Below are 121896 nucleotides of genomic sequence, written 5' to 3' on the forward strand. Positions count from 1 at the left end.
CAGAGGCCCTTACTATCAAAAAAGGGTTTTTGAAAGCTGCATGGGAAGCAGATATATGACGTAAGTTATCTCACCTCTAAAGTCACCCCAACGAGTCCTTCCATTCATTCCAAGTCTCACAGCCTCACCTCAGCAGAGAGGTTAGAGTGCCATTGTAGGAGGTGAAGGGGAGAGCAGTCCCTCCCCAGGCAGCTTACTTCCTTTGGAAACAGATATAATTTATGGTGTTATATGCTTACCCTTAGTGCTTCTCAGGAAAAGCTGCAAATCCCCATGACTAACCTCCAAACCCAAAATGGAAAAGGGGTGAACTGCTAAGAGAGAGGGGGCAGAGTAGAAATGTCAGTTCTCAGATGTCCGAGTCCACAGCTAAAACCCAAAACTGTTCCTTACATCACAGATCTACTGATAACCATCTAGCCCATGGAAGTTTTCAAAATAAAGAGTGAAAAAAGGTGGCATGCATCCCATTTCTTAGTACTGCAGCTGGCTGCGACTTTGGAGACTCATAAGGCTCATTCATTTCATTTACCTCCTTCTTTTCCCCACTTCTAAAAGTGTCCCCTCCTGCTAAAGCAAACAACTGATGTTTTCTCAGCATTCTGACTTTAGTGAGTGCAAGGGAAGGGTCTGTCAGCTCAGACAAGCATCATGCAAGAGCTGAGAAGAACTTAAATGTTTGCAAATACATTCGGAGTGTCTGAGCCACATTCTTCCAAAATGCACTCACATTAGCACTGCTCCTAAGCTGTAGAGAAAGGAGAGAAAACACACACACACACTTGCAAGTTTCCAGACCACTCCAGCACTCACCACCCCACAGCTAGATAAATAGTCTAAAATAATCTGTAGGGCTGAGGAATTATATGGGTGCCACAGCCAGAAGACCTGTCTGGTGAGCATACTCCCCATCACACCCACCCATTCAGGACAAAAGCCATCCTAGGCACCTGCTGTTCAGTCCTCTTTTCTGAGCTGGCAACCATAGCAGGAACCATCCCAGGTTCCCCCACAGACAGGTGACTTGTATCTGACTGTTAGTCAGCATTAATTTCCCTCCACATGTGCGATGTTTCCTTTTATCCTGTGCACTGAATAAAGTTTCCGTCTGGGAGGATCTTAAAAACTGAAAAGTTATTCAGAAAGCCAAGCAGCAGAGAAACAGTATCAGCTAGCCTAATTCTCTCCCCATAGGCCACTTGAGGTCCTGCAGCTTCTCCTGCTTCAATCTTGACTTGGAGGAGTTTTCCTCCCTCTGCTGTGGTCACAAGTGACCTGACTGATGTAAATTCTCTCTCTTCCCAGTGCACGTTCATTTGCTCTCAGCTGGAGTGTTTTATCTTCTTTGGCTTCTCTTATTTTCTTGCCATTGTCTCCACAGCCTTTGCCACAGTAGAAGCAATGCTAATTTGAGCAAGAGTTGCAGGAAATGAGGGTTCTTGAACTCTCAGTGTGTTTGTTCACCCTGGACACTAGGCCTTCATCCCCCAACTGCTGGTCTCCCAGTGTGAAGAGCACATTTAGTGCACCAGGTCTTCCAGAGCTGCAGATATAAAAGTGTCTTAGCCTGGAAAGAAGTCATAAAAATGTCACTTTCTCACTCCTGTGCATCAGTCAGACATGCCTGGGCTCTTTTCTCTTTCCACACATTTTTATGATTAATGAGGACTGCAACTTGATCTCAAGGCTCATTTTGTTTACAAGGGACGATGACCATATCTCACAGGAAAAGAAGAAGCAATATAGCAAAAAAAGATGAAGTACAAACAACAAAACAAAAGAAACATTTCATATGAAAAGTCTTCAGTTTTCCTGTAAATAATCACAGGAAGAACTGCCTTGTCTTACACCAGCACGAAGCCTGCTACTGTGACACTTCACACCTCCAGAGGCAAAATCCTTCACTCCCCCCACTTTCTTTGGGCTGAAATGTGGCAAAACAGGTCTTCTTCACCCCAGTGCAGAGTCAGAACTATATTTATGTTTAAAAGAAGAAAAAGTGCACTAAGTCTTTCTTATTATGATTTCTTGCAAAACCCAGACAAGAAGAGTAAACATTAACTACATTCTGGGCAATGCTCTCCTTTGGTCTATTAAGAGTCCACTATAAAGTTACCAAGAAGTGCAATCTTTGTTCCCACTTCCTTTCCTCAAAATAAATTAGAGGAAGAGCTGTGAAGAAGAGAAGCAGCAACTCAACTGACTTCATCAGGAAAACGCTGCACTTGTCCAGACAGACTGACTAGGTCCTGTTACTGGAAGCTTTAATAAAAAGGACAGTATGTAACACATACTTCTTCTCAAGATTAAAGAGACAAAAAAAAAACCCACAGATGCTACACTGAAGGGTGCAAAAGATGTTGTTTCACACTAAAACCTTAAACTCTGAGATTAAAACAATAACCCTCAAAGCAGAAGGTGCTGTATCATTATTATAACTTCTGAAACCAATTCACTATTGCCATGGAGCTTGTTTATTAACTTAAACAAGTACAAGATGGATGTAAAACATTATAAAATGCTATCAAATCTTTTATGGCTTTGCATAGAATCCAGAGTCCCAGAGCATAAGTGACACAATAAACAGATTTGGGATTCCCTATCACAGAAGTTAAGGGAAGGAAGTTAAACTTAGGGATGAGGCAGGGAAAAGAAAGGAAGTTTGTAGGTATGTTTAAGGCTTAGCTTAAGGATGGAGAATACTGAATAAAATAAAAGACAGCTTTTTTTTTCCCTATATATACACACATACAAAAACTTTGAGATTCACAGAGACATAGTTAGTTTTCTTGGTTTCACATTTCTGTGCTTCCCTTTCTAGGGAAGGAGAAGTACTTGTAATCCAGGGCAATATTTTTGACATATCCAGAAAGAGCTTGAAAAACTACAAGTCTTACAAGATGTCTTACAATTACTTTCTAGACTACTGGGAATCATTTTTTCCAGACACTTACACTAGACCTTAGGAGGTAGGGCCACTGCCACTGAGATTGCCATGAGAAATGTCAAGGGCTCAAGTATTTACAACAAACAAGCCCCACTTTGCTCACACAGCAAAAACTATAAACTGCTCACAAGAAAAACAAAAGTCAGGACATCCTTTAGGTTTTTCATACTGAACAAAAGTAAGATAGTTAAAGAATGAAAATGCATGAAAGGATGGATTGTCATCTGACACTTCTCTCCCCCACACAAATACTTTTCAAAATCCTCCCATATATAGTCCCTGAATCTTATCCCAACTTTTCTGCACATACACTTCCCACACTATGACAGGTGTTTCAATGTTCTCCTCTGAATAGCTTGTGTTCTTTAAACAACTCAAAACAAAGATGAAGAAGGAAATGCTAAGAGTAGCTCTCATTCTTGGCACATCGTGATAGAGCAGTCAGCTTCTGAGTCAGGAAATGATGAAGACAGCAGCAGAAGAGCAGAAGAACTAAAGACAGAATGGAACCTGAAGATATGAGTTGCTGGCTATGAAAAACAGGAGGAGTTTGGAGCTAAAATTAGGTAATATGAATTCCTACTCCTGAAAATGAGCATATCGGAAATCCTGAACAGTGACCTGGATCCTCTCAAAAATTTCCAGCCACCTGAAGATCAGGTGATCTAAGGGAATCACCAAAGTCCATGACACAAGTTTCTACACCTTATCTAGCAGACCCTATCTAACACACTAGCAGAGCTATGAGAGATCTAACTTATGAGGGAATCAAAACTGCACAGCAGCACTCTGCTTAAAAAAATGCAAAAGCAGGTTAATGTCACTTTTATATGTTCTTCCTCATATGTGCTGTCCTCATCTCAGCCAAGACAGCTGTTCACATCACTGAAGCTGTCTCGGTGTTGTAGTGTCTCCAGCGTGACACACTCCATACTGCACACAAGCGTGATTATGTCAATAAACAGCACATTCACAAAAGAATGAATTAGGGACACACACTCACTTTGTATTGTCTAGGAAGAATAATGTATTTACTTTACCAGTGTGAGCTTAAGAGTCACATCTCCTAGATTATTAGGACGACAGCCATAGATTTGCTCTTGGGGTGGGAGCATTATTTGTCTCACACTCCATAGATACAGTAGATATGCTGAGTATTCCTGGACCATATGATGCCATTACAGCCTCACAGCTCTTACCCAGTTACCAGACTGTCCCAACCCCTAATGCAATTACCTCTTTCCCTCCTTTTCTGTCTCCTGTCTTTTTTCATGATTGTTTTCTGTTCAATATGCATTTCATTCCATCAGTGCCCATGGTAACACCCATAGAAATAGCAGCAGACTAGACAGCAGCCACGAACAGCTCCCTAACCATGGAAACCTGCCAACATTTTTCACAAATATAATGATACATGCCACAGAAGCAAAAAGCGTAACAGCACTTCTTATTTTCCCTCTCACACACTCTTGATACATTTTGTGGTAGCCAGAGCAATTTGTGAAAATGGTAAACCTACTGTCTGGCCTTTTTACATGTATAAGCATATGGATGCACCTTATTGACATGTTCAAAGCTTCTAGGACTATAAATTCAACTAAATAAACACCTCCATGTTAGCCATCAAATAATACTCGTGTCACCATGCTGTCAAAGACGATATTGTGATAAAGATGTACAACCCACCATCTGCCTTGTGCTGAAAGGAGCATTGAAACAATTTTAAATTGGAGAATCTTGAAGATGCACACTGAATATGTAAAGTTCTCAGAAATTGTCTCTTTCCCCAAAAGGAGGGGGCAGCACTGGAAGGTTTGTTTTGTTTTGTTTTTTTAAACTTTGGTTGTGAGATTGCAGCGGGGCATGATCAAGCCCCAAATAATTAATGATGGCAATTTAAATCCTGCAGTGATTTCCTTTAAAATAACCACTGATTGCATCCCAGAGTGTCTGTTTACCGAGAATGTCAAATGATTGAGTTTGCAATGGTGAATCAGAATGAGCAGCAGACCCAAGTTTGTTTGGAAAGCAACCAAACTATATTTAGAGTGGAAGGTGTCAAATACTATAAAATACAATTGTGCATGCTCTAAGAGGTTCCCACAAAGGAACAGAGAAACTCTCAGAATGCAGCAGACAAGTGGTCCATGCAGATCTAGACTTCACTCCCACACAAGTTTATATGCACTCTAGAGAAAGGTGCAAGCAACTCCATACCTGGCTGTTATTTGACATTCAGCTATTCCATTTTTTTCCTCTACTTCAATCTGTTTAAAAGGAAGCTTATGCCTCAGAGCACAAGGATTCAAATCCCTTATGTAACAATGTGGTTCAGATCCTCAGTGATTGTTACACAGCCCTTGTCTTTAGGTTATATATTTTCATTTCAGTGCTTTCTACTATTATCTGGAACGTTTGGTCCTCTGTACAAATGCTTTTCCTTTACAAATTCCTGTTAATTTACAGGCTATATGCCTGTGGATGCAACAAGCCCTCCACAAAAGTTCTACCATGGAGACTTGCTAATGGCTGTATTTTACATATTTTATATACAGGATTGCTTACCATAACAAGGAACTGATTATTGTAATTGATAATACCACACTGGTAATTATGATGCTTTATTTTTAAGCTTCCAGAAATGTGCTTTTTATGTCAGCAAGATCTAATTTGTTTTGTATAACCCAAGGTATGAATTTAAACAAGATGCTATTATAGTAGTATAAAACCTGCAATGTGCACACACACAGGCCAACACCTTCCCATCAGAGCATCCCTACACAGGGTTGCATAGCCCTTCCCATATCTATGTAGTTATATCCATATGACAAACAGCAGCACTTCTTTCAGAAGGGATTCAGTCCTTCACCTCCAACATCCCAAATTAATATTAATTTCTTTCCAAATCCCACTCTGAACTTCAGAAGCCGCCTCATCCTTCTCTCACAGATCAGGTTAGAGGCTTATAACCTCAGTATATGGCAGTGTAGTGCTGTCAACTTCCAAATTGCACTTACTTACATCAGCCAGGATTTTCTCCTCAGCTTCACAGGGCCAGAGAAAAAGGCTCATAGGCAGAACCGAATGAACACACAGAATAACTGGGAATCACAGTATCTAAAGAGAGATATTATGAGAGGCAGCAGTTCCCAAATCGGGCTGTGACAGGAATCAAGGGACTTTCAGTCACACAGAAGTAAGATGCAACTGTTCATCTGATCCACAGCATCTGTTGTCTCACTTCAAAAGAGAAACTATTCTTACTGTTTTTACCAGCATTTATAACTTCTAATTTGGGGAAGAAAAATTCAGCTTGGAAAGAGTCTACCACCTTGGAAAGGGTCTGCTCCATTCCAGACCACCATATAGACAAAAGTTAATATGAAGGTGAATTTCCACACAGGACTGCAATAGAAAAACAATAAAATAGTTTCACTTGTATCATTAGTCCTCGCCAGATTCAGTAAGCCTTTATACTCCTGTAAAATCATAAGGCTATTGTGGTTAGTGGACAATCCATTATTCTCAGGTGTTTTTCCTCCGAGTCATTGCTAACTGCCTCTGACTCAGTAAGAAGGACTAAATATAACTTCTTTCACTCACCAGTAAAAATAAAACTGTTGGAGGAAAGCAACCAGAGCCTGAGCACAGTGGCCCTAACCATAGCATCCCCTCAACTTGCAAGTTTAACGTGAAAATACACTGGTTTTCTTTAAGGGCATGGACAGCAAGTTAGGCACCACCACCCACAGTATTCCTTGGCAGGGCACCTCCAGCATGACCTATGGGCCACGCCATAGTGATGTGCGAAACTTGTGTGGGGCATGTACAGAATTTAGGAGAGAAGGATTGTGCTGTGTTTCAGGTTAAAGTTATGGCCAACTTCAACAAATCCAGCTGATCACAGGCTGTAATAACTATGGGACTCTTCCAGTTATGCTGGAAGCTAAGGGAGCATCTGGGCCCTCCAGGGGACAGCCCTGTCCACCAGTCAGAATACACAGTCCCATGACAGCATACTCAAGACCTCAGTGGCACCAACACACTTCCTATTACCCTGCAAGGTAGCTACATCCATGACTGCAGGACAGGCTTGCTTCTGAGAGTGGGAGTTGTGTATCCAGTAACTTGACTGAACACAAAAGCCTGAAGTACACAACAGCCAAAAAGAAAGAGGTCTGAGGAGCCCATCTCCCTACCTAGTCTTATCGAGGCCCCAGCAAACTACCTTTCACACCCAGCTAAGCAGATTTTTATTAGGAATATGAATTTTGCTAGTGATTCAGGTGACATAATATACAAATCTGATCTGCTGACCAAGTGGACTCTTCATTTCATCAAAGAGTAGCAGAGGCCTTTTGCCTTAGGAATAAGTTCAAGCCCATTTTTTTTCACTCCTTAAATTGCCTTTATCCTAATGAAATAAGACACACAGCAAATATATTTTATATAGCACCTACTCTGTCAATGTTCACATTCATCAAAGCAACAGAGAGATGAGATCAAAAAAACCATCAAAAATTAAGCCTTTTTTGGTTTGGGTTTTTTTTTTTTTTTTTAATGCTTTGTAAATATAGCATGGTGGTTTACTCCTTCTATCAAAACCAGTCTCCAGCTTTCCCTAGTAATTGGAATGACTAAGTCACCATCCCAGAAATAGCTGCAGAAGCTGTAATATCAAGTGAACTGCAAAAAGCAGTATGTCTGTAGTTTCTAGCACTTTACTAATTACTGTCTGGGTAACAGAGCTGAACCTTTTCACAAAGCTTGATGTTACTGTAGTAATTTGCCCAATGTAGCATAAGGACTCAAAGAACATGATATTTCTTTAGGAGTTAAAAGGGGGTTAATATCAGAGTACAATTTAAAGTATATAATTAAAATCTCACTTTCATGCTTTTCTAAGAAACTAATCTCTTAAGATTTTTGAAGAGCAAAACCTAGCCAGACAGATGAGAAAGAAGTTCACTATGTAACAAAGTAGGAACATCAAGATAGAAATTAAATCTGTATGCTACCATTCTTGAGAACAGAAAGTAGCAATAAAGGGAAAGTGAGAATGTCATGGTAGGATTTGAAAGAGAAGGCTTTATTACTATTTTTCAAAATTAGCAATAGAATTGAAGATTATCCTAATGCTTTAAATATCCCCAAAAGATACAGAAAAAGCACTGCTTTGTCTGGGTTTCATATCCTTAAAAACAGCATCCTTGGACTGAGACTCAGGAGTTATGGAAGATTCCTTCTCGAAAGCAGTTGGGAACACAATACAACCCCTAAAATAATAAAATATAAAGGCAAACAAAAACTACGTGGCAGAATCCAAAATGCTGTGTGTTAGCTTATATGTAAGCCAAGTTAATTTCAAGTGCTTAGTATATGCATCTAGCCTCCAAGAGGCTGCAGTCCTTTCCAAAGGTGTAGACTGCAAGCATTTGTTTTAATTTTAGAAAGTTGTTCACTTATCCTTAAACTCAAAGATGAGCTATCCAATATATAATTGACTTTGGTTACTTTCTTAATTTTCTTTCTAGTGAATGCAGCGAGAGTGCCTGCCCCTTTGACTTTTGAAATACAGAATTCCAGGTTAACACCTTTCCTGCCTCTGCCGTTAAAAGCATCTTAGATAGAAATAGTCAGGGGTTGAGACTGACTCAGGTACACATAAGACTGATGAACCAGTTAAAGTACATAGAGGCTACCAGCATGAATGACTTTGCTGGAGGATGTGCAAACTTCTTACAGTGCAGCTGAACTGTGCTGCAAACTGCTGGGGAAGGAGACAGCATGGCTAATGCTATAGTAAGTGATAATACTGCTGTACTAGAGATAAAGTTAAGCCCAGTCCCAAAACAGCTCAGATTAGGCTGTGTCTACTATTTTCTTGGCCTTTAGGTCCAACTTCTAACCTGAAGCAGCTGTAGCATTTACCATCATTGAAGCATCTATCACTTGATTTTTGGCATCTTTCATCATGAAGGCAGTCTAGCTGTAAAAAAAACTTGCATGCCCACGAAGGCAGAGCGTTACATTTCCTTCAGTAGTGTTGCCCCTTGGTACCTTCCTTTGGCCTGCCCTACTTTTCATGTTTTCCCCTTTCCCATCTATCCTGTCTGTCAGACACCTTGACCTTCTCCCACTTCCTCAACTGACTGCCTCAAAGATAGACCATCATAAGAAATCAATAATAATGGGGGGGAGGGGTTAAACAAAAAACAAGCAGGAAAATAAACATCTGAATGGCCACAAAGGTCCCCAGTTTACATGAACCTCATTCCGTCTCCACACAATATTTGCAATGAGAGTCCAGAGCTCAGCTGGACCCCTGTTCTTCAGAAACATCACATCCACACGCATGGGAAGGGCATAATTCTCTCTAGCTTACTCTTGCTGAGTCGGTGCTATCTGCCTGCTTCCTGTCTTGGCTGAGCAAAACTAGATTCCCACTTCTCCTTTAAGTTGTCTTGACCATAATCAAGGCAGTAACACTGTCAGATTTGGGTGCTCATCTGAAACGTTAATTAAAGGCATAGTTCTGTATCCACTTCCATTTACTAAAGATTCCCATCCTTCCTCTATCATCTATTTAAGAAATGGAAAGCCAGTGGCTTACCGCATATAAAGCAAGTGAATAAGCATAGCTTGTGAAGAGACCATTGAAAGGCAGCTTTCTGTCAGTGAATTTGTTCCAGGTCTGCTTCCAAATTTCCTTTACATCATTCTAGACGTCTAATGTACGGGACCAAAGCGAGGCACTGGGATGTCATCCATCCTCTTCCACATCAAGTGAGCACCAAGAATCTCATATGCTACACAGCGAAGCTGCATACAACTTTTCATCTTACACTAGAAGTTTGAGCTCAAAATCAGAAGCCTCCAGATTTGTTAAGTTTCATTCTTGGATCACAAAGCCTACCCAACTTAACTGGAAGGAGACATGCAAAGAGAGCTGCTGGGGATGGGAGGAACCACTAAGAAATCTGGGGAAAAAATCTGCCTCAGAAGAGCATATTTGTGTACAATAGCTCAGTACAAGGAAGGAATAGAGTTCAACCTCAATTATATTTGTGAAGACCTGAGAAAAAGGAGAGAAGCCCTGCTAGCTCAACCACCTTCCCAAGTCCTTTCTCCACAGCAAGCAGTTTGCAGAGCTAGAAACTATTCTCTTTGTATTGGGAATACGCAGTCTTCTGGTGCAGAGTTGCAGGGAGGGTTGGCAGGCTTTACATAAAAATGCTGAGCAAGTCATGTGCAGATTAAACACGGCCTGTTATTACTTTTAACTCAAGTATATCAAGCAGCACCCCACTGAACTCTCTCAGAACAAAAGAAGAGAGACAAAAACAACACTGTAGGGTAGGGAGTTAAGCCAATGCAGCTAGCCATTTCTTTGTTCTAACAGATCACAAGGCTTGTATTAAAATGCAGAGGATATGTGGTATTAGGAGAACGCAGGTGATGTTCATTATAGCTGTTAAAGAGACAATGGAGAAATGAAAGGAGAAGAGGTCTGGGAACTGTAAATGCAAAACTGAAGTTAAAATTAGCACATATGACAGTGTCCAGAGCAAGGTATGACATGCCAAAAAATACCCCTGCAATAATCAAACATATAATGCATTTCTTTCTCTCTGTAAGACACAGCTGAAAGATCACTTTCCTGACCACCATCCTGACAACTCTGCTGTAGCTGCAACCACACAATATCCACATTTTAGATATTAACATTCTTGAACAGCAATCTACTCAAGAGAATATTTGCAGTGAACAGAGAAGTGATCACCTTCCAAGAGAGATGTTTCTAGGAGCTGACTAACCAGCAGAACAGTATGACCACTTCATAGCAAACTTGGGTATTTTCAAAACTGGTCCAGTTTGAACAGCAGTTGTAATGTCCTTAACAGATCTGCTACAGATCTGCTAACATGGACTGAGAGAAGTACCTGAGAAAACATTTTCACAAGGGACCTGTGTAGCATAAGAATCAATAGTTGTTAATGCTTATACACCCAACAGTTCATGTCAGTTATGCTAGTACCTTGAACTGTAAACAGCAAATAAGACATTCAGGCACCCTTAACACAAGCAGGACAGTGTCCAAGGAGGGAGAGGTGGATCTCAAGAGGCTAGAGTAGCTTGTTGACATATTCAGCACTTCATGAATCCCATTTTCAAGAACAGTAACAATTCACATTAAAACAATGACTAAAGGGCCAAGTGAAAAACACAGGAAGGTCTCATAACCAGATTTCTCAGAGGTATTTTAGGGATTTAAATCCTGCTATCATTTAGGGGCTTTTGCAGATCAGCACCTCTGTGTGTAACAAGGGGATTTTCAAGTATACCTTATTCCTATTGGCTTCAGTGGGATTAGTCAAAAATGTAGGACAAGACTAAATATAGAATAAGACCTGTCAAAGATGGTCTATCTTGAGGAATTTCTTCAGGCTGATGATTTTAAGAGCAGCTATATTTAACTCTATAGTTGATTTTACAGTTGGAAGGTAGTCCCTATTACAAAAGCCTAAAATTCTTGCTGCACAGTATTTCTTGCTCTCTGCAGGACAGTGGGTAGCTGATCACCCCCATTTTGATAGGAGCCTTGAAATCTTACACTCAGACTTTGACTTCAGTCACTTCCTTTTTTTAAGCCAAGAGCACAATTCCCTCATACTTCTTTGCAGAGCATGTTTCTGAAAGCTTTCAGTTTTATGACCTCTGAATCTGACAGTCTTTCTGGAAGGTTTCAAAACTAAACACAAGAATTCAGCAACGTCTACCCAGTGCCAAAAGGAACAATTGTCTTGAATACAACTATCCTGTTTAGAAGTCCTGGAACAGCATCTCCCCATTGCTAGAGCATCATATTGATGGTCTGTAGTCTCTTTCAACAGCTAGATCTCTTCCAGATCCTCTTTCTCCACTCTCCCACCAGCTTCTTCAACCATTTTAAAAAGTAGGTCTCACATTTACCCTTTCCCTGTTCTCTGAGACGACACCCATCCTCCAAGATTCCTTATGAAGTAATTGCTAAAGGTACAAGACCTGCTTTGGCTCACTCTTTGAGCATCCCTCAGTGAAAGTGTGTCAATTTGAATGAACTTGCTCTTCAGCCTTTTGGAAAATTCCCTTAAAACTTTTCTTTTTTTTTTTTTTTTTTCTCCTGGAACAGACTTAGTCACAGGTTACTGAATTATTGCCACCCCAAGATGTGATTGCAGATCACAGATATGCTCAAGCCAGACTTACACAGCTTAGCTGGCTCAGTTGCAGTCACTGTGCTCTTACGGAGGCTCAAAGTTACCCATTTCACATCTCTGAGACTAGATCCTAGATAACCACAGCTACATATTCCTCTTGGTGTACAAACAGTACAATTCTCAGTTCCCAGATTCTCTATCAGATGTCTTCTGAACCACCAAAAATCTTTGAAAACAGGATCTTTATGTCAGCCTAGGGGAGGTTTGTGGTATTGTCTGAACACAACAAAATGCAAATAGGAGAATCATTAGTCCACAATGTTTATATGGACTCCCTTCATGTGTCTAGGGGAGAAAAAGCAAGCACAACCCAGTATATTTGTTTTCAGAAGAATTCAAAATTTATCACATTGCATTCTAAGTCTTATAAACAGGTACTGCCTGAAAAAGTATTTGACCACATCCCCAGGAGCACATCACCAAAAATTCAAGAAAGTAGATTTTAAGAACATTAACCAAAGAGAGAGGAAAACAGTGAGAAATGCAGAGTCTGTGACCTTACCACTTGAGGAAGGTTTAAATGCCTAACAGAACACATCCTTGCGGTAATACAGTTCTCTCTTAACAAGCAATTATAACTTCACAGCAGTTTGGACCAGATAATTTAGAACTTCAATACTTTTAGGACTTGGACAGAATCTTCGTGCAATTAAGCAATTTATTTCTTGATTAACAATGAATTTAACAAGCACAGGTGGCATGGAAGGAAATATGAAAGTGTGGGCTTTTGAAAAGTGAGTTAGTTAAGGGGCTGATTATTTTAATAATTTAGGTAGTTAGTTGTGTTCAGCTGTACTGAGTCAGAACAGGAACTTTTCACAAGCATCTCAAGGAGGGGAAGGTAACCCTCTCTGTATAACTGGGAAAGATATCCAACATTCAAAGACCTCAAGTGACAAATCATTCTCTGGCTATATATAGTCAAAGTTTTATCAAACACAAAATGGTCCTGGAGCCATTCAAGGCTTTAGTGGACCCTGGCCACAGCTGATGGATAATGTCTTTAGGTTCAGAGCTGAGAAAGAGTCATATTCTTTAAATGCAGAAACAGGAACCAAAGATGAACACAGGAGCACAGAGGGGAATGTCACCAAACAATGACTTGGAAACAGGAAGTGGAATTTCTGTTACTGTCCCTCATGGAAGAGTTTGAGGACAGTATTGTTAAAGTACAGGCCAAGAGGAAGGGGGTCAGTGCTCTGCAGCTACGTTTAGAGTTACATTGGCCCAGGCACAGGTATGAGCACTGCATCCTACTACTGCTTGTTGGCACACTGCCTGATGCTGATTTGGCCCATGCCACCTAGCTATCTCCCTGGCAACACCAGGACCTGGTTATGGGAGAGGACAAGCCAGAGTGTGCTTCTTACAGGCAGCATGGATGATGGGGAATAGTGGGAAAAGACAGGAGTTAGCCCTATAGATGGGAACAGACCACAGTAGAGAACCTGGCCTATTTTATTTACTGGTACAGATGTAGCTTACAGAAGTACTGGAAGTATAGGGATAATTGTTTCTAAGAGATGCCAAGTACTATAAAAGTTATAACAGTTTCCTTGGCCTAGAAAAAAATTAACATTTTTTATTTTTGACATGGATGAGTCAGCAGATAAGGAAGGCAGTTCCCAAATATAGCACCTTATGCAAGAGGACACAGCAAGAAAGTGTGATCAGGCCTTCTCTCTCACACAGACCACAGCAGTGCATTGCTTGTGCTGAAGCTTATGAGCTGAACAGCATTGCCCATTGTCAGTTCTTTTCAATTCCTTGGCATTCTTTAAAGATCCCTGAAGTATTCCAACAAGGAGCAAAAGAAAACACTATTTTGCCAGATATGAAATATTCAGGAAATTTGCAGCCAAGCATTTTTGGTGGTAATGGGCAGTATACCAGCACTACAATAGTACTGCAACTCTGAACACATACAACAGTAAACAACACCAAGTTATTAAATATGAGACTTACATGCCCTGTTGTGTCTCTACCTACCTACTCCCCAGTCCCACAGTGACACCTCCTCTTCATTCCAGCAGCAGGCTGGAGAAACAGGGGCCATACCCCAACTCCACACCTCCCGGCAAAGGAATGTTTCTCTCCACAAAGAGCAGAAGTAGGGCAAAGCTGTCACATGTATAGGAACAGTGGGGAAGAGGGCTCTTTGTAGGAGTAGAGAGATATAATACTGTGGAGAATGAGAAGGAGCCTCTAGGAATCCCCATGAGAAGGTGGTGAGGGGAAGGACTTTCCCTTGGCTGGAAATCTTGTCCGATAGGGGAGTGAAGTCCAAAAGGGAAGTTCTGGCTCCCCATCCAGATCAGCTGGAGACAATACATTTAGTGAAGGGAAACAGACTTCCACCCTTACACTCAGCTCACTGTCCAAAAGATCAGTGGCATTATGATGCCTGCTGCTATTAGAATATTTGTCTTGCAATCAGCATCATCCAAAAATTTGTGTAGTATCACTCGTTGACAATTTGGAGAGATGAGTTCCACAACAGTCAGCTGGCCAGCTCTGGGACATGGTTCAGATGATGTGTGATACTCGGTTGGAACAGGACAAGCAGTGACCAAATAGCTAGCTATTTGTGTCATTATACTATTCTACTCCACCTGATTTTATGTAGATCTCTTACTAAAAGTATCTCCTCTGGATCATTTCAAACTTTTCCTAGCAAAGATTTCTTGGAAAGGCACTCCAGGCAAGGGATACCTGTTTTTATATCTTCTGTTCAGCATCAACACTGAGTATTAATGAAAATTTTGTTAAACTACAGGTCTATTCTAACTGTTGGCTGTATTTCAGTGTTGTGAGACATAGCAGTCCCAAAGCAGTCAAACTGCCTGTCCTTAGCTTTCCGCCTTACTCTGAACAAATACTCATAAAACCAAGTCACCTTGAAACACAAGCCACTATGTAAGATGAAGAGTATTGCAGTGCAATTCAAGTTTTAGAGCTGTGTTGAATTTCATCTTCTGCGGCTATGACCATAAAACCAGAAATCCTCTACCAGCTTCCAGCAGAGCTATATCAATTTACTCCACAGGAGAATATGATCTAAACTAGTATTTTTGGAGTCCTCCCTGCTGAAACATCCATGAAAAACATTATGACATTTGTAAGAGCTAACAAACATCCTGGGATCAAGTTTTCTTTTACTTTTAATGGCCCAGAAATCATATCTTGCAGAGTTTTCATGAGAGTTTTCACAACATCTCTGTTTTTCAGATGAGAAATATGCAAGAGTATTAAAACACAAAGATGAAATTACTTTCATTAATATTTGAGAGAGGTTTTTATGTAAGGAGTTTTGCATCAGTTTCTCCTTTTCTAAGGTATCTGCACAACAGGAAAAAGAAATATTCTTAAGAATACAAAAATAGAACCACCAGACCCTGAAACATGGATTGGCAAATTTCTCTTGAAAAGTAAATTCCAGATAAATCATTTAAGCCATAATGAAAAATGAATCTCATTTCTCAGGTCACCCCAAATACTTTGTAAGCTGCTGTGTCTCACTGAAATGTAGCAGCAAGTTAGAACAGAACTGTGGTTTAACAGCATTTTTTGTAATATTCAGCGTTGACATTGAGCAGAAGAGAATGTGCTTTTAGGAATACAATTTAATAGGCCTACATAATACTGAGCATGAATCATGTCCATCTACAGTAACCACCATCTCAGTTAACACTGACGAAAATGTCAGCCATGGCTCACTCCCTAATTCATTGCCTGATCCAAGAACAGCAAAGTCCAGAGACATTTCTATCAGTTTCAAAAGGATTTGAGCCTTCAATTTTGGCCATTGTTTCTCATTCCTTCAGGAATTACCTTTCTATTATAGCTTCCTATGAAACTGTGCAGTTGCTAATGCGTAATGAGGAATCACTAAGACATATAAAGGCAAATAATCAGGTAACTTAGCAAATTATAGTTTGATTCAGGTCTCCAAATCCATTGGTCTGGAACTCTTTGTCAGATATCAAACCACTTAGCCCTAAGCCTTAACCCACTTTCCATCACCCCCTCTCTATTCATTTAGAGTCTTACCTCACACAAAACGTACTAAAGACACTGAGCAGACTTCGCCACCGGATGACTGTTGCAGAAGATCAGAATGCATTTTTTGAAGGGTATGTGCTCAGACATCCTGAAGGCTAAGAAATAAGACCTCATGACTGCATCTTTTTTTAGTTTGCAGTCCTGGGACTCTGAGTATATTATCTTTACTTATTTGTTGAGCTAATTGCCTACTATGAGGTATGAATGCATTGCTGGCAAGACATCTTCCTTCTTGGGAAGTGCCACCCAGATTCATAGATGTTCTCAGATGAAAGAAAAGTGGTTACAAGAACGTGAGATCTCATAACTGTGACCGTAAATGAAGCAATCAAAATACAGTCCTCTGGTGACAAGCAAAGGACAAATTCACTTTTCCATCAGCAACACCCAAAATTACAGAGCATACCTCCTGAAATCTCTTGCAAAATGCACTTAAGGCTTGTTCAGCAGAAGATGCAAAGCAAGAGGTGACACGTTCTACAGACAGAACACACCAGAAGCCTATAAAATACATGGTCCCATAAAATAACTGATGGCAGAACTAAATTTGTCTTGGCACTAACAGATTTCATTAGAATTTTTCCCCAATTTACCTTATAGCTTCCAAGAAAGAGCAGGATCGTAGCTGAGAAAGAGAATTATTTTTTTCAGGAAAACATTCCTATGAGAGTTGGGTTGTTTCTTCTCATTAGTTAGGAAAAGTAAGACAGTTATACAGATCATTAAAAGAAACATGCAAAAACATAAAAGAGAAATGCCCATACATTACTAAAGCAAACAGATACCAGTAGAGTTATTTCCTTGCTGGCCTTTCTGTGTCAACTCTTTCCTCATCAAGAAGACCACAGCATGACTATAGTTAGCATAGAAAGGGCATAAGAGTCAAAACAAACTGTATCTCAAGAGAGGAGAATATAGCAGTAGCAGATGGAGAGAGCAGTAAACCTTAAAGGTGCTGGCAGACCCCGGTTCTCTAACATTTCTGAGCAAATTGCTATTCAGAGCTACAAGCATGTGTATACAATGGTCAAGAACTCTGGGAACTTACATTGCCAGCATTATCTCTTGAGAGGTACCATTATCAAGTGTGCAAACTGGAAGGACATAAAATTATAGCTGACTCGCACAACTCAGGTGGCACTCTCAGGGACAAAAACTATTCTTGGAAGGAACTTTACTTTTTATTTTTCATCATGGAATTTAAGCTGAGGCTTAAGAAACTGCTTAGCAGTCATTACATAGCAAAGAACAAAGAATAGAAAGTGTCGGTGGCCAGCTCTACCTCACACTCACCACTTCATAGATCTACAGCCCTTGCATTGACCTTACCAGGAAGGAAGTTGACCTTCTCCTTCCCCTTACAGCCCAGGCAACAGGTCAGAGAGCATTTCATTATAATGTACTGTTGAAGCTGAGTTTAAATAGGGTAATAGATTAAATACCTATTAACTGGAAGCCAAAGGACACTGCAGTGTTAATCATGCAATCAGGAGGCCCTTAAGCCATCATGGCAGCATGTTTTAATTGAGTTTTCTGTTAAGCCAATTCTTCCTTTGTGATTTATCATGAAGAAATGAAACAGCCCTATTTTGGAATGCTAATTAATTATTTAGCATGAGCTTAATAATAAAAAAAAAATTCTGTAGATAATATGAAAACTCTGAATAAACTAGCTAACAGTATCTTAACCTCTCTGCCAAAGAAAGTCTAAAATAGCTCCTCCAACCAGTCTAGAATAGCTCCTCACACCAATTTATCTGTGTGCAGCAACTGTAATAGTAATCTGCCTCAGTGGAGTAGATACTAGAGGGATTTGAAAGTGTCCCTGCCTCAGGCTTGAAGGAATCTGAGACAGTAATGCACCACTACAAGACTAGAGCCTATTATTGCACATAGCTGCACTGAATTTGCATTTGAATGCTGTTGCTACAACAGTCACGCAGGAAGTTTACCACCCCAGACCATACAATTAAGGTTCAGGCAAAAAGAACCTCAGATTTTGTTCCACGCAGCCACCTAAACTGAGGAAGTACTTACTGCTGAGCCAGTGGGGAAATGTTACCTCTGTTGAAATCATGACAAACTTTGTCATTGACTTCAATGGGGCTACGCTGTTGCCCAATAGGTATCAAGAGGTATTATTCTCTATTAAGATGATACTGAAAAGCACACAAGTCTCTTTTTACCTTCTGCATATTTCAGGCTGTAAGATTTCACACAGCTTCTGAATGAAGGCTATTATTTCCCGTGGATTGAGGCACTTTCCAAAAAGACAGCCAATTTTGATTTAGAAATAGAACGATAAAGAATCTAGCATGCTCCTAGTCAAATTGTTAAAACAATTACTTAACCTTACAGTTAAAATAATGTTCCTTATTTCTAGTCTGCATTAGCATTGCATTAGCTTTGAACCCCTTTATCACAATACCTCATTTTCTCTTAGATTACAGTCATTAACTATCAGAAATTGTCTCTACTAAAATAGCCACAATGCTGATTATAGCAATGAAAATGTTATAAATCAACTAAAAAGCCTCCCCAATAAAAGCCATCGTCTAGTTCAATGTCATTAAACAGATAATGACCAAGATGTACCTTTACAACAGCAAGACCATTTAACTGAACCAAGAAAGTCCTTACCACCTCTAGAGCTGGGAAAATAAAGGGCTGATTTGTTTGGTTACCAAAACATACACATTTATTTTGAATTAACACAAAATGAGAGGGTTTGTTTCCTTTTTGGGGACTATTTAATTTCTTTGTTTCAGCTTTTCTCTCTCCATCTTCAACCATTTTTTAAACAAAACATTTGACTCTTCCATTTCAAATGGAAGGATTCAAAGGATTAATGGAAATTAAAGTTAAGGGATCACTGGAAGTCTGTTTTGACATTTCAAAAATAGACTTGGAATATTTCATTTTGAATAAAATGTTCTATCAAAACATTTTTCAGAATCTTTCCTTTCTCCTTCCATTCTTTGTTCTTTCTCCACTGAACTTGATAAAAAATAGCTCCTTTTCCCACCTCTCCAAAAGCTCAATTTTTCACTGAATTTACAATCTGTCAAAATAAAATTATGTGTTCATTTATGTAATAGACAAAACTAATTCCAAAATTTGGGCAAAGATTTAGAGGATAGAATTACTACCCTTGGTTATGAGAGATGTTGAACAGAAAAGTCTCAGGCTATCTTTCAGCCTTGAAATTGGTAAGCAAAGAGATTTAAAGATTTTTTTCTGAATGCTGGGAATATCAGTCAGGAAGAGAAGATGCTATTTTTTTCACTTGTAGCTGTAGAGCATTTAGATTGCATTAAAACCCCTAAAACTAGCCAATTTAAAAGATGTATTTGGTGACCCAGTGAAGGTTCCAAGTTATGTGATTACCCACCAAACCATGTCAGTTGTATCAATTATACAATCATCGTATCACCAGGCAGAAAATAATAATAATAATAATAATAATAATAATAATAATAATAATAATGGAGCACTGTAGAGTGCAAAGTGATTTAAAAAATACAAATATTTATTTCCTTCAATGAAAAAAATAAAAAGCACTGAAATTCATTATTTAGACAACTACATCTCATTGGCTTCAAAGGATTTATTTCCCTTTGAAACCAGTGAGATGTAGATGCATGAATAAGTAGGTCCCAAAGCAGATTTGAAGATCTGGGCCTTGGTCTTTAATCTCTGCTTCACAGAACACCTGGGGTAAGTAGTTGTCCTGAGCAGGCTATTAAATAAGGGCATAGAACAAAAAAATGTGACTTACTTCCCAGTTAAAAATTAGTTCTGTAGAGGTACCTGGAATGTGATTCCCTTTCACACTGGATTAAGGCCATGACTCACCACTGCTGGATGTTGTGGTTCCCAAAAGCATAAGTGGGTTCAAAAAGTAATGAGACTGAAGTTCATAAAGGAAGGCTCATTAAGAGCTATTAAACACAAAGAAGTAGATAGGACTTCTTCTGGTCAGAAAGTTCCTACTCCTCAGAAAATAAGAGGTTAGAGAACCTTATGTTTGCCCTGTTTTTATACCTTTCTTCAAGCAGTTGTTCTTGGCCACTATCAGACACAGGTGGCTAGAGGGGCCCAGGACTGCCCAGTACTCTTAAATCATCCCTGACTTCAATGAAATTACTCCTCCTTCAGCCCTGTAGGCAGCTAGCATATAATACCACATAATACCAAGCAAGTGAACACCAAAAAGGGGAATGTGAAACAGATTTTGTTAGGAGACACATATGCTATCTTCTCATGAAATCTGCACATAACCTTTATTCTACTCTGTCCAAATATGTTAGTGATTATTATGCTTTCTTTGTAAGTGAAACAATATCAGTTAAAATAAGCACTGATAATTCATCCTTGGGGAGCAACTGAAGGGGGAACCTGAAAAAAAATCAATGAAACTTTCTTTGTGGCAATATAAAAGACAACTTTAGAAAAGGGCCCCTACTGAATTAGCTCTAGTAAGAGCGAGCACCACAATCCCTGTGAAATACGGTTAAAAATAGACTCAAAAGAAGATTTTTAAAACTCGGCGGGCACTAGCAGAAGATTTACATCAACCCATTTGTCCCTGTGACATTTTCACAAAGACAGCAATGTTTTAAATGTCCTGTGTGCAATTGGGGCATAATGTCAAAAGGACGATATTCTCATTGGAACCTTGCTGTTTTATAAATCAGAGGGCACGCAGTTACTCTTTTCACTCTCAGGTCACCACAACAGTAGAACTGGGCTGCCTATAATTGTTGCTTGGTTGCTTTTGAACTTCATCAATTAATTAAGGTGGACAATGCCACTACGGAACTTCAGTTATTTTTCAGGTCAGAAATAATAGATTGCATTTCGCTCTTTAGATGGTATCTGCCTGCAATCCCATTGGCCCAATGCCATCCGAAAATTCATCAGGGCCAAAGGTTGAACAGAATTCTCACTGGGCTGACTAAAAAGAAAATAACATTTCCCTCATGTCTTTGTTCAAACACCTTGGACAGATTTGACACATTTATTTTGTCATAACATCTATAAATCATGTGAATGATCAGTGTGTGTTCTCCTCAGCTGACGGTTTGGGATTTTTCTTTCCAGACAGAGGTTAAAAGATCCAGAGTATACGCACTGCCTTTTGGTTGCAATTTGATATGAATTATCTTGAAAGTAATTATATAGCTGGTTACTTCAAGAGCCAACTCAGTGTTCCTCTATTCTTCCTCACCCCTTTCAGGGAAGTAATTGTTTGGAAAGAGACTTTCATCACTAAACTCCAGCAGTGTTTTCTGAACAAGATATATAGATTAACAGACAATCAATGACGGGTTAGCAATTTGCACTTGATACAGTAACTAATTACATTACAATTACAGTGCGATTACACTGTTTTAGACAACAAAAACAACTCTTTGAAACTGAAGGTGCCTTTGCACAGAGGTTTGTACAGCATCTTCTGCATAATGCAATTCCCATCTGATTAACAGCAGCTCATAGACACTGTCGGTGTACATGGGCAATAACAACATCATAGCGTTATCCTTACCATCTTTGGCCTGCTAATCAAAGCATGCCTTTTAAGACTCCATTAATGTTGATTACACTGTATTTGTGTGCTACCTTTACACTGTTGTGTTGTTAATATTCAGATTGTGCATAAAGGTATATGAGAGACCAACCACAGAGTAATTACTTTATAAACTTAGAATGACTACATTATAAAAGTCATTCACTTTAACAAAGCCTGATAGGGAACAGCATAATGACTTTTGGAATAGTGATCAGCCAGATGAAATATCATGACTCCAGGACGTTTTGATAGCAGTTATTAATGTTACCCTCATGACCCTCAACATTCATAGTAGAGTTGAGGTTTCCAGAAGCTCCTGTTTCCACGTGGGCACCAAAATACGTGGACATATTTCCAAAAGAACTCAGCATGTGGCATGCTGAACATCTTTAGCAACCCCACGTGTGGAAACAGAAAGCACAGACATGCAAAAGAGTTCATGAAAGAAGCTTTGGTTCACACATTTTACCTCACAGCCACAAGACATGAACACAGTCAGAGAGAGCAACTCATCTGATGTGCAGTAACTCATTCAAGCATAGTAACTCACTTATGTGACAGCTACAGTCAAGCACTCCTGAAAATTTGGCCGCTAGTTATGTGTCTCTCTGGGAGCTGTGCACTCTTGAAAGTCTGCTCTTGATCGGGGATGTTCAGCACTTGAATATATCTTACACCACATCTCCTTTCAAGAAAACTGAGCATGTGGAATTTCTAAAACTGATTCTAAGCAGTTTTCCCCCACATGCCCATGACTTTGAATGACACCTCCCTAGAGAAGCCAAATTTTAAAAATTTAACACAAGTTTCTAGTCACTGATTCTTACATGCAGTATATTTTAAAACAACACAGCCGTCTAGCGGTAGTACTAGCTGCTGAAAATAAAATACTCATCGCTGCATACTTTTGCTGTCCAACACTTGACACTTCTAGAAAATGGCATATTTGATGTTCATTTGGATCTAAATTAAGGGATTTTGCCTAGTGAAGTCAGACTTTAACTCAAAACACTGTTGACACACTGTATCTGCAAGCTTATTTGGAATCAACTATGTATAAGAGCAGATAGGTTTCATGTTGAACTCTGGAAACACAAACATTATGAATGAAAACATTTTCTCAGTAAAGATGGGTACCTGACATACTTATTCCTCATTCTTAACCCTCTTTGCACAACATCTCCTCATGGGCAAATGTTCATCCTCTCATAGGAACTCCTCTTGTTGTCATGTCTTCCATCATTTATCTACATGGGCCTACTATCAGAATATTCAAATCAACTAGTATCAATATGAATGGAAGAGAGTACTAGCAATTCCTAGTCCATATATTTTCAAGGTAAGACAGAAAAGGCACCTAGATTTATGATGTCAATTGTCAAGAACACTTTCTGTATTTATTGCTACAGGAACAAAGACAAATCTATATACAAAGATGGTGATGGCAGAATATGAAAAATTATCACAATTAGTAATTTTTGCTATCTAGAACTTTCTCAAGGAAATATAGCAATATTTGAAAGTCAGCAATACTTGAATAACAAGTAGTCAAGCCCAGATTTTTAGACAGTATCAGCAGCTGAATTACCTCAGATAAAACAGAAAGGAGCTACTGGCAGTAATCTGTCCAGAGTCTGAAAAAAACACCCCTTCCATTCATTAGTTACCCTCTACATCAGAAGTTTTAGCAAATAAAATACTGTTTTTAAGAAACAATGAAATTAGGACAGCGTTGGAGTGGAATATAGTACTAGTCTGTGGAAGATCTTCAAGGGCTGGACAGGAAGAGCTCTTAAGAAAGCTAGAGGCTGACACAATCTATCAAAAGGTAGTCTCATATTATGGAAAAGAAAGTGACAGCTACTCTGAGTACTTAATTCAAGTCAGTATACAGGGCAAATGGCAATGGGGACCTACCACAGAGCCAACCTATCTCACCACACATCGCTGCAAAAGGATCTGAAAGAAAAAGCACTCTCATTTCAGGCAGATGAGAGGCAGGCAACCTGCCTGAAATGAGAACCCTGCGTGTTCACAGAAGTACTCAGTGTCTTTAAAGATTGCCCTCCATGTTGAATATGCATGGTGGCAGCTAAGGATTTGTCCTCTGGGTTCTGCTATCAGAAAACAGAGTGGATACAGGACATCATAAGAGGAGCATCTACTGTGAATGTCATATGAGAGGGACAAGGGAAGGGAACAGGATGAGAAACTGCGACCTTTCTCCTCACAGCCTCTTCTAGACATTTTGAACTGCCATACTGGGAGCAGAAAGCACACCAGGTGGTAGAGAAGGGCTTCACAGACCTGGGCTGAGCTCTGCCTTTTTGCCCCACTCCAGTGTTTCTGGTCCCTTAGAGGCACCATCTGAGTTGCAGCAACAGCTCTGGAGGAGACTCGGAGCCAGAAGCAGAGCAGATGATGGCTATTAGCTCCTGTTCCTCGTGGCCTCCTTTGGCCACTTAGGCAGTGTAAGGAGCTCTCTCACCTCTCTCCTCCTGACCTTTTACAGTGAGGAAGAAGGGTGGGATCAACTTTAGATGCCAGAGCTGCTCCTTGTGGTTCTCTGTGGACAGTTATCATTAAGCTACCACTGATGTATTACTCGCTGCCATTTGGGAGAGAGAAAGAGTTCAGGGAACTTTATACACATGGAGGTATTTTGCACGCAAACATGGAAACCAGTTGGGTGTGGATATGGACATAACCTGCAGTTCAGGATTCCCTATAAACATAGAGGGAGTTGGAGGTGTGCTTCCCTATGCAGTTCTGTGGAAAGAGGGTTTAGCTTGTATTCTAAATCTCTGCATTTTTTTTCAAATATTTTCACTTCATTTTGCTCAAAAAAAGCATAATTTTAAACTCCCCAAGCCATATGAAGTTATTTCCAGGAAGTGGGAGCATTGTGGCCTTGCTCTCTAGGTGAAGGTGCAGGAAGAGGACAGGCAAAGGTGCCAATACCATCATTATGGCAGAACCATTAAAGCCAAGGCTTTCTGCAACAGTTGAAACAGAAGAACAGCCACTGGAAGCCTGCCAGTGCCATTAAGCAACTACTGATAGACATCTGCAACACAGTGAACATGACTCTCACACTAATTGCAGTGTTTTGCTACAAGAGAATCACATGTTTCCTGGAAGCTATAATTCCTTGCATTCAGCACAGGCTCCCAGAAGTTAACGAAGCTGCATTCACCAAACTAGATGTTATAATCACTTCTTCTCTCAGTAAGAGAGAGAGGCCTACAAACTCTATGGCAACCCATAACACCACCTACAAAATTTCTTGACAGTAGATGATTTTTTCTTCAGCACACTCACTATTGCCCAGCAGAAAGCTTCAGCAGAGTCAAGTGGAAGCTTAAGGAGAGTACTAGGCTTGGGTTCCCTCTTCACAGGGGAATAAATCGTGCTAACAACATCTACAGCTTGAGGCAGATCACACTTGCTCTCTATGCCACTCCTAGATGAAGCCTTCAGTATAAACACAGTCTAAGTTTTGTGAAAAATAGAAGCTGAAAATTGGGAAAAGCTTAGACATGGAAAGTCCTTCATGTCCTCACATGATGAGTCATACCACGGGTGACGGGTACCAGCATTCTAAGAAACCTTTACATCGATGCAAATACTTTCAAGACTAAAGGGGATGTTTATATTCCTCTGTTTGACACCTCTCATAACCAAGGCCAGCCATACTTCAAGCTCACTTCTGATCTCAGGTGGAGTTTGTGGTTTTCGCAATGAATATCTGTTGCTTCCTCCCATCCTTTCTGCAGACATACCTTCTCTCATTTCTTTCCTCCAGTTATTAGCCCCAGTGGCTCTCCTTCCAAAATACACCCATCTTCCAGTTCAGCTGGTGTGCTCTGTCCCTGGGAATAGAGATGAGAACAGTGAAATCTAGCAACTTCAACAAAACTGACAGCTGTTTCACTCTGGTGTTGAGGGCAGGCAGACTGGAGGGGAGGGAACTCAAAGGCAGTGAACAGTGAACAATACCATGTTCTCTTGTTGACACAATGCAGTTGCAGCTGTACATCTGAAAAATACCTTCCCCTCCCACCCAAAGCACAGCTACATCCAGCTGTGTGCTGAAAGCAACTTCTGAGATTATCAAGGGTTAATCTGAAGGGCCATTAATTTGGAGTTCATGGATCATATTTAGTGTTACTGCAAATGTCCCCATCGCTACAACACTAATTTCTGTCTTCATTCACTGAACGTATTACTTCTGTGTCAGAAAATGAAATTGTACTGGGCCAAAACAGGTATTTCATATTCCTTATATTTGTTCCCTTTGTCAACAAGTAAATAATCAGAAGTAGCTTGCTCTGTGAAAAGAGAAATGATAGTTCATGTATACACTACTTTTTTTTATAGAGGACTCATCTACTTGATCTGGGATAATGCAGCAGTCAACCCTAATTCTGATACTACATGAAAATCATGTGCTAGTCTTTCAGGACAAACAGCCAAGATATCTCTTTTGGTAAGACTGATAGTCTATCCTGCTTTTCATTCATTTGTCACTTCCACCATTCTCTCCCCATTTTTCACCAATAATTGCCAGTTCGATGCCTTGTTAGTTGCCCTGGGCTAGGGTGTGATAATACTACTCACTGAATTGCTCTGGAAGTAGCTCTACTCTGGTCAGGGGAATCACTTTTGCCATTACTCATTTTCTGAAATGAGAAAGGCATAACAGTAACAGAAGAAGAGAATGGGATCTACCTAAACCAGCTTTTTTTCCTCCAAATGTAATCCCTTACTTGCTCTTTTTAATAGCTATTTTTATGATTTGCAGTTTTCTATTGTCCAAACTTCCTTTTCTCAGAAAATGCAGTTTTTTAAAACAAGATCAGACTTTGCTATTAATGAAACCATCATTAATTTCACCTTTGTCTTTATGTATTACAATGGTTTAAGCACTTTAAAAAGAGCTTGTTTTTCCTTTGGCTAATATTAGCCCATTTTGCTTTAATGCACTTCCATTTTCCCTATGTGCAATGACACTCTCTATATTTTTGTATGTATTTCAGCACAGAGCATTTTTAAAAAATCCCAGATCCTTTAGCATTCTTTTATGGCACTATCTCTTCAGTTCTTTCCCCTTATGTTATTATTTTTTCAGGGGAATTGTATGTTGCCTTTTCATGGGATACATTGTAGCAGCTCCAGCTCAGAGTGCCTTGTCATGTTCTCTAAAACGCTCCTTCACTAGATTTCTCAATTCCCCAAACTTCCTCACTTGAAATCACCTTGCTGCTAAACAACCTGTTGTTGTTAGGGCAGATCCAGATTTTCATTTGGGTCTCTGATTGACTGGGAATCTTCCCCCCCCCCCCGATCTCTGTGCCTTATTCTTTGTAATTCAGGGGTCACCTTGATGATGTCTATCCGTTCTGCCACGCAAACACTGCAGAGCATTGAGTCTCAGCATTTTTCAAGTACTACCTCCGAGTTTCAAGAAGAGGTTACCCATTAGCCAGACAGGCACCACAACACAGGCCTTACACGAATTTGGGTCAAGACAGTCCTCCAGAATGTTTCACTATGCTCGATGACTCTACAACAGGACCATAACGGAGCATTTCCTCAGATGGCACAAGTGGGTCTCGCTCCCCTGAAAGCAACAGGTTGGGGCTGTGCCACAGTGACCCGGACAGGCACTTCAACGCTCCCTCAGTGGGGAACCTATACAGTATCAACCTTCGTTGCTTTCTGTATCCACACGCTACAGAAATTACGTGTCAACCTGCTAAAAACATGAAACGTAGACGCTCCAGGACACGTCCGCAGATGCAATGCTAGGAGGACCTGCAACAGAGGAGGGGGTGGAGGCTGTGATTCGGGAGAGTCTTGACCCCACGGCTCCCCTCGCTCACCCTATGCAAGGGCACCCTCCTCATCTTGGCAGACACCTCAGCGGCCAGGTGCACTCACCTGCCGTCCACGGCTGGGCCCAGGGCCGGGCGCACAGCCCCGCCGGTGGCCGCAGCAGGCAGGTCCTGCTCGCACCAGGCCAGAGAGGGGGCGGCAGCGTGGGGGCTGCCGATGGGGGGGGGGGCCGCCGATGGGGGGGCAGCAGATGTGGGGGGGGCTGCCAATGGGGGGGGCCGACAGGGGGTGTCGATGGGGGGGCCCACCGATGTGGGGGACCCGCCGATGGGGGGGGCGCCGATGGGGGGGGAACCGGCGATGTGGGGGAGCCAATGTGACCTCGACGTGCGCAGGCGGGGGCGGCGGGGGCGCCTCCGGCGGGGCGGCGGGGCTCGGCGTCCCGGCGCCCCTCGGCGCCGCCGCAGCGCCCGGCGGGGCTCAGTGCGCAGGCACGGAGCGAGCGGCGCCCCGGGCTGTGAATAAGACGTGGTGTCTGGGGCCCGCGCGGCGCAGAGCGGAGATGGGACTGGGCCGAGAGATCTGCAGCTAGCGCCGCTGCATTTGCTCAGCCGGCCGTGGGCAGCGGCAGGAGGCTCAGGTAACCGCCGCCCTCCCGCCGCGTCCCGGCCTCCCGGCGGGCTTGGGCTCCACAGCTCGCCCGCGGGCGGGGGCCGCGGCGCTGCCCCTGCGCCGCCGCCGGGGGGGGGGGGGGATGGCGCCCGGAGCGGCGCTCCCCGCCGACGTGCGGTGCTGAACTTCCGCGGGGGGCGGCGGTGGGGGCTGGTGAGGGGCAGGAGGGCAGAGCGGGCGCCGGCCGGGCCGGGCCGGGCCTCCTGGGGGCGGTGTTGCCGGAGGGGGCGCTGCTGCGGGACGAGGCCGCGCCAGGGGGCGCCGCGGCGCGGGGCAGGGGCAGGGCGGCCGCGCCGGGCCCTCAGCCGCTCTCAGGGCGGCGGCGGGGCCCGAGCACGGCCGTGTAGGTCGGCGTGTGCCGCCCGGCGTCGCAGCGACCCCGCGGGCGCCAGGCGGGAGCGGGCGGCGGCGCCCGCCGGCCCGCACAAAATGGAGGACGGCGGCGCCGGGCGCGGGTCACCGCGGAGCGGCGCGGCGCCGCCTGGCCCCGAGGCCCCCGGGGAGGCGCCGGCAGCCGCCTTCCCCAGCGCCGCGCCGCGCCGCGCCGCCCGCAGCCGGCCCGGGGCTCCTGGTGGGCTCCGGGGGCCTGAGAAGTGCGGGGCATTGCCGTGACAGGTGTTTTAGGCATCGGGAAGACTGTCAGAGACCTTCGCTGAGGATGCGTCACTTAACCCCGTACTCCCCCTTCATGGGGGGCCTCCCTTTCCGCAGGGAAAGACTGGGAGCGTGATCCTCCCAGCACGAGGGTCCGCTGAGCGCTTGTGAATCTGGAGAAGGGGCAGAGGGACGTCGCCCCCGCGGAGCCATTTCCCACGGTGGTTTACACGCGCATGGTGTCGAGGTGCGGTGGCACGGCCTCGCCTGCTTCGCCCTGCCTCTCACTTGCCAGTTGCTTGCGTTTTGTAGATCCCCCAAACGGATCGATAAAAAAGCAAAGTAGTTTGGCAATTTATTGGGTAATTTTTTCTTGGCGTACGCTCGTCTTTTTATGTGCCTATTCACCAACCCAGTCACATCTCTCTGGATCAGTGGAGAATAGTGAAGCTCAAAGTAAACAAAGGACAGCTTTTACCATGGAAACTAAAGTTGCTAGGGGATCGGTACTCTGCAGCGGTGGGCTCAGAAGCTGTGATCCTGCATCCCACATGTTCCCAGGCACCTCCGGTTTTGACAGTGAAAAACTTTCAAAGATAAACCACTTTCTGTGGCCAACATGCGTCTTCTGAGCTCATACATAATGCAGATCTGGGTAACAGTGATTCTCTCTTTTTCAGGGAAAGTTTCCCAACATTTGAGTTTTCAGTTTCTCAGCCATAAAGGTGAAACAAATACACATCAACACTCAAAGGACATAGCTACTGCAATATTTATTCATACTGTGTAAACTGATGCTATGACACACATTTCCCTCATGTTTATGGAGAACCGTTTTCTCCTGACTGTTTGATTTCCTCTGCCTCATTCCTATGTAGCCAGAACCACAGCACTGTGTTTCAACTGCAGCTGAGAAAAGAGACCTTTTTATGCTAAATTACCAGGCTGCTTTGATGAGCCATATAGGGATGGGAAGACTTCTTCCCTTGTCTCTAAGGGACACAAAGTAGGAGATTATTCATCTTCATAAGTGCAGGAGTTTATACAAAAAAAGAGTATGTGCAGTAGGAGTAATATAATGGAGTCCTTGAGAAAAGAGTTAATGATGTTGGCTACAGCTAATTTTTTTTTTTTCATTTTAAAAGGTAATACTACTTGATGCTCTCACAACTCTTGACCAAAAGATCATTCTTCTGTTTTGCTTCATGTTCAGTCTCACAAGCTCTTATCATTTGGCTCAAATTCCTGACCACAAGCATCTATTCCTATTTTAAATTGGTAAAAAAATCTATGTGTAATGTAAGTGATTCCAGGCTGTGTCATTCTTACAGGTCTTCATCAATGCATTAGAAACACCATAGCATGCTATATCTCTCTTCACAAAGAGATGTATAGATAATGCAATTAATGCAAGATAAGCATAAATATTTATTTATACCAATTTCTGAAAGTCAGTTGACTTTTGTCATGTTCCATTGAGTTTCCGTGAATTAATTTCAGTATACTACAGTTACTAGTTCACATTTGGCAGTGTGTTCATTTGCTTTCCAGAATTCTGAAGAAACAAAGAAGCCCTAAAATTGTCCTCAATACCTTGGGTGGCAGCTGGTGCAATGCAAATGAGCTTCAGCAGGCCAGGTTATCTGGTCATATTAGATCTTGTCAAATTAGGTCAGGTCCTTCTCTGCCTTGACTTTATGAAGTCACTTACACCTGGGGAAAATACCTTCCCTTCTGCTCCTTGTCTGGTGCTAAATATGCTTACTTGAGTAACCTAAGTTGGCAGGGAATTAAACATAATTTATTTAAGGAGCTGGGGTTGGTGTGAGAATAAAGAGAGAGAATGATGTTCTGTAGAGCTTTGGTTGGCTTCTTTATTTCCTTCTCTTTGTGATGTGGGAAATGCAATGCTTGCTAAAAAATAACCAAAAGCACTTTCAGGTATATGGACATAAACTATTATTATGTGATATCCTTGAGGTAAATCTTGGCTGAGTAAGCCTGTTTGTGAGAGCTGAGGCAGTTATGATAAATTACATTTTGCTTCATTTGTAGTATGTAGTCTTATACTGAGATTAGGTACGGTGATTTCTGGGTTCAGTTCCAGACTCTACTAATTTAAGATGATTTTGCCAAATTCCACACACAATTCTTCTCTCTCTTTCCCCTACCTATCTGTAGAATGGGTGCAGATAGCAGTTACCTGCTTCCACAAGTGTGAAGATTAAGGAGCTATTGAAAAGGGTTCAGAATACTATTTTTATAGGCTAAGGCACTTCTCATCTTTACTGAATATCATTTTGTTACTCTTTCTTTGAATTGTGAAGTTTTCCATGATTTCTCTTTGAAACATACTTTGCTGACTGCTATTAACTTAGTCAACTCTATAGATGATCTTGCCATACTCTCCTTTCATTTTAAGGTATTTATATGAGAAAAAATATTAGACAGCAGAACTCTGTTTTTATGAAAACTTTTCAATGCTTGTTCTGTGAAAGATGACAGGAAGCTATTGAAGACATGGGTGCAGTGAAAAAAACAGGATTTCTATTCCTCTCTTTTCAGGTGGGGAATAAACAGGAAAAAAACAGAAAAAAACAGGAAAAAAAAACAACAAAAAGAACTCTCTTACATGCTGGATAAGAACAAGAGCAACCATGTTCTAAAAGCAGAATAACTTCCAGCTTTTCCCCACAAGGGTTTAGTTTATATACTTATATCCATATCATTATTTTTTTGCCTCAAAAAAGTAATAAAGATCAAAAGTTTATAGCACAGTAAAAGATCATAACAAACAGTAATAACATTTTCGATCTGTTAGCTGTAGTGGGAAGCATCAGGATTACTGACATATGCATTTGCCTATATGTAATGACTGCTGAGCAGTGACTTAGTTTTGTCAGACGGTGTTAAGTTGTCATGAACTCTCTGGTGCCGCCCTGTCCTTAGCAAGCGTTGCATGAGCCTGTTCAGGAGCTGTCTCATCGGCCTCATGCGCCACTATGGCATGCAGTGGCCCAGCCGCCAGGCTCTCCTTGCTGCTTGGGGCGAGCCTGGCACCCTCCAGGATTTTCCTGCTCTCTCAAGGTCTCCATCCACCTTACTACTTCACCACCACCCCGGGAAGGACAACAACTTGTGCAGACCCACTCGGGCACTGACACTATCGGCAGAGAGCAAGTCAGTTCATGGAGCAGAAGAGCATTTCTTTGACATGCTAACACCTTACAGAGGAAGAATTGGTCTCTGGAAGCTGAAGTGAGATGGGGAACCTGAAAGGGATTAAAAGGCAGTTCTGGCTCCAGAGCAGGAGCTCCTCCCAGCAGCTGTGCCCAGTGTTACCGCTGCTGCTCTGCAGAGCTCAGCTGCCAGCACCCCCTTCTTGAGGGAGCTCAGGCTACCCTTAGACAAGGGACTTCTGCATCCTTGCAGGCCTCCTGTTCCTCTCGGTCATACCTTTGGTGAAAGCTTTGACACCTCACCGCAAACCATGATAGGGAGTCTGCAATTATAAGCCAGCAAGATTGTGAAATCTCAAACTAAATACATATTAAAAATACCAAAGGAATAAAAGCCAAGATTATTATTAACAATAAAGAGGAAATAAATAGGAAACAGCAAACTTGCTTTATCACTGAGCCATGAAAGCAACCAGATTCCAAGGGATTAAAAGATTGTCATACCAGTGGTGACAGTACCAGCCAAGAGTTTCAGCCTACTGCCATTCCTCAGCAGCGCGTTCTGACTTTGCTACATTTAAATTAAGCAGGTATTTGTACTGCTTGCATACTCTGGTGTTTCATGCCCAGCAAGGTCACCTGTTCCTGAAGGGCAAAGGGGCTGCATGGCTACAAGAAAGAGGGGTGGATTGGGAGGTCATAGTTACAATGAGCACATCAAAACTTCCTTTCTTCCCCCTAAGTAAAATTGCAATGGTTTGGCAATCCAGTGAACTATCTGAAGCTGACATAAATTGAGTTGTGACATTCTGATGCAAGTACTCATTAACATTCCCCATTGGATAAAGACTTTTTGAACTCTTTAAAAAGAAGTCAGTCAGCTTAAATAATATTGACCTGTTGCTAAAGCTTTTTTAGGGGCTAGTGTTACTTTAATGAATTCAGTAGCATCAAACTTATGCAAGCATGTTCAGGCCTGGGACCTGCATAGTTAAATACAAATTTTGTGTATTAGGAGAACTTTGATGAAGTGGAAAGAATGGGAAACACTGTCAGCACTTTTCATAGCAGGTGAAATTTTAATTTTAATAATGTCAGTGTGAGCTTGGACATTGACTTCTCCTGTGGAGCCAAAATTTGCCACAAGTTTAGTGTTTGCATTTCATTTTCTCTGGTGAGCAGGTCACCATGCTGGTAAAGCGTTCCATCTTTTTCATTTTTACTTAACCATGTTTAAGCACAGGGTATATACAGCTTCAGTCTGGCTAGACTTATCTTTGTCTGTTTCCCGTGGCTGTGTATGTTCTGTCTATGCCTAATCCCACAGTTCAAAGGCTCAGGCAAAAACAGAGATTAAGAAAAATTCTGCCAGCAGTTTGGAAAACTTGTATAGGTTACAAACTCAAGAGATAATAGCAGCCTTTGAGGGATGCTGGCTTCTGTTACCTGATATGGTCTGCTTTTTTCCATCTCCATGGAAATCCAGTAGCACATTAGTGTGAATGATGGGGACTGGGACCTCCAGTGCTCCAGCGGCACCTTTAGGCTCTGCTGTGCCAAGATGCTGACTGCTCTGGATTTGCAGGAGCTGAGTCACTGCGCACAACTTTTCCAGGCTAATTTTTACATGGTTCTTTGTGTCACCTAGAGCGCTTGTAGCCAGCTTTGCTCTCCTGCAGCATCACTAACGAGGTCTGTTTTTTTTCCTGAAACCTCTGATTGCAGGTGGGAAGGATGAGCTCCTATGCTGACATCTGCGGGTCCAAGCAAGCGCAGGGCAGCACTGAGGGAGGTTACCAGCGCTATGGAGTTCGGTCCTACCTGCATCAGTTCTATGAGGACTGCACAGCTTCAATTTGGGAGTATGAGGATGATTTTCAGATCCAGAGATCGCCTAGCAGGTGGAGCTCTATGTTCTGGAAGGTACTGCCCATTGCTGGTTACTGCAGGGAGAAACTCCTCCATGTTGAGATTTTCACATGTAACTCATGATTTTAGGCATTCATCCGGAAAGGCCTTCTGTTGCTCAGTTTTCAGTGAGATGAGTGAATAACCATCCCCCTGAAAACAGGACTCCTTTACCAATACGTATCAGATTCCAAGGGAGTTCTGGGGTCTTTGGATCATCTAGTTTCTCTGTCACAAAGAGCCATGTCACTGAAACGTCCAAAGTCAATAGTCTTGTCTGAGATACCCTGCCTATAACACACAAGGGTAATTTACCTCTGCTCCCCACCTGCAATAATCTCTTCAGATTTTTAGGAATAACAATGGTAGATTAAGAGCGGTAACACTGGGAGCATATGATGTAGGCATCAAGAAAACAATAAGATTTCCCCTTAAGGTTAGGAAACTTAACGGAATCGGAGAATAACTGAGGTTGGAGGGGGGCCATGGAGGTCATCTAATCCAACCCCTCCACTCAAAGTAGGGGCATCCTGTGTAAATCAAACTTTGCACTTACAGTTGAAATGTAGTTGTAATGTTGAAATGTGCTAGAAATATTTTGTGATCGGTTCATGCCATAGCAACGTCCTTCATCCTGGCAAGGGAATGACGTTTCATGGAGAAAAAAGCAAGTGATGGATATGACATAACCATGAGCAGGGACTGAACTGTTGGTGCTAATCACCACTCTATGAGCTAATGTAGTAATTAATCACACAGTACTGTGATTAAATTGTGATCCTCTCTGTCACTGGCCTGTGGACATGAGATGCTGTGCAGAAGCTTGCATAGATGTGTATGCCATTGTTTCCAGAAATGCCAATATACATACTGATTTATATAAAGATTAGTCATAAAAACATAGTTTCTCTATATATTCTAGTTCTAGTAAGGCCATATATGACCCGAAAGAAAATAACAACTTTCTGTTAGAACTGAGAGCTATTCCTGCAGACACTGCCTAAATGCTTTCCAGTACTACTTGCTAACTGAAAATTGGAAGGCCATGTTCATTATTAAATTTTTCTGTTTTACAGGTGGGACTCATCTCTGGAACAGTTTTTATGCTGATAGGCTTGACGGTTCTTGTAGTTGGTTTTCTTGTGCCACCGAAAATTGAAGCTCTCGGGGAAGATGATTTTGTTGTGGTTGATAACCGTGCCATTCAGTTTAATGGGTCCCTTGATATATGCAAGCTGGCAGGAGCAATCTTGTTTTGTATTGGAGGGACCACCATGGCAGCATGTCTGCTGATGTCTGCTTTTGCTAAAAGTTACTCCAAAGAAGAAAAGTACCTCCAGCAAAGATTTAAAGAGAGAATAGCTGATATAAAAGCCCATGCAAACCCAGTCACAAAAGCGCCAGCACCAGGAGAGTCAAAGATACCTGTCACTTTGTCCACAGTTCAAAATGTCCAACCTTTATCTGAAACCTGACCCTCTCCTTTGGTTTTGTTTCTCACTTGTACATCACTTTACTGGAAAATATCAGCTGTTGTTGGCATACATGCTAGTAATTACATCAAGTGCTCTGCTATACAAACATACAGCTGATTGAGAACCTGCTCCAATACAAATTTAGGATTGGAAAAAGTGAAATTATATGATTAGAGCTGTGACCAATATGTTCAGTGTATTCAAACATTTTAATCTGTGTTGAACCAAGAAATCCTTGCAACAATGATTAGCTGTTTAGCTTATCAGACTGTAACCCTAGAGAATATTGGGTGTGGTTACAACAGCTGTACTAGGAATAGCCTGCATCCCACTGTTTATATGAGTTTATACGAGTTGGCCTTTTTGTTTTTTGTTTTCCTCTTGCTTTTAAAATATTGTTTGGTCTTACTTTTACTCCCTGGTTCTGCTGTCCAGGAAGCCAAGATTCTGCCCTTGTAACTTGCACTTGCCCTCCCATCTCATTCTGTAGTCCGTAGCGAAGTAGTAACATGCAGGTAGAACACACGTGACATTGGGTTGCCCTTAGTTTGAGCCCGGCACACTTCCCAGTAATGTTACATTCTGGGAAAGGCAAATGATATTTGATCCTGAGTTACAATTAACCTGTGCAAAACTGTCACTTTGCTTTTAATCATTGCCATATTAGCAAAAAATACAAAATAAAGATAAGGAATTCATATGGGAGGAGAAAAGGAACATCATACTTCTGTGTCTTTGGTTTGATACTCGTTCTATCGTTATATTATATTATGTTCGAAGCTCATAAAAATTATTCTGGTTTTGACAGGATGTGGATTAATAAGTGTCTTTTGACATGCCCAGGCCCCATATTCTGCCAGTATATTAATCCATGTTAGATGACCTTAACATACCTATCTAAAGACATTTTGAAATGCTGTTTATATTTTTATAGGTAATAGAAAAAGTTATGCTTAATCGGATAACATTTGTGTAAATGCTTACCTGAAGACTTGTCCTTTCACTGAAGAACCTTAATTCTTTTGTCACCTGGGGCAATTACTTCACTGTCTTAATCTATGGATTTAAATTAAACCGTATAAAAAAGATGTGACATTTGTATTTTCCAACAATATGTGCCACCTTATAGTTCTGTCTATTTTTTGAATGGATTGAATAAAATTCCAGGCCTGAGCCAATCATAGATTTTGTGAAACCACTCTTTCTTGTCAAACAGGTTTCTCTGTAAATCTAACATTTCAATTTGAAAGCAGAAATCAGCAGTCAAAACTCATCAGTTTTTTAATGCAGTCTGTGTTTTCAGATTTCATAGGTGAGGAAATCACCTTAGTGTTGAATCAGAAAGATTCTAATACACTAATGACAGGTATGTGGTAACAGCTATGCTCCTTTCCTTAGTGATACAACATTTCTTGGTCCGTGACTCACTTCAGACTTCCACAACATAAATAAACAAGAATTTTTGTGTTTGGAAGTTTCTGCTGAATCTATAAGAATTATTGTGGATGACAACAGCATCACAGTAAAATTTTATTTCTGAAAAGAAGCAAAACTGCCTACCTTACAAATACAATTGCAGTGTCCAAATTTTAGCGCTGGAAAAGATGGACAGTGAAGAGCTTGTCACAAGTACATGATTACATAGAGTAAAATGAAGTACGTTTTGTTGCATCTGAGAATTTTTTGGCACCCATATGTTAGAGGTGCAAAAGCACATTGCACCCAAAACTTAAAAATAAGATTGTAACCTCAGGGGAAAAGCAGATGAAACAGTACTGAAGAGGGTAAAATGAGGAGACTGGTAAGATAAGCAGCTATGTATGGTTATAAAGAAAGCCAGCAAGAATTTTCTTACTGAGGTAAGTATATGCCTATGCTGCAACCCAGGGAAGGGCTGTCGCTCACTGTTGGTTGTTAGTTACTTCAGGTCCTTATCACTTTCTTTTCAGTTTGGGGTGAATTGTGTTTACTGCTTTTTCCTTTCACTGCCGTCAGGCTATCAGTATGTGGGCAGCAGAGAGTCAGGCCATCCTGACCTTTTCAATGCAACGTTATTAATTAAAAATTGCACATGGAAAAAAATGTGACATTTTAAGTTTTACAGTGAAGTTCACTGAAGGAGATGAGGATGATGGGTTCTGCATCTATTACTGAGTCTTATCTCTCCACCTATGTTTTGTCAATGCTATATTGAAAGTTTGATCAAAAATCCAGCTGTAAAAGAAAGCCTAGTTTGGGCTTGTTTATCCAAAGTAGCTATACAGATCTACAGCTTGCCTTAAAACATGTACCACATGGACATGCATGTTCTCCTGCTAAATTTTTGTCCAGAGGACAGCTGACATAACAAGTAATGGAGTTAATACAAGCACCAAGCATGTGGTCACATTGTGCATCGGTCGTGCTAAACTGAACATGCTTTGACATTGTGAGAAAGGGTGAGTCATGGCATTACCCATGTGCTGAGGAAAGAAAAATCCTCGAGCTTATTACTGAAGCCTCCTGGGATAGGAAGTGTGTTTGGGATTTAGCAGCAGAAGAAAAGCTGGTGACACTGTCATGGCTAAAGTTACTGCACACATTTCATCGCATTAAACCCTTGTTTCAGCTGCTTAGAGCTTTTCCAAAACTGAGAACTCTGGAGGCTGAAATCTTTCACAACAGACAATCTGTGCCAGACAAGGCTTTTAGAAATATTCAGTAGAAGTGTTCAGCAAAAAAAAAAAAATTATGCTGTTACTTTCAAGAAGCCACATACTGGAAAGTTTAAGTCATGTTAGAAACATTTTCTTGTGAAGTTTTAACACCTTCATCCTTTGGAGCAGGAACGCAAGCATTGGCAAAAGCGCAGCAGTGCTGTGCTTTTTTTTGCCATTCGCATGGAAAACTCGCGTGCTGTGGCCACCAGCAGGGGAGCAGCGAGGGGCAGCTGAGCTCACCATGGACTTGCAGCGAGGCTGCACACAGCCAGTCCCTGCACGAAGCTCGTCCCTAGAGCGCATCCCCACGAGGTGACGGCGCTCGCCCCATGCCAGGCCCGCCAGGACTGCCTGGGACCTCCTGTCCCTGCACTGGCTGCCAGCATGTTTCCAAAGGGCATTTAAATGGCCTCCCTAATTGCAACTAAAGTCTGGCTTGAACAGCAGAGATTTTATTTCCACCCTTGGACCTCCCCACTCACCAGACTTCTTTCAGATTCTTCATGTCCACCCTATTTTTCCCCCTTCTGGTCTTATTTGGCTTAAAATTACAATGAAATTCCTTCTAGCCCAACAGCATTTTCTCTGCACTTGTGGTGAAAGAAATCACATTTTTCAGTCTGACTGGTAATCACTGGATTAATTTTGATTAATGCATGCTCTCCTGATGGTTAGGTCTGCTTCCCCTACTGCACTGCACAGCAATAGCTTCTCTTTAGCATCTGTTCCCCTCTTCTCCCCCAGCTGTCTTGACCCCTTTATTTTCCTTTCAGTCCCAGTGCACAGTGAATCACAGGCTAAGGCAGAGAAGCAGAAACATCCCCTCCTCCCAAGCTGCCTGTCAGCAGATTTAATTTCCAGTCTCTGCTACAGCCTCAGCTTGCTGTTTCCAAGTGCAAGATTTCTAATCATATGCAAGCGCAAGCAAACAGCTCTGCATGGAAACTGCAGAGTGGGGAGGCTGCAACTTCCTGACCAGCAGTCGGAGGACAAAGAAGTTTGGCCAGGGTGGGAGGGGGGGAACAGCAGCAGAGACTGAGCACAGGGGAGGCAACCCAGCCCCCAGGGAAGTGAAAGCCAAAGGCAACTGCACCAGATTGCAAGAACCAAAGTTGGATGCACTTTGAGAGCAGCTCTCTGTCAAAGGACTGAGAGTAGAGCAACAATTTTGGTAAAAATAAAAGAATTAGCACTCCAGCTCACTGTGCAGTGATGGGTCATCTTGCCATTACGCAGCAGGCTGCCCACTAAGCTCACATATTGCACAGCAGGGCTAGCGAGACCCACAGCGGGATACAACGTCCTTGGGCAGCCCTTGGAGGTGCATCCATGGTCCTGCCCCATCCCACTGCTCCCACTGCTAGGAGAAGCAGTGTCTCTACAGCGCATTACCCCCCTCCGGAGGGTTGGGGTGACTGCCCACACATCACTCACAGTAACCACATTTGGGCTCTGCCAGGTCATTCCCAGCACACAGTTGGTCCCTGAGTGACACGATCAATGGGGAGACTGCACATAGTTTTCTCGTATTTCAGATGTTTAGGGACTCTGTGTGCTCCTTCAGGGGCCTTCTGATGTCCGGGCAAACAATCCACCCACACCCTTATTTTCTTCAGCTCTTATCTGGACACAAGGCAGACCACACAGTGCGTGTTTCCTGCATTAATACACTCAATATACATCAAGCAGGACAAAGCTCAGTTTTGCTGTCAGATAATTTACAGAGGGCCTGTTCTGAAAATAAACTCTGCCATATTAACAGTAAGTCAGGCAAATATTTCTAATGGACATGCAAGCAGAAAAGAAAGAATGCAAGTAACTGCTTTTATTGTTTTGGCTAATCATTAGCAGCTGTTTTTTTTGAAGGCTGACTTTTTCCATAATTTACCATTTATGGGTTTTTGCAAATAAAGATGGAAGATCATTTTTAAACACTGCTAATAAGCTAGTCAATTTAATGATATGCTAGAATATGCTGCTCCAGCAATTACAGCTTCAAGACTCACTGCTTTAGTGTGTTGCCTAGCTAAAGGCACCCGCCAGTCTGATACTACAAATAATGCGTCTATTCAGCTAGAAAGAGGCCTTGCTGGAATGTCATTATTTCCCTGCGTCTGCTCTCATAATGACTTCAGCATCTGCTGCCCTTTCTCTCTGTCTCCTCCAGGAACCTCATGCCCTGACATTTCCTTCCTAAGCCTCTGCGTCTATTTTCAGAGCAGCAGTAAGGGTGAGGCAACAGGGACTCCTGCTCCAGGCACGTCTCTGAGGGGGCTCATGCCTGCTGAAATCACTGCACAGAAGCGGCAGATCTGCAGCATGAGCAGGAAGGAGAGGAGGGGATAGAGAGGTGAGCTGGAAGGAACCCCAGTGGAGAGCTGGAGGGGGAAAGCTGCCAAAATGTAGCACTTCAAGCATCAATGTTGATCATCTGTCAATGAATACTGAAAGCACAGAAAAGCTCTAAAACCTATGACTAGAACTATGTAAATACAGTGGCTGAAATCTCAATGGAAGCAGACTTTTTAAAAAATGCCAGTATTCCTGTCCACCCCAGATGGCCAAGCACACATGAATACCTTATTCTTGGAAGGCTGCATTGCCCCTAGCATGAGGATACATTTTCCCTTTAAGCTACAATGAAAAAGAAATCTCTTCTGCTAGCTCTTACTCAGACCAAGTGCCACACTCAAGCTGTCCCCTTGCAAGGGGGTTTCTCCTGAAACTGGAGCAAATACCAAGAAAAAGTGCCAAGACAAAACCCCTCAGGCTAAAGACTGCTCAGCACTTTCCACCATCTCTGGGAAGTGCAGCAGTTTACCAGAGAATCCCGCAGTATCTATCACATACAGGCTCGTTACCTCTTTGGCCCCCTGCTTTATAAGGCCATAACCAACTGGCTACATCTGCATCTCACCTTACAATGCAAGTGATATGCTTATTCTTTTCCATTTGCTGATGGAAGCAAGAGGCTTTCAGAAAAGTAGGCATTTGTCTGAATAGCAGTGTCAAAAATCCTTGGCAAGTATGCCAAGGTCTCCTACTCTGCTTCAGTTTGCCCGCTGAGATTCACACTTGAGAATGCTCTGCGAGGGAAAGGCTCTGATCCGCGTGAGTGGGCAGGATGCTTTTCCAGGCAACAGTTGCCACCACTCACACACACGGGCCCATCTGCGAGCATCAAATGGGCTTGAGGGGGAGATCCCCAGCCAAAAGCACCTAAGAGGTGTAACTATCCTACCTTCCCTGCTTGAGGATAAGCCACTTAAAACAGCGTGGTGAAGATGCCTTGAGTGACAAACCCTTCAGGCATCTTGTACTGGACCTTGCATTGCATGAAAAGGAGAAATAGTCTTCATCCACTTCTCTTTCTCTGTGGAGAGAGACTGCTTTTAAACAGTGGACATGAGTCCCAGATCCTGGCTTACTGAGTTAACTCCTGGCAGGTGCTGAGCAGCACAGTGGGAGCGATAAGGAGATGGCTACTTCATAAAGCAGGGGAAGGTGTAAAGTTCAGGTTTTTCATAGTGTGTCTGCTTTTCCAACAATCTCTAACCTAGAAATAATGCAAAGCACAGACATTATTTATAGAAATATCATTTCTGACAATCAAACTGGAAGAACAGATGCAGCAGAATAACAGAGAAGGATGCAAAGATGGTATATGGGAATGAAACTGTGATCCTGGGTAACAGAGGAAATGAGGGTAACTTCTGTATAACCTGATACCAGTCTGGGTATCTGTGGTGCAGTATGACTGCTCATCTCTGACATTGACATTTTGTCACAGAGGTAGAAGAGTTTACATCAACTCCCTGATCAAATCAGAAGTCCTTCCCCCCTGAAAAAAGCAGAAACATCTACACATCCCTGAGTGATAAGGCCTGAAGATAGTTTATCCCCCCAGGAGCAGGAGGATCAACTCACCCATGTGAAAGCACAGGTGAAGGGTAGTACCCATCTCCTAAGCACTCATTAATTAAATAGCCATTCCCTCCTACCTTAAGCATCCACTTCACTGTCCCCTTAGGCCTAATTCCCAAGTCCTTGCTTCTGCAATATTCACTTGGTGCTTCTGCAAAACTGCTTCAGCTTAGGCCTGGTGGTTGTTCTCTGTACTTCTGCCCTCAGGCTGGCTGCTCCCAGCTCTCTCAAGCAGGAGCAGCCATCCCAGAGACCCCCACCAGGTTGTCTCCTGCTGAGCAGGAGCAGCTCCCACAGAGCCACGTGGCAGCCTGCAGCACTCCTCTGGGAGGCCACATGCTCCTCTCTTACAAAATTCACCTCTGCCAGGAAAGTGAATCAAGACAGGGGTTAAGGGGCACAAACAGCCAGTACCACTCACTAAGACATAGGGCTACAGCAGGGTTAAAGTCCACAGTGTGAAAGAGGCGCCGTTGCTTTCCTGGAAGGGAGAGAAGCAGGGCAGGCCACAGGGAGCAGTACTGCCTAAACCGCCAGAGTAAAATCTGACACCGAGCTGCTCACAGCCAGATTCGTCACCTCCAAAGTTTTACCTAGGAAGCAGCTGGACCAGCCAACAGTTGCAGCAGGTTCTCTGACTCAGGTGTAGCCACAGCGTGGGCAAATCTGGCTCAGCTACAGGAAGAAAGAGGGGTGGGGAGTGCTTTTCTTAATGACTAATTTCTATAAACTTTTTTTTAAAATCTTGCTTAGAAATAAATGGCATGATCTTAGTTTTTTTCAGCATCTTCGTATGATCTAACCTACTAGCTATTGCATCAAATTTGGAGTATGAGCTTCCAGCAATGCTTTTTAAATCTGCAGTCAAACAGTTTTTAAAAGAGGAAGAAATTCAAATATTTTCATATTTGAAAGTTAAACTGCTTTTCCAGTTTTTATAATACAGATAGGCCAAAAAAGGACAGGAAATGGCCCTAAACTTGCAAGACTTGAAAGCAATATAGTCAGTCTTAAGAAATGCAGTTTCCCTTAGAATTGTCTTATAAAGCCTTTTGTTCAAACTTTCACCACAGTGTCCCAATATTGGGAAAATGTGATTGCACTCTGAACGGTCAGGCTTGAAGTGTTTTAGACTCAGGGTCAAAAAGTCATTGGGGAAAAAACTCATTTGTCAATTTACAATGAGAGCACTGGTTTGATCTGTAACATCCACATTAATTTTGCCTGTCTTTAGGCAAGGCTGTCCCCAGCCTTGAGGGGACACTCCTCACACAGGTACAGCCTCATGAGTTGCGACATCTGAAGGCCATTCCATTGACTTTTTAAAAAAGTCTGGCTTCACAGTACTAGGCCCCTCCTTTTGCATTTTGGCAACTTTCCATTCATTGGAGCTACAATCCAACTCCCTTGCAGTCTGTCTCTATCTTTTTTCACACCTCTTGGTTGTCTCTGTACCAGATGTTCCTTTGTGACCAGGCTGAGGGAGGAAACCGAAAACCGCAAATACAACATTGAAGAAAAGCACAGAACTCTCTTTATAAATAAATGTGCTTTTTGCTAGCAAAAGCATTCTGCCATTTTGTTTTCGATTTATATACCATCTTTGCAAACCATACTTTGTTTCATGTTTGTTTTAAAAAAATAATATAACCATCTAACTTTTTGGCAAGGACACCTACAGGATAACTCTTTGAGCTCCTTTTCTTCCTCTCTAAACAGAAAGGAAACTGGACCATGCCCAGGAGGGAATGACACTTTGAACACAACACACCATTCGTCTGACATCACTGAAAGTTCTTACAGGGTCAACAGTACTCTGGTATTGTGTTATTTATACTCCAACACCTTTTGCAAGCACCAAAGTTTCTCCTTCCTGTTAAAGTCAGCTTCTTCAAATTAGGACAGGAAGGGGAAGGATTTTTAAGTGGATCTCAGATGAACATCATCCTTCCACGTCATCTATTTTTTGGCTAATGCTTAAGCTGCCTCTACAACCAGACAGTCCATTAAGGGGGACTCAGCACAGGATCTCAGATGTTTTGTATCACCCTCTGGAGGGCAATTATTCCTCCTTCACAAACTAGAGAATCTAGAGAAACTGAGCCAGCATAACCACCAAGATCAAATGCCTTAAGTTAGGTGATTTGATTATCTGGTTGATGCTTTTGGTCTGGAACAGAGCAGGACCGCTCACCTGGAAATCACCAGTGTTGAGACTGTAATTTGGGTGTTAGGGAGAGGACGTTAGGCTAGGGCAACATTTTTTTCACGTTTTATTTTGGAGTTTGGAAAAAGTAAATGCCTTCAAAAACCATTCTGTGGAGGGAACGTGGATGAGAAGTTTGACCTCACCTGCTTCACCTGTGTTTCAGTGACTGCACAAAGTTGGGGGGGGGGAGGTCCAGAGTATGAGAGTGAGCTTCCAGACTGACAATTCTTACAGAAGGAAGACTTGCTTTTTTTCTTTTTATATTAAAATAGGTGGACGCTAATCAGAGATTTCACAACATAATCAGTATGCATGAAACTTGTACCTTTGAAAATCTGTTAACTATAATCAGGAATCTGCATGTTCTTGATGTACAGAAACATAATTTTATGGAGAATTAGATTCCTCCTAGTTTACATCAAACAAGGGATTTTGAAGCCTTTTAAGGATTAGCGTGTGAAAGCTTTTAACTAATAAAACCTGTATTTTGAATTAAATTTCGGTCCCCCTGTGGGCAAGGGGAAGTTATAATTGAGCTAGGGATTCATTTATAAAAAATGCAAATATTAGAACTAAGTATCATCATAGCTGTAGGTGATGATTACAAGAAAAATGTGAGCATTTACAGGCGTTTACAGTCACCGTTTAGGTTGTTAAGTCTGGCTGCCTACTGTTTCAAAATATCCTATTGTTTAAATCGGATATTCTCGACACTGTAGTTAATAGTAAAAACCTTTAGAAGTTCTTGATAACACATGTTGTAGTACAGATTTGTACTTTCTTCCTCAAGTTTTCAACTTCTATTTCCTTATGACCCACTTAGCTCCTAGTCAGTTTTCAGCTGCTATTTCCATTTTACTTCAGGGCTTCAAGCATTCTGAACTTAGCAAAGCACAAAATTATGAGTATAACTTAAAAATGTCACCCTTTAGATGGTTAGTTATTACTAGATTTAATGATACTTTCTTGTATAATTTAGGGAATTTCAGCTGCAACGAATAATATTTTACTCACCATTAAAAATATAGCAAGACTAGATTATTATATATGCACATTACTTATGTATGCATTATATGCGCGCACACAGAAAATGCATTCTGTTAGAGTGTTCACACAGAGGCCAGTAACTTAATGCACATATAAATACGTGTATGAGGAATAATCTAGTGATACTGGATAGCTTCACTGTCTATTGCCATGTCTGAAGCACTTCTTTTGGCTAAAACTTAGACTGAGGGATGTTAGCCACCCAAAACAATACATCCTTAAACTTCACCCCATTCAATCATTCTGATTGCTATTATTTAATAAATCTATCCTTACTCTAGGTACTTCATTTTGTACTTACAGTTTTTATCTAAGGTTATTTTAACGTACCTTTGGGATAATCATTCAAAACAGCCAATGCAACACTCCTTTCTCAGTATTCTCAAGCAATCAGCATACTTACACATATTCCTTTTTTCTTCTTTACTTTTAATGAGATTGAGAGGGGATTACGTTTTCCTTGTCTTCACCCATTTCTTCCCAGGAATTAAGCTACAGGACTTCAGCATATGCTTTAGTGTTTTGCTGCAACTGGGAAGTCACCTCCTATAGCAGCTAAGTAAAAAGTGTACCAACTAGGGAGATATCTAGATGCTTGAAAGTTTTCTCAGGTGTCTGCAGTGAACAGACAGAACTCATGTTATTTGTTGAACATCAGCTGAACAGTATGTATATACAGACAAATCCAGTTCTAACTTGAGCATTTTTAATGAACCATAACATTGAAAAAGGGTGGCCAGTTTAACTGTGTTGTTATTCATTGATAACAGCTATATTGTCAGCCTATTTTCTGTCACAGTTGCAATACCATAACTACCAAACTTCACTTTTATAAAGTTCTAGTTATAGAAGAATTGTAACAGTTTCAAAAGCACCGGTCTCATAATTGAAATCAGTCAAAGATAGACTTAATATCAAACTGGCCTTGATCTGAAACAAAACACAGGAATGCCTGTATACTAGCTCTCTTTAATAGCAAATTGTTTTTAAAAATAAAACCAAAACAATAAAACAAATCTTAAAAAACTCAGAACTGTTGTAAGTAAGCTTAACAAAATAACATTTCTCCTGTAAAACTTTTAAGCCATCACACACAGCAAATCCACACAAAAAAACTATTAGCAATACCACTTGCACACTTCTTGTTTAACTTCTACCTTAACGTCAGAATTATTGGTTATACAATAAAATAATTCTCTCTATATAAAATGAGGGAACCTGATACAACATTCATGTTTTCAGTGTTCCAAGAGTGAACGATGCAAATGCTTATATCTCTATTTCCAACAAGTCTGATTTGCTATTCCGAAGAAGAATATACTATCTTCTTTACAATATGAACAACAGAGGGGATAACGTTTAGGCTCAATAATACTCATCGGGACTTTCATGTCCCCATGAAAGACTGATTACATTACACTTCATTAGAATTCAGTTTAAGCTTTTAAATAGCTCTTATTGATATTTATAAGTCTTTTAAGCATGGTAGACACTGAACATTTGAGGAAAAGGGAAGAAATGGTATAGGAACCACTGGCAGATAAAAGCTGTGAATAGAAAAAGAGGGAGAAAAGTGTCAGTATACAAATCTCTGTTCTTCTAAACATTATTTCTAGGTACAAAATTTTGAGGCAAATATGTTTTCCAATTTCAATAGGTCATCGAAAAATCTTCATTTGGATATTTGTAGATGTTGATTTAATTTCAAACTTCTGACGATGAAGAACATCACATAGCCTGTTCAAGTCTTAACCTGCAATGACAGTAAGTAGAGTCCCATATCTGGTAAAATATTAACTTCAAGCAAAGAGCCCATTCATAGTAATGTCAATACAAGATTTGTCTTGATTCAGCAAAGCATTTAAGCCCAGGCTTACTATTAAGCACATGAGCTATTCAGTTCTAAGTGAGAAAAGATGCAACATTAGCCATTTTCCTGATAGGCTTTACCCAGAAGGTTCAGAGAGTATATTCCCTGAGGAGATAAATCTGCTTTCTCTGGCTGGTTAAGCATTGTTTGATAGCTTTTATAATGCTACTGCATATATTATTCCACTGCAGGATTAACTATAAAGGTACGTAGAGGATTTTTATGGGTCATTTTCCTCACTAGCACTTACAGTTATTTTATTCATACTGGTCTTCTGCTTAATTTTAAGTGTCTGCTTAAATCCCAGTGAAATCAAAGATATTTCAGCAAAAGTTTAATTGCTCCAGCAAATAAAAGAAGCATACATATTTACTTAAGAACTTTGCTATATTTTGAACCTATTTTCAGCCTATTTTGAACTGATCTCAAATGTAGTATTTCCTTATATCTTTGTCAAAGGACACACAAATCACAGATATTTTAGAATTACCACAGGGTTCTAATGACACAGGCAAACCATTCTAATCCTGTTCCTATGTTTTTTAGTGTTACATTTTTTATACTTACACTGCCAATATTCAGAAACATGCTGAAGGATCTCTACATATTTCTACTCCATTGGAAAAATATATTTAATAATTGCTAGAAAAAGTGCAGATGCTTGTATGAGTTTCAATCATGACAAGTGGTTCTACATTCTTCAAATAGTGCTTCAAGTTCAGTTTCTTCATAAATGTAATCTTTTTCCTTAATGGCACGAAATCAACAAAACTGACACTTAATTTCTCATAGCAATCATTTACCAGCATTAACAATAAAGAAACCCACTATTTCTTTTGTATAATTAATGAAATTACGCTCGGGGCTGTATTTCTATGAACTACAAATTATTGCCATTACTAACAGAGAAAAAATAAGAGTGATAGGATTGGTGTCATCAGGAGAACTAATACTGTGGGTCAATGACTTATTTACTAATGCAAATTAAGCCATAGCCCATCAGAAACCAGCTTACTCAGAAAGATGATGATACACTTTCAAGCATTAAGGTTATACAAAGGATTCATAAGCACAGCACTTGCTGTTGAGTTTTACTGGTAGGCTTATCCTAAGTGTATCCAAAACTGGTAGGCTTATCCTAATGTGTTTCACATTGAAATGGCTCCATTGATAGCAATGATTCCATGATAGTTTCAGTCTGGATCTGGATGTATTCATTATTTTTTCATTAATAAATTAAATTTCTCATGGACTGAATTACAAATCAGTCCAAACTCAACTTTTGAAACTCATCTGCCAGATAGTCTTCCTTTATTCTTTTTTCACTACAATAAATATTGTTAAATTGTTAGCACTTCAATCAGATACATTCCCACTTCTGAAAGAGAACATGCGTCTCAAGATTTAATAAGCTGTCTTACTCCATAGCCCAAACCCTGCAAATTTTTAGTGATTCAGGACAGGACAATCACCAAAGCTTCTTGCTGCAAGTGGGAACAAGCTATGGTATTGTAGGCTGTCTACATACATTCACAGCGCTAAATAAAGGATATTTTTGAATGCAAATACTAATGATTCTAAAGAATATATTGGAAAGCCACTATTCAGGAACATTAGGACTGACTCCTCACCGTAGTACACCATTTTTTAGTGTGCACGAGTCCACTGAGTGTAGAATCTATTCCATTATATCCTAATGTTATGCCTGGAAAACGTGTATTATGTGGAATCTAAAAGAAAACTACATATGTTCTCATTAAAAGTCACAATTATATCTCTTTTCTAAATAAATCTATAAAGAAGTTCTGACATCTAACTCAGGGCTGGGTTTTTTTCATTTTTTTTTTTTTAAGCATTCTAGAACAATGTCATACATAGGGTTGATTCTAGTACTGTTGACCACCTTGTAACACAGAATAGTTTGTTTATTTATAATATTACTATACAGAAATCTTATATTTTCCTTCTCAAATTCCATCAGAAAGTCACATCTTGTAAAAATAATTCAATCCTCTTTTAATAGGTATTAATGTTCATTATCTATGTCATTCCATATGGCATTATCATCTCAAGACTCAGTATGTGGTACTCAACTTATCTTCCCATTATAAATTATCAATCATAAACAATAACATCCTCTAAATTTAAAATATCGTAATCCTTCATTTTCTCCTCATTATATTTTTTGTATCTATGCAACTGCAGCATAGTCATTGGTCTGGTCATTTTTTTCACTTTCCTGTGGGCTGGTGATTGTCACCCTTGGATTTGTGGATGTTCTTTCATGATGGGAACCAACCTAAAGAAAAAGGAATCAAAACCACATAACATTAACTTCATCAGGTCATGAAGATTTCATTTAATTTCATTTCAATACAGTGTTAGTACATCATTCTAAGATTTCCATGAGGAATTCTTAAAGCAAAAAAACATTCTCCAAAAGTGATCTTGTTAACATTCTTGTTTAGCTTATACTTATATACCTTCCAAAGGGGAAAGTATTCAAATAAGGCTTTTTCCCCCTCTTTCAAACATCTGGTTACCCACATATTCATTTAAAGTGAATGCTTGCTCACTTTCTCCACTTCCCTAGTAACTTCAGCATTTCTAGAAAAAATTTCCATCAACATATCAAGCATACAATAAATTCAGGGCCCAATAAAATGTCATGCTACTCAGCTCTCTGTTAACTTAATTTAAAAGTATCCTTGTGCGTCATACCGAAACAGAAAAAAATCTGGTTGTAAGGAAGCAAGAAACTATTCTGAGTAGCACAAGAGGCAGAGGAACATTCTTTTTATCCAGCAGTCTGTAGGCAGGGTTCCACAGCAGGTTGTTCTGCTTCTGATACTCAAGAATCTGGATAGGAAGTTACCATGGCCTTTACCAAACTAAACACTGCATTTCCCAAATTCTGTTCATTGGTCAGTTCACCTGACATTCAAGGTAGTTCACTTGATTCTTCTGGGCTGCATGCCTCCATGTAAACCAACAGCGTTTTACCAGCTCTCCTAAATTACAGGCCATTTGCTTTTAATCCAACTAAAGCCTCTTGTTTTCAAGATCCTGTTTATCTCCAACATCTCTTCCAACTTTTTAGGAACATAGATGAAAATTCCACAGAACAACAGCAAAAATCCTTTATTAATCCCAACTTCTGCGAAAGTCCACTCATCAAAATAATGAGGCACTGTGGTTTCATGAACTCACCCTCCTGCTCTGTCCTAGAGGACAACGTACTTTGGAAATATATAATGATTACGCTCTTCTAGACATCACAAGAATTTTGTTTTTTCAAAATTCAGCATACTCAGGAAGATTTATCAGAGCAAAAGACCTATTTTCTCAGTCAGAGGCCATATATCGTAATTATTGATGTAACAGATTTATACAGAAGGGAAACAGCCTTTCCCCCAAAACTTAAGTTCTAGTAGATAATCTGAGGGCCTTATCAGGAGTGAGTTACTTAGAGACTGCCTGAGAAGAAGTCTAATGCTGAGACAAATAAGGAACAATAACTTAAAACCAGAACTTGAAAGAATAAACATTTACCTGGTTCTGACTGTAAGAATCCTCTTGTTCTTTTATTTCTTCTTCAGGCTGAAGATCACTTTGATTGTTCAACTGCTCCATTTCCTCACCATTTTCTTCATTTGTCTTGCCATTTAAATGGGTGACCTCCTCTTCCTCTGCTTGGTCAACATTCTCTCCTTCTTGTTTGTCTTCATAATTGCCATTTAACTTTTTCTCATTTTCTTCCACTTCTCTTCCTTCTTTGACTTCTTCCCTTCCTTTATAGCCTTCCTCATCCCTGTCATTTTCCTCTTCTGCATTTTCTTCTTCATCCACAGTTTCTGCTGGTCTCTGATGAAAGGAAAAGCAGCATCATTATGAGGCATTTTTAAATAAAATGCTTCAAGCAATGCTGAAATGTGACACACATCACAATCAGAATTACATCATTACGGGGGAGCAAGTATGCTAATCTGAGATTTATCTACATGGACAGAAAATGCTGCTGCTGCACTAACACCCTATATTGCACTCTTATTCTACACAAAAACTGTGTTAGTGAGATTTAAATGTATTTCACTGGGTTAATCCATTTGACCATATTTGAACAATCAGAACCAACTAGGTTTACTTAACCCAGCAACAGCTCTTTTGTTCCAGCTATTCCTGGTTCTTGCACATTCTGGCATCTAGTAAATACTTTTGTGTCACAATAAAATATTGTACATCACAAGCCCACAAACTGTTCCCCAGGAAGTGCTTCACGTATGGACCAGACCATGCCACATCGACCAGTCCTGTCGCGCAGCCTGTCGTCTTTGTGCTCACAGAAAAGTAACAGGAGAGATGAGGCAGACATACTGGTCATAGCCATAACATCATTCCTCTTCCCAAAGATCCCTATGTAGGGTTGCATGGTTATGATTTGTACGACTTCATCTACATTTAACAATGAATTTTCCTATGTGGAGTTAGACCAGTAGACAGGAGAAACAGTATCTTGTCCCATATTGTGAAGAAGAGCAAGCAGAAACTCACTGTAGATAAAGTCACTAGTAGCATCATTTCACGACAACCTGAAAGACTGACGCACATGCTATCTAGTTTTTGTCATTTGTCTTCCAGTTTCAGCTTTCAAGATTCACCTGACTATTCAGTGAACCGATGCCCCCACGCCAAGATGACTTATGTACTTGTGCATAAGCTTGAATGAAAATAAAGAGTAAAAATCCCACAGGAGTGAAAGGGTGTCTGCCTCCCACACAGCCTCATCAGAATCTAAATCTAAAGCAAACAAGCTAAAAGATAGATTATCTCTTAGTCAAAGATGTTTGGAATTTTATTATCATTAGCGGTTCTTAGGTAGGCAGGTATCTGCTGCAGACCTATAAACTCTAAATTGTAAAAATACCTTTTCCTCTCTAATACTAACATTTCAAAAGAATTCTCTCATCACCTTCAACATATTAGTAAAAGCCAGTTTAACAATACCATCAATTGATTGAAGCCTCTTGATGAAACACCTTGCTTTTGCTTCGATATTTAAGTAGAAACATAAGACAACTTTATTGTGCCAGTGCACAATAACCTTTTGACACAGTGTCAAACAGGACAAGTTATTGTATCTTAATGAGCCATAGATTCACAAATTATTAGAAATACTACATGGTTACCTGACTAGCTAAATAATGGCTCCAAAAATGTTTTTTGAAGTACAGTGGGCTCAGTATGTATCTTATTCAAACCCTTCTGACTCACTTTCATCTGGTGGCATCAAACTGGCCTGGTTACCACTGAAATAAAAATTAAAGTCAAATCTTTACACACACCTTCAAAGAAGCAAGCATGTAAAAGCAAACTTGAGCCAACTCTTGTAACTGCCAGCATGTAAAGATAGCAAACATCTGTAGATCCATAAAGTCTCATAAGCTACCTGCTAGCCTGCCATATGTGACCTACTAATTTATTTTCAATTTACTAAGGAAGTTAAGCAAATCTGGATTCTGACCAGAACAGGGGAGCACTGGATAGATTAAATACACCAGACAACTCTCACCAAAAGCAATCTTTTTGGTTTTGCTTAATGGTACTTGCTTACTATGACATTACAAACATCAAATGAGAAGAGAGGGTAAGAAAAGAAGAAAAGTAAATTCAGACTTTCTTAGTCAACCGTAGTAGTGATCTAAGATATTGCCATTTCCAGCTTTTGTTAACGCCTATCCGCTAGCAGGTATAATAAGAATAGAGTATGTGCCCTTGCCTGAAATGCTTCAGTATAGTGGCTCATTTTAAACTGCAGAGGAAGGTGTGCAGACTTTGCACCACGCCACCATGGTGTAAACATATGCATCCTAATACATATGCTTTTTCTGGCTTTGTTGCCTTGGCAGCAATCCTTGGCGTAGAAGCCTAAGGGCAGTAACTTCCTAAACTGCTATGTTAGCTAGATTCATTAGACCTTTTCTGTCTAAAATAGAAATGGATCCAAATTATTTAAGAGTTAAAACTGTGAACAACATAAAAGCTAAGCATAGCATATTGAACTTTACCCAGAAATTTAGTGGAAGCTCATAGGGAACTAGCATCAAATGACATTCAGATGCCATCTATTTTAACCTGATCAGTCAAGCTAAATTGCTTTAACAGTAATAGTACACAACAAGATCAGTACAACAAATCCCATCAATGAAAATATGATGTTTTTATAGTAATTGAAAATTTCAGGATATTCTTAGCACATTACTACAACGGCCGTTACTTACTAAAGACAAAAATAAAAAGTTATGTTTACAGCTAATAACTGGAAAGCAAAATGCATTCTTCATTTAATCTCCTTTCAAGCTGCATTACATCAGAGAGGATGTGTCAAACAAGTTGAACTCAACACTGATCCAGAGGAAAAGACCTTCTGCAAGGTACTCTAAAATGCAGTATGGTTTCCGTTGCATGCAAAGACAGAGGAGTTTTTTTGAAATGTGAACACCAGCACAGAAGATGCACTTCAGAACACACAATAGACCTAAGGCAGGACTGTAGGGAGGAAACTGAAGGCCAAAATCACCCATCAAATCATTTGTTGCTCTTTACATAAAAAGCATGATATTTTTAATTTAAATTTTATTGATCTATTAGCTATGCTATTGAGTTACAGAAATTAGCATGCTCTGTATTAAATGCACATTCTTCACTGAGAAAGAGAAATACCTAGCAAAAGTTAGTTTTTTCATATTTAGGGAGAGAAAATCCTTATGTGCACATATATATGCAGGGGAGAGAAAGAGAGATTTTTATGGTCCAAAGCCTGTGAGTACTGTACATGCTTCACTTTACTTCCCTGAGCAATTCCAATGATTTCAGTGAACCTGAAGTAGTGAGCTAAAGCCTACATATAAGTGCTTACAGGTCAGGGTCTAATTCAAAGTCCCCTGCAGTAAATGGGAACCTTTTCATCGATTTCAATACACTCCAGTCATCTATCCACCTACAACTGTACAAAGTATCTATTATGTATACATGAAGTTACTGCAAACTGTGTTCTTTCAGTCAGGATAAATCAGGATGGGTCTACTGAAAGCAAAATAGGTATGTTGATTCAGACCTTAATGTCCTTGCAGAAATTATCAGACTCATTTTTAGAAGTCAGCAATGATCTTGTTTACCCAGGGATGAGCAGTGACATTTCACATCTTAGTTTTTAGCTTTTCATCAGTCATCTTTTAAATAACCAGAATATTTCAATTAAGAGTATCTGTAGATACGGAATGCATTAGCTGGATAGCTGAAACAAATGTGGGATTATGCTGTTCCTCTTTGCATCTAAGTCTGAGTTAGGCTTTGAACCAGTGTGTTGGCTTACATGAAGTAGTACAAGTAAATTACCGTGAAAGCACAAGGCATTTCAAATTCAGAGAACCAGTTATAACTCCAGACCTGAGTGATTGCAGTCTGTTACTACTTTGCAACACAACTAAACAAACATGACTATCATCTCCATCAATATTTTGCAAATATTAATGTCCAACAGTCAACAAGAGAGATTCCAGGGTCTTAACTGAAAACAAGTGGCACTTCAAAAATTCTTTGGAAGCACCCAGTCAGTTGTAGCCCAGGGTAACTATGCATGTATACTGTAATAAGCTAGAAAGTAAGTATACCTGTGTTCCTTTAGTCCTATGTCCTCATCATAAAAGACAGCAACACAACTTGAACTTGACAGCAATGAACATAAGATTGGAGAAGCATGAGGTGATTACATTCGTATTCCTTGAGGTAATTTTCATAAAGAGTAAATGTCTTCTAGGACAGGGGAGAGGTGCACCCTTTCCCAGTGACTGTGATGGATTGTTCTCATTCTTCCTGCAGCCAGAAGTGCTCATAAGAAGGTTTTTATTTTTCTTTTTGTATGACTGTAGGAAAATAGAAAGTAACCTTCTATCTTATTTAGCTGGCTTAATCTTTTAAGCAAAGACAATGCTTGTGCAGTTCTCTAGTTGAAATTCCTGTAGCTAAAACAACTAGCTTTCAAACTGTATCTTCATGATTGTGAGCATGATTCTTTGCTTATCATGGACTATCAATAAGAAGATGCACCAACAAAAACATAATATATGTATAGTCAAAGCTATAGTCAGTCGAAGGCACACAGAATAACTGAAATCATTGACATCTTAACAAGACTGAAAACATGACCCCAACTTGCCTTCTAGAGCTCTCCTGACTTCCTAGCAGGTTGATGAGGAACAGAGTGATTTTCATTTTGCATTCAAGAGGTATGGTTGCTTGACGGTATTTTTAATCTCAGCAAAAAGAGAGTGTTTAAAAAAGAAAGATGTGTTCTAATTACACTCATCATGCTATCATTCATTAAGAGCTACATTAACAAATGCCATCATCATTCAAAAGCAATAAGTCAGGAAATCTTTAGACATTGAAGCATTTGGCTTCTCCTCCTCCAGGGATGCTAATGTAACCTCTCAGTAGGTTTGTACATGACTGATACTAGAATATTGAAAAGTGCAATATCACAAATCATTTAAGGCGGAAATTATTTTATACCATTAATGTAAAACATAATTTTACTTTACTGAGACCATTTGGAAATGTTTACTTAAATAAGGGTCACAACAGACAAACAATGAGGCAGACAACAAAATCTTAATGGTCACACATATTGGCACAAATACATCTCACAAATACAATATCAGGAATACTTAACTTTGATTGCACCAATCATCTTAAAAACCAAGCTGCCCCTGCTACCACCCAGTCAAGAATGCTTTGCAGCTGTACTGCACAGTTTCCAATAGCAAAACATTTTGTTCCCGAACCAGATAGGGTTGCTAAGTGACAGCAGCACATTTATCTTCCACATCATTTACAAAACCCAAGCACTTAAAAACAAGGAAATGAATAGTTAAGTGTTCTTGAGGCTTACATTTCCCACATAGTAAATGCAGTACTTTTCCTGAAGGCAAAAAATGTCTTTATCCCCACAACAAAACAACTTTAAACTCCAACCTCTTTATGAGTTTGATGCATTTTTACAACAAATGTAGCACCTGCGTCCACAGAGTCTGATTTTCCATAAGATCATAGCACCTAGAACTCTACCCAAAATGAAGGGAAGTGGTATGATTTGAAACTGTAGAAAAGAACAGGCTTTCAAACTCCATTCCTCAGTTACAATGTGTGGTAACTGGAAATGCGCATAATCCCTTCTCTAATCACAAGGCCATAACAGAGAAGGAAACATTTGATCAGATTCTTAATTTTCTAAGATGTACTCAAGTCAACAACATTTTTCTCCACCTATTTCACTGACAGAAAATTGTGTCTATTTTTTCAATAACAGCATTTTCTGTGTGTACATGACAATTGACCCCAAACTTCACACTTTACGATGCACTATGATCTGTTGAGCACCCTTGTAGACAATGACACACGAGAAAGCTAGTAAGCATTTCAAAAGACGCCATGCTGAGGTTGCAGACATACATAAAAGATTTCTTTTCTCCAGAGGAAAAAAAAAGTCTTCTACAGTGAATGAAAAATATCCTAAAAGTTTAACAATTTGATAAAGTGTCTGCTTTAGGGTTGCTAGAGGTTTTTCAAGAAAGGTGTATGTGGGAGAGGGAGCTTTTTTCAAAGTGGTATCCAGACAAATTTTACAATAGAACTGTGTTTGCAGTCTTCATGCTGGAGAATCTAGACCTTCTAACAGTTGGCCATACAGATCTATAAAGACAGGATCAGACCGTGCTGCTATAGCTGTAGAAATCACACACATCTAATGCAGAAATCTAGGGAAGATCTCTGTCTCTGTTTTTATTCTAAACTGCAGATAACAAATCAGAGTAGGTTGTCCTATCTCATACACAGATAAGCAACAAAAAATTAAGCGTAAATCAATACAGCTGAAAGAAAAACATGCAGGAAAAAAATCTTTTCATCTGGTGGCTTGATCAGCACTCAACATCAGGAAGATTTTAATTACAGTTGCATCACTTGTAGCAAAATTTGAGCATAAAAAATCTTGCATGTATTCTTTCCAAATGCAATTTCGAAATTCTTACTGATGTAATGCAAAATGTTTGCTCGTGGAGAGTTCTAGCCTTTATAATCAAGGAATGTCTCTTCGAGCAGCCAGCCTGTTTTAATGTTGAATCAATGCAGACGTAAACATTTTGCCTCCAGCAATAGGGAAGATAAACATCTTGTTCAGTTCACTGAGGTGAATCTTGGGTCTCTAAAGCAAAATGTATACTTCATAATGAAAATTGCAAATGAAAGGTGCAAATTTGCTGCTGCTGCTGATACACTCCAGCTACACAGAGGGCACCTAAGGGAGCTACACAATTTCACATCACATCACAGCCCAGGAAATGGAGAATAATGAGTGGCATCAGGACTGCATTAATCAGTGGACATGTCTGGAATAATGGAAAGTAAATGGCTAGTGAAAGAACCAGGAGTGTGACCATCCACAACAGCCCCCAAAATCAGGGCCCATTAGACAAATTTAACTTCCAGTAATCTTTATAAATAAACACAGAAAGAGAAAGGGACGATGGGGATGATGGGTCTAAAGGAAAACAAAATAATTCAGATGCATTCTCTATCACTTATATCTTAATAGCCAGTACTATATTCCCATGGCAAAGCAGGCTTGCACAGTAACACATCTGAATTCCTTCTAGGGACCATGCACTGAGCAACTTCGTATCTCATAATTCTCATGCTTATTCGTCTCCAGAACTTAAATAAAATTGAAGAAATAGTAGTTGTTTATTATGAAAGCTTTACTAGCCAACAATTTTTATATCTTAGAAAAGTTACCTGGAACATATCTACATTATTAACAGCGGACTCAAGAAACACATTTAGTTAGCATTTCAAATACGAAATTTCTACTGCTTCACTCCCTCCTACCAAGAACTGCAAATACCTTCCAGAATAAAACTGCATTGTTCCCCCAGCTATGTGTACAATTGATTTCATAGTCTGTCATCAGTTCCCATTGATGTTGACACAGTGATGTAAACAGCCAACCTGGAGTAAGCCTGCATGTCAAAAGAAGGAAATATCCATTCTGTATTTGGAACCTGAAGTCTTGGTACAGAATACAGAACAGAGGGTCCGGTTTGGTTTTAGGCAAAACACTGATTTTTCCTTCTTGATGTTCAATTACAACTGTCAGCTAGTCTGGAGTAAAGCAAATCCTGTTCTTTCAATGTGTTCTCAGCTGGCAGACAGCATTTTTACAGAATAGGACATAAGCGGATGTCTAGCCAGTACTACACTGTTTAGTTAATGGCTAATCTGGCATTTGTTCAACTGTGTACTTCAAATGGTAAGACAGAGAAGGCTCATTAACAACAACAACAAAAAAAGACTAAGCTCTAGCTTTACCACCTCACTTATGTGACTGACGAAAATGATGATAGCGTATCAGAAGTCTCAGCGTTCTAGCGAAAGCTGGCACGCAAATATTTATGTATTATGCAAGATAGCCAAGCACTGGCTGGCTGTCCTGTTCCATGTTTCTGGAACACCAACTGAGTTCAGCTAAGAACAAGCTACAAAGCTTTACATCACAGAATTTTAAACTATCTAAAACTGCCATTAATAAGAACCTGTACCTGCAAAATGCTAAATGTTTCCAAGGTCTGAGTAGCCTCAATTATTTTGGAATAAAGTGTACATGGTGCTACTCAGAAGGACCTGGCTTCTTACCAGATTGTGTAGGAACTATACATGTAGTTCTAAAACTCAGAAATAAACCATAGTTTGAGTTCTCAATAAAGAGTGGGAAGAAAACATTTTGGTGCTTTGTTTTGCTTTCCTGGAAATATGAAAATCAGAAGATTATGAATAGTATGAATGTTTGGTACATGTGCACACACACACACACACGTGCTACCAGAGGCGACACAGTTCCCTGTCCAAATTGGGAGCACCTGAAAAGCATTTCTATCTGAAGAAGATACAAGGGCCTGTGTAAATGAGCTTAGTCGTATCAAGCAAGATCCTAATGTTGCAAGCCTACCAGCACAAGTGATGCTCACTGGCAACTGTATCGACAAACCCAGCTATGTCTGCCAAGTACAGAATTGGCAGTGAAGAATTCATTGTTCTCCTCTCCCTAATGACAATCACCAGCAGTCAAGCTGAAGCAAACTGGCAAGACTGCCAGTGCAATGGCCAGACCCGTTGCCTGCGCTGTAGCATCTCTGTGGAGAGGTAAGACTCCTGTCTCTAGGGTTCTTGGATTTCATAAGCATTACAGTCAACATAAAAACAGACTTGACAACCCAATTTATGCTGTCAAATGCTTTACACTACCCAGAGGAATTCTTTACACACCTACAGACAGGCCAATCATCTCACAAATTGATTATTACACAGCCAAGACCTGGACAGGATATACTTCAGGATGTCATAAGAAACAAAGATTAAGACGACAGGAGATATGTTCTTCCCCAACATCAGTACTATCAGTACAAAGCAACACACCCTATCACACCACCTCAACCGCAATTAACAGGGCTGCTGGGGTTGATGGTGTTTAGCACAGAGTGCTCTAAGGCTGGGGCAGGTACTCGCTATGAAATGACACAGCAACAGAACTCCTTGTACCAGGGACCAGGATCAGTCATGCTCTTGCATCTTTCAATCACTTGGATCATGAGTCTTCAAAAACAATGTCTGCAGAATAGCTGAGCAACATCTCCTTCCCATTAAAAACAATCATTCACTGAGAATGACTCCATTTAGAAACAGCAGCCTAAAATAAAGCAAATGCAGAGATCCAGACTTTTTTTTCCAGACTGATATGGTACCATTCTTTGAACTAGCTACAGTGGCAATATCACATGTGTCTTCATTAAAGCACAGATTGGTAACACACAAGCAGAAATTACAACACAGCATAAGGCTGTAAAACCTCTGTCCAATTTCTCCTCAGGCATTTCTCTTTAAGCCTGGAGACACAGTTTGTATATATGTCTACTATTCTTTTACCTGATTGAAATGAATTTAAACAACAACAACAAAAAATAGTAAGCACAAAAGCCAGAAAATCTTACCAAAAAAAGTTGATTATAGGACTGAAGAAAATCTGAGATCAACAAATACAGAACTACAGAAAAATTTATGCTGGCAGAGACTTCTAGAGATCATCCAGCCCACCGCCCTGCTGAAAGCAAGACTAACTTCAAAGAGGTTGCCTTGTCCAATTTAGTTTTAAAAATCACCAAGGATGGAGATTCCACATCTTCTCTGGGCAAGACAATCCTTACAACTCTCACTGTGAAAATGTTTTTCCTTATACCCAATCAAACTTCCCTTGCTGCTGCTTATGACCACTGCCTCATCCTTTCTCTGTACAACTCAGAGAAATGGTTGGCTCCGTCTTCCCTTTAACTCCATATGTAGTTGAGAGAAGAAGTTGAGAGAAGTTGAGAAGTTGCCTTCCCTTGTTTAGCCTTCAAGGTTCAACAAACCCAGTTCCCCAAGCTGTTTCTTGTGTGTAATATGCTCTTGCACCCTAAACATTTTAGTGTGTTGTTGTGCTGGACTCTCTCTTGTTTGTAAATACCCCTCTTGTACTGGAAGAGGCTCAAAACTGGTCAAAATAATCCAGATGTAACCTCATGGGTACCATGTCGAGGTAGATAATCACTTCCCTTGATGTGTTGGCTATGCTCTTGCTAATGCAGCCCTGTATGTGATCAATCATCATCACCAAAAGGGTGCACTGCTGATTCATTTTTATCTTGTTAGCCACCAGGAACTCCAGGACCTTTTCTGCAGAGCTGCTCCCTAGTCTGCCAGCTCCAAGCCTGTACCAATGCACAGTTATTCTAGCCCGGGTGCAGGACTTCGCGTTTGTGTTCGTTAAACTTTATAAAGTTCACTTCATCCCACTCCTTCAAGTTGTTGTAATCCCTCTGATGCCCTGCTCTCCAGCACATCAACTGACAAGGACAGTTTGGAATCACTTTTGACCTGGATGAGGGTGCATCCCATGCCATCATCCACACCACTGATGAACATGCTAAAGAGTATCAGGCTCAGCATCAAACCCTGAGGACCACCATTCATAAATAGCTGCCATTAGATTTCAAATCATAGACCCTTTGAGTCCCACCAAACCAGATAGTTTTTCACCCTCCTTGTAGTCCACCAATCCAGTCTATACCTTCTCTAAGGATATGTCCTTCCCCATATCTACTACCTGTCTTCCAATTTTTCCTACAAATAAATTATGGGGGTCCAAGTTGAAAGCAAGATAAATGACAATAACTGCTCTCCTTTCATCCACGGAGCCAGTTATTTCATCACAGAGGCAAACAGGTTGGTCAAGTACAATTTGCCCTTGGTGAATATTTGCTGGTTGGTCCCAATCACAAGCATCAGTTTCCATTTCCAGGCAAGCTTTGTCCTTCCCAATATCATCCCTACATGCCCAGGCAGTGTTTCTGTATTGCTTACTAGCAGTCTGTCCCCACTTCTACCTCCCACACCTTTCCTTTCTCAGTATGAGCTCAAGCAGGAGTTCTCTGTTCAGTCAATCTGGCCTCCTTCTGTGCCTGCTTGTTTTCTTGCACACTGGGATAGACTGTTCTTGTGCTCTGAGGAAGCTGTCCTTGGAGACCAACCAGCTCTCCTGTACTCCTCTGCCCTTCAGGTCAGCCTCACACAGGATCCTGCCTGCCAGTTCCCTGAACAAGCGAAAGTCCACTCTCCTGAACTCCAGCATTTTTATTTTGCTATTTGTCTTCCTTACTTCCTTCAGGACCTTTAACTTTATCTTCTTGTGGCTACTGTAACTAAGGCTGCCACTGACTATCACATCCCAAACCAGTTCCTCTTTATTCATCCGTAGGAAATCTAGCAGAACACCTCCCCTAATCATCTACCCTCGAACCTACCTCAAAAAATTGTCTTCTCCAAAACACTCCTGAAATCTCCTGTATTGCTCGTACCCCACTGTGTTGCCCTGGATGGTTAAGATGTTTTTCAAATAAATATTTTTAACTCACTTCCCTTCCATATGTTTATAATCTCATATTAAGCACCGAAATGACCACCAGCAAGTCATAAAAATGCCTGAGAAACCCTTATGTCACTGGGATGATTTTTAGCCTGACCAACTGATCAAGTAAATTGTTATTCTTTACACTACTTCATGGATCAGAAATATCACATGACCTAAGTGGCTGATCCCAAGCCATTATCAACCAGAGACCAAAAGCACAACGCAACTGTGGGCTGGACACAAAGCTGAGCATGTTGTCAAATTCCTACAAACATGCAGGACGAAAGAGGACTGGCTTGTAAGCAATTCACTAGCAGAAAAAAAAGATAAATTTAAACAGCTCTACTCACCACTTCATCGGAATAAACTTTAACTTACCTATTTCCTGGATTATCAGTTCACAAGATTTTATTTAATAAAACAATACAAAATAAAACAAAGGGGGAAAAATCCTAAACTAGATGAAAGTCTATAACACATCAAAACCCATTTACTGCACATGGTGTTATGATGAAAAAGTTGGCCAACTAAATACCTTGTTGTTCAAATATGAGACAGTGCTGGCAGCTTGATTTAAAAACAAAAAAACAAAACAAAAAAAACCACAGATAAATCCGTGCCTGTTTGTGGTTCAGGACTGCTGGAATTCTGATGTTGATTCTGTGCCGTAGTCCTTTCACACTGCTCCACCAGCATAAAGGGACTGTGATTCAGGTGGATCTATTTGTTAGGGAGTCCTGATTCTCTGAGGCCCTGTCAGAGCCCTCAGACCAATTATGAAGGTGATGTATGATGACAATGTAACTGGTATCTGACAGATTGACAGAAAAGGGAAGATGTTCTAAAGCTCCTATAAACAGAGCTCTATCTGTGAACAGTTACAATCATCCCCACAGAATTATGCTGTGCTCATGAAAGAAACTGGAGAAAGAAAAACAACACATGAAACCTGTGGTCCAAAAAAAAAAAAAAAGTCATTTATTTAAAGCTCGATCATTACCTGGTCCAGTGGAACTTCTACACGAGTATCTTCATCTTCCTGCACTTCAGCTGCTCCCCACATTTCAGACCGCTTTTCTCCAGCTTTGTAAATACCTTCATCTACAATGGGAAAAGATGCAGAGTGGTAGGAAGTGAAGTCAAATTGTGACACTATGTGGTACAACTATTGAACTGCACTCAATTTTGTTTCTGAGAGCAGGTTTCAGAGGTGACACACCATTCCCCATACAATACTTCTAATGAAATTTTCAGTCTCCCACTATTCTCAGTTTGTTTTCCTTTCCTTTTTTAATTACAAATGCCTATACACTATATTATTTGGGGAAGGGAAAGGAGATACACAGAGAAAATGAACAAAGACCTGAAGTTCTCTCAGTTCTAGGAAAGGTCAGGAGTGAATCTGAACTTTATACATTACAACAATAACATACTACTTCTATATCTATAGTCAATGACTGTATCCTCTTGAAATTAGCATAACACTTTCACGACTAGCAAAAATCTGAAGCCCTGAATCAAAACCAAACATGGTGAAGCAGGACAGGAGTAGAAGATGAACAAAGACAGTTGGGATAAATTCTATTCCCCACACTTGGGCATATGCAAGTGGAATTATAGCAGAAACTCCATATCTGCATTAAAAAAAGCACATACTCAGGACTGTAAAGAACAGTTTTAGCTAACAAGGTTAATGGCTCAAACGATACTAAATTTTGCAAAGATTTTATACCAACATTTGGTCTGAGTAACTTTTTTTTCAAGTGTAAGTAATGTCTAGGGGTCTTGGCAGTTTCTAATACAGGTCTTTTGGTATTAACAAACTAGGAAAATGAAGACAGGTAGATACAGAAAACAACCAACTTCCAAGTGACAGACATTCCTCTCTCCCCTCCCCGCCCCCAACAGAAAGGAGCCCAGAAATTAAAAATACAGAGGTTTAGTCTAAATCATCTCCCTCCCTCCCCATCTATTTAGGAAAGACATATGGTCCTATGCCATTGTGTTCACATCCAACGTAATGAGCAACTACAATATGAAAGAGGAAAATTCATTTGCGCTGTCTTGGACTGCCTCTTAATTCTTCATAAAAGGATGTGAACTTGTTAATATCAACTGAACATGCAAACTGATCTCCAATGCTTGACACAAATAAAGTTGACAGCCTTGTGAAACATGCAACCACTCACAGAACCATTGGGAAGGTGGACAAATCACAGATAAGAACAAGTAACAAAAGAGACTTACAGAAATCTTGAATCCATCTGCATAAAAAGTTACGGTGTTGACTAGTCTGAAAGTTTGTTTTCCAGTTACTTTCTCATCACTATGAGAAACAAGGATGAGGTTTATCCTGGAATCAAAGTTCTGAGGGATATCCTGCCACTGAAAATGGTTATCCAGAGGGGAAGGTGCCACACTCATCTAGATGGCCATAGATGTCTACTACCAGGCCAGTGACAAAAGCACTAGGAAGTGAAAGTCATTTCACAGTTTGAAATGAAGAGGCAGAAATGTGGAAGCCTAAGGAACTTTACAGTGATATTCCTGACTGGCACTGCCAACTGCAGCTTAGGCAAGAGATTTTCTGATGGATATAGCAGCTTAAGTAGCTGGGAATTGGTCCTGCTGGAAACTTTCACCAAAAGATCTACAGTACTTGTCCTCTGAAAGTGCCAATGTTGAAAAATGCCACAGGGTTCTTAGGACCACTGGTTGGATTCTTGTCCTAAACATCTTGGTGCTTTTTGAAAAAGATCCTATCTTCAAATGTAGCATGGAAATAGTCATTTTCTTTTCTCATTTCCCTTTGGATTATTAAATATAGTGTGTCTGTTGGATTATGTCTCACTGGAGCCAACGAAAAGACATCTAGTATTTGCTGGCAATACAGTAAACCTTTGACCTTTGAATGTGGTCTCATTAAGGACCCCCTAGGCTGAGATGGCTTTCTTGACAAATTCAGCAGTAAGAACAGGGAACAGTCCACAGTGGCAGCAGAATGCATCTGAAGATGCTTCTTCTGTTTTCTCAAGTAACCAATGAACTTCATATTTCTCATTTTTCAGAGCACAGTAACACAAAAACTGCCTCATAATTTTGAAGTAAAACAGAAAAAAATATTTGCTTCAACTTCTCCAGGAGATAAGGTCCGCAGGTTCAGCTCACTTGTCAAGTGTACTACTTTAAAGAACAGAAGGTTCTGTTTCTCTTATCTGATATTATCGTTGCTGCTGCTTATCATAAATACGAGACTGAGATTTAGATCACAACCATATTCTGAGAGGAAAATTCAAAGTGTTTCTTGAAAACACCACCATGATGATTCTCTTAATTCAAGGCCTTCCCTTAAGTAGCTTGAGAAAACAACCTCAGTGGCTTGTACTAGATTCCTTGGCTCACTGAACTATAAAAAGTCAATCTTCATCTGAGAGAAATGCATTTAATACCACCACTATTCCCTGTAGAGTCTGTAATAGCATCCTTATCTTCAAGATCCCCAGGTCTTCCAACCAAAACAGGGATTGTCTGGCCTCCGGAGATAAAAGGACTTTGGTGCACAGGTAATTCATCAGGTTCCTCTCAGGCAGGGCAAGAGATGAACATGGCCAGGAGGCCAAATCTACAAAATTCATCCCAAGAGTTGAGGATTGCCAGTTTTAAACCACCTTAAAAGGGCAGATCAGCCTCAGGGCTATGCTGAATAATCCAACAACTGAACTCAACACAAGGAGAGTGTTTTTTTAATGAAAAAAAGAAAACTTTCACAAATCTTAATCATAAAACCAGTAGTGTGGGAGGAGGGGAGAAGACAATAAGTTTCTAACTGGATCATGCAAATGACATTCCCATTCAAAAGACTGTACCTAAGAACCTACTAACAGGGGGGTTTCGATATGCAAAAATTGAAATCCCCATGAGATTTCCCCCAAGAATTTTCTAACAGGTGTGTGCTCGGAAAGCTGGTCATAAATGGAAAGAGATCCAGTATCTCTCAAGGATACTGCCATTTATTGCGTGTCTTATATGGAAAGCACTCTAAAGTGAAGTAGCATTTCCGCCCTTCCATAGAGTAGAAAGATGTTGAAACTACATGGCAGGCTGCAACGGGAAGGGGTAATGAGCACAAAAGTCTCCAAATACTTCAGGGACAGTGTCTTCAGGCAAAGTGGGAAATCATCCCATTTTCAGAACAGCAATGTTCTCTCCAGAAAACAAGTCATTAAGAGAATAACATATTTCAAATGCACACGACAGAAGAGATCGTTAGTTCGTTCCTCAGAGATGCAATAAAAGATTTATTGTTAGAAAAGGAAAAGGAAAAATTATTTAAAGAAATAAGAAAATCAACAAGAAAAGAGAAATGAATTATTTACCTCTTTGCAAACATGAAAGCATCGAAGACAAATGCCCAAAACACAAGTACCATTAATATTCAGGGAAGGCAGAAAAACACTTAAGTCTGAAATGTGACAGAACAGGTGAAGAAAAAAATGACACTATCTGAAAAATGGCAAAGTCATAAGATAACACAGAAACAAATCCAAAATTCCAAAGGAAATGCCAAGGAATTAAGTTAGGCTTACATTAGGACATGTATCCTTCTTGTCTTTTGGTTCCAAAAGTGAAAAGAAACACAAAAGGTTCAAAATTATGTACAAAAATTTAACTTGATTTAAAAATATATTAAGAAAATAGCAAAAAAGTAAAAAACTATTAGTGTTGCTGCTATCTATTTTAGATAGAAGACATATTTACGATTTTTGCATGCTAATTTACAAATATCTAGAGAAGGGAGGCTGAGTGATAGGCCAACATACTCCTTGCTTATGTAATTCTATGTCAAGATCTTCTCAGCAGAAGTTTGGAGGCCACCTTAATCACTATTATCAATGCTGCGAGTGAGGTACTTGGCTCCTCCCAAGCAAATGTGTTATGTTGGGTATTTTTGCTACATATTTTATAGGTAATATTTCATAAATGCTTTTCGGTTTAGAAAAAAAAAAGCACAAAAATCTTTATTGATGCAATATTTCACATCTCTGTCTCTAAATCATTAGTCAATTTCTATACATGTCTCTAAGGGAGGAAAAAACAACAAGGCATTTTAGAAACCTCAATAAATTGCATGAAATAACATTTTTGTAAGTCATCATTCTATACTGTTATAGACTTATATTGCAATCTCTACTAAAGTTAGAAATAAGTACGGTACCTTACTGAAAAGAGAATTCCCAGCACTTCCATTAGATGGAACGTTTACATCTACCTCAAATGGTTCATAAAATACTGTAGATTAAACATGCTCCTCATACAAGAACAAATACTGACTTTTCTGTGTCTCAAACTGATTGCAAATTCAAACATGGAGGTGGCCATAGACAGGGTCATAGTAACGTTGGGGCTGAAGAGCTCCAAAAGGGGGTAAGAAAGGAAAATATTAGGCTCCAAGCCTTACAGTCAAACTGTTGTCTTCTCCACCCATTTCCTCCAGGTTGAGTAAAAGACGATGACAGCAAAGGATTCAAGGGCACCTTGAGCTCCAAAATGTCTCCCTACAGCTTTGTTTGCTGGAAAACATACATCAGAGGATTTATTTCCAGGTAGGTTCTCAGTTCACCCTCCCACATGAAGTGCTGCTTCAGTCAACAGGCCAAGCAAAATATTACTGAGAGGCTCCTGATCTTATGTGAGGACATTTTTCCAAGGTGTCCAGACAACCAGAAGAGACGGGAATTTTTTGGATTTTGCCAGTCATTGTCTGAAAGCTGTCTGCCTTGAGCTAAAAATCACCATTGTCTCTTTATACCCTATGCAGAGAGAAATAAGGTCACCTCTAGCAAACACAGATGTCCTCTCCAATTATTTCTGATTATTTTAAAGCAGAGCCATGTTCAGTAGCTCAGGCAAGGGGGAGAATGAGAAGGACCCACAGATGAGGAGGGAACAGATCACAAGTGGAGAAAGGAGCTCAAGAGGAGCAGGCAACTGGAAAGAGGATAAACAGAGGATATGGACACAGAGGGAGATGATGAGGGCAGAATAATGTGAGGAGGCATAAAAAGGATGGAATGAGGAACTGTACAGGAGCAAAGAGGAAGACGAGGAAACACACTGGTGGAAATTAAGGGAAGAAACAGAGCGCAGTGGACTGGCAGGAAGACTAAATACAGAAAGGAGGTCACAGGCAGCAGAAGAGTAGATGCTTGGATGAATGCGAGGAGAGGAAACAATAAACCAACAGGTACTCATGTCAGTTTAAGCTGCTGAGAGGATCTTTCCTTCAGGAAAGCCCGAGAAATGAAATGGCATTTCTAAGTAAGTACCTACTTAAAATTGAATTTGTGAGTTCAGATGTTCTACATAATTAGTTTGTGATCAGAGGTGCAGCAAAAAGCAGCAATGAAAAAAAATGCTGTTTCAGACAAATATTTTTCTTGGTTTCTTGAATATTTTTCTTGTTTTTAATGAACAACATTTAGTAGGATTCTGGATGGAGACTTTACAGTCTGGGAAAAGAATTCCTACAGCATTCTTTGGCTTCAGGCTGAAGGAATTAAAAAAAAAAAAAAAGTAACTGCAAGTGCTTTCCTATGGAGCTTCCTCAAGAGCTTTGCTCTGCATCAGCTCTTCTCCAGCTCCATAATCGCACAGAAAGACCTATGAAATCTGAAGAGACTCCAGATTACTCCAAGCTCTCAATTCCCAAAAGCCTCGAGCAGGTTACTGTGAAAAAACACATGGAACAGGTTAACAGCTTTACCAGAGAGAGGTATCTAGTGTTTTAAAAAAATGCAGTGAACCAACTCTACCTGCCCTAAACAGTCAGCTAATACGGCTGTTGAAACACTGGTGCCCAGTGTTTGGCTAATCTTCACAGACAGCAGTGCTGGAACTGCACAAATAGTAAGAACAAGGGAACATTTTCAGTAGAAAACTGTGGTGAAATAACATGAGGGAAGATGCTTTCAGAAGGGTTAGCTCTTTGGAAATCAGGTCCAGAGGATATCAGTATTATTTTTTGGTAGGATAAAGGCACAGAGAGTCAGGTTCAGTTTTCTACTTGGCCAGAGGTATTTCATAAAAATAAGTGTCTCAGTCCTGAGCTGGTTTCAGTGAAGATAAGAAAAGAGAGGATGGTATTCCTCCATTACCTTTCCACCTCCGTGACATTGTAATCAATGAAAAAATAAAACCAATGTAATTTAAGACAATGTCAAACTGCTCTAAATTATGCTTCTTGCAGCTACAAACTCTAGTAGCCAAGGATCTTCATCTTCTCTGTTACCTACTCTGCCGTGTCCCCTTATGCATGCTAGCTATGCTGGCTTTGTGGCACCTAAGAAATCATTTGTGTAAAGGAGAGTCCTCCACTGACCATTCAGACAAATTTTCTAGATGTTTTATGCTGCCAACTAATTCCCTAATAGGTACAGAACAGATTTAATAAATCAGCAATGGCAAAATTATAAATGCCCAAACATTTTGACTAACAACATTTCACCTGAAAACACATTATCTATTCTCTAAATATCCAGATGTTCACCATACTGTGCAGTCACTCAATTCAATACCTAGCGAAAGAAGCCATGAATCAGTGCATGTATAACTTTGAGCAAACCTCCAAAAAAAAAAAAAAAAAAGCACAAAGACCATTTTCTGTCTGATGCCATTCAGTATTTCAGCTTATCCTCACTGAAATACTTTGGTTCACTTTGATAAATAAGAAAAATATATGACTTTAATAAATAGTAAATGAGTTATACATTGAAATAACTGGTAAGAAATCTATATATTGTAAATAATTAAGCAAAGCAATTAATGGCTCTGGTATAAGCTACTTTCCTAAACAGCATTAACTATAAAACATTTATTGCAGCAGAAATTACAACATTATACAAAGTCATTTAATGCATTTCGAATTTGAAACTGATTGAAGTTTAGCAGTAGGGATAAAAAAAATCATTGTAATAATGGCCTGCCCTGAATATTTTATGGAAATCAGATGCATTTATTAACTGCAAGCTCTGCATGTAAGCAAGAAAGTAAATGTGACTATAAAAAAAAATTAATGTGATTTACCACAGAGGCTACCTCATAAAAATGTTAAATCAAATTAAAAACAAAATGTAAAAAATCTGTGGCTCATTAAATTGAATAGATTGCTAAGAGGGATAAGGAGGACATGCATTTATGTCTGTCTACAACATGATTTTCTTTTCTTTTCTTTTTTTTATTATTATTTTATTTCAAAGTATCATTGTTGTGCAAGGCCCATTTCCAATGAGAAGTCACTGCTTTGGTGACAGGTTTGAGTGTGTGTCTGTGACTTTTGTCACCAAAAAGTGACGAAATTAAAAAGAAACTGGTAGTAATATACATACGAAATTTGTAGAAACAATAAGAAAACATGTATTTTTTTCACCTGATACTAATGTGGTCTCAAGTTTCTAAACAGTTAGTTCCTCTCTTCAGAACATACTGAATTTCTAATAGGATTTCCCAACATTACAGACTGCTGACATCAGACTACCTCAACAGAAACTGCAAAAGGTGCTTCTAGAGGATAACCTTGTATGAAGCAGTCTCCTCTATTGATAGGAAATCTGGTTGTGTTAGAGCAAAAAAAAGCCGCCTCAGTCAGCTGCAAGAGCTTAGTCATCTCCTTATATAAAAGGCTCAAAAAAAAAAAAGAGTATATGATAATGCTTTATCTCCCTTCCCCCACTTTGATCGTTCACCTCATTTATTGTTTTTAATGTGTCTAATTTATTTAAATGACAGATCATTAAGACCTTGCCTATCTGAATTAATAAAGCAACTCCTGTTGAGCCTTGATCTTTTTTGATTCCATGTCCGTTCCAAGCGCAGTGTTCTCGTGGGTCTCTGCTGTGCCTTGTGCAACTTAGTCCTCATGCCAAACTGCCACAAAGCAAATGGGCAGCCCTAGAACGTCTGTCCTGCTCTGCCCTGTTCCACTCCTTCCAAATGGAGCATCAGAGCACTTACGCTCGATCCTGCACTGAAGCAAGCAACATGACTTCTGTCAAGTACTGTTTGCCCTCTTTATGTTTTGAAATGTATTAGTGTAACAAAAAGTCAAACCCAAAGAAACTCACAATGTGCTTAGAGAAAGAAGCTGCAAGGTTTAAAATCATCTTAGTTTCCCATTGGTTTTAGTATATGCTGACTATGGTGATTTGGCACTGTGATAAACTCTCACAGCAACAAGGGTTCGCATTCTTATTATAGACTGCAGTTGTATCTCCTATCATGAAAGGAATAAACCTCTAAATCCTATAAAATCTCTGCAAATAAGGAACAAGAGGATCTCTCTTTAGCACAGTTTCCACCTGCATTGATAGCACAGCAGTGATCTGGTCTATACTTCCATGTTTTAACTACAAATATTTTTTTAATCCTAAAAGTTGTCAGCAGGAAAACATGAAAAGTAACACTTTCAGCTCAGAATGCACAGCTGATATTCTGCAGTTCAGATTTATACTCTTTGGCAAATTCACAATTTCATTGAAAGCAATTCAGAGCATGATACCAGGAACAGCTGCCATACCTGATGGTCTGTGCAGTTTTCCTTTTAATTACGTATTGCCCCTTTCTTTTCTTATTTAGCCAATGGTAATACCAGGAAATTGAAATGATTCCTAACTTCTAAGGCCTCGTGATACTCAAAATTAGATCTGAAATACTGTGGACTGGCTCAGCCCATCTCCAATATAGTACTTCTCCAATTCATAGCCAGAATTCAGACTTCACATTCTAGTATTTCTAGGACTTGTTTCCTTGTTTGAGGGGGTGGGGGGCTACTTTACTATCAACGTGATCACAGTTAAACTACTATATTTGAATGGAATAGGCTGCAAAAGTCAAGGTGCTCCCTTACAGGAATTTTCTATTAAGTTTCTGAATTTTCTATTTTCCTGTTCAACTTCCTCCTGTACTATTCACAGAGTAGGTGCAAAACAAAAAATACTATTTTTTTTAACCTTAAACTGAGATGATGAAAACTTAACATGGTTTTGGCATCACTTTTATAAGCCCAAATTCTAATGATACAGCTACACTAATCTAAGGTCTAAAACCCCACATTTCCAGTTGTAGCTACTGTTATACATAATATATTCAATATTATTTATGTTTCTACTAGTGCAACATGAATCCAATCATAACATTAATAGCATGCCTAATATGTCACAAAATCTGAAATGCCAGCTTGCAGTCTACTGGATTTTTTTGAAAAAGTGGCATATTTAAATCTTGCACAAAGAGCTTTCTACATAAAAAAGTAAATAATTCTTTAATCATCCTGATTTGAGAGGATTACGACATGGATCAGTTGAAATGCATATGGCATGCTGGTGAAACTCTCCGTGTATTTAAAAAAAAAAAAAAAGAGCAGATTCAAAATAAATGCATGGCTAGCTCAACTAAACTCTGTTGAAAGATGAGGTTAAACTTTTAAATACAGTATGAACATAATTCTTGGGGCATTAAGTCCCAGGAAACAACCACTTTCAAACAGTCTGGCACTCCAAAGAGAGGACAGAAGATTCCACATTACTGCTAAACTGGCAGGTAGAAAGACAGCAAGGAACATGTGATACAATTTCCACCGAGAATATTTTCTTTTTATCTATTGCTATACACTCCAAAATGTGCACATGTAAACTCACCGTATAGTTTATTGGTTTCCAGTTAAAATTAATCCCACATCAAGGAGAGTCAAATGGAGTCAACTAAAATGCCAAGAGTCTTTCACTGTCCAGCAGAAAAAAATTTATAAAATGTAGTAAGAGCTTGCCTCACCCTATCCAAAGTCTCTGAATTTGAAATAGCTCTTTAGAATAGCCCTACAAAGCCCACTGAGGATCTACAATGGGCCTTCACAGTAGACAGTGGAGCTATACTGATTAAAACAGTATGGGGGAGCAAACCTTATCACTGAGTTCCTAGAGCTGGATTCTAGCTCTCCAAAGAAATCCCTCAGAATAAAACAACTCTCTTTAAAATGGAACTGATAATGTCATAATTCAAGGCAGGAATTGCATCATCACATCATACTTAATGCACCCAAACTTCAGGTGTCTAGTCTAAGCTCAGTTTCTAATTTCACCATCAACTGAGAGAGTGGGCATCTCCAGACACACTTCTCTATCCTTGATTGCTGGAGCCTAGAAACCCAGATTAAATTAAGCCTCACACAGTGGGAGGTAGGCAAGATGCATCCTGCCCTCAATGATTTTTTTCCAGGAGCAGCTGGGGTCTGAAAGTGTACCGTGGTCATCAAGCCTTTAGGATTTACTGCATCTTTCCTGTTGTCATGAAAAACAGATGGAAACAAACAGCTTCTCCAAATAAACAGCCTTTTCCAAGCTCCTGTTAATGCTTTCTGAAAGGAAAAGGCAAAGGTGAGGACAAGTACACTACAACTGGATCCTTTGCAAATAATCCTAATTTAGCTCTTGCTATGGAGAGTTTGAATGCTATTAGCCCAAGCAGCACTTTGGCTAACAGCCAGTAACGCAGATGGAATACGGATGTGCTGAGAAGTCTGGCGTGCTCATACCCGCTCTTAATTTTGCTCTTCACCCTGCAGCGCAGAGTTTACTACAGCTTGGTGTTTGTGTGCAAAGGTAGGAGAAGAATGAGAGAGAAGCCTGCTCACTTCACTCCCAATTGCTGTTCCTCAAATGTGTTTGAAGCAGGCTTCTAAGACGCACGTAAACTGGGAAGAAACCTGCAATGCTCCTTCCCTCTAACTAAACTTGGATGAAATAACACAACTGATTGAACTTACGATACTTGTCGCCTGTCTAAGAAGGAAGCTACATCTCACACAATCACCTCCTCTGCCCTAACGCAGAACAAACCATGCCTCTTACCAGCTTTCAAGGGGCTTTACGTCCCGCTTCAATCCCACTATTCACACAACAACTGCAGGAGCCCATCTCACCCACAGATAAAGGAACAAACTGGGACAGAGTGAGGGAGAGATGGCTGTTGACAGGGAGACATTTCAGAGCACTAAAAGCATACACATTAGGAGGAGGGGAAGAATTTGCACTAATACACAGAGCAACAGCCCACTTGAGTTGGATGGGATGTTAACTCAGGTCTTCAGGATACAAAGCAGTACTGAAAACAAGAGAAGAAAAAAAATCCCTTAGAAAAGGAATTCACTGCACCCTTGTTAGCCTGATCTGTTCAAACATCATCTGCCCTCTAGCTTCTTCTACACTCTTCCAGCAGTATAAGGCCCATTTACACCCAAAGAGGAGCATGATGGGGCCTCAGCACGTGTGTAAATAAAGCAGATAAGCATAGGATAAGTACAGGCACAAGCACAACAGCCATGAAGAAGAGGGCATTACTTCATTTCTGGGTGCCAGTGTAAACCATGGTAACTCATTTGTATTCTGAAACCCTGAGGCTCAGCATCTTTAAACATTAACTCCAATGAAGTGGTTAGCTTTTTTGTTACAATTAACGAACAGTTCTTTCTTTTTTAAATGAAATCTGTCCAGTGTTTGCCTGTTGTTTTTTTTCTTTCAACTGAATAAAAGATTCTTGTCCCACAGCTGTAGCACAGCATTCACATTAACTTACAACGAATACTTAAAATGCAAAAAAAACAATATTCTTTGCTCTTGGGAGTTCTTGTCACACTGCCATTACAGAATCACAGAATCACTGAGGTTGGAAGGGACCTCTGGAGATCATCTAGTCCAACCCCCCTGCTCAAGCAGGGTCACCTAGAGCACATTGCACAGGATTGCATCCAGGCGCGTTTTGAATATCTCCAGAGAAGGAGACTCCACAACCTCTCGGGGCAACCTGTGCCAGTGCTCTGTCACCCTCACAGTGAAGAAGTTTTTCCTCATGTTCAGATGGAAGTGTCTGTGTTTCAGTTTGTGCCCGTTGCCTCGCGTCCTGTCGCTCGTCACCACTGAAAAGAGTCTGGTCCCATCCTCTCGACACCCTCCCTTCAGATACTTGTACACATTGATAAGATCTCCTCTCAGCCTTCTCTTCTCCAAGCTAAACAGGCCAAGCTCTCACAGCCTTTCCTCATAAGAGAGATGCTCCAGTCCCCTCATCATCTTTGTGGCCCTTCGCTGGACTTGCTCCAGTAGTGCCACATCCCTCTTGTACTGGGGAGCCCAGAACTGGACGCAGTACTCCAGATGTGGCCTCACCAGGGCTGAGTAGAGGGGGAGAATCACCTCCCTCCACCTGCTGGCAACACTCTTCCTGATGCACCCCAGGATACCATTGGCCTTCTTGGCCACAAGGGCACATTGCTGCCTCATGCTTAACTTGGTGTCCACCAGCACTCCCAGGTCCTTCTCCGCAGAGCTGCTTTCCAGCAGGTCAACCCCCAACCTGTACTGGTGACTGGGGTTATTCCTCCCTAGGTGCAGGACCCTGCACTTCCCTTTGTTGAACTTCATGAGGTTCCTCTCCACCCACCTCTCCAGCCTGTCCAAGTCTCTTTGAATGGCAGCACAGCCCTCTGGTGTATCAGCCACTCCTCCCAGTTTTGTATCATCAGCAAACTTGCTGAGGGTGCGCTCTGTGCCTTCATCCAGGTCATTGATGAAGAAGTTGAACAAGACTGGACCCAGTACTGACCCCTGGGGGACACCGCTAGCTACAGGCCTCCAACTAGACTCTGTGCCACTGATCACAACTCTCTGAGCTCTGCCATTCAGCCAGTTCTCAATCCACCTCACTGTCCACTCATCTAACCCACACTTCCTGAGCTTGTCTATGAGGATGCTATGGGAGACAGTGTCAAAAGCCTTGCTGAAGTCTAGGTAGACAACATCCACTGCTCTCCCCTCATCTACCCAGCCAGTCATTCCATCATAGAAGGCTATCAGATTGGTTAGGCATGATTTCCCCTTGGTGAAGCCATGCTGACTACTCCATTACTTTAATACAAAGTACCCAGCAATAGCACAGAAAATTACTTTTGCTTTAAAAAGTCATAATCCATAAATCAGCCACAAAAGTACAGGCAAGAACTTTTTAAAGAGCATTGGGACATATATTTAACAGATATGTTCAAAAGAATAACTTCTTTTTAGGAAAAAAAGTTCTATTTCACATTCATGTAATGACTGGGAGCTATAATTCAGTCCAAAAGAAAGCTATAGAGCTATGAATTATGACTTGAATAAAGCGCAAAGGCCAGAGAAAACTTTTAAAGCTATTAAGGTACATTACAGAGGCCTGTTATACAGCTGATGCAGCCTCCAGACAAGTCTATTCTTCAAAACTGCAGCACATGTCACCACCTGTTGCAAAGCTACACATGGCTCAGCACAAAAGGAGGAGAAAAATGGTCAAAGGACAGTATGGCATGTCCTCTTTGCTCCCAAGTTGATTAAAGAAAGAAAAAGCTTTGGATTACCAGATGGAGAGGGAAACTAGCAAAATCTTTGTCTTCCCATTCACCACCTCTGACCCTTCCTCCCTGCACAGAGACTCCACAAGAGCCTTGGCAACCCGAGCATTTCCACAGCTGCTGTCATACCCCTTTAGCCACACAAGAAGCTTAAGAGAGGTGGTGGGAAGAACTTTGGAGCGCTAAATTGCCTCCTGTTACACACGTCTCTCTACATAGGTGCTTCACTTACTGCAAAATGTATCCAGGCCCATGTAACTGCTCAGAGAGCAAGGCTAGGGCAGAAATGGGAGTTGAGTCCAGATCTCCAGCATCCTGCTGAATCAGTGAAAGAGACAGAAAAGATGACCAGGCAAAAGAGTAAGAAAAGGGATAGAAAGAGAGCAGAACTAGCCAGGTAAACCGGATGAAGAGCCATGTTGACCAAGAGGGAAGAAAAAGCAATCAGAGAAAAGAGAGGAGTGGAAAGAATACAGGGAAGAACAGTGAAAGGTGGGGGGAGCAGGGGAGCAAAGCAAGGGAGGCAGGGAGTGCCCTGGAGAGACAGAGTGATAACCAGTGAGAGAGCTGCTATGGTAAGCTCACCATGGCTGTCTCGGGTGCCACAGGAAAAGTTAAAACAAACCAAAACAAAGTTTCACAGATATGCAAAATGTTCTTCCATAATAACATCAGCAACAGGAGAAAACTGCAGGTATAAAATGCCACTCTCACAAATGCAGGGTCACCTGACAATTTTGCTGCACTCAGAAAATATTGATAGGGCCATTATGAAGTAAATGGCCTATACTAGCTCGGTTGCATTCCTTACTGTAATTACAGAAGTATGTTGCAAGTACTGTTAAATACTAATGCGCGTTATATAATGTTTTTCTTCTCTCCACAAAAAGTAGGATCCTGGCTCTAGACTAATCTGATCCTCTCCATTAAGTTTGATTCAGCTCCAGAATCTTCAAATGTTAGACAGGAACTATTTAAATGCCAATGTTGTTAATTATGCGCCCTTTCAAAAATATTTCCTTCAGAAGAAAAAATAAATAAATGCAAAAAGCCTCCTCCTGCATTAATGGAACATTCACATCACCCTGTTAAAATGACAGGATATTCATGTATTTCTGCAGCCATTTCATCTGAGCTATGTGTACGTTTTATATATTTTAAACTGTGCACTTTGTGATAGACAAAAGCATCCTTAACAACATTGTTACTCAGTAAATGATGGAAATGATAAAACACTAAGGTACGATTGGCCCATGTTTACACACATCACCTCAGAGATCAGAGGCTTTTATATGGCGTGGCTTATATATTATTTTAAAAATCTGTTATACCCATATCACTGACATTAATAGATTCTTTCATTTAATATAGTAATGCAGATACACTCATATGATTACATATTTGCTAAATAATTTATGTGATATTGAATATGTCTCTGTGAAAGATATGCCAGCCACTAGTAATTCATACAGTTAGGAATGATACACTTTCTTGAGGTTTTCACATTAGCTTTTAGTTCTATTCTTGGAACAGAGACTATAAATTGTGCTGTATGAAATATGAACTGCTTTATCCACACTGTTAAGTGATGATATAGAGAAGACCATGTGTGTGAAAACTACCATTAAATATTAAATAAGAGCACTGAATGAACTTCTATGTTTTCCAGATGATTTGTGGGATGATTTATATATTTCAGGTTTAGAATAATAGCTTCATCTTCAGAGGGTAAATATGTTTAAAGCCTTGAGCTTCCAACCCATATGTACATGCTTAACTTTAAGCAAACAACCAAGACTACCAAAGACAGGGTAAACAAGTACCCAACTGATGGACTGAGTCTCTTTATGAACACACTCTTACACTTAAGCAAGCAGATGCCAGTGTCTCAGTAAAACAAATGGAACTTAAACTGCATGCTTAAAAAGGTAAGCATGCATTTAAGTGCTACTTGGTGGAAAAATAAATAAATACACGCTTAGCATTTTCTGAAGTTTGGGCATTTTGATAGTAGTTCATCTTGGCTTTAGACCCCATGTTGTAATCTGCAAAATCCCACACCTCTTCTTGCAAGAATCTTCCATATAGAACGCCTTTCACTATTAAGATCTTACACTTTAGAAGGATATATGTATTAAGATGTAAATAAATATATTCACATTTGTGCTCAAAGAGACTAACCAAAATGTATGAAACTTATACTCATTTACATATTTAGACAGCAGCATATTTAGATGCTAGCAATAATCATCATGGAGACTAACACTACCTAAATAATTGACTTGAAGCAAGTCAAGAACGTAGGAAAGAGAGTATCTTTTACTTCACATTCCTATTCTGCCTTAAAGAACCTACTGATTTACCAGTATTCTTCATTAATAAATGCATGGTACATTTAATGATGGCTGTCCTAAATTACTGCTAGAATTCCCTAAATAATTTCCTATGATTTACCCTTTATAAGAACATCTATCAACTACTGTAAGAATACCACAGCATGAAAAGTGTGAAAAGGCATTAAGAAAATCTTTCTGTGGGAAACCAGACTGCCACTGCACTCGTATGGAAGAGGAAAGCTATTATATGGCAGGTACTAAAAGCCTCATTTCAGAGAGCTAGAGGAATAGAGGGGAAAGGAAGAAATGACTTCATTCATTCCTGTCTGTGCCATGTGCAAACTGTCACACTTTTCTTGCAAAAATAAAAATGAATGCTCCAACCATCATGTGCTTTTAGCCAGTTTTAAGTCTCCACTGAAGTCTATTTAAAAGAAAGGTCTGATTTTCTAAGAAACACAACATATAAATAGCACTGTAGAAACTGTTGCCCCAGATCAGATCTGTGGTTCATTTACTCAAGTATCCTGCCTCTGATAATGCCAGCACAGGATGCTTTAGGGGAAAAAATGAAAGCAGTAAACAAACGGAAACCCAGAAACCAAACAGAAGCCAGAAGACGATTAATCTATGCTTTGACCTGAAATAGTCCTTCTAATCAGCCACTGGTTTATAATTTGACATGTGAATTTTTACATCATGTACAAAATTTGTTAGTAATATCTATCATAATGCTGGATATGACTCTTATCCAACACAGCATTTTTAAATAAAAAGACTTCTTTTCTGGTGAAATAAAAAATCCCAGGTTCTTCAGTCTCCTTTCACAAGTATTTATTTAGATCCACAACTATTTTTTTCTTTCCATGAGGTCTTCCTAAATCTGCAATGGCCCTTTCTGAGATGGGATGATCAATAGTTCAAAGAAACACTGATAAACTCAAACCATTGATTTCTATAGCATATGATATTAACTATTCTTTATCTTTACATATCACAACATCTTACTAACTTTTTAATGATCTCTGCTGTAGAGTCAGAAGATAATGTCACAAAACTCGATTCATTCTTTTCTAAACCATTAACATAGCACCCTGTAAAGTATTTAAGTTTACCATTTTCCTACAATTCTACATTGCTTCACCGTTCCCAATATTGAACCTGATAACATATCATCTAGACAGTCATTTAGCTTGCTGCATAGACACTTGAGTTTTCCAGAAAGGACTAATTTACAATAGTTTTACAGTAAGTCTTGCAACCCCACTGAGCACTCGTTTATTTAGTACTTCACTTACTTGTCTTTGCTATACTGATACACTCAAACAATTTTAGCAGATGAGAAAAACAAAATGTTTATATCCTCAGAAATAGGTGAAGAACTTCTAACTTCTTTCTAAGGAAATAAACCTATTACCCACTCATGCTTAGTGCAACCTACAAGAAGAAAAGAATCTGAAAGGCTCCAAAAGCAAGTATACACAATAGATTTTAATTTCTTTCTTCAAAAAAAGATAGATAAAAATATATGCATACACTATTAACAGCTTTAGTTTCATAGTACTTAGAAACAATAAAGGTATGAAAGGGTCACAGCATCCCACAGTAAAAACTAGAAAGCTCCTGAAGTTCTACTGAGTCAGTCATCAGCAAGAAGACATGCCTCTGCCTGATGCACTGCCTTGAGGGTATGGCCTAAAGAAGCTGAGCAGATGGCAGTGACTGTCTACAGGACGTCCCCTTGGGATAAGAAGAGACAAGCAGAGAAGGAGTTGGGAACTTCCCCTACAGATCTTTCTCCTCTACTGGGAGCTATCCAAGGGGTTAATCAGGAAAGAGTTTGTAAAAGTCTGGCTTGGCTGAGAAAGCTTCCCCTGCAGCAGGACTACGGCCACTGCAGGACACTGGTAGAAGAAGTGGGCTGAACTTCCAGATTTGCTTGAAGACCAGCCCACTCTGCAAACTAACACACAGTTTTTGTTGCCTAACACACAGAAAGTTGAAAATAGCACCAGATGTGCAACCTGGTGAATGTGGTGCCCAAAATGATGTACCAGAACACATACATTTCAAAGAAGACTACAAATGATGACCCTTATATTTTTGCTCTTATTTTGAGGAGGTGGTAAGCACATTCAGCTGGCCTTGGGAACAACGGATGGGCAGACAGGTTAAAGTCAAGCAGCCTATTGAGCCATGAACAACAGGCTGTATGATAGAGACACGTGAGACCACCTGGGTATGAAAATATTTTCAGTGTTTGAGTATTTCTGACATTCTTTTCTTTCCTGCCTTCCCTCATTGAAGTGCTAAAGATCACCTTGTTGAGTCAGAAGAAGCAGGCAGAGAAGTCAACCACAACTTGGCCTGCTTGAAAGAGATACACTAGTGTATTTCCTTAGTTAGCAAGGAAACACATAGTGAGACTACTCCATTGTGAGCTTCTGGTAGAGAAAGGACTGCACAGGTCAAAAACTAAGCCACGCAACTCTCACATGATGTGCCATAAAAACCAGCAATGCCAGGGCTGGTTGGATGGCAGAATGTTTCAGATTTTGCTTACTTAGATGCACCTGCGGGTATCCTAGATCCATCACTGCCAGAGTTATAGTCAATGGGCTCATAGTGCATTTGGTTGATGAAACTATCTAGGGAAAGTTTTTGAAGGGGACTACTCCACCACTCGTCTCTGTTCTAAAATGTACACTAGATCAACTCACTAAGAACCTCTACTTACAAGATGACTTGGTGGATATATTCAATCAAGCTCTGGTGCTGTATTTAAGTCAATTGACAGTCCCACAGGTGAAAAATATTCAGCTACTGAGAAATAATGTACAGCAGCAAAACAGGCTATCAAGTCACAAAACAACATGCCTTTGGCAGTAAGTTTAACATTATCACAAATCATGTGGCTGTTCAGTGGCTTCAAATAATAAATGACAGAAATATGATGTAATGCTGATCTCTGCAACCCTATACTTTTATGGTCCAACATAAAGCTGAGAGAACACCAGAACACTGGCTTTCTGTCAAGGGAAATCTTTGACATGGATGGTGGGCTAGGGAGGGAAAAGGGCAGGATGATATTAGAGTTGCAGTTACTCCACACTAACAGCTCACAGCTCCTAAAGCCCAGGTGTCCTGTGCTTCAGGTTACTCCACCTTGAGGTGTCATGAGTAAAATAAATCAAGACATAACAACTGTGTTAACAAATGTGATGACACTTTAGAGTCAGTATAGTGCACTTTCTTTAAACTACTTCTCTACAAGCTACCTATGTTCTGACTAAAGTGGAACTCCCACACAGTGCCAGAACTAACTGAAAAAACCTTTGCTGGGGACAGGGCTTTCACCACTTGGTGACTGAAAGATGTGACAGATTCAGAAGACAATGCACATTGTTTATGGTAATTTTCTACTTAAAATATTTAGTATTCACAGTTTTTTATAGTGTTTTATAGGTAACTGCCTGTTTTAAGTTTTGATATTAATATGATACACAGAGAGGTTAAAGCAACACAAGGGAGACTCCATTTCCAATCTTCCATTAGTTTGCTCTGTGACTTTACCCACCAATTTGAACATGAAATGATTCAGATTTCACTGATGAAAAACAGGACTAAAGCCTTCATATGAATAGTATGATGCTCAGTTAAGTCAGGGCTGCAAAGATTTAATGGCTGACTACGAGACCGTTAAATGAGAGATGCTATGAGACTTTAAAATGCTGGAATTCACAATCTCTGATACTGCAGAGGTATGTTATTGACCTTTATTAGATCAGTGACACAGAAGTATATAACATTTCAGAAGCTAACCCTCAAACTTGCATTTTAACTATGTATCCAGAGGTCTTCCAGAAACAGAGCAGTCTTCTCACAAAAACACACAATATAAGTGTCTATGAAATTTTTATAGCAACAATGACTCAGGCCCTTTTCTGTAGCACAGGATTTGTTGAGGTCATTTTAAGGGCAACAAAGGTTATATCTAGTTATGCATGCTTCCTTCCCCCCCACACCTTGTCAATTAGATTATCACCATCTATATCCCATCTAGAGGAACACAAATGTATGTTCTGCTTGACCCAAGGTATTTTGTATTGTCTCTTCTGGGAGCTCTGATTTTTCAAGAGTTCCCATCCTTCCCCACAATTTGCCTGCAAGTGCCAGAGTCTCACAGGCAGACAAATACAGGCAAAAAAGTGCAAGCAGGTTAAGACTCCTTCATATCACATATGCAGAGACTTTTATTTCCTAGTGCCTTTGACACTCCAGAGAGAAGCCCACTATTCATTTACATGGGAAAGAACAGTGAAAAGGAACACACGATGATAGACTTTGGTTACGAAACATGGCATTATATTAACTCCTCTTTTACATTTCTAGGACTCAATAGAGGAAAAAAAATCTGTCTGCATGCAAAAAAAAAAAAAAAGAAAAAAGAAAAGAAAAGAAAAGAAAAGAAAAGTTATTATCTAAGTAACACATGATCTCCTTCTCAGTATTATTATATTATTATTGTTCAATAATAATGCCAGTTGTAAAACTCTCATCACACTAACAATTTTAAAAATCATTTTAGAAAAGAAATGCTGTCTCCAGAGATTCTCAAGGATGAGGGTAAATTTAAACAATTGTAGTTATAAATCTAGATATTTCCTATATCTCTGAAAGGTATTATTGTATCCTAGGGAAATGTACACTGAGCACATTAAAGCACTCAATTTCAAAGTAATCAGTGTTAGGTACCACTGACAATCTTATAGGTACATTTCAATGCTCAATATTGATATGAAACAGATTAAAGTTTTTCTGGCACATTAATTATTTTACTATGAAATATTTTTCTGTATTTTTGTGCCACAGTCATAACACTAGCACATAAAAAAAATTCCTGTATGCTATCATCTCTGGATGGTATATTTTCAATTAGTTTAAGTAGCTTTTTTAGATTATGCTACTACACAGGTAAGTAACCTGATTCAGCATGCTTTAAAACAAAAAAACTGCACATCATGTAGAGTCTTCAGGTTTGGCGGGATTAATAGGGTGGGTATGAAAAACATACTATTTGACATTAGTCTCTTGCCTATATCCTGCAGCAGAAGCAGCAATAGCTATTACCATTCTTCCTTGATACCGCTGAGCCTCATCTTCGACACTGCAACTCAACCACCACCTGCTTCCAGAGGGACTTTTCTGCTTCTGTTTAAATGATGAAACACACCACTTGCCTCAGATGATTTGCCAACAGGATCAACTCTTGTCGAAAGGGAGAGATCTCTACCAGCCTGTTACTATTCAGACACTTCAGGGAATAAACTTGGTAAAGAGGCTGAATTACTGTCTCTCACAGAGAGACACATCTGTTTCAAAACCTGGTTCAGATACATTTATTGATTGGCTACTAGGATGAAAACTATTGCAGTAAGCACTGTTGTAGCTCTTTCACAGACAAACATAGCGGATTTTGAGAGGCCTATGGCCCTCTCCCTTACACTTATTTAGTCAAAATGACTAAAGGGAAAGAAAAGGGACAATTGCGATCTGTCTCCAGTGCTCCATGCACCCTTCAAATGATTTCCACACAATAAACCACTTATTTAGAAAAATGCTACAGCAAAAGCATTCCACTAAGAGCTAACAGTCTCAGAACAACTGCACGCAGTTTCTCAAATAAAATGATGAATACAGGATATTAGCTAACATTACTGAGGGCTTTTAAAGCAAAATGCAGCAAATGTGACATCCTAATTTTGCTCTTGATAACAGAAAAAAAATCATGTCATACTTACTGCAAAGTGCCAGAAAATAAATGGGAGCCAGAAAGGGGAAAAAAGTAAAACGTCAAGAAATTTAGTTTGAATCATGTGGCAAAGAAATACGTTTAAGCTGACCTGGAAAATAAATCAGAGAGAGAGAAATGAAATAATAAGAATGAACCTCTTGTTAAAATATAAGCAGTACTGAAAATCACTTTGAACTAGTAGCCTAGATGAGAATGAGCCTGATGAGAATCTTAAGGCAGCTGCTTCCTGGGATATCTTCCTCCAGATCTGGCTGGACAAATATTAGGGAATTTAATTAGGGAAAAATAATTCTGTAGGTGTTGACAAGTCTGCAATTCTCACTGTGACTAGCCTAAAGACTTACAGGAGCATGAGATGCTATGCTTCTTGTGGTTGGCAAAACAAAATACTTACTACTGACTTAGTATCCACCTCCTCAAGTAACAGAGACCCACTGAGAGCAGGGATTCTAGTCCATCAGAAACACATTACACTGCTTTGCATTTCTCATCACGTATTGTTGTGTGAATTCAACCTAGAGACATCATCTCCCTCAGCAACTGCCCACATGACCAGCTAGATCTAGACTTGCAAAACAGCATACTCCTCAAACTTCCCATTTCCACTTCAACTAGCAAGTCTTCATACAAGGAGGTTAAATAGAAGAGCAAAGAATGAATAGAGAGCTTCACCCAGCGTAAGCTTTAGCTCAAATGAGAGAACTGGCTGCCTCAAACAGCTTCTCCAACCTATGCGAGATTCACAGGGCAGGGAAAAGCTGAAGTGGAAACAACAGTCACTTCTTCAATAAGCTCGGTGGATTCCCAACCATTTCTGTCAGCAGGTGGAGCAGCAATAGCACCAAATATGGAGAGATAAGTATCTCCCCTATATTTGTCTGCCATCTGCTAAAGCAAGATTTGTCTCTCAGTTGCTGCCTGCTGAAAGGAGAGGGAAAGCTATATCTGCTTCCAGTATCTTTCCCTCCACTGGGAAACAAAAGAAAGCAATCAGAAAATTCTGATAATGCAAGGTCAACAAAGCCAAAGAACAGATTTCTCCTACCCTGGCAATAGGGGTCCATTTGGTTTCAGTAAACATCTGTAGAAACTTTACTTACAAAAATCCTCAGGCCAGAAAAAAAACAGACTGTCTGAAATTAACATGTTGGCATTATACCTACCAGAAAAAGTTATATATATTGGCTGTCCTTAATGTAAGAGATCTGAGATCTGTCTAGATCAGACGTGGATTCTGAGCTCTATTTAAGGAACCTTGCACCAGCATTTCCCAATATCACCTATTTGCATCTATTTGAAAAAATGGAAATGTATCAGTGATTGAAGGTATCCAGGGTAGATAACTGCCTAAATATAAGCCTTTCCCTGTGTTCCTTGTGTCTTATATAATGATTCTGAGCCCTTAAAAATTATAAGCCAAGCATACAAGGCCTTCTCTTAGAAGTCAGCTCTGGTATTCTCTCTCTCATATGTTCCTAGCATGCACCACTAAATCTATAAAAGATAGGGATACACGATGATAATTTCAAGAAGAAGTACTAAATCACTGTTCAGAGATTTAATGAGTTATAAAGGAGATCAATGTTTCCTGTCACTTTCATTATAACATAATTGTCATTCTTCGGTAAGAAAAAACACTACACTCAAAAAAAGTTGGCTAAAATTATGTCCACTTATCAACAACAGGACAGAATGCTATTTGAATCAAGACTAAAACAAACAGAAAATTCAACAAGCTTCCTCTGAAAAAGATACCATATTATGAAAGATTCTATATTATACTTCGCTGGCCTTTTAAAACTCAAACTTACAAACCTGCTCCTGACTCGGAAAGCACAATTGACAACTCATCATTCTAGACAAATGCAGATGTACAAAAACATGCTGTTGGGTGCAGTATTCTGAAGATTTAAGCCATAATTTGTTATTACACACTTAATAATTAACACTTAAATAGCTGCGTGAAGAAATGTCAAATGCTATGAAAAGCATAATTTATTTCTACTGACAGATATTAACTGGCCTGTGTTAATGACTTTTTGAACTATTACTAATGAGAAAAAATAGCCATCCCAGCACAACAGCAACATCTGTAGTTAGGGGACAGTCTTCTAGCCATTAAAAGGGGTGGGGGGAGGGAATCACACTACAGGATAAGAAAAGCAATTTCTCAAAGAAAACATTTATGACTAAATTCCTAAACTGTTGGCCTAGCAGGAGAGAAATTCAGAAAGTGCCTCCAGCAGCTCTGCTGTATGATCAGCCTCTGTAGCGACTGGCTAATTGGAGTTCTGTGTTCATTTTATTCTTGCAGTGTTTAATCATTTTGTTATACAGAACAAGTCAGCTAACCAGGGACCCTCAGGGAGAGTGAGGTATCCTTTGAACAGAGCAGTTCCTTTTCTCCACTTTTTTGGAGTACAGAACAGTGGGAAAATGGTCAAAATATATTTTCTACTGATTAAGCTTATATCAAAAGCATGAAGATAGGACTGTATTAGTTTACTTAACTTCTAAGCAGTACTAAGTATCATACACAGCCTCTCCTGTTGTATGTAAATGGAGCTAAGAACACGATGGCTGTGCATAGGTACATTTGCTAAACAAAAACTACTATTATTAAGTCAGCCAAAGTAAATGGACAATTCAAGAACTGTACTAGTATATTATTCCAGCGTTTCACTGGTTTAACTGAAATTCAGAAGTCACTATGCTATAATAAAGTTTATCTCAGTACTTACCATTATCTTGAAGGACTACTGTGGAAGCTGTTACTCTTTTTGTCTGTTTTACTTTTGTAGGCTTGTTAGAAAAGTGGGTCTCCTCTTGGTTCTGGCTTCTTTTGCCCTTCCCTTTTGGAGGGCGAGGTGAGGAATTGTTTTCTCCTGGGTCACTGGATCCAGTGGTAGATTTAGATTGTCGATCATTTCCCTGAAAAGAATTGTTCACAATTATCACTGATGGATATGACCAATTTTCTTTTTAAATGTCAATATTATTTCAATTTTTTTAATATTGAAGGATTGGTATCAGGTATAAAAAAAAAAAGAATTTACAATCAGTACACTTAAAGGTTATCTAAAACAACCCAGAAAACTGCAACTGTCTCATCAACTTGTTGAGGAAAATAATTTAATCAGTCAGATCATATAACAACTCCCAGGAGAAAATAAGGCATTTATTATAAGGAAAAAGGGTTTCCTTTGACAAAAAGAAACACTAGGGGAATCTATACATGCATATGTATGACATACAGCTCTATCTCATCTATGCATATGTGTAGAAAGTCACCAGATATGAATAACATATATGACTTGTGAAAGATTCACTGCCTGAGCAACTGAGACAAGGGTATTAATCTGTTAAGTGGCAAAAGTGGCTGGGAAAGGATGACAGTCAGCTGTGGCAGGAACACTGGCTGCCAAGTGGACACTTTGAAAGGGGCCAGCCAACATGTCACTTCTGAATCACCTCCAAGGAAATCAGCCAGCTTCTCGGCTTCCGCTGTTGTGTATCTGGAAACAGAACGAGAAGCCTGGTCCCTATTTTCTTCCAGGGGCTTACAGTGGCAAATTAATAAGACCAATAGATCCAAAAGTAATTTACAAAAGGAAAACTATCAGGCAATTTTATGAAACACCCATGGGAGTCCATGCCATAAAAGCATTCATTGACTGTATTTACACTTGAGGGCATTTCATTCATTATCCATTTATTGATTCCACAAAATAATAAAATATTATCTAAGTAGGACAAGATTTAATAATTAATATTTTACCAACTTTTTTCCATTGCAAGATAAAGTCAAACTACCTCACTTTTATCTATGGGATTAGAGAACACACACAGAGAGTTACATCAGCACGAATCAGAGTTACAGAGTTTGAATCAGCTCAGTTGATTCAAGGTAACTTGCTTCACCACAACAACTTTGTTGTATGTATAATCCTGGCCGTATGATTAATTGTACTAGCTAGAGTTTTTGTTATTTATACACATTTTTTCCTCCATCTAAATCTGTTCACAAGCAACATCATAAAAGCTAAACTGTATATAATAGCCCTTTAGGATGCTGCTTATACACTGCTAGGCTGGGGAAAGAGACTACCAGCCAAACACCCTTGACGTTGCCCCTCATTAGTGACTGTCAACCTACTCTTGCCAGGCTAACAGCCTGCATAGTTTCTTCCTAAGCCAGTTCTGTCAAACTGCTCCATAAAACAGCAAAACACTTCAGGCAGATGGGGCAGCAAGCTTTTAACTGGGATCATCCATATCGGAAACTGCTCACCTGATCACAGACTTAGCTAAATCATGGAAGACAAATACTTTCTACTTCATTGTTTCACTTAGTGTAACTGTATGAACAACTCATGCCTTTTTAAAATTTGCACACCAGAAAGGCCTTTGTTGTCCATTGCCATTGTAGAATTATTTTTAACCTCATTGCTAAAGTTCAAAGGTAACGTCTGTATAAAATTAGAAGTGTTCAGAAAAATCAGGCCCAAACAAAATCTTGCATCTCTTCAAAAAAACTTGCATCTATCATACATTAATAAAATATTAAATGATTTTTCTAATTTTAGTGTAATCAGTAGAAATCAGTTATGTTTAAAATAATTTACTGAAATACTATCTTTAATTGATCATTTCTGTATAAAGAAAAAAAGAGGACATGGCCATATTTCAGCTTCTTCTGATTCCTAAAGATTCAAATCACAGATAGTTACTTCCAAGAAATAGCAGTGAAAAATGTAGATACTAAATTGAAGGAAAGACAATTTCATGATCTATACCAGCTCAGTCTAAGTGTTGCACTAGAAATTTGAGAGCAACAGTACATATTCCTGCCTCCTTAAATTTTGAAACTTCCTTGTTATCAGTGTGTCAAATATTTGGGCAATTGTCTTTTGTTACAATCCCCCGGGATAAACCTGAATATCAAATATTTTTCTGTGTAAGTGTTAACTTCTTGTCTCTTCTTCTCATAGAGAAGACAGATAATAATGAGTTATTTTTAAGAATGCTAGAATTGCAAAGCTTACATTATAAAAGCAAACAAACATCACTTGAAATTATTCTTTACTGAGGTTTTATCTTCTACTGCATTTCAACAGAATGGAAAAGAGACTTGAATATTTTATTGTCTATTTTGTTTAGGGGCTACAGAGTTTTGCATACTGTGGATGGACAGGATCAATTACCACAATTATAATGAGCCTGTGAGTCTGACTCTCCACTGTCTTGTTACTCATACAAGAAACTGCACTTGTACAAAACTGGTGCAAAAAGATACTTCTGATTTGGAACTGTTTTAAACCCACAGTGGACTCATTCTGTACACATATAAATAGCTATACAGGATAGAAAGCAATGGAGACTCAAGTTCTGTATTTTAACCATTAGAAAAGGACAAGGCATGGGACAGGAAACTGTTTTGGGACCTTATTCAGACTTAAAGTATTCAGACACACCATTTCCTGCAATAGGTTCTATGTTTTTCCTTTAGGTGCATAATTTGAATAAATAAACAAACAAATGCACAATGATCATTGAAAAGCAATATGGGAAATCTCCTCCTCAAGGCAGGAGTTGATCTTTCCTATGGAAGCTCTCATAAAAATAAAGCAGCATTTATTGCAATAATATTTTCCTGGAATTCTTTGTCTAATTGACATTGCAAATAGTTGCAGATCCATCAAGCAATAATAAGCATACCACCAGGCGGCTGTGTATTTTCTGTCCTCAGATTTAATTAAAACCCAAAGGACAGAGACTTTCCATCTGCTGGAATTAAGAGAAGCTAGAAACAAATGTTATTAAGGCATTTGATACTTACACTCCCTTTAGATTTTCGAGATCCCACAATAGGAGGAAGTGAGGAAGCTTTGGAACTGTAGAAATAAGTCATATCTTAGAATTTGTATACTGTCGCTATTATAGATACTATGCATCTTGAAGGTAATATTGTCAGCTATGGCAATGGAGTTATTCTATTCATTACAGTTTTACTAAAAAACACTTGTTTCTGTTCACCACACTATTTAAATGCATAATCACCGAGTAATTCAAACAAATGCATTAAATTTCCCCATAATGCGTGTTTTATATAATGAAGAACCTCAGAGCAGTACTCAGTGAATTACTACGTGAAAGACCCTTACAACTATTATAATGAAAATACTTCCACCCACCAAATTTCAGTGCATCTGTCTGTTTACTTTAACTGATCAACATATCTTAGGCAATGCTTTTCACCATCTTTAAACTCATTTGTTGCGAATATTTTCTAAAATACTTTAAGTTATTCACATTGTCTATATTTGTTTGCCAAAAAAAAATTATAAATTACACCTCAGTTTAGTGCAGAATCTGAGACAAAATTCCCTAAATTACACCACAGTTTATGTGTAGAATGTGGGACAAAGTTCCCTCTCTTTCCATTTACTTCAATGAAATGACTTCCAATTTAGGTTCCGTTTTTTCCAAAGATACTAAAAGCCCAAGTTTCTCCTGACAGAGACCTTATTTAGGATTCTATTATGCAATAATGCTGGCCTAAAAAAAAAAAAAAAAAAAGACCCAAATAAAAAACATTCTTAAAGGGGTACATATTTCATAAAACATTACAAAGCAACAGCAGATTCAGATTGGTAGAGCTACACCTAATCTCATTCAGCTACATACATTTATATCCACGGAAAAACAAATTAAGCCAAGACAAAACAATCCTTCTTCTGGTATTAATTTTGTAATACATAACAAATGGCACATTTATGGGGTGAAATAATCTTCTCAGTTTCCATTTTCTCTTTTGTTACAGATTTGTATCCCAACTTTCTCAAAAGTTGTTGATAAAGTTATGCATTCATACTAACCCATCCATCTCTCTCTCCCTCCCTTATGAATGTTCTTGGAGTGATGATTTTGTACTTTACTGGTGGTACTTCGTAAACATGTTGATGTACACACAAGCATGTGAAAAGTGTATCACGCATACGCAGAACTTACCCCTGTGGCCTTCTTATTGTAGATTTGCTAAACAGGACATCACCATACGGCAACTTCTTAAATTTGTCTCTGCCCACTGCAACATAAAACTGCCCATTCTCCAGATCTGACCCATTCTGAACAAGTTTTCCATCTAAAGTGTAGAGTCTGGAAAACACGAAAATACTTAATATAATAAACCTTACCTCTCAGTTAAGTTTACTAGAGCACTGAAAGCTCCGTTAATCTAAACTCACTACATCATTTTGAATGTCTGAGTTTGAAACCCAATAAAGTACTGTGGCTGTCATACAGTGACCACTCACTGTACAGGCAAGGGAAGACATAGCAAAAAAATTATCTAAATCACATTTACATAAAACTAATAAAAGATGAAGCAAGTTGACACATAATATACTCTCCTCATTTCTAAGCTAAGTATGAAGAATAAATTACTTTCTGTATTTAGAAGATCTTTAACACCCTTCCCCTGACACTTCGGAAGGGATCTATGGGTTCTTGGCCTCTCTCTTACCAAGTTCCTACTCCCATGGATGTTCTGGGCACTCTTCAGTAACCTGGGAAGAACAAGGGCATTCACAGCCCCATGACTGAGAACCAAGGATCAGATCATCTAACACTGACACAAAGTTGATATTATTGTGCTTATATTACTATATAGTACAGACCAAAGGGTTTGAGCACAGCTGTACCTGGTGGAGTAAGGCTGAAAGTAGCAGAAAATGCATTAGAATATTAAAGCAAGAAGCTGGGCATCTTAAACATCTACAGTACCAATAATTAATATGTCTGTTACACTGGGCAGATTTTTACCACAACCATTTCTGTTCATACTCTGTATACATTTACTGAGAAGGAAGGAATGCATTAGGGATTTGGAGATTTCTATGTCTATGCTATCCCAATCACTTCACTGTCAAGTTTGTGATTTTATTTAAGGACAGTCATAACAACGAGGAAGAAGGAATCATAAACAGGCTCTTTCCTATGAGACACATTCCAAAATGCAACAGTAGTCATATTTAATTTAAAAAAAATAAAGTTAACATTAACACTTTTGCATTTAAGTACAGGAACGTTGAATAGCCATCTTAAATGTATTTCTCTAAGCCATCTAGAGGAGCTACTATGTGTTATTCATAAATTTCAACAAAACTCAAGGAGATATAAAATGATACTTAAGTCTATGCAATGACCCTTCTATGAAGAATGTCAGTAGCCTGGCTTGAGAACACCCCTGAATTACAAAGAGCAGAATTCTTCAGCCTCACAGAGAAAAAGCTGCCTCTTAAGTTCACACACACCCTGGTGTCTGAATAAATACAGAAAAATAGAGGTGCAGCTTATAGAATCCATCACAGAATAACCAGTGGCTGAGGTTGGCAGGGAGCTCGGGAAATCCCCCCTCAGCCTTCTCTTCTCCAGGCTGAACAGTCCCAGCTCTCTCAGTTCCCCCTCTATAAGAGATGCTCCAAGCCCCTAAACATCTTCGTGGCCCTTTACTGGACTCACTCCAGTAAGTCCATCTCTTTCTTGTACTCCGTATATGAAAATACCTTGTTTTTCTATGTGCACCCTCCCATACAGAAATACCTTGGTTTTCTAAGTGCAAAGACTGAAAGTTCACAAAGGTGAAATTTAAGCCTTTTGAAATCTTGGTCATATTGCTGCTCCCTTATGTAGAAGTATGCAAGCTCTGATGCACCCCTCTGTGCTACTCATATTTACTTTTTAGTGCAAAAATTTCACAGGCATGCCAGCAATTCAAAGGGCAATTTGTTTCCCTACCACACAGACGCCATCAGTTACAGTCAAACAATGATGATAAAACAAGCAATCTAAAATAGACAAAAAGCCCATTTCTGAATCAATCTGTGTTTTGCTAGATTACATTACAACTCTGTTCCCCAAAGCAAATCAGAAAACTGCAGTTTAAGAACTATATTATATATTTCCATGGGATATACATACATGCATGCATTTTGGGTTTTTGTAACTGATCTTTCACTTTGCTTGTGTTTTAAAGCACAAAAATTGTTTGCTTAATGTAACACCTGAAAACCTTATGGACAAATATCTAGCAGTCTCTGGTTATACTTTTCTCCCTGAAAATAATAACCATCATAACTGAATCAAACATAATCCGTCACTGAAGATGAAAGTTAGTTTAAAAACACATTTAACAATGCAACTTCAAACAAATATATTTATTATTACTGACTTAACAAGCATCAGACAGGCTTGTGACTCTTACTACTGAAGCCTTCTACCCACCCATCTGGCCACAACCATTCAAAGACCACCTGTGTCCTCCTACATTCCCCTGGCTAGTATCATGCAGCAGAGATGTCCCTTTTGAAGCTGAATAAAACTTGGCAGCTTTGTATGACATCTAATGACATGGAAAAGGAAAAAAAAATGCTGTATATATACTGCAAGTTCTTGTAATTCTATTCATCCTTGTTTAATGAGAAATCATATCTTCCCAGCATCAGTGGGCATACAGGACCTCCCCTAATGCTTACACAGTTTCAGTAAACCCCAGTAATTAATGTGTAACTTATTAAAGAACAGTGAACACTCTACTAGCATATTTAATATGTATTCCTAGTTTTTTAAGGGAAAGAAAATGAAAACTGGGTTAATAGGAAACCAGAAATGGAAAACATTAAATAATTCAAAATGTCATGTACGTTATCTTATTTTTAAAAGGAAGAAAAATAAATACTGAAGGGAACTTCTCAAAAGCAATCCTAACTATGTACAGAATGATGTTTTCATCTACATCATTCAGTTTCATCAAAGAGCGATATCAAGTAATGAGAATAAAACTTGAAACGTTTTTGAATTCCTAAGCAACCCAGGAACAGAAAGAACTGATATGTTGTAAACAGCTGTTAATCTAATCACTTCAGAGCTACACTAGCTGAGAATCAGATCCAGAAAGCAGCAACATGTATTTAGGTTTACTTTATTGCAAGTACAAGTGCTAAGTAACCTGATAATATGAGCAAAGAGATGCAGGGCTGAGAGGAAAAAATTAGATGAAAGCTGGTAGGCAACAGACAACATTACCTTAATCTTTTATGGACTGTATCACTCTGGGAAAGCAGTAAGAAGAACTGAGAAAGATTATTTTATTTTCATTGATTTGGGAAAGATTTTGCAAGCTTAGCCTCAGACATTGCGTAAGCTGCAAAGAATGATTTTCCAGCGAAAGGCTCTTTTCCATCGTAAGAATGGATTTCTGTCATGTGCTCTAAATGGGGAAACACTGGAATGTCAGTAATTTGCCAGTACACACCTCGGCAGCCTGCTTAGGTTGCAATGTTTCCCATGGAGACTGGATATCACTGTGCTCTAAAACTTGTAACAGCTACCAGATCTTCTCTTAGAGCATTTATTTTACATTTTAAGGCTTTAAGTGATGGAAAACTATCTATCCATGAGGTCATCTTCTATCCCTGGGATACCACAAGAACTCAGACCAGCTGAGACACTGGAACTGGCAAATCCCCAACTGTAGCTTTGGCCCTGGCTCTGGTAAGAGACTGAGCCAGTTGAATATAGAGCACATTCTCATCAGAGCACAGGTCTTCCAAAACCAAAGGATCTAAAACATTTTCTCTGGAATTGTTTGCCCCAGTGAATATAAAGAACTGTCAAATTAAAAGGTAACATGGACTGCATCTATTATTGAGATATTTTCTGTATAAAAACTTTCGAACATTTTGTCTGACTTCAGTGTTCATTTATTTTATTCTGACATGTAAATAAATTATTAATACTATATATATTGTACTATTATATACCTGCTAACTAAATATTTAATCAAGAAATTACAGTAAAAACAAAATGAGGGTCTGGGTGTTTTAATAACAGTTAAGATGAAACACGAAGATGACTTGAAGTCAACATTTTTTTGTATTTCCATTTTTTGTTTTTTTGATTTAATTTTTTTATACTGAAATTTCCCATGAAGCAGGAAGGATTCCTTATATCTACTTTTCAAAATTTAAGAACATACCTATACATATCAAATGCACCTTGCAAACATTCAACTTCCTGATACCTGTGCACAGCTCCACTTCTGAGGGTAACTTTTTCTGTAACCATTTCAAGAATATGATCCCACTGATTCAGTGCTTTCCTGGGAATGAAGAGGCGCACTACAGGGCTGACAAGGTCTCCATTAGCAATCAGGCTGAAATAAACCAAAGTTATATAATTTGGAGGGGCATTTTAAGCAAAACTCATCTGAAGATAAGAAAACAACAGGCAGTTCACTAACTGAAAATTCTACTCACAAAATAGTACAGGGCTCCTGAAGCGGTTTTCGAAACCGTGCCGACACATTGATTCTACTGCGAGTAACTGGCTTCACCTGCAAGGACAAAGAGAATTAGAAATTATTCAGTCTTCACTTTGGGATGGAGTTTGCCTTGATCACCAGCAAAGAGGGCAGAGAATCTGCAGAAATTATAACCACCACAGCATGGTGCAACACACAGTGCAGTATAGCACACTGAATGCATGACACAACACACAGTTTCCACTGAGGGGTCAGAATTACATGGGCATCTTTGGTAGCTTCACAGCCCTTGTTCCTAGACACGCAAGACACCACCACCATTCTTGCTTTCTTAGTTCTCACCTCTTATGGCCATGGCTCAGTTAAGCTCACATCTTCTCTTTTTAACAATAAATGCTATCTCTAGGTCCCTTTGCTGTTATGTAATAAATATTTTTACTCTGGTACAGCTCTTTTCATCCAAATCCATCAGCAGTTTTAAAAGGATGGTGAATACTACCCTCATTTTAGAGGAATGACTCACAAGTGAGGTGAACTGCAAATTTTTAGATATCAGAATAAAACACAGGCTACCTAATTTCCAGCAGTATCCCCTGTACCCTTTTGAACGGATGCTGTGACCAGATCGATTGGGTTGCTCAACATTAATGCTATTATATTAATATTGAACAGAAAGTTATGCAATACTGTCTAGCTAGGTTTCCCTATTGCATTTATAAACACACTATCAAATTTTAAAGAAGGAATAAAAACAAACTCCAAAACTGTTAGGAATATTTCTTAATTCACCATAATTAGCAAATCAAAATAAGGTGTCAATCCCAAAAAAACATCCAGAAGTCACAGCATACGCATTAACAAATTGGCAACATTTCTACCAAAGGCTATAAAAGCTCAAAGGACTAAACACTGGCATGCACAGATAGACACATGCTTTAAATAGATGTACAAAGTTTATTTAAACTGGTAACATTCCCAATCACTGTGTAAAGCAATCTAATGATGCGATGTCTTGCAGTTTTATCACACTTTGTGCTAATTTAATCAGTATCTCCCATTTCAATTTAGAAAAAAGGCTCTGGGCTCCAGCGCTTTAAATCTTCACATGGGTTTTCATACAAATTAATTTAGTACTCACAGAACTGCTTTCTGGATCTTTCTCTCGTATAGACTTAGACTATAGAGAAAACAAAGAGGTCCTGGACCTACTAGAAACTCCAAACTCTAAGGCTAAAAGTAGTTATTAAAATAATCAAATCTGACTTCCCACATAACACAAAGAACCTCATACAGCAACTTCTACGTCAAGCACAAATTCTGAAGACAAAATACATCTTTTAGGGATAAAAACAACAAACAAAACAAAAACAAAACTGGCATTCCTTCAGGTATAAACATTTCAAGTGAAGGACAGCAACCAGGTAAGCCTCTTGAACAAAGAGGGGGCATGGTGCTCTGAAGCCCAGAGATGTTTTGGCCAGACCTTTCTATAGGAGGAGAAACAGAAAGATATTACTGCAGCGTTGTGCCAGCAGTGCTTGTGGACCAGACTAAGAAAGAGACTGTGGACTGGGCAGCCTAGGTCCATAGGGCCTATCTCATAGATAAATGTTTGTCTTGGCTTTATATGATGAGATAATCTTTACTGGACTGTCTGTCCACAAAACTATGCCTCATTACCTGACGTAATCTCCGTTCACAGCCCTTCCATGAACTCCAGTGTGCTCAGAATCAGGTGGGAGATTCACACCTAATACTACAAGCTGGGAAAGAGAGTAAGAGATTGCTATCATACAGCTCATAAATAGGGAAGGCAAAGAAATTTTTGGAGGCTGCCAAATAATGTAGGAGAACAGCCATTCTTGCAGAAGCATTCAAAGCACATTTTTCAGGACATAAGCATAACTGGTCATTTATGTCGCTAAAATTTAGGGTGAAAATTTACTGGGTCTCTAGGGAGAAAAAGAAAACACACCTTAAATTGGAACATCTGAAAACATCTCATTTTGCTGCTGTCAGTCATTAAGGGTTATTTGCCAACATAAGCAACCTAACAGAAAGCTTCAGAATCTGGAAGAAAGAGGGTAACTTTCTGAAAAGTATATTACTGATGGCTGAGGCACACTGATTTACTTCCATAGCATCTGGTCCTAATATTTAGACTCCAAACATGGGCTGCATCCAAAGTGGGAACAGTGTAACTTAGGCTGTCCTTATACCTCTCTGCATAGCTGCTAGGTTGCCAGGCTAATTCCCTATAAAGTACTCAATATATCTCATTTACAAGGCTAAAAGACTAATTGATCCTGTGCTTGTAGAAACTCCAGACCTGATAATAAGATCACTACAGACTTCTTTCACAAGCATTAGCCATAGGTATTAGAGAGCAGAAGGAAAATTATTAAAATGCTGGAATAGATTTTCCTTGTTAAATCCAAAATACTATATTTAAAGACTTCAAAAGAGCAACTGGAAGAAATGGACTGCTAGCCCTTTTAATAACATGCTTATATAGTGCTTTCATCAGTAAACCTCAAAGCACTTGACTCTGACTTCAGCAGAATTATCCCTATTCTAATGCCAGGGAAGCCAACACTACAACTTGACATAATCACACAGAAGCCTAAGAGAAGAACCAGGACTGCATCGCCCAAATCCCACTTGACTGTTCCACCACACTGTCTCTTAGGCACGGACAGTATCACTCTAAATGTGCTTTTCTGCTTGCTTTCAGCAAGACCTGTATTTTCCCCCCTGCCATACAACATACCCATTAAAAATTCTTCTGCCTACTGACAGGTCTCTAATGATTCCTCAACCTTCCACAGCAAGGCTGACATATGACGTAACAACGTAAGAGTGCCCAGAACCAATAGCAAAGGAAACCCATAGTGAGGACACTTAACATCTCTTTAAGAACAGCAGAGGTAATCTTTCAAAGACCCTGACCACTTTTGGCTTTTCTAGTGCTTTCTTAGCTATCTACTTCATTTCCTCAACATAAACCAGAACTCTCTGTGGCATCACTATCTCTCAGGTACAACACTGTGAGTGAATTTCAAAATCCTGCCAGTATGGGTACAACCCTGTCAAGATACACAAGGCTTTACAAAGCTATTCAGCTCCTGGCCAGCTGAGGACAACCAAGTAGCTAAAACCATGTGAATCACATTTAAAGACACGTTATTATTGTTTCACAACTAATTGTTATGTTTATGATAGCAATGTCTAAGAGCTAAATTAGACGGGGTTGCAGTGACCAAGGCACTATAAAGCCTTAACTGTTTCAAAAATATACAGCTAAATACTTTTAATTCGTAATACTATTTAGATGATGAGATACAAGCTGAGCACAGGGCATGCTAAAATCTGCTGACAAAGCACAAAGTGTTTAAGAAGAGGTCACTTAGACAGCAGAAAGTGGAAAATATGTGGGTAAATCTACTGCAAGTATTTTGGGGTTTGATGCTCACCCACAATACTGTTTCCCTCATTAGAAAACCCTTATATCACTTTTAGAAAAGTTGATGTTTTATCCATCCCTGAGGCTCACTTCTGCGGTTGATATCTATGCCCAAGCTCTCATGAACTCTAAACAGGCCATCAAACCAAGTTCTTTGATCCAGTGTGCATCACTTATGTTTCAATGACCACACTTCATTGGAGCTAGTTAGAAAATGTTCACTAAACATAAAGAAGTACTTTAGGATAGTCCCAAGTGTGTCCAATTACTTAGTTGTTCCCGCAAGCTGATGAAACCATTAATTTTGATGCAGGCACCTCAGAAGGCCACCATGTTATTGTATGCAGCCCAATCACTGGCCTCATGAGAAAACAAGTAACCTGACAGACATTAAGGGCTCGTTTGTTATTTGAAGGTTCATATTTCTGCCAATAATAGATACAGTGGCATCAGCTTGCAAGCCTGTCTTTTGGGTTACTCTCTCAAAGAGACATTAATATTTCTAGCAGCCTTCTCTGGCCTACCTGGCAAACAAGACGGCCCTGTTCTCAAACAGGCATACTGCAGGGGATGGCAAGATGGAACCAACATGGGCAGAGACTTCATATTTTTCTTTTCTATCTTAACATGGCCTAAATAAGAATAAAATAAAATACAAACCTGTATTGTTTTGCTAAGCCTACTGAAATCAAATCAAACTTGCCTCCTATACTTAAAGGTAAAAAATACATCAGTACAATATTACATTTGCTAATGCAACGCCACAAAAATCTGCTCGCAGAAATGCCAAGATGACTATGACAATATTAACTTGCTTAAAACACCACACAGGTATCTAACACTGTGCACAGAGAAGGCCTCAGTTCCTGGGAGCTTGGAACAGAACAGCCCAGACTAAATTAGACGGACACTGGGAGATGCTGGTACAGAACTCGCAGCTTTTTGTCATTCCCTATTGGAAAAGCAGGGGTAAACGTGCTCCATCTTTCCTCTGAGCTCCCACATGCTCCTAGGCAGATGTTTAGGCTACCGTTGTTTGTCTGGAAGAGGAGGGATCGCTAATTTCTTTGGGACTGCTGGCCTTTTGAAGGCATGTTTTACATCTGATCTGCTTCAGAGAACAAAAGAAAGACAAACTCATTATATTCATCCAGGACACAGGGACACTGATTCTGCACATGAAAGAAAGGAAAGTAGAATATAAATACATAAATTACAACAACAACAACAAAGTGGAGAAGCTGAACATATGTTTTGGCTGCAGCATCATGTATCAAGTTCTCCAAGCACAACAGCACAAACCTCAACACAAATTACCTTAGACTACCATAAAGCCACCTTTTTAAAAAAGTAGTGTGGGTATTTCTATATAATTAAAAAAAAAGAAAAGAAAAGGAAAAAAAAGCACCCTATACACCATTCCTACCATTAACCCCAACTGTCCTGTTCATTTCTTTTTTTCTGGCACAATCTTTAAGTTTAAAACAACTTTTGCCTGACCAATGTTAAAGTATTTATGGGTATGAAAAGAATTTATTTTCCAAAGAAAGCAGCATAATTTAAATGCACAGAAGTATGCATTAATAAAAGACCAACTGCTCAACTACTATAAATCAATACAGTTCTTTTGAAGTATGGAATTATGCCAAACTACACAAGTGGAAGACCTAATCCAGGATTTAATTAAAGAATACACGACTGTGCTCATATATTGTTTGTAGGAGGTACCACAACCGCTCAATGTCTGGAATAGTCTGACCCCTGTGGCACTACAGAGTTACATATTAACAAAGATGCAGTCTTGGGTGAAAGTCTGTGCTTACATTAGGAATCAGCATCACTAGACCCTAAATCCTTTATTTTCTTTTAATTTCACCAGCCAGACTCTCAGCTGATGTAAATCAACACTTTCCCATTTACGTCAGCAATCATAAGCAGATTTACATTAATCAGTGGTCTGGCCCCATTATGATTTTATCTTTAAATTTTGTAAGTTTTCGGTATGTTTCAAAAGACCCATTTAATGGCAGCTTCCATATCCTACTGACAAATGTTGCCAGAACTTCGTAATTTGTGATGAGATACTCATCTGAGGTATTACATGACAACATATAGCAGTAATGTAATACATTCAGAAAAGGAAGGAAAGATCACTGTACCAGTTGAAATTCACAGGGATCTTCAAGCAAGCTGGAGGCAATTAATCAAATTGGAATTTGCAAGGCAAGAGGAGCCAAAAGCAGTTGGGAAATACACCATGGGATCAATGACACTTTTAACCACCATGATTTTCACCTTCCTAGTCTACACAGAAATTGGTGTTTCCCACAGTGTCCCTTACACAAAGAGCACTCTGGTTCTTTCTTGATTCAGAAGAGAGTTACCACCTGCGAAATAACCCGTGAAAGCACTTTGCAGGTCTGGGAAAAACAAAATAGCTAAAATCAACAAAAGCTAAACTCAACACAGGGTATGTTCTGGGAGCTGAGATCACAGTCTGCGTTGTTCAAGACCTCTGTAAACACTTGAATTTCAGGACACTTTTTGCCGTCTCTCTCTTAGAGCCAAGCTTTCGGTTTTGGTTCTAATTCACTGTAGTTGAATTTGTGTTGCTGAATGTTAGCTGCAGTTGAGCACCCTCCATCCCAACAGCCATGTGAAAATAGACAGCCAACAGGCAGATCATCATCTAACTGAAGCATGATAAACAAAACTCTCAGTTGCTGTATAACAACATTCTGCACAACATTTTCTCTTATGCTCTAAAATACACTAAATATTCACAAAATTAAGCAAACACATACAACACACAGCAAACACATATAACGCACAACATGATCTACTTTAGGTACTTACATCTTCCACTGTTGACTGTTGGCAAAAAATAAAACAATATGATCATCAGATAAACCATACCTCCGGTATACTATTATATATATATCCACATATATCCACATATATAGTTTTTGTATGAAAACCAACTTAAATTAGTGCATATATATACACATACGCAGACGTGCATATACAAGTGTAAAAATAATGTGTATATGTATTTATACATATATACCCACATGTGTATACATATACACACACATACTATATATAAAATATACACACTAATTTAAAATAATTTTCATACAAAAGTATCTATTACATTTATGTTCAGCTGACCCTTTGAAAGACTGAAGATCAACTAAAAACAAGTTCTTTCAATTTTCAAGTTATTCTATTTTCTTTTTTCAAACATTAGGGATGGGCTTAGCAATCACAAAAAAGATCAAGATCACTTGTTCATGAAATGCTTCTAACTTGGAGAGATGTTACACTGGGAAGGCAACATAACGTGTGGCATTACAGGGAAAAATCAGTGAGTATGACTATTCACATAAGGATTTTCAGCAACACTAAAGCAGTACCCCGTACGTTTGTTTGTAACACAGATAACAAAGAATGGCTTTCACTTCTTTCTGCATAAATGTGTTAACCAGTAAAAGGTAAAGAACGTAATCCCTGAAATGGAACTGTATCAGGAGAAAGCTGTGTCTACTGTGGGACCAGAACTGTACTTGCTACCACCAAGTTGGTTATAGCCCAAAGATTCTTTCTGGTCTCGGTGACAGAGTTATAAAATACACCAATGTAGCAAAACGGTGTAAATTTCTTTTGGCTGACATAAAGCTGTTTGTTAATCACTATGTTTAAAGTTTTTGGCTCTATGAACGCTACATTAAACCTTTCACACATTCTACACAAATATAGATAAGAGAGTGGGACAGACCTAGCACATTACTCAGCCTCCTGTTGGGTACTCAGGGCTTGCAAGAGGTGTGCAACGTTACAGAATCAAACCTCCTATACCAGAAAAGTATATTGCTTACAAAACAGTATGTCTTCCGAATATATCATGCTGCATATTTAGCTTCTAAAAAACAGGGTGATTTTTATGCACTTGAGGATAGTTAAAAAATAGAAAAATGCCACTCTTAGCTTGTCTTTTCATTAAATAACTCTTGACTTGTTAAATACAGAAGTCTGGCAGCCCCTTCCCAGGCTGCTGTGAAGACGCAGCAAGATACCCATAGCTAAGAAATGATATTACTATTTCCTTTTCTTACCAGAAATGTATTACCCCCTCCAATCAAAGGGGTCAAATTAAGCAACTGCATGATTTACAGGTTTGCATGTTTTTATAAAGTCATTCTGCATGACAGCAAAACAACACCCGAAAAACCTAACCTCCCTGAACCAAATGCTCTGTGCATATAATGCTGTTTTGATTTACACAGGCTTAAGAGCTGGGCTTTCTTACTGCTGTATTAATACAGTCTTGAGTGTTACTAACATCTCACTCATTCCTTGCATCACTTTATAGCTAACCTTTTGAAGTTTTAAATATTTCAACACAATGTCACATACCAAACTTATCAGCTCATGCAATGAGCCATGGCTTGGCCAGTTTGTTACAATGGCCTGTTTGTTAATCAATGTGCCCAGGAAAACTGAGAACAAATATTTGCATTCCCTTAGGGTAGAACTGGGGTCAAAAGAACCAAAACCCCATTTATATACACCATCACCATCCTGTGATGTGAAAGAAAGGAATGTTCAAGGTTCAGTGATCAAAAAGCAAATTAAAAAGATAAAAGTTACTTACATACCTGTTACAGCACGGGAAACATTTTCTTTTACCTACCTCATGGAAATGAGACCTTTTATAAAGAGGCATTTTTATAGACTCTGATTTAAGGTTCAGAGTCAGATTCACAGGGGTCTTCCGTCAGTACAAAACCATTCCAGTGATGCTACACAGGAATTAACCTGGATAAGCTGTGTTCCTTGCTACTGTATTGCTAGATGTTACACTGCATAGTACAATGCAGCCATAAACTAATGAACTATGCTATTAATTGCTATTAATTGACTGGCTCCTCCAAGCTTACATAGACAGGTCACCACATAACGGCAGGTACACAAACTTCTCAGCCCACATAATGCATAGATGAGCCAGAAACGAACTGGTTCATACGGATTCAACGAGTCCTCTAGACAGCAAAGCTCCTACAAAACTCCCAAAGTATTTAAAGCCACTCTCTTCCAAAAGCAATATCTGGGGTCACTCAGTTTACCTCCAGAGTAAATCTCCCTCCTTCCCAGCCAGTCTAAGTGAACTATATTCCCTGTGCATCTGGGGGATAAGTCCTGCCCTATATAGCCAACCTCTGGAAAAAAAAAGTTTCACTCAACATCTCTCTTATTTCTTGGCATTGGGTTAGGGGCCAGATCTTCAGTTCGGATAAATCAGAACAGCTTCACTGGTGCCTCCTAGAAGCAATACCACAATGGCATGGCCTTCTCTGCCCAGGAATTAGCTTGTGCAATGCTCCAAAATACAGCATATCTTGTGTTGCTTCTGGATCTCCAAAACAGCTCGTATTTCTTCTCCAAGCTGCACGATGCTATACCCTACAATGCTTACAACACACACAATAATGGGATCAATAATGCAGACTTTATTCAAGCAAAATAGATCCTGGTGTTCATTTCTGTCACTGACATAACACTGCCAATTCTAACCATTTTTACCTCTCACAATTTGTGCATTTTTCCCAAACCCCTTACACTCAACTAAACCAAAAGGAAATCTCTGGCCTTTGAGATTGATCAGAAAGGCTTGAACCTGTGAACAGTGACAGCTGAAGAACAAAAAGCAATTACAAAAAAATCAAATTTTTCATCATTTTTAATCAAAGGTAAAACTTGTTAATGCTTCCAGTAAGTAAATTTAACATGCAGCAACTAGTTTATGATGAGACCAACACACTTGACTTCAGTACTAGTACTTCTCCCCTTTCTCCCACCCTCCTCACACACAAAAAAAGAGCAGCTACCCTACAAAACCAGGCAGCCGTGTTAATTATGAGGAAGAAACTGACTTTCAAGTTTCATATTGAACTCAAAATAGACCAAGAAATCTCCATGGGCCTAAGCCAAAGCCTCTACAAGTATTTCTGTTGCTCCAAAATCCACTAAATCCATCTGTAAGCAAGCTCTTAATTAAAATAGTCAGAATTATACAATTCAGATATATACAACTATCCGAACAGTAATTCTATGAATTCATAGTCCCAATTAGAAAAAAAGACAGAGCTTATGTTTTAACTGGATGCCTGGTCAATTCTTCTCTGAATCCTCCCGGTATTAGATTATGAACACTCGGGAAGAGTAACTGTTTTGTATGTCTTGTTGTGCTAATTATGTAACCAGGATACTAAATACCAAACAGTGCCATACAAAATTTACCTATTAAAGATGTTGCTTGAGAGATTAAGGATGTATATTGCATTTTTTTAACATTTATATTTTGATAATCTTATTCTATATACTACATCCACAGTAGAATTAAGTATATTCAGCATCAGAAAATTAAGAATTCCTTATTCAGTCTCTGACACAAACAATAAAAGAAAACAAGTTGGTCAGACATGGAGTAACAAGAGGGTTTTGTTCTGTACATTGGCACAGGAATACAAAGTGAAGTGTTATATATATTTAATTTCCAGATGTACCATTATTCTGTGTACAGTAATTTTGGGGTAGCACAAATTGTGTTTACTTGTTTCTGATTCTTAGGAAAATCTTGCTTCTGTGAGAATTAGATCGCTTTGGAACCAAATGGCTGTAATTTGCACATACTGGGATCATTTCTAAGATACTTTCAGGTACTTCCTTGCCCTCACAAAATTATGTCTTCTATAGAGAAAATATGAATGGACAATTTCTAACTGAGAGCTAAAAGTTTAAGTGACTCCACAGTTCACTCACCAAAAAACGGCAACTTTTTTCTCATGATTAGGCATGTACACTATTTGTCGGACAAGGTAAATACTAGGTTTGAAATAAACACAATGATTATGAATACTGGCATTTTGCATAAAAATATATTTGGTAAAAACATGCAAGCATGTTAAGGACAAGGTATAGCCAATGTATCCAACACATATATTACAATCATTTGAGAAACTGAGGCAACATTATAAAGTTTAAAATTCAATTTTTACAAATTAATCCAATCACATCACTGTCCGCACATGAACAGAGACCCCATTGCCTTGCAACGCAGATGCACTTAAAGGATGCAGACAGAAGAAATAATTGTCATAAATGATACTGAAATCTTTTTGAGTTACCAGGAGGAGACCGTCTAGATCACAGATAGTGCCTAAAGAAATACAAATGTCCATACTTCACACATTATACTTGCAAAACAATGTTCAGTATCTTTTACAAACAAATAAGCTTATAATAAACAAATGGTAACTATGTTGGTCCATACTTCCTCAAGAGATTTGTTAGACTACTTAAGCACATCATTTAAAATGCACTTGTACTTGCAAATCACCTTCACTATAAAAGGAATGTCTTTTTCAAAACAAGAAGCTTAGCTATCAAAAGAAGTGAAGGACAGATATATACCTGAGGATTTTGCACCAAAGCTTTAGCTTGGGTCAGGATAAAATATTTTTACTACTTTCCCTATCAAGGAATGTAACAGTAAAAAAAATAATAATAATTTAAAAAAAGAGAGAGAGAAAGAGAGACGTATATTGTTACAGTGTGAGGGGTCTACCAGGGGATTTAAAACAGCCTAGAGCCTAGTTGCCATCTGCTGAGGCTGGCATACAATTTTCTCATGATTTTGGGACAAGTGTCTTCTTTTACTCTTACTACTGCCTCTGGTTGAAAAAGGGAGCAGACAGAAATCTGAATCCCTCCACCCTTACTCTTCCCCCAGAAAGTCTACACTAAGAAGGGATGTGACATGTCTGGGGGATTAGCTTGTTGCAGAGGCCACAAAACTGGAATCGAAAAATTAGACTTTTCCTAAGCAGCTTGCAGTCTTCCATGCAGAACAGCTACCACAATGCTACAGCACAGAAAACATGTTAGCACTTGCCTGCTGGGATAAACAGCAAAACAGAAGGGAAAGAGATGAGTATTACCACGCCAGTAAAAAACTTAGACTAGATAAAATTTGCTCATACAGTCAGCCTGTCTCTCTTCCCCACTGGTGTTCATTGCCTTATTTTTTTTTCTTTCTCCCTCTTCATTACCTGCAGCTCACCCTTCTGACCATCAGCTTCCCTCCCACACGCTTCCAGTCAAGTGAATTTGCAGCACAGTGAAAATCTGCCAAGTGGCACATTGCTCTGGTGTTACAGCAGTGTGAGATCCAAGGGCTTTTCCCAAACTGCTACTGCTGAAGAGCATAACATGCAAACAGGCAAGGAGGTTCCCAATACACATTACAGAGGCTGAAGTAAGAAGAGACAGAGATGTGGCTTCAAACCTCAGCCAGTTCTAGCAGCACACAGCAGGGGATAACTTGTATGTGCTTGGTAATTGCACAAATGTTACTGCATCAAAGAGTAGTTCAGAAATCAGGGAATGAAAATCCAAAGTTAATATGAAATTACAAACAAATCGCAGATTGATGCTCTGAAGTGAGCAGAAAAGGATCTTGCAGGTTTTTCCCATTCCAAAATCCCTTATTTTTTTAATGCAGTTATCAATTTTCTCTAACTATTCTCTTTATCACATGCATAAGTATGACATTCTGAGGAGGATCTGCAAAGGCAAAAATGGTATCAAGGCACTGAACTGTCCTTGAAATCCAGTGACTGTTAAAGCACCACAATTACCATTGGTATTTTTGCAAATTCAGCAGCATCCCACCTCCTTCACTGCCCTAGGAATGGTTCAAAGTCTACCAAAGTCAATGACCACTGACAACTATGAACTACAGACATCAAATGAAGAGACACTACTGAAACTCCTGCTTCTTAGAAACATCTAGAAAATGTTCAGTATTGTTGTCATGTGCTTTGCTTCTATCATAAACTACACCATGCTGTAGTAAGATGTTGTTGTGGTCCTCCCTTGTTCATCATTCTATACTAACACCGCTCTATATAGAAAACTTCACCCAGAAGAACGGGGCTTTTCAGCAGTATGTCGCAAAACAAACTAAAAAGACTGGACTATTGGTTCAAGTCCATAGCTGGGGTAGATCAGTGAATTCCAATGAAGTGTATAAAAACAGCTGTTTTCCATTAGCTGAACATTTGGCCCATTTACTTTAGTCACTTAGAGGCCTTAGACCAGTGAATTATTAGACTTTAAAATCCAGAAACTGGATTAAAGAAATCTATTCTTGATATTAGAAATACTATGTGAGATGATTTAGTTCAAGACCACCTCATAATTTATGATATGAGTAGCACAGTGACTACAGGCTTTTTTAATAGTATTTTGTTTTTAAAGACCCAGTTCTGATTGATGGTCAGGCCTCACAGGCCAAGACTATAATTATTTTGCAAGATTATAACAGCATTGTTATTATTGTCATATTTCAATTATTTTTATAACTATGCTTATTTTTAAAAGAAAAGCCCTTGAAATTGAACTGTTATGTGCAGCCGATACACTAGAAAAAAGCAGAAGTGCAAGCTTTCTTACACAGCCCCACTTAGCGTGGGGCACTGTCACACTGACACTACTCTTGGGCAACAGGTAATATACTCCTTCCACCCGATCCATCTTTCGCTGTAGACAGCCCATGGTGAAATCAACTACTGACACAGCAATGGTATTTTAGTGGTACAGACTCTCATCTATAAATCTATCTTTTTAGACAGAAGTAATGCGTCTTCCCAAACCATTCCACCACTTACCCTTCTTACAGACAATCACAACAGTTTGCACGTTCCATCTCTACATTAAATAGATGTGTAATGTTTAATGAATGTGTAGTGTTTAATGAATTATACAATATTGTATATTTTATTAATTGCTGTATTGTAACAGCATACTTACATAAAGACCCTCTTGACCAAGGCTTCCCCAAAGCTCCTCGTTACTTGTAGAGAACACACGTCCTTACTAGCTGTGAGTCATTGTCAGCACCAACTGCGTCAGGCAAGGCAAGGTGCATCTTATGGGCCCACAGGAACATGGTATTTGCAAAGCCCCAGCTAAACTTGAACCAGAGTGTAACAGAGGTAATGAACACTCCTTTTGTCAGGGACAGAATCTCTCCCCGAATGTTAAATCTTGTCACCTTACAAGGATGGACACTAAAGAATAACTTTAGACTAGTTCTCAGAATCCATGAAGCAAAAATTATTCCTTAAATTTCTTGCTCTTTGCTCAGGAACACTTTCCGTACAAAATCAGACTTGCAGATACAGATTTCAGTAAAGAAGAGAAAAAAATTTCTGATCACTTACTTCATTTCGTCACTCCATGAGAAAAGTGAGAGGAGTTTAGTAAGAAACTCATGTTTTGTATTTTTTCATCTACTCTTCTTTCTGAATGTATATTTACACCATATTTTCAACATGTATTCTTTCCTGTTTTAGTTTGACACAAGACTCCTAGTTGTATGCAAATTTAAAGTAATTGAGATGCTGCCTTCAAAGAACAACACTAAAGTACTCCCAAAAGCAGATGTCAAACATTTGGCAGTTTAACTAATACAAAGGAAAACTTACAGCTGCATACAGATACACAGTGTATCTACAGACAGCTACTGCATATGTTTTTCTTCCTTTTGCCTCTCTCTTCATTAATCAGACTCAGAAATAGATATTTGCAATTGTTATACTCGAGAAAAACTTAACACTGAGAAACCCTCAGCAGGTAGGAAATGCCAAATTAAGCATACTTCATAAAACCAGAGTTCATCTCCTTGTGAATAAGTACGATGACTTTAACCATTGACTATTAATTTCTCAAATACTGTTTCTGTGATATCTGTTTAAAGCTATCAGATCCTTGATAAACAGCACTATGCAGGTACAGAACATCAAAATTATTGTTACCACCACCAAGTCAGGATCCATATGCTTCCAAAGCTTGGCCTAGGGCAAGCCAGTGCTAATAGCTTCAAGATCACCTCCTCCCAAGGGCAACAGAAAAGGCCCACATCAATTCTGAGTGCATCACTAACACTCAGGAACACTGGGGCATGAGGCCATTTATTCTGTGATTGCTCATTCTCACGATCACATTCAGAGAAAGACCAGCTTCTTGTGGGACCCAAGCAGTGGCCAGACCAGAGGGGAGGCAGGCCATCCCCAGGAGCACACTTTAAGAACAGTCATTGCTGTTGTCCAAGGCTCAGATTAACTGCAGCACAACTGAAACCATGCAAATGCCCCAAGTATCCAGAGAACCAGGGAGCCCTGACCAATTCTATCTTGTTCGGAAGACGTTTGGGCAAAACAAAGCGGTGGAGCTCATGAGGGAGAGCAGGTTAACACTTCGGCATCAGCACAAAGCGAAGAGGAAGTATTCCAGCAAAGGTAGGTCTAAAAGCATACCCTGATGTTAGCCTGAAGTCGTCTGTGAGACCACCACTGAGCTTTTTGTTCAATATTTGGCACAGAAGTCTTTGCTCTGGCAAGGAGCTCACAAAGCTAAAGTGAGACAAATAATTAACCAAGTAATTTTGTTTCCTTTCTTCCCTTCTCCCCCCACCCTCTCAGCCTTTCATAATACTAGGAACTCAGATCTGATCCACAAATTTCTCTGTACATGCATAATTTCATGTTAGTCTTTCTGCTGAGGTCAATAAGGCAATTTACATCTTTAAAACTACGCATGGCTGTGCTTGCAGGACTGAACCACACATTTCTTTTTTCTTTTGCAATGTTGTCATTCAGACATGCACTGATTTTTTTTCTTCTAATGAAACAAATAAGGAAGGTTTTATTTCTGAAATACAATTTAAAATAATGCCCGACGGAAGCAAAACATCTTTGTGGGCTAGCATCAAAGACGCCTACAGGGCTCAATGAAAAAACATAATTTTGTATTTGTTGATGCAAATCCAACAGAATCAAAGAGAATAAAAATGTAGCAATACTGCTGCCCTTCCTGGTCTTCACATGTATGTAGTTTTTTGATTTCAAGATGAGGAAGTGAAGCTTTAAAAAAAAAAAAAAAAAGTAAAAACAGAACTTGTTTCCTCAAATCATTTTAACATAAATGTATTTAGACATTAAAACTTCTGACACCAAACCCCTGAAAGTTCATTCCTAGAACTAAATGATTAGGCCATGAAAATGGTGTTCTTCATACGCCCAGATGAACACCTGTTACCAGGTTTCATTTTATTTTTAGGACTCCTCCTCCCAAATAAGTCAATTACATAAAATGAAACTCAACATGAGGAGTTAAACACTCCACAGAGTCTGTGGAGACTGCAAACATAGCCAAATCGCACAGAAAAAGCTGAAATAATGCATAGTTTATCCTGGTTTACTTCAAAGCTCTGAGACTGCCAAAAATGTTAAAATAATACACAATAAGCACTGATTCCAGGAGGAATTATAGAAGTTTCTCTTATCAAACATGCAACTGTAAGTAAAAAACCCAACTAGTACTACTTCCCCAACTCCTCTCTGTTGAACTTCTATTATATTGAGAACCTTTTAAGGATTTGCAGCAAAATCACCAGCCTCAAAACTGTCCTTAAAGTAGCAAGCCCTGTAGTAGTGCTGATAATTGACAGCATCAGAACATTTGGTTAGGAGCCTTCCATGAAGGCAACCATCTTTTCAGCAAAGTGTATATGGAATCAGTCCCACTACACAACTTTATTAATGGGAATTGCACATTACAGTGAATGCAATCCACCACATTTTCAGAGATAATCAGAAACAATTTTCTCATGTTCCCTTTTCCTCCTCCTGGATATGCAAGAATCACTTTCTTTTTAACCCAGACATTGTTTTAGAATAAAATATGATGCTACCTACATATTCAGGTGTTCAGAAAAATAGTAAAGACCAGTTTGGGGGGTTCAGAACTCTGCTTTATGAGCAGAAAGTTCAGGTAAGTGCAATAGTGCTAGTATACAAACCTTTTATCTCAGAAATAATTATAATCTCTTACTTAGATCACAATTAAAGCTGAGACGAATTACACAAATCTCTATCTCTTCACCTTGCAACATTATAGTAACTAGTTTAAGCAAGATTTACAAATTTTGACCAGAGGACACTTCAGGACTGGAATAAGAAAATGCTGGAGGACAAAAATCGAATTTACGAATAAAAGATATGGGAAAGCTTAGACAGTGCATATGTGCAGGTATGTTGCTCTATTTTATATACATCTCAGCAATAGAGTATAACCCTGCTGCCTCATCAGTGTCTAATTATTTTTTCTTATTTTTCAAAATTGTTTTCTTTCCTTTGTGAAAAAGACCCCAAATAACAGACATGAATGGCTCCACAAAACAACAAAACTATCTCCTACAATGTTCTAGTCAAGTGCATAAATAAACCGAGAAAAATCAACTTTACAGTAAGCTCAGTTGGTGCTTGTAATAGCAAATCAAATCTCAGACTTCCTATTGAATTTGATCTTCCTGTTGACGATGCTCATTTAAAAAAAAAAGTTACAAAGTTATAACCAATTTTAGCAGTCACTGCTTGTGTTATATTTTATAGTCTCTGAATAAGAAGTATCAGAGTATCACAGCAAATGCCATTATGCACTAAGCTTGTCCAATTTTGAGGGTCTTTTAATATGTCTACATCATTAAGACACTATTACACAAACCATTAAATTGCTGGAAATATAGCATGAGAGCACAAACCAAAGGTAAAGGAAAAATTTGTGAGATGACACTTTTTGTCAGGTGGAAGCTGTATTGCAAATCTTTGCCAATAATCGTATCTATTTCTATACAGAATAAAAATGTAAAAATAATGCAGAGTCACATGTCCCACACAAATCTGGATACTAGGTTTTCTGAAACATGGGAATTTGGAGGACTGTGGACTGGGACTCGTTAGAAGTTTTCAATCAACACCAGTTTTCACAGGAAAAAAGCATTTTCATGCTTGCAAATGAATAACTGAGTTATTCAAACAAAAATATCTTTTCTCTAGAGAAAATACCAAGTTTTGAAGAAAATTTCATTGTCCAAAATTCCCGAAGTTCTCCACTTAAAATTGTGCTTTTCATTTCCATCATCTTTTTTCTGCATGAAAAAGACCCCTTAGGTTTATGAACATCTCCAATGACAACACCACAAGATTTTCTTTACGGAAAGTTTATTACTGGACATAGCAATTCAGAAAGCTGAGAGGAAGACAACTAGTTCATCAAGTTCAGAACAATCAAAGTAATACTGTAATCATTGAAATACTATGTTCAGAATACTAGATAATTTTATTATTTCTGAACATAATAAATATGAAACCCAAGAATTTCAGGCATAAATGCAGAGATGTCACTAATACTAACAGCAGGCTTATTCCTTAAATATCTCAGACATCTTACCTCATTACTGACCTCTGCAGGTTTTTTCTTTGTTTCTCCTATGTCCAAATAGCTGTGGAAGGAAGCAGTATTAATTATTTACAGAGCGTGTAACTTGCACAATACAAATATTTTACACTTTTTTTTTTTTGCCACTTCAAGCTTTGAAAATTTATCATGCCTCAAAATAACATAAATAGTGCCTAACTAAAGATTTTAATGAATGAGTGTTATTTTATTATATATCTGCAAGTTAGCTCCCTGGACTTATACAAAAGATGGGGGAGAACTAACCATGCAACTTCAAGTCTCTGCTGACTAGAACAGACCCTCAGTAACCCAGTTCTCAGGAAGAAGCTCGCATACTACTGAGATAGATCAGTAAATCTCAGCACAATATCAACTTACCAGAGTTTTCAAGGTCATCATCTTGCCTCTTAGCTTCTCACCATAAGCCTCTGATATATTTAAAGCCTTCTTCCATACCCATGGCTAAGCAGTGGCATTGGCTTATTTTTTCAAAAGGATCTACACCACTTGTGTTTCAACAGGACTTAGACACATCTGAAAACTGTATGCCCTGGTTTCTCACAGTTATGATGCAACAATATCATCTTCACAATTATTTTCTTTTATGAATAAGCAAAATGCAAGCCTTGACTGGACAAGAACGAGTGACCCACAAACTGCAGAACAGACCATCATGCAGGTATCCAGAGTGAACTGACTGTCTCCTTGTCATCACTCTGAACGCCACGACAGTCAGTCTGCTCATGAACGCCAGCTCTCAACAGCTGCAAGCACCTCGAGATGCTTCCAGGTCTCAGTACTATCATCACTGTTGGAGGAGACCCCTTAATGGGCAGTTATATCTCTGTATAACAGCACCTTTTAGCACCTCCTGCCAAAAGCCAAACAGGAGAACAAAAATGGCCAGGCCACCTATTTTATACCAGAAGCATTGAATTCAATGGTAAGTGATCAGTATTTATCACAGGTTCTCCCCACTCCCATTTTCAGTGGAAAATGCTTTGGCAGACTTTTAAGGCTAAAGGACCCTATCTGAGATCCCCCTCCTGTATCTGACTGCAAGCACCACTGCAGGCTTACCAAAAGACTTTGTAGCCCACAGGGCAACTGTAGTCCTCCAGCAATGTCATGTTCTGCAGTTAGTGACTGGGATAAGATTTGTTTGCCATAGGAAACTCTTCTGCCTGACAAAAGTTTAAATTTGTGAGACCTGAATCAAAGTATAGAAGCAAGAAAAGAACTGGAAAAGAAAAAGCATCATTCATTCTTTGAAGAAATAGCGACCATCTACCAACAAACCCACAGGACCCCAAGGATGGCCACAAGGAATGGCCACAAGGATTTCAAGGCTTCAAAGTGCTGGAACATCAAGATATAATATGGCTTCCAGGCAATGGCAACGGTTGAAAGTGCACAGCAAAGCTTTGGAAAAGGTGGATCTAACAATGGCCAAAGTTTCACAGCAAACTGTCCAAGCTTCATGTTAAAAAAAAAAAAAAAAAGTTGCAGCTTCTCCATGTAAAGAGGAGTAAGCTCTCTTGAGACCAAAAACCAGAAGCCTTATAGACTACAAGACTAAAAAGAAATAAACACCTTGGGAGGAAAGTTCCAACAACATATACCAATGGTTGTTGACCTGTGGTCCTTGTTCCGTGGGCACCTCCACAGTACTTTGAAAAGAACTGTGGAAAGTGACCAAGAAAAGCAAATCTAGGCTTAAATTCCCTATGTAGAGGTCTGGGCATTCACTTAACAAATTTTAGCGGTCCACAAATCCAAAAGGTTCAAATAGGACCGAAGGTTTATCTTGGGATAAGGATGCTCAAAAAGGTCACAGACCACTAACTTTAAGAAAGTATTCCCACTTATGAGGAAAGCAGAAATACTTCTATGCAATGGCTATCCAAGCCAGTGATAAAACTGGAGCAGTGTCTGAAGAGATACTGCTGTAGTGAGGACAGTCTACCATGAATTAATGGGCACAGATATAAGGTAAACGGGCAAAGGAAGAAGGGTAGAGTAGCGTGCTGAAAAAAATACTAAATCTGCCTTCAAACCCACAAACATTTCAAGTTTTTACAGTTTCTGCAGAACTCCACAAAGGTGGCAGGCCTGAACGTGCACTATCATTGATAACTGCAGTAACTACAAGATCTCAAACCTTCCTGCACAGACACATGCCAAAACCAGCTTGTACTCAGCGTACTTGTAAATGACAAAACAAGCTGGGAAGCTTGTTATATTTTGTGAAAATTTCCAATACTGGCTTAATCATTCTTCTTTCAAAGAAAGTTCCTACTTATTTTTCTAAAAGCAGTATTTTTCAAATGCTAATTACTTTTATTTGTTTTTATTTTAAAAATTAAACATTCCAGCTGTTTATACTGACTACATACCCTCAGAATTATACACTTCGTGACATTAAAACTGAGGACTTGGAATGACTGAGGTTCATGTCCTACAAATGAAAGCAGTTAAATCTTGAATTCTCTGAGGATAGGGAAGAAAAAGATTCAGTTTTCAGTCTAAGGTGCCTGTGAAGAAACAAATGCACCATCTGAGCTGGAATGATGACACCTTCAGTTCCTGCTTTTGCTTCAATGCTCCCTCCATGCCATTACACTCCCACTCATCAACGCCACACGTCTTCATTCCAAAGTTCACCTTCACTTAGTGTATCACAGCCATGAATGCGTCTAACAAGCATCACTGCAACAAATCTGTAAAAAATTTACAGCTGTTCTAAGCTCAGAGTCGGCCCCTTTATGACAGCAGCTCTGGTTCCCCTCAGCTGTGATTGCTATATCCCTGTCTGTGACACATACACAGACATACGCTCTTTGGTCTCGCTTTTCTCTGCTCTCTCAGTTCCTTCCAGAAAGCCCTCCTAATTAACCTCGCTTTTCTTCTGACATTTCTGGCCAAGAAGTCTCCCTAATTTCCCCTCTGTGTATTGTCTACAATTTAGGTAAGAACAAGACCAACATTAAACCCCTTAGCCTGTCTTAAAATAATGCTTGTAAAACCACTGGCTAAGTTTACAGCACTATATAAATACTAACAGAGAAGAACCATAAGTCAGAATACACAAATGAAAAAGATCTCGAGTTAGCCAGTTCACTTCCCCCATCCTGCTCCCAGCACAGGACTACAGCACTCTCACCAGGTATATAAAATAGTCTGCTCTTACTGGGTGCTTTAGGTCACTGTTTCTTTAAGCATTCTCTTTGCGGACTTAAATACTGAGGTATCTTCTTGTGTGTTAACAACCATAAAACTCCATATGAAATCACAAAAATAAATGCCTTTTCCCACCAAAAATAAATCCAGGGAGCCCGATTCTCTACACAGTGCATACTAGTGCCAAACATTTACTAGTTTTTAGCCGGTCTGATGAACATAAAACACATTTAGGGAGGTGAAACATGATTTGCTGACAACTATTTAACAACTTTAAGCCGTTCACAGAATTACAGAATTTAATACCAAAAGGTACAGTAGATCTTTCTTGGAAGCTGAGCAATGCATTTGACATGGAGGAGAATACAGGAAGGGGTATATATTTAGCTTGTCATACATCTTTCTCCCCAACTTTGCCACTTAAGTGTGAGATGAAACACTTCAATAAATCTTTAGAAGGCTGTGAAAAAAATGGTAAGATTGCTGATAGAGATTCTGCTCATCATTCAGAGAATTTCATTCTGAAACATACCTAGCACTCCTGGAAAACAGACTCTACATGATCAAAATGAGTGAGGTTTGATCACGTGGGTTTCAACCACCCCCAGAAAGGAATTCTTAATTTTGAGATTTTTTTTTAATCAGTTGTAGGAAAAAAACACCACAAAGACAGAATGAAACATATGATAAGGCAATCAAGACAGTAAAATTCACTGCCAGAATTAAGAATCATTACTGATCATATTCACAGCCCCTGGGGAAACAAACACAATCGCCCAGACCTCCTCCACAGTATTTTCCCAGTCACTCCCTAGAAAACCGAAAGCGTCAGTGTCATTCTCGGTGCCAGGGCAGGGAAAAAAAAGCAATTTGTCATCTTTTAATTAAGAGAAGGGGCCCAGCCATTCTGATCTTAAAAAGACTACATACCCACCTGAAATGAACAGAATGGATGGAGACACGGATAGCTGGGTAGAATATTCTAGACTTTCTAAAAATAAGCAAGAAAGGAAACGTTGGGAATTAAATTCCCAGGCTCGTCAACTTGACCACAAAACTGTCAACACTCCATTTTTCTGGAGCTTTCTTCCTAATACCACTGAGTACAAATACTGACACTTGCCCCTCAGTTAAGCATGTACGTCACAGCAACATGCCAATGCAGTATGTCCTTTGGGTTAAAGGACTGTTTCTCCTTTGCTAGTATCTTGTCAAGGAGCTGCCACTATGCGACAGATGGCAACAACAGCCTTTCTGTGATTCACCTCCAAAGCTCTGTTGCAGTGCTTCTGTCACATGTACTTTTCTTTTTATTCCCCCCCCCTTTTTTTCTTCGTCTTGGCAAAAGGACTTTTAGTCCTCTTTGTACAATGCCTAAAATAGAGGGTCCTGGTCTGTGATAGTGGCTCTCAAGCACTGCCACAGTGCAAAGCAGCAAGTACTGATATTCAGGTTTCATTTAAGTTACTTTTAAGCAACTCACTTGAGTTTCTTGAAGGCTTCCCTGCCACCAGCCACATAGTGCTCTCCGCTCTGAAGCTCCTCCAGCTGCCGGATGCGGTGCCCACCCCGGGGGGTATAGATGTTGCGCACAGCTCCAAAGGGAGCCTTCACCCCGCCCGTCACCTCTTTCAGGAAGACCTCGAAGTTGGACACTTTCTTCTCATTGATGACAATGCGGCGCCCAGGGAAGAAGGGGTCCCCGTTGCGGTACACCAGCACGCTCTTCACCATCGGCTGCGAGAGGCACGACCCCTTAGCGCCCAGACTACTCATGCTCGGCGGCCTCAGACCTCATGCGCAGCCAAAGCTGTCGCGGGGCAGCGCCTGCACCTGTTTATGCAGGAGACGGTTCCTGCCTGAGCGCCCCTCTCACCGCTGCTCGGCCACTGCCCACCCGGGGATGAAGCATGTACACCCACAGCGGGGCCTCCACACCAGGGCCCACCTCCAGGAGGGAAAGGAGGGAGCCGGCAGCGGCAGGGAGGGATTACAGCCTCCCCAGGGTTTCCCCTCTGGGCGCTGCTCAGCCTCTCCGGAGTGACTCCTCCTAGGCAACCAGTTCTTGGTGCTCCCTGGTGCGCGGGCAGGTTAACGCTGACTGCACCAACCCACACAGAAAAACATCACACGGGACAGCTGAGCCAGCAGCAAAAGGCACTGGGAACAGCAGGGGACCCATAACCTCCCTGGATCTTTATCCTCGGGCTTTGCCATCGGGGAAAGCAGCCTGCGTCTCTCACCGCTGGTTTCCTCTGGAAACTTTATCCTGCTGCTGTGCCTCCTGCCCCCTGCCCAGCCAAGCAAGACCTTGTCGGCAGACCAACAGGCTCAGCCCCAGCCGCCACGCGGGCCAGCACAAAACGCTGCTGAATTATTCACCAGGCCGCTGCTGGGGGAAGGAGAGGAGAGCGAGGGCCCAGGGGAGGGACACCAGGGCACAGGGCACCCAGGGGACAGCGGGAACCGGTGCAAGGTGCCTGCACCTGAGCCGGGGGGGGGAAGTCCCCGTTCTTCCTCCTCCACCTCCTCCTCCTCCCGGTGGCCAGGCACTCGCCCGCCGCCGGCGCGGTGGCCCCGGGGCGCTCGCCCGCCTCCCTCTCCCCGCTGGGGCTCCCCAGGCCGAGGCCGGCGCGGAGGACAAACGCTGTGCGGCCTCGCTGTTGCCATGGCGACCCGGGGGGATGGCGGAGCTGCGTCCCGCCAGGGCCGGGCCGGGCCGGGCCGGGCCGGGCTAGGCCGCCGCCGGCCCGCAGCGGCCGCGACATGGGGGCGGGGGGGGACGGGCGGGGCTCCGCCTCGCGCGCTGCAGGGGAGCCGCCGTTAGCGGGGAGTAACGGTCGAAGAACGCCCTCTGGTTGAGATTAATTAGGATATAATTATCCTCAGTTTGCCCGCTTCAAGCAGGTGTTCATAAATACGCCTCTGGCTCAGCCGCGAGGGTGTCCTGCTGTTAACCGCCCCTCAGTAGAGGGGCCTGGACGGAGCTGAGCTCGTCAGGGGCCGCCACAGCCCCGCGGCGCCTCGGCCCGACACCCGCCGGCCGCGGCCACCACCAGGCCCTCGGGGGATAACGGTATCTACCCTGGTGGTGCCGACAGCCCCTCCGGGGAAAACGGTATTTATCTGGGTGGTGCTGACAGTCCCCTCGAGAATAATGGTATTTACCCGGGTGGTGCCGACAGTCCCCCGGGGATAACGGTATCTACCCGGCTGGTGCTGACAGGGTAGCAAGAGCAGAGCACGGGACTCAGTGCCTTAAGCATGTAACGCATGTTTCAGACGCCTCTTAAACGTCCAGCTAGACGTACCAGCAGTAGCACTCAGTAAAAGGGCATTTCTAGAAAATGAGTGATTACTTCAGGCTTTTTGTTCTGGCTCCTCTTCACGATTCCTTTACTGACTCTGGGTATACACATTCGCAATTAGGGGGTTATTTATTTGATGTCTGCTTTTGTCTTTTGTTCCTTATTTACATCTAACGATTACCCTTTGTGTGTCCAGGATGCTCCAGGTACAGAGCAAGCAAAGCATTGGAAAATTTTGTCTGATTTATTCCATTCTTACTTTCCTTCTTGTCTGTTATTAAAAACGCTCACCTGTAAACTCAATATTTGCTCCAAATACTTTGTTGCTTTGGCTGTTCACATTTGCTGCAATTCAGAAATGCTGCTAGGCCATGAGCTCGCAAAAAAAAAAAAAAGTTTATCAACGGGGTTGAAATTAGGTTCTGGGACTACACAAATTAATTACATTTATGTACAGGCAATTGATTTTTTTTATGTGCCTATTAGCATGATGCCCTCTGAGCATCTTTTTGAGATGACATATAAATGTTACATACACTGTTTGGGTGCTTTTCCCCCTTCATACTTTCTGAACTGTCAAAATTTGATGATAACACAAAACTAAACTTCACTATGCCAGTATTTGGGTAAATTAACTTAGTTATTTGCATTCCTGAAGTAGTAAAAAAGCTTTTCAGAACTCCTGTTGTTCTTTGGCCAAATAAGTCGGATACAACCTGCTCTCCTGTGAATCTGGGATATATTGCAAGAGCTAGTATCGCTTCTGCAGAGCTGGCCCAGACATGCAGTTCTCTGTAGATAACTTCAGTTAATCAGATTCAGAGGTGACCTGCCCCGCTAAACCAAGCTCAAATTCAAAATACATCATGAACAGTACACTGATAAATCACACAGATATCCCTGGGTATAATTTTATTTTTTTTACAAAAAAAAAAAATTGAAGAACAGTAGAAAAAAGTAGAATATTGTGATTCAAAGAACATAATGTAAAGTCAAGTTAGGTTAATTTTGCATTATTTTATGAATAAGTCAAATAATTCCCATAGTTTGACAGAGTTGATATGATATAGCATATATAATAAATCAATTAACATACATATTAAGGACTAGATCTAATTTCTACCATAAACAGAAGACTCCCATACATTTCACAGAACCATGGTATCAATCTGACACCATATTCATCTTAAACTATTGGTGAACAAATGATCCACTTGATGCTGCATTTTCCCTGATCATTTTCAGCCAGAGATGATCTCTAGATTGTCCAAAGTATGGGAAGTAATTTTGGATATTGCATTATCAAAGTAAAAGATTTTATCTGCTCAGATTATTAAAAATGGTAAAAATCAAGCTTGCATGCATCTT

The 121896-nt window shown here is 39.8% G+C and overlaps 2 protein-coding genes across 2 annotated transcripts; one reads left to right on the forward strand and one right to left on the reverse strand.

Annotated features, from left to right (window-relative positions):
- The first annotated feature begins 28124 nt into the window (after nucleotides 1-28124).
- On the forward strand, nucleotides 28125-36690 carry NRSN1 (neurensin 1). Its single transcript, XM_067292390.1, has 3 exons — nucleotides 28125-28319; nucleotides 33850-34047; nucleotides 35109-36690. Exons 2-3 carry the CDS (start codon nucleotides 33859-33861, stop codon nucleotides 35505-35507), a joined length of 588 nt encoding a protein of 195 aa, XP_067148491.1. The 5' UTR covers nucleotides 28125-28319; nucleotides 33850-33858; the 3' UTR covers nucleotides 35508-36690.
- A 12347-nt stretch (nucleotides 36691-49037) lies between these two features.
- Nucleotides 49038-118996, reverse strand: DCDC2 (doublecortin domain containing 2). Its single transcript, XM_067292391.1, has 12 exons — nucleotides 118704-118996; nucleotides 114032-114083; nucleotides 103243-103245; nucleotides 102533-102547; nucleotides 96209-96285; nucleotides 95974-96105; nucleotides 91902-92048; nucleotides 90730-90784; nucleotides 87632-87821; nucleotides 63312-63412; nucleotides 50809-51120; nucleotides 49038-49555 (listed from the first exon to the last, which is right to left on the reverse strand). Exons 1-12 carry the CDS (start codon nucleotides 118994-118996, stop codon nucleotides 49448-49450), a joined length of 1485 nt encoding a protein of 494 aa, XP_067148492.1. The 3' UTR covers nucleotides 49038-49447.
- Between the last annotated feature and the right edge of the window lie 2900 nt (nucleotides 118997-121896).

This window comes from Apteryx mantelli, chromosome 2 (assembly GCF_036417845.1).
Source record: "Apteryx mantelli isolate bAptMan1 chromosome 2, bAptMan1.hap1, whole genome shotgun sequence".
NCBI lineage: Eukaryota > Metazoa > Chordata > Aves > Apterygiformes > Apterygidae > Apteryx > Apteryx mantelli.

Excerpts from the sequence above, each read along its gene's own strand:
- NRSN1 (XM_067292390.1), top strand. The coding sequence starts at position 33,859 with ATGAGCTCCTATGCTGACATCTGCGGGTCCAAGCAAGCGCAGGGCAGC. Across the intron at positions 34,048-35,108 it reads GGAGCTCTATGTTCTGGAAG|GTGGGACTCATCTCTGGAAC; the intron begins GTACTGCCCATT and ends TCTGTTTTACAG.
- DCDC2 (XM_067292391.1), bottom strand. The coding sequence starts at position 118,996 with ATGAGTAGTCTGGGCGCTAAGGGGTCGTGCCTCTCGCAGCCGATGGTG. Across the intron at positions 90,785-91,901 it reads ACAATAAGAAGGCCACAGGG|TTCCAAAGCTTCCTCACTTC; the intron begins GTAAGTTCTGCG and ends TTATTTCTACAG. Across the intron at positions 49,556-50,808 it reads ATTCTTACAGTCAGAACCAG|GTTGGTTCCCATCATGAAAG; the intron begins GTAAATGTTTAT and ends CTTTTTCTTTAG.